Below are 141577 nucleotides of genomic sequence, written 5' to 3' on the forward strand. Positions count from 1 at the left end.
CGGGTTTGGCATGTCGAGGATCGCTCTGACCTTGTCTGGGTCCGGCTTCAGGCCTTTGGCCGAGAGAATGTGGCCATGGAAGTGGACGTCTTTCACCTTGAACTGCAGCTTCTTCAGGCCAAGGCGAAGCTTAACTGATCAACAGCGCTCCATCAGTGCCAGGAGCTTCACATCGTGGTCGCGTACTGCTTCTTCGTCTGTGTCACCACAGCCTATGATCAGGACATCATCGGCGATGGGTTCAATGCCCTTGAGCCCAGCCAGTAACTCGTGCTGCTTGCGTTGGTATATCTCAGGCGCCACTGAGACACCAAACGGGAGCTCGAGCCAGCGTTTCCAACCCCAGCGGTCCAGAAGGTAGTCATGAAGCTGCTTTCTTCATCCAGCTTGCATTGAAGGAATGCATCTTGGGCATCCACCAAGGTGGACATCCTGGCCTTGGGAAGCTTATAGAGGACATCCTCTAGTGTCGGCATGATGTAGTGGGATCGTTTCAGTGCTTGGTTCAGATGCTTTGGGTCGATGCAGACCCTCAGCTTCTCTGTTTTTTTCACTATGACCATATTGCTGATCCAGTCAGTTGGTTTAGTCACAGATGTCATGTGGCCATCGGCCTCATACTTGTCCAGCTGGGCCTTCACATTGCAATGGGCACATTGCGAGGAGCACACTGGACTGGAGTGATGCTCTCATCCACTTCACAGTGTACCTCCACAGGCACTGATTCAACAGGCCTGCTGAATATATCGTCATATCTGCTGAGTAGTTGTTCTTAGGACAGGGGTCCATGCTGGACATGCTCTACAATGTGCAGGTCATTTGGTACAGTGAACTGCATCAGTCCCAGGCGTTCGCATGTAGAGCCTGAGAGGAGAGGATGTTGACTGGTTTTTACAATCTCAAACTCCAGCTTGTGTTTGCGTCCCCGAATAACACATTCAGTCACAAAGGTGCCCATAGAGCTCATTAGCTCTCCTGAGTACAGCTTTAGTCTAGTATCGCTGGGCAATAGATGTGTGTCAGGTGCCAGGTTGATTTTGTCTTTGTAGCTCATTACGTTGCTTGTTGTGTAATAGTAGTGTCACAAACCATTTCTTCCCTCTTGAGTATACAGCCCCAATTGATTCATTCATGTAAATGTCACTTTCACCGTTCTGAAACTGAGTGACATCATCAACACAGTAAATCTTGCCCTCACTCACCCCTCTTTTGCTATTGAGACACACTTTTACAAAGTGATTATTAGTTCCACAAGCTCTGCATGGTTTTCCGTAGGCAGGGCAGTGCTCTTTGCCTCGTGCGTGTGTATTTTCATAGTATTTACATGCTATGGGGCTCTCTGTGTTCACCATTCGTGGTGAATTACTCTGCCTCAATTGGTTTTGTCTGAATGTCTGCCTGGCAACAGCATGAACCGTATCAACGTCAGTGCGTGGGTTTTCGATTTCCATTCCGTCACTGACTTTGGCAGTGCGGCACATTTCAATGGCAGTTACTAATGTTAAGCCTCTCTCTCTTAGTAGACGCCGGCGCGTATCCTCTTTTGCAATTCCCAGTACTATTTTGTCACGAATCAATTCATCTTTCAATCCCTCGTATTCACAAGTAGCGGATCTCTCTCTCAAACGTGTTACAAAGTTGTGTACTGACTCACCCTCTTCCTGTTTGCAGCTTCCGAAAACAAAACAATCGTAAATGGCGTTCCTGGTGGGTTTGAAATAATTCTCGAATTCATCCATTATAGCCTTTGCATCAATCACACTGTTGTCGTGCTGTGAGGGTGAGTTTTTGCCGGTAGAAATGCCTGCATTTGCTGCCCATTAAACTCCTCAGAGTTGCCGCTTGGACCTCGTTGGGTTTCTTATGTAGACCAGTTGCCAGGCCATAGTCCTCGAATTCATCCCTGAAGTTGTACCAATTCATATTCGAGTCCCCTGTGAGAACCATGGGATTTGGTGGCGGAATGTTCGCTGCCATAGCGATGGAATAGGAGATATCTTTGCCTTCAGCCATCGAGGTAACATTAGGTAGTGATGCTAGCTTGCCAGCTAACAACGAGTTGATCCGTGTTGTGACTAGCAGTAGGAAACGGCGTGTGTTCGTATATCAAATCAAAATCAAATTTATTTATAAAGCCCTTCGTACATCAGCTGATATCTCAAAGTGCTGTACAGAAACCCAGCCTAAAACCCCAAACAGCAAGCAATGCAGGTGTAGAAGCACGGTGGCTAGGAAAAACTCCCTAGAAAGGCCAAAACCCAGGAAGAAACCTAGAGAGGGACCCGGCTATGTGGGGTGGCCAGTCCTCTTCTAGCTGTGCCGGGTGGAGATTATAACAGAACATGGCCAAGATGTTCAAATGTTCATAAATGACCAGCATGGTCGAATAATAATAAGGCAGAACAGTTGAAAGTATATGGAACGTAACTGTACCTATACTGTACTTAGCTACAGAAATAACAAACGTGTGGTTTTCAAGACACTTCTGATACCATGTTTCAGTATAATATGTTGGATAAAGGAACACAGACAGACACCAATGTCAAGTTCAATAGCCTTGTTCAAGCGTTGTACAAATCCCTACACACGGAGTCCGGAAAACAGTCAGTCTAGTCGATTACCTATCAACTAGACTCTGTAGACAATGGACCTGATCGGACAGCTCAGAGCCTCTGCTCTTTTCTGTCCATAAGAAACAATTGGATTGGTGGAAGAGGCAGGGCAGGCCAGGAGCAAGGAAGGAGGGTGTGGTCAGCAAGGCATCCCCCGAGGCTGAGTGCCCTAAGGTTTTTATCAGAACGGTTGTAGATTAGTTTCGCCTTTTTGCTTTTCCCGACATGAGTTCGTGGTGTTTTGTTTTAAAAATAGAAGAAAAAAAGAAAAAATGAGGGATAAAAGAATGTGATTAAAATGATAGCTCACAGCTGTGCATGGGGAGAGGGGTGGGGGTGCTAAGGAGTGCATTCACATATATCTACACATTTTCATACACATACAAATGTTGTTTTTTCCGTTTTTTTCTTTCTTCCTCTCTTCTAAGTCAGCTTCAGCATTATGGACATGGGTGTATCTGTGGTCCAATTGGCCTGTCCCACGGCTTCCTTCAATGATGGGTTGTGAGTGGCTCTGTTGATGAACTTCTGGCCAATGATTGACTGTCTATTGTTGATTGATGTCAGTCCAGATATGCTGTTAACGTAGTGGTTGCTGATGTATCTTGGTAGTCTGTAAGCCATCTTTATTGCCATGTTTTGGACTATCTGTAGCCGATTCATCTGCTGCGGTGAAGCTGTTATCCAGGCTGGCAGGGCGTATTCGAAGAGGGATCGGATGTAGCTGATGTAGACTTTCAGCACTGTCTGAGGTGAAGCTGTTATCCAGGCTGGCAGGGCGTATTCAAAGAGGGGTCGGATGTAGCTGATGTAGACTTTCAGCACTGTCTGAGGTGAGGCTCCATATTTTCTTCCGCACAGCGTTTTTAGGTGGTTTAGTCTTTTTCGTCCCTCTCTATGTTCGCTATATGGGTTGTCCAGTGCATGTTCTTCTGGAAGGTGACTCCAAGGAATTTAGCTTCTTTTTCTACTTTTATTGTTTTGCCGTAGAGTTTGAGATCTATGGGTTTCCTGTTTTTTTTTCTGGTGCTTCTTGTGAAGAGGACACATTGGGTCTTTTGTGGGTTCAATTTTACTCGCCACATGTTAGACCACGACTCGATCATTTCAATAGACTTCTGGAGGTTTTTTGCAGCAAGTTGAGGACATTTGGAGCTGGACCAGTAGCAGAGGTCATCGGCAAACTGTGAGACTTGACCTATGGTGGGTGGAGGGTAGTAGATATCTGATATGTAGAGTAGAAAAAGTAGCGGGCTTAGAACTGCCCCCTGTGGGACACCTACCTCCGGGGTGAAGGGTGAGGATATTGCTGTGGAGACCTTCACTTTAATTGTACGGTTGTGGAGAAAGCTGGTGGTGATATTTCTGATGGAGAGCGGTAGTTTGAGATTGGAGTCTGCGAGCCGGTAACACAGTCCATTGTGCCACATCTTGTCAAATGCTTTCTCTATGTCAAAGAGAACCGCCAGGGTAAGTTCTTTTTTCTTTCCTCTGACAGTCTTAGAATGGTGGTTGATCTTGCTTTCCTGAAGCCAGCTTGGTGGATTCCAAGGAGGCCCATTTCCTCGGTGTGGCCGCTCAGTCTTTGAGTGAGTACTCTCTCAAACAGCTTCCCAACATGACTGAGGAGGCTGATTGGTCTGTAAGTTGTGACATTGTATGGGTCTTTGCCGGGTTTGTGGATCATTGTGACAACTGCAGATTTCCAAGGTAGGGGAAAGTAGCCTTCCGTGAGACATGCTGTGAAGAGGTTGGAAAGAAGGTGCAGGTATTCATCAGGTGCTTGTTTGATGAGTGTGTTGTCAATGTTGTCTTCCCCTGGTTTTTTGTTTTTTCCAGGTGAGTCTTGATTTCTTCAATGCTAACAGAGCGGGTGAGGGGATGGTCTACTGGTGTCGGATTTGAGGTGTACAATGATTTCTGCATTTCTCTGTCGACGATGGTTTTCCAGTCTTTGTCAAAGAGAAGATCGTCAGGGACAAGAATTAACATTTTGTAGGTGGTTTCTGAATCTTGTTGCTTTTGTTTCGTTGTCTTCGATGAGTTGGTTTTGAGACTTTAGCACAGGTATGATGTTATTGGTTTTGTCTCCGTTGATTGTTTTGATTTTTTGCCAGAAGGTCCGGGGGTTGGTGTCTGTATCTAGCTGGTGATAGAAGGCAGTCCACTGTTTCTGTTTGTGGAGGGTGAGTTAATGTCTGATGTGATTCTGCAACCGATTAACTTCTGTTTTCAGGTTGGGTGCTCTTGTTCTAATAAAGTCTCTCCGGATCTTTCTTTTCTGCTTGATGAGACTGAGGATATGTGGTGGGAGTTGTTGTTGTGGTGGTCTGGTGGTGGTGAGTGAGATGGTCTCTTCCCGGGCCTGGATGAGGATACTCCCCATTCTCTCCGGCCAGCTGGTCCAGATCTTTGGGGTTCTGTGTTGTTACTGCAATATTTGTTATCTTGTCTGTAATGCAATTTCTGTATTTTTCCCAGTCTGCATCACCCACCTGTAGCACGCGCTCCAGCAGGTATATCTCTCTGGTCACCATAGCATCACCCACCTGTAGCACGCGCTCCAGCAGGTATATCTCTCTGGTCACCATAGCATCACCCACCTGTAGCACGCGCTCCAGCAGGTATATCTCTCTGGTCACCATAGCATCACCCACCTGTAGCACGCGCTCCAGCAGGTATATCTCTCTGGTCACCATAGCATCACCCACCTGTAGCACGCGCTCCAGCAGGTATATCTCTCTGGTCACCATAGCATCACCCACCTGTAGCACGCGCTCCAGCAGGTATATCTCTCTGGTCACCATAGCATCACCCACCTGTAGCACGCGCTCCAGCAGGTATATCTCTCTGGTCACCATAGCATCTCCCACCTGTAGCACGCGCTCCAGCAGGTATATCTCTCTGGTCACCATAGCATCACCCACCTGTAGCACGCGCTCCAGCAGGTATATCTCTCTGGTCACCATAGCATCTCCCACCTGTAGCATGCGCTCCAGCAGGTATATCTCTCTGGTCACCATAGCATCACCCACCTGTAGCACGCGCTCCAGCAGGTATATCTCTCTGGTCACCATAGCATCACCCACCTGTAGCACGCGCTCCAGCAGGTATATCTCTCTGGTCACCATAGCATCACCCACCTGTAGCACGCGCTCCAGCAGGTATATCTCTCTGGTCACCATAGCATCACCCACCTGTAGCACGCGCTCCAGCAGGTATATCTCTCTGGTCACCATAGCATCTCCCACCTGTAGCATGCGCTCCAGCAGGTATATCTCTCTGGTCACCATAGCATCTCCCACCTGTAGCACGCGCTCCAGCAGGTATATCTCTCTGGTCACCCCCAAAACCAATTCTTTCTTTGGCCGCCTCTCCTTCCAGTTCTCTGCTGCCAATGACTGGAACGAACTACAAAAATCTCTGAAACTGGAAACACTTATCTCCCTCACTTGCTTTAAGCACCAGCTGTCAGAGCAGCTCACAGATTACTGCACCTGTACATAGCCCATCTATAATTTATCCCAAACAACTACCTCTTTCCCTACTGTATTTATTTAATTGTATTTATTTATTTTGCTCCTTTGCACCCCATTATTTTTATTTCTACTTTGCACATTCTTCCACTGCAAATCTACCATTCCAGTGTTTTACTTGCTATATTGTATTTACTTTGCCACCATGGCCTTTTTTTGCCTTTTTTCCTCCCTTTGCTCACATCGTATATAGACTTGTTTCTACTGTATTATTGACTGTATGTTTGTTTTATTCCATGTGTAACTGTGTCGTTGTATGTGTCAAACTGCTTTGCTTTATCTTGGCCAGGTCGCAGTTGTAAATGAGAACTTGTTCTCAACTTGCCTACCTGGTTAAATAAAGGTGACATTTAAAAAAAAAAATTGGTCAGTCCATTGATACCTGCCATTGGTCAGTTCCTGCATTGTCCCACGTTGTTTATAGCAAAGAGACTTACAGATTTACGATGTGGGAAAAGTAGCTCATTTTAAAGTCATTTTTAAAATTGATTTTACCTTTCCTTAACTAGACAAGTCAGTTAAGAACAAATTGTTATTTACAATGACTGCCTACACCGGCCAAACCCTGGGCCAACCCTGGGCCAATTGTGCGCTGCCCTATGGTACTCCCAATCACGGCCAGTTGTGTGTGTGAATGCCCACTGCCCCATTATGTAATGTCTGCTAAAATGTTTCATTTGGTTCTTCAGTGATTAGGTTCACTTTTATTCAATACAAGTAAATACCAACAAACTCCAACTGATCACATGGAATGTGCACTGGCAACATGATGGAGGGTGAGGGGGGTTCTCGAACACTTAAGGAGATTGTCAGCAGATGTGGTTGCAAGTGTTCCAGGCATACTGATAAATAAGAATACACCATTTTCCCTTATATCCTAGCACATGGACCAAGAAGGCCTTTTTTTTCTAATGTTGAATTGTACCTAACATGGTGTAAAATACACATTCATTTAATTGTATATCACACCAGGGGCAAATCTGGTGTTTTTAGATTGAATTCAAGCTATATTAGATCAAATCCAGATATTGAACTATTATTTTAGCAGGTGACCTAAATCATACATTCGATAAGATTGACAGACTTAGTAATAAAAAAGTCACATTTAGGGAGCCTCTAAAGAGGCTGAAAAATGTCATCTCTACAAATAATCTACAGGACACCTGGAGATTACTAATCCCAACTACAAATTACTATTCCTTTTTTTCTCTAAGTAAGAAACGCTATTCAAGAATTGACTACATTTCTTTCTCTCCAAAAATACATTCAACAATTTACTGGATAAAAAAATTGTGATATGCAGTTGAAGTCGGACGTTTACAAACACTTAGGTTGGAGTCATTAAAACTAATTTTTCAACCACACCACAGATTTCTTGTTAACAAACTATAGTTTTGCCAAGTCGGTGAGGACATCTACTTTGTGCATGACACAAGTAACTTTTCCAACAATTGTTTACAGACCGATTAGTTCACTGCAGTGGGTCAGAAGTTTACATACACTAAGTTGACAGTGCTTTTAAACAGCTTGGAAAATTCCAGAAAATGTCATCATGGCTTTAGAAGCTTCTGATAGACTCATTGACATCATTTGAGTCAATTGGAGGTGTACCTGTGGATGTATTTCAAGGCCTACCTTCAAACTCAGTGCCTCTTTGCTTGACATCATGGGAAAATCAAAAGAAATCAGCCATGACCTCAGAAAAAAAATGTAGACCTCCACAAGTCTGGTTCATCCTTGGGAGCAATTTCCAAACGCCTGAAGGTACCACGTTCATCTGTACAAACAATAGTACGCAAGTATAAACACCATGGGACCATGCAGCTGTCATAACGCTCAGGAAGGAGACGCGTTCTGTCTCCTGGAGATGAACATATTTTGGTGTGAAAAGTGCAAATCAATCCCAGAACAACAGCAAAGGACCTTGTGACGATGCTGGAGGAAACAGGTACAAAAGTATCTATATCCACAGTAAAACGAGTAGTATATCGGCATAACCTGAAAGGCCGCTCAGTAAGGAAGAAACCACTGCTCCAAAACCGCCATAAAAAAAGCCAGACTATGGTTTGCAACTACACATGGGGACAAAGATAGTACTTTTTGGAGAAATGTCCTCTGGTCTGATGAAACAAAAATAGAACTGTTTGGCCATAATGACCATCGTTATGTTTGGAGGAAAAAGGGGGGCGCTTGCAAGCCGAAGAACACCATCCCACCTGTGAAGCACGGGGTTGGCAGCATCATGTTGTGGGGGTGCTTTGCTGCAGGAGGGACTGGTGCACTTCACAAAATAGATGGCATCATGAGGGGGAAAAGTGTGTGACTATATTGAAGCAACATCTCAAGACATCAGTCAGGAAGTAAAAGCTTGTTCGCAAATGGGTCTTCCAATGACCCCCAAGCATCAATATATTTTTTCAAACAGCACAGGCTTCATAAAATCACAAATAGCAATTAAATAATCACTTACTTTTTGAAAATCTTCCTCTGTTTGCAATCCAAATGGTCCCAGCTACAACATGCATGGGCGTTTTGTTAGATAAAATCATTCTTTATATCCCAAAAAGTCTGTTTAGATGGCACCATCGATTTAGAGTAATCCACTCGTTCAACATGCAGACAAAGGAATCAAAAAAGCTACAGCTAAACTTTGTTAAAACAAGACAAACTACATTTCTATACAATCCTCAGGTACCCTAAAATGTAATTCAACTATAATATTTAATACGGAAAGAAGTATGTTCAATAGAAAAGTAAAATTAGCAAGTGCGCGTCCTCTTCTTCGCACGCCCACAGACTGATTTCCAAGTGTGACTCTGTTGGAGGAAATTATAGTTGAAATGATTAATTATGTATACATTTATTTAAGAACCATTTATTCTAATACTATTATGTTATGGTATGAAATGTATGGGTTCTTGGTTAAGCTGTTACTGAAAATGTAAGTAAAACGAATTAATTGTCTGTACCTTGCGGGAAGTTTAAGGGAGAGGGATGATATATATTTTCTGACAGATAAGAATGGTCCTTGATATTTCATTAGTGGAGGAGAAGATATCTTTTAGACAGATTGGAATGTCTGGTTTATGAGGGGAGTAGCAGACATCTCCAGACCTGAAAACACTGTGCCATTGTGTGGATCGGAGAGAGTGTGAGAAACTGATGATGTCATTTCATGTCCTCTCTTTAAAATGTAAGGTTCTTTGTATTTTGCTTCAGTACTCTCTTGTAATAAATGCTGCTACCTGACTTTTAAGACCGGGACTCTGTCCATTTCTTATAAAAATATTGGGTCTTACAATCCCTTTAGAATGCATTGACAGAGTAATAATTCTGATTGGGAAATAATACAGAGGAATTTAGAATTCCACTAACAGACTCCCGGTGCCAAAACTCCAAATTCTTCCTGTTTGGGAAGAAACAAGCCTGAAACCTTGAACAAAGACTTTTGACATCTAGTGGAAGCCATAGGAATTGCAATCTGGGAGCCGGATTTAACATTGTCCCTATATCGTTGTAATGGAAGAGCATGGGATCTAAAAGAAATCAATTCTGGTTGGTTTTTCTCCTACCATATCAATTTTGATATAGTCTCATGCATTATTTTAACATTTATACAAACTTCAAAGTGTTATCTATCCAATGCTACCAATTATATGCATATATTGGCTTCTGGGTCTGAGTAACAGGCAGTTTACTTTGGGCACGTCAGTCAGACAGGAAGTGGAGAAAATAGGGGCCTAGCCCTAAGGTGTACATTGGGGTGGCAGGTATCCTAGTTGTTAGAGCGTTGGGCCAGTAACCGAAAGGTTGCTAGATCGAATCCCCGAGCTGACAAGGTAAAATTCTGTTTTTCTTCCCCTGAACAAGGCAGTTAACCAACTATGCCATCATTGTAAATAAGAATGTGTTCTTAACTGACTTGACTAGTTAAATAAATGTTTTTTTAAAACATTAGGGGGAATGATAATCTCATACTCTGCAAAAAGTTCAATCTGATTTAGAAATTAAAATGAAAGAATCACAATCTTAGAAAAATACCATAAAAAATCTTTACAAGGTAAAGAAGAAAATAACATTTCTAAATACACGCTAAACCAGTTATAATTGTAAAAGATAAAGATACAAATTCATGTTAATTAGAAATAACAACGCAAATAATTACAATTTTAATAACTTCTAAGGGCTGCAATCCCATTAATGGGATCAATATGACAACAGCCAGTGAAAGTGCAGGGCGCCAAATTCAAAACAGAAATCTCATAATTAAAAATCCTTAAACATACATGTATCTTATACCGTTTTAAAGGTAATCTTGTTCTTAATCCCACCACAGTGTCCGATTTCAAATAGGCTTTACAGTGAATGCCCCACAAACAATTTAGTTAGGTCACCACCAACTCACAGGAATTTCAGCCATTTTTCCAGCCAAAGAGAGGAGTCACAAAAAGCACAAATAGAGATAAAATGAATCACTAACCTTTGATGATCTTCATCAGATGATACTCATAAGACATGTATGTTTTGTTTGATAAAGTTCATATTTATATAAAAAAAGCTCAGTATACATTGGCGTGTTACGTTCACTAGTTCCAAAAACATATGGTGATATTGCAGAGAGCCACATCATTTTACAGAAATACTCATTATAAATGTCGATAAATACAATTGTTAGACATGGAAATATATATATACCTCTCCTTAATGCAACCGCTGTGTCAGATTTCAAAAAAACTTTACGGAATAAAGCAAACCATATAATAATCTGAGACGGTGCTCAGAAAATAAATAAAATCATCCGCCATGTTGGAGTCAACAGAAATCAGAAATCATATGATAAATATTCCCTTTGACGATCTTCATCAGAATGCACCTCCAGGAATCCTAGTTCCACAATAAATGCTTGATTTGTTCGATAATGTCCATTATTTATGTCCAAGTAGCTACTTTTGTTAGCTCGTTTAGTACACAAATCCAAACGCTCGTCCAGGTCCATCTGAACGTCGGATGAAAACTTAAAAAAAGTTATATTAAAGGTCGAAGAAACTTGTCAAACTAAGTATAGAATCAATCTTTAGGATGTTGTTATCATACATCTTCAATAAAGTTCCAAACGGAGAATTCCTATGTCTGTAGAGAAGCTATGGAACGCAGGTCGCTATCATGTGAAATGTGCGTGACCAGGACCTGGCTCTCTGCAAGACCACTGACTCAAAGAGCTCCCATCCGTCTCCACAACACAGCAGAAGCCTCATTCAAGTTTCTAACGACGATTGACATCTAGTGGAAGCCCTAGGAAGTGCAAATGTATCCATATCCCACTGTGTATTCAATAGGGGCTGGGTTGAAAATCGACCAACCTCAGATTTCCCACTTCCTGTTTGGATTTCTTCTCAGGTTTTTGCCTGCCATATGAGTTATGTTATACTCACAGACATCATTCAAACAGTTTTAGAAACTTCAGAGTGTTTTCTATTCAATAATAATAATAATATGCATATATTAGCAACTGGGACTGAGGACCAGGCCGTTTACTCTGGGCACCTTTCATCCAAGCTAATCAATACTGCCCCTGCAGCCATAAGAAGTTTTAAAAGCTTTATGGAAATTGATATAAATCAGAATTAAACAGTTGGACGAATCCTATAGCCTTCTTAGACTCAACAACCCTGAAGCAATTATCAGCAGACGAAAAATATATCACTAAAAACAGAGACCACCAAAAAGGAAATATTAGATTCTTTTAAAACATTCGCTTGGAGAAAAAGCACCAGGAATGGATAGCTTTCTCATCGAATTACCTGCTGAATGGACTTATATTTTTATTGTCCAGGTTCGTGATCAGATGTAGTTTTGGTAGTTTTCTTTAAACAATCAGTATATATTAGGGATTTGCATCTTTTGTCATGCCCTGACGGTAGAGATCTTTTCATTCTCTATGTTTGGTTGGTCAGGGTGTGACTCGGATGGGAAACTCTGTTCTTTATTTCTATGTTTTGGCCGGGTATGGTTCTCAATCAAGGACAGCTGTCTATCATTGTCTCTGATTGGGAATCATACTTAGGTAGCCTTTTTCCCACCTATGTTGTGGGATGTTGTATTTGAACAGCTCTTGTAGCCTACGGAACGGTACCTTCGTTTTGGTTTCACTTTGTTATTTTGTTGCTGGTTCTCATATCTCTATATACATGGGCTCCAATAGGACACATCTATTATATGTTTTAGTTTGAAACGATGCGGTTTGATTAGAGAACAAATTAATGAGATTCAGTTTGATGCAATATGATTCTATGCACTAACATTTGTTGCATAAACACATTCATTTCCCATTCTAAATTAATATCTGCTGCTGGTGGAGATCATGGGCTAGGCCTCTCTGAGCTGGATCTGTGCGTGTAAATTATGTATGTCAATATAGGCACCTGAGCTGAGCAATAATGGAGACTAGGAATCTACCACCCCACTCAATGTGGCTTCCGAGCATTTCGTATTATTCTGTATGTAAATCCGAGACACTGCATTTAGTATGATATGCAGAGGCGATTATAGCATGTAAATCTTGATGGGTGAACCAACAAAAAATGTTTTAGATGCATGACAGCAAAGTCACTACAGCACTAAGCAATACACAAATTGCACTATAACGGTGACAAACTGTTAAGGCCTACATAAAACTGTCCCAACAGCAGAGCTTTCTTTTCAGCACAATGGACTAAATCATTATCACTGCTACACCTGGCTATCAGTGGAGCCTTGTCTGGCAGCGACACGGTTAATTCATTCTCATTTACTGCCATTTAAAAAAACATAGCTGTAATGGCTGACTTGCTTAAACAAATGTGGTTTCTACTGATAATTGAGATATACAGACTATGGCATAAGGGGGACAACAAGCGGATAAGAGGCCATCCGTAATTTCGATTACGACATTAATGAGCGATCTAGGACTGACGCAGTCAGTATAGCAATTTGTTTAGCACTTTTGAAATGTACAGCGACAGAATTCAGAACATGGGCCGTTCTTACAGTATTCTCCCTGTACAACAAGTCAGTACCATAGGATAAAGGGGGCATATAAGCAGACAATGAAAGCTCTTACAATATTCAATGATTACATTTCTCTAAAACAGGCTATAAACATGTGCACCACCAAGTCAGAACAGTAGGGGGGAATGGGACCAAATTATTAGGGTGAGGCACATGGGCTACTAACAGCTTACTACACAACATACACCTAGTAGCACTTTCTTAGCTACAGTATACATATCTCCCTGGCATATTACATCATTTATGCAGCAGCAAACAAGACATTTTTGGACTCACCTTGTTGTGCCGTGCTCACTTGAACAGGAAGGTGGCGCGGCGCTCCTTTTGGGCAAATGTTTCATCAAAGTCTGGCATTCTCTGGATTTATGGTGCTTTCAAGAGACAATTGGGAACTCGGGGAAAAAACAAGGTTGAATCATGACATCAGTGATCTTCAGGTCAGAGCTCTAGATAGAGGCCCGAGTTCAGAACTTTGAATTCCGAGTTGAACGACTGTTCAAAACGTATTTTCCCAGTCTGAGCTTGTTTTTTTCAGTTTCCAGTTGTCTTGAACTCACTAAAGTCTGAGATTTCCAAGTTTCCAGTTGTTTTGAATGCGGCAGAAGGCATGCTGGATTGACAGCATGGCCAATGTATTCAAACTTTTCTGGCCCATGGTGTTGAATGTTTATCCTTTAAGCTTGGAAAAGAGACCCTTAAACCCAGACTTGGACTACACACCCCCTCCACTGAATAGCAGGCTCGTGATTGCTTTGCAATGCTTGCAGTTAGCCACTGATTCCTTCCAAACCACTCATTGTTGAATTTGCAATTTAAAACTTGTTGTGTAATGTTTATATCAAATGGCCGATGAGCACCAATACATTTTAACTATAATTTCTCTTCATATGACAAGGATTTGCTAGCAGATTGTCACTGTGATTCATGATGAAGACTGTTTGTCTAGCTTGCTAGATACAATTTTTAAAGTATGATGTTGACATGATCAGTCCAATCAAAGCTACGGTAGATATAACGTGATTTGACTAATTATCTTTGGCCAACGACATTGAGCCTTCTTGGATGGGCACTTCTAATGTAACTCTATGGCATTTGAATTTGAGGTCTCCCTGTAGATTTTGCAGTGATGTAGTGTCCCCATGAGTGATAGAACACTGAGCCAATCACGGCACAACTGGAGAACATTACCAACCCCTAAGCTTTGTATTTTCCGATGGCTGCTCCACCACCACAGAAAGTACTGAGCTAGGCTGAAACACCTGCATTTTGAAGCTGCCTTACTCAAAGAAAGCAAAAAAGAGACCATGTTTGTATGCGGATTTATTAACTAAATGTGTATATATTTTTTTTACATTGTTGGCAAACTGATATTTTTATTTAGCTGACGAACACTTGCCGTGAATATTGAAAAATAATTTGGGAAATATTATCACCCTAGAACTTATTTTTTAAGTAATAATTTATAAGTGGATGTTGGGAATGCAACATTCAGTACAGAACAGAGGCATCCTGAACAGAGGTCATCTTTGTCTAACATGTTAGTATGCTAATTAATTTTCTCTTTGCAGACCGATGGCAACTTTGTGCTCTACGGTTGGGGTCAGGTTGTCTGGGCATCAAACACTGAGAACAAAGATGCTCATCCTCCAATAGGATGGCAACCTGGTCATCTACACCACACAGGACCATCCCATTTGGGCAAGTAACACTGGTCGTTGCAACAATACACTAAAAGGTCACCTCACCCTCACTGACAAAGGTACCCTGGAGCTCTACAGAGACCGAGAGGTGATCTGGACATCGTAACATCAACCGGCCCAACAATGCACAAAGAGGTCACCTCACCCTCCCTGACGATGCTCTACAGTCCCAGAAATGTGGCCTGGTGCTCTCGTGAGGACACTAGTAATGAGGCAGAGTAACATCTTCACTTTACCATACCTGTCTACATCTACCACTAAACTGTATTCAAAAGCCTTGAGGCTTTTTAACCATTTAATTTGGTCAAATAAAAATGTATTGACTTTAGAAGAAGTAGTTTGTTGTAATTAAGTGCATTGTGTCAGATACTCTCTATATTCAAAAGACAAACATCACTACTAACTTTTCACCATGAAGAGAATAGCTTTATTGGCTCATAAAAGAGAACATGAGATCTGACTGTTTTTCATGTACATTTTTATTATGAAAAAGACACTATCATGCATCACAACAGAATAATTTATGGAGGGACACACACATATACATGGATTATAACATAGTTATGTATGAGTCTGTATTGGCGGTTGTCCCATAGAGAATGATAGAGGCCGCTACTGGCCTTGATGTCGCGTGGGCAGCACCATCGAAGGCTTCCACCATCTTATAGTAGTCAAAGTAGTCAACTGAGTGGGGATTCCTATGGGTTGTAGCCTCAATGGCGCTGCCCATGCTGTCACAGATGCTGTAAAGGCACAGATCTAAAGATGAGTCCTCTATCCATCTCTATGGTTTGTCCATGATTATGGATGTGTGTGAGTGGGAGGGTGTGGGCCCATGTGTGATGTTACAGGAAGGCACACAGTCTCTCCAGTACAGAAGGGTTTCTGTTGCTGAGGAAGATCAGTTCTTTCTTCCCTTCCTCTGTCTGACCTTTATAGAGAGAAATCTCTCAATCAGTTCAACATGTCATAATCTAAAACATCACAAACAGTGGTGAAAGTGAATATCTCTTACTGTGTGGGTGTTGTAGCCAGTGGTGAAAGTGAATATCTCTTACTGTGTGGGTGTTGTAGCCAGTGGTGAAAGTGAATATCTCTTACTGTGTGGGTGTTGTAGCCAGTGGCGGTCCAGGTAGTAGAGGTAACAGCTCTCAAACTCCTTCTCACTGTAGAGGGAGACTGGTACTGGGATAAACGGGTCCATGCTGTCAAAGCCCTCCTGTAGGAACAACACAGAGGATGAGGATAGATGTTTTTAATAGGTGAACTTCTGTTTCTATTTGACTGATCATACAATAACATGAAACATGATGCATGTAAACACATCAGAAGGGTCTTGTCCAAAAGCATCTAGATCATTCCCTCCCTTGTTAGCCCAGATCAATAGACACCAAGGGTTCGAGGTAGTTTTTGGACTGGACATAAAACAACATTAACCAGGATGTAATCATGACCACTGACCTCTCCCAGCAGCTCCTGGGGCAGGTAGGCAGAGCTTGGAGCGTAGAGAGACCCTGTCTGAGACAGAGTGGCAATGACCGCCCCTCCACACTGAGGAGACAAAGATAGGGGTGGTGGTGTAAATCACAATCATGTCATTTTCTGTCTTTTAGACACAGAGTAACCACCATGCAGTTCTCACCCAGTCATTGTTGATCATCTTCCTCAAGTTATGAACCAACGTCAACTCCTCTGGAGCCACCTGACAGATAGAAGAAGAGAGGAGGGAGACACAGAAAAAGTAGAGAGAAGGGAAAAGTGAAAGGAAAAGAGGATGAAATGGAGGGGAGAGAAAGAGACAGGTCAGTTAAGTAAGCAATCTTTACACAGAAATTACAAAGACAAAAATGGAAGCAATAGAAATCAACATATATTTTTTATAGATCCACAGTGAGAGGTGAATGAATGTATAGGTGTATAAGTACAGGGCTCTTGTCCTCCTTCTTGAGCGTGGTCCTTCCCCAGAGACCGTTGACTCCATCAACAGCCACAGCCAGCCTGAAGCCCCCCTCTGTCCCCCCAGCCTGTAGCCTCAGCTCCTTTAGAACTGCCCCCACCACATCACTGCTGCTCTTCACACGAGACACTCCCTGGGGTGAAAAAAACACAGCTTAACAATGATACGTGGTATGAGATTCTTAAGAGAAGTGCATTGAACCAATTATGTTTCAGAACTGGAGCCCAGATGCAAGGCGTCCACATGATTCCCAGCCAAAACAGGTCGGAACAGTTTGAGCATATATTATGACGACATTGTGATGTTTGTGTTCATTTTTTTCTGGAGGCAAGCCAAAGTCGGTAGCTCAAGTCTACGCCCCTTCGTTGGTGATTGGTCAACAGTAGGGATTCTGCAATAAAGTCTTTGTTGTCATTCAACAAGAGATTACTTGTTTTCATGCACATTTTTTCATAGAAAAATACTGCACAATACATCTTAGTTAGATATAAAATTTCATGACTAAGATCTCCTTGGCAAAAACGTCATAACAGATTAAGTTATTTTAGATTAATTCTGACTACGGCATCTCAAAAATGGACAAACAGCACTATTAACACTTTTTCATTTTTCAAGTGAAGGTCTTTTAAGGGAGCATGCGAGCACACTCGTTCGGTTCGCCTAGCCAAGTTCGGCCAAACTGAAGGATGCTGACGCCTTAATAAAGGGCACGTTGACACTGGACTCACCATGTCCACCAGCTCCCCTAGTGGCCGTCCCTCCTCAGTGCTCTCTCTCTTAGTCCACACGTACCGCTGCCTCAACTTGATCTAAAAGAACAACACAAGGAGAGATAATCTAATGATCTAATAAAAAAAGGGGAGACAGTCACAAATACAGGATGCCTCAAGGAGTAAAAATATGCGTAACAACTGTAACTGCAATAGTATTTCAAATGACATCTCTGTACCCCACACACACAATTATCAGTAAGGTTCCTAAGTCAAACAATGAATTTCAAGCACAGATTCAACCAAAGGCCAGGGAGCTTTTCCTATGGTTCACAAAGGGCACCTATTGGTAGTTGGGTAAATATACAAATAAAACAGACATTGAATATCCCTTTGAGTATGGTGGAGCTATTATTGATGCACCATCCAAAGTGTAAAATTAAACCCACAACGATAAAGGCAGCAATCCTAACGTAGTTTCCAGAGAGGCAGGATCCGCTCAGGGATTTCACCATGAGGCGAATCGTGATTTAAAAAAAGTTTGAGTTTAAAGGCTGTGATAGGAGATAACGGAGGATGGATCAACATTGTAGTTATTTCACAATACTAACATAATTGATAGAGTGAAAAGAAGGAAGCCATCCTGTTTGGAATAAGGCACTAAAGTAACTGAAAAAAATGTGGTATGAAATTAACTTTTTGTCCTGAATACAACGTGTTATGTTTGGGGTAAATCCAACACAACAAACACATCACTGAGTATCATGTCATATTTTCAAGAATGGTGGGGGCTGCATCATGTTATGGGTATGCTTGTCATCGGCAAGGCCTCTGGAGTTTTTAGGAAAAAATGAAACAGACACGGGGAAACAAACAAAGCCAAATATTCACTGGAATTGCTTACCAAGATGACATTGAATGTTCCTGAGTGGCCTAGTTATAGTGTTGACTTACAATCAGCTTGAAAATCTATGGCAAAACTTGAAAATGGCTGTCTAGCAATGATCAACAACCAACTTCACAGAGCTTGACAATGTTTTTTAAAAGAATAATAGGCAAATATTGTACAATCCAGGTGTGCAAAGCTCTGAGACTTACCCAGAAAGACTCACAGCTGTAATTACTGCCAAAGGTGATTGACATGTATTAACTCAAATCATAATTTACGATTTTATTTTCCATTAATTAAAAAAATAAAATGTTTCTTCCACTGAGAACTTGTTTGACTGGCACTGTACCTGGAGCTCACTATCTATCTGAGGAGGAGGAGCTACCTTAGAGAGGAAGTGTTCATTGGTGGTTCTGAAGTTGCGTAGCCAGTTGGAGGCCTGTATTGGCTGGTCAAAGCGGGAGGCGTGGTAGGAGGAGGGCAACAGCTCCTTACAGTTCTTCACCCACAGGTGGGCTATAGAGAGGAGATTATTATCATAATCATTATTATCCTCATCATTATTTTGTGTGTATGCCATGTCGGGGTGTGTGTATGTTACCATCTGGTATGTGTAGTACTAGCCATCCCTGTGTGGAGCAGTAGTGGACAGCATGACAGAGAGACATGGTCTTCCCACTGCCCTTCACCCCATCTACACAACCAGTCAAGGTCAACACCAACATAATTCAACACAATACAGGTAGACAACACTGGTCAGAGAGATACGGGGATGACTGTGTGTACAGTCGTGGCCAAAGGTTTTGAGCAATTTGCATATACTCCAGAATGTTATGAAGAGTGATCAGATGAATTGCAATGTCCCTCTTTGCCATGCAAATGAACTGAATCACACAAAAAAAAACATTTCCACTGCATTTCAGCCCTGCCACAAAAGGACCAGCTGACATCATGTCAGTGATTCTCTCATTAACACAGGTGTGAGTGTTGACGAGGATAAGGCTGGAGATCACTCTGTCATGCTGATTGAGTTCGAATAACAGACTGGAAGCTTCAAAATGACGGTGGTGCTTGGAATCATTGTTCTTCTTCTGTCAACCATGCTTACCTGCAAGAAACCACGTGCCATCATCACAAAATAGGCTTCACAGGCAAGGATATTGCTGCCAGTAAGATTGCACCTAAATCAACCATTTATCGGATGATCAAGAATGTCAAGGAGGGCGGTTCAATTGTTGTGAAGAAGGCTTCTGGGCACCCGAGACAGTCCAGCAAGTCCCAGGACCGTCTCCTAAAGTTGATTCAACTGCGGGATCGGGGCACCACCAGTACAGAGCTTGCTCAGGAATGGCAGCAGGCAGGTGTGAGTGCATCTGCATGTACAGTGAGACGAAGACTTTTGGAGGATGGCCTGGTGTCAAGAAGGGCAGCAAAGAAGCCACTTCTCTTCAGGAAAAACATAATGGACAGACTGATATTCTGCAAAAGGTACAGGGATTGGACTGCTGAGGACTGGGGTAAAGTCATTATCTCTGATGAATCGCCTTTCTGATTGTTTGGGGCATCCGGAAAAAAAGCTTGTCCGGAGAAGACAAGGTGAGCGCTAACATCAGTCATGTGTCATGCCAACAGTAAAGCATCCGGAGACCATTCATGTGTGGGGTTGCTTCTCAGCCAAGGGAGTGGGCTCACTCACAATTTTGCCTAAGAATACAGCCATGAATAAAGAATGGTACCAACACATCCTCCGAGAACAACTTCTCCCAACCATCCAGGAACAGTTTGGTGACGAACAATGACTCTTCCAGCATGATGGAGCACCTTGCCACAAGGCAAAAATGATAACTAAGTGGCTCGAGGAAAAAAACATTGATATTTTGGGTCCATTGCCAGGAAACTCCCCAGACCTTAATCCCATTGAGAATTTGTGGTCAATCCTCAAGAGGCAGGTGGACAAACAAAACCCCACAAATGCTGACAAACTCCAAGCATTGATTATGCAAGAATGGGCTGCAATGAGTCAGGATGTGGCCCAGAAGTTAATTGACAGCTTGCCAGGGCGAATTGCAGAGGTCTTGAAAAAGAAGGGTCTACATTGCAAATATTGACTATTTGCATCAACTTCTGGTAATTGTCAATAAAAGCCTTTGACACTTATGAAATGCTTGTAATTATACTTCAGTATTCCATAGTAACATCTGATAAAAATATATAAAGACACTGAAGTAGCAAACTTTATGGAAATTAATATCTGTGTCTTTCTCAACATTTTTGGCCACAACTGTATATTAAATGTGTAAAGGTACACTGAGGTGTGATCAGGTGTAACTGGTAGGGTAGGATACAGAGTAGGTAGCGCAGGGTGGGATTGATGTAGTCAGCTCTCTTCAGGTGAGATATCAGCTCCAGAGCAGGCTGCCTCACCATCACACAGCCCTCGTTAAACGTCTTCACCTGGACACGGGTACAGACAGTCAGTCATACTGTAACACACACACACACACACACACACACACACACACACACACACACACACACACACAACCTGTTGTTGGTATCGTGGAGGCAGGCCATGGGGGAAGACAGTGTGGAAGTGGGAGGCGGGCACAGTGTAGTACTGCCCTAGGTGCTGTTCTGACTGACAGGCCTGGGGACAGAGGGAGATGAAACATCAGTACCCTCCACACTTATTACCACATGCTACAGAATAAAGTGTGGTTGATTCTTCCACCTACCGGGTCGTTCTCCTGTGTTCTGAAGATGGAGACTGTCTCCGGTCTCGTCTCCATGCCAACCGCCTCCTGCTGCTGGCCACACCCACTGCCATGGAGCGGCCGCACCTGCGCTACCTGTCCATGACATCATCATATTCCACAGGTAAGAAGCAGGTGTAGAGCGTCTATCATAGTCCAAAACGTGTACGCCTAAGCACAGCAGTGTTCTAGAATTTAGGACTGTTACAATGAACTACAGTACAGTGGTGAAGCTCAAAACACATTTTTACTAGTACCAGAAAGACATGTACTGTATATGTAGCGCTGACTTTTCAAAATGCATTGATCACATGGAAACTGACAAACCTATTGCAGCCAAAACCTCCATCTAAAACGCCAATCGATTCTCAAATGCGATACTAGAAAAATAAAGCTCTTTACTTTTATATCACATCAAAATAATTTAACAAATGCAAAATATACACATACTGTACACCACAGGAGGATGGTGGCACCTTAATTGGGGAGGACAGGCTTGTGGTAATGGCTGGAGCGGAATAAGTGGAATGATATCATATAAATAAAACATGGTTTTAGCTCCTTTCCAGTCATTATTATGAACCGGCCTCCCCTCAGCGGCCTCCACTGCTGTATATTTTTATTTAACCAGTTAGGCTAGTTGAGAAGAAGTTCTCATTTTCAACTGCAACCTGGCCAAGATAAAGCCAAGTAGTGCGACACAAACAGAGTTACACATGGAATAAACAAACATGCAGTCAATAATACAATAGAAAAAAAGTATATATACAGTGTTTGCAAATGAGGTAGGATAAGGGAGGGAAGGCAATAAATAGGCCATAGTGGAGAAATAATTACAATATAGCAATTAAACACTGGAGTGATAGATGGGCAGAAAATGGGTGTGCAAGTAGAGATACTGGGGTGCAAAGGAGCAAAATAAATAACAGTATGGGTGATGAGGTAGTTGGATGGGCTATTTACAGATGGGCTATGTACAGGTGCAGTGATCTGCACTGATAGCTGGTGCTTAAAGTTAGTGAGGGAGATATGAGTCTCCAGCTTCAGTGATTTTTGCAGTTCGTTCTAGTCATTGGCAGCAGAGAACTGGAAGGAAAGGCGGCCAAATGAGGAATTAGTTTTGGAGATGACCAGTGAGATATACCTGCTGGAGCGCGTGCTACGGGTGGGTGCTGCTATGGTGACCAGTGAGCTGAGATAAGGCGGTGCTTTACTTAGCAAAGACTTATAGATGACCTGGAGCCAGTGGGTTTGGCGACGAATATGAAGCGAGGGCCAGCCAACAAGAGCATACAGGTCTCTGTGGTGGGTAGTATATGGAGCTTTGGTGACAAAACAGATGGCACTGTGATAAGACTGCATCCAATTTGCTGAGTAGAGTTGGAGGCTAATTTGTAAATGACATTGCCGAAGTCAAGGATCGGCAGGAGTCAGTTTTACGAGGGTATGTTTGGCAGCGTGAGTGAAGGATGCTTTGTTGCGAAATAGGAAGCTGATTCTAGATTTAATTTTGGATTGGAGATGCTTAATGTGAGTCTGGAAAGAGAGTTTACAGTCTAACCAGACACCTAGGTATTTGTAGTTGTCCACATATTCTAAGTCAGAACCGTCCAAAGTAGTGATGCTGGACGGGCGGGCAGGTGCGGGCAGCGATCGGTTGAAGAGCATTTAGTTTTACTTGCATTTAAGAGCAGTTGGAAGCCACGGAAGGAGTTGTATGGCATTGAAGCTCGTCTGGAGGTTAGTTAACACAGTGTCCAAAGAAGGGCCAGATGTATACAGAATGGTGTCGTCTGCATAGAGGTAGATCAGAGAATCACCAGCAGCAAGAGAGACATCATTGATGTATACAGAGAAAAGAGTCGGCCCGAGAATTGAACTCTGTGGCACCCCCATAGACTGTCAGGCCCTCCGATTTGACACACTGAACTCTGTCTGAGAAGTAGGTGAAACAGGCGAGGCAGTCATTTGAGAAACCAATGCTGTTGTGTCTGCGGATAAGAATGTGGTGATTGACAGAGTCGAAAGCCTTGGCCAGGTCGATGAATACAGCTGCACAGTATTGTCTCTTATGGATGGCGGTTATGATATCGTTTGAGCGTAGCTGAGGTGCACCCATGACCAGCTTGGAAACCAGTTTGCATAGCGGAGAAGGTACAGTGGGATTCGAAATGGTCAGTGATCTGTTTAAATTGGCTTTTGAAGACCTTAGAAAGGCAGGGTAGGATAGATATAGGTCTGTAGCAGTTTGGGTCTAGTGTGTCTCCCCCTTTGAAGAGGGGGATGACCGCGGCAGCTTTTCAATCTTTGGGGATCTCAGACGATACGAAAGAGGTTGAACAGGCTAGTAATAGGGGTTGCAACAATTTCAACATAATTTTAGAGAGGGTCCAGACGGTATAGCCCAGCAGATTTGTAGGGGTCCAGATTTTGCAGCTCTTTCAGAACATCAGCTATCTGAATTTGGGTGAATGAGAAATGGGGGAGGCTTGGGCAAGTTGCTGTTGGGGTGCAAGGCTGTTGACCCGGGTAGGGGTAGCCAGGAGGAAAGCACGGCCAACCCTAGAACAATGCTCATTGAAATTCTCAATTATCATGGATTTATCGGTGGTGACAGTGTTTCCTAGCCTCAGTGCAGTGGGCAGCTGCACCGGCTTTATCACAGATGCAGTATTTTTCAGTGACAACACGTTTCTGGTAGCCTTCTTCCATTACACACAGGGGATCAGAGCATGCTAAACAGCACAGGTGGTCCGGTCCGGGTCTTCTGTAAACACACGCTATAATGTGGGAATACTAACCCTATAAAAAGGTGCGTAACAATATACAGTGTGGGGGGGGGAGTATTTAGTCAGCCACCAATTGTGCAAGTTCTCCCACTTAAAAAGATGAGAGAGGCCTGTAATTTTCATCATAGGTACACTTCAACTATGACAGACAAAATTATTTTTAAAAAATCCAGAAAATCACATTGTAGGATTTTTAATGAATTGATTTGCAAATGATGGTGGAAAACAAGTATTGAAGTAGTTGACGTGTACCGTTGGGGCTAAACATCCCCATACAGAAGACGCCTTCGTCCAATGACTTATGTGTAATGGAAATGAGAGTTGAGAGTCAGCACATAACAATTAGGTATAAGGGACTATAGTATTAGTGCAAGCCTCAAGCTCTCTTCATTCTATTAATCAATCATAGACACTTACCGACAGTTGTAGCTGCTTTGTGTGATGTATTGTTCTCTACCTTCTTGCCAATTTGTGCTGTTGTCTGTGCCCAAAAATGTTTGTACCATGTTTTGTGCTGCTACCATGTTGATTTGTCATGTGTTGCTGCCTTGCTATGTTGTTTTCTTAAGTCTCTCTTTGTGTAGTGTTGTCTCTCATCGTGATGTGTGTTTTGTCATATATATATATATATATATGTTAAATTCCAGCCCCCGTCCCCACAGGAGGCCTTTTTGCCTTTTGGTAGCCAATCATTTTAAATAAGAATTTGTTCTTAACTGACTTGCCTAGTTAAATATAATAAATAAAGCTATTAACGTCATGGAATCTTGCACCATGGACTCACCGTTTGTCGTAATCTCAAGGATAGTCTGTGAAGGGCCATGGTCTGGAACATGAATAAGGACATAAACCCAGGTCAGTTTACACAGTTACACTGGTGCCATCTGTACTATTGCAGGGGCGACCTTCACTGTAAAATAATGACTATGTTATTAGGACTAACAATGTAATCTAAGCTCAATAGCTAGCTAACCTTGCATTAGCTAGCTATATATCTGCTAGCAAGACACTGCACCATGCATCCTTGTATTACAGTAACGTTACACTGCAGCAAGACTACAACAACTGTAGGTACACAACAATAATTTACCAACCAATTAATTCATTAAATTCCAAATGAAAATCCAAACAGGCAAGGTCATGTAGTTTTAGACGGTTCAGGTCTATTTTGGGAACACTGAAGAGTTGCACAATTTCGGTCGAACTGTCACGGTGCTAAATCCGTGGTAGTCGCCATTTTGGTTTGTAGACGAAGGATGTTACGTAGAGAGCTCAAATATGCTCATCGTTTGCGCAAATCCAGATGTCATCCACATTTTTTTTAGAGCTAGGTGGTCTTATTTAGAACCAGTCTGATAAAAAAATAAATATATATATATATATACAAAATAAATAGAGTCTACAGTTGGATAACCGAATGGTGGGTGATGAGAATAGTTGGCCTAAAATAGATTTAAGTCAATGGACCTAGGATGTAGGCCTATAGGTTTGCAATGGTTATGACAGGAGGGGGTTAAAACCTCTATAAACATTCTCAGGATGATTCTATGCAAGATGGTCCCATAAATTTCAAAGTGGAGTATGCGGGAATGAAACCAAAAAATATATTGTTTTCGTTTGTAAACATAATAATAGCCTTAGGCCTAATATTTGACATTCAACCACAATAATGCTCGATAGAGATCATTTTTCAAATGAAATACAATTTCTAAACAATAAAAAAAGCAGTAGGCTTTGGCTGTATAGGCTTACAGTCTACTGGATCTCCCATAGCGCACATCAATCACCCTCTCTCCCTCCCTTCTCTCCCGCCTCTTGGAGCTCCTGAAAGAGTGTGCCGTGTGTTGCTTTCAGCTTGTTTGAGACTGCTGTAACCTTCTACTCAGTGCTTCTACTACGGGCGCTTTCTGCTCAGAAGCCCCCGTTTTGTGAATGGGCTTCAGTCTGCTCTGACTTCAACCGTGCCCGGGTAGCGCAAGGAACGAATTCAGATATGCAAACAGGTAACTGCTTGGGAAAGAAGGGCCAAGAGAAAGCCAGGCTTGATATGTCGTCGCCATTTTGTTAGTTTTTTTTTTATATCATTATGTATTTCTAAATAATTTAGGCTATTTTGTGAACATAAGTTTTTAGCTACTTTTTAAAATAATTTAGATGCACATTGAACTGTTGAGGTATTTTATTATTTCGGCCAACTGCACATATAGCTTCTGAATACATTTTCTCATGAAAGTTGCCTTTGCTAAGAGATTGCTGGCGTATGTGCTCATCATTTATTACGAGTGAAGCTCGCAACGATTCAATCTAATAGAAAGCTGTCAACAATGTTTTGGCACAGAATGACGCAGCCTCGCGGGGGGCGTTCACCGTTCTCGAGCACAGTGCAAGATCTGATCAGTCTGAAGGAAACAATGTAGCCTAACTTTCCCTTTTCCTGGCTGGCGGAGAAACAGTTACAAAATAAACTAAATAAAACTGGCCCGCGAGTGATAACCCACCTCCCCATTTTTTATTACAAAATAAAACATAGGATTTTGTTTATGTAAAAAAAAAAAAGACAAGGAATTCAGCTACACATTTGTTTAATTTAGGAAATATGTTCCCAAGTATACCACAAATTAAAAAAGGGACATGTCTTTTGTATGTGATCATGTCTCAATGTAATCAAGGTATGAAATGATTGTTATTTTCAAAATACAATCAATTATTGGTTTTAGTTGTGGTGAATCTGCAGCATTATTATAATGATGTCCCGGCCCATAACCATCGACTCCGCGGCTGAATCTAGTTGCCTTTGCCTGCAGTACTGTAACTAGCTCTCCACCTAGCTGTCGAGACAAGTTACTACGGATAATGCTGCTGTAGTGTCTTCAACCGAGCGCTATGAAAACCGCCGCGCAAATGTTGTTCTCTTCTGTATCCAGCCAGCCTATGCGTAGGGTTTCCTAGGAGGAGTAGGCCTAGCGACTTTAGTTATGTAACCAAACCAATATCTGAATACAGCGCATGATTGTTGACGGTTGTCGAGAGGATAGGACAGTATCACCAATCTCTCTTATCTTGTCTAATATAGGCTAAACGCAGTTCTGGGACGCGCACGCTCGGTAAGTAGCACGAATATGTCTAATTTTGTAACATATCAAACCATCATGTTATGTTAGTTAGTAAGTATATGCTAGCGTGCTGTATCACAGCGTTGCAACAATATTGCATCTATCATATAATTTATTATGGGGGTGTGGGACCAGGGTTGAATTTTCCCAGAACAGACTGTGATAATATTTATTAAGCCAATGTTGCTGACACAAGTATTATACGGCAAACAGAGGACAGATGAGGGCGAGGAAAGGGGTATGGACTCATCACACAAAAAAATAATCTATCACCATAGAGAATTGTGATAACTGACAGACATGTAATAGTTTAATGGTTCAAACCGTTGTGCAATTTTATGTTTTATTGGCAGATGTTCTATGAAATAGGCTATATGAATGACAACAACAACAATGGCACGTGTCGTGTCATCACCTACGTTATGTGTGCACTGTGCGTAATGCCTACAAGCTACCATAGTTCACACGATGCATCTCCATTCGCAAAATAAACTAGTGCGTAATGTTGACATGACAGTGACACGGTGAACGCGGGTAGAGCACACAAGTGAGTCCGGTACTGGACATCCCTCTGCTCTAGATCAGCCAGCCAGTGTAGCGACCAGGGTACACAATGTACGACCCACCGACCAAGAGCCTGATGCAGCCATTAATAACTGTGAAGAGAAGGGCAGAGAGTGTGCGTGTGTCACAACATTAGCTCTCTGAGATACATTGGTAACGAACATGTTAAGACTCCTGGGGGGAACTGATAATATATTATTGAGAATGTAATTGTATTGGATTCATCCTTTGTGTGTGTCTCCAAATGGTTTGATCCAATAGTTTGATATCAGACCATTTCTTACATGAATATATCACTTTGATTTATCTTGCCTTCCAGGTCTCCTACTTGGTCATTTTGTAAATATATATTATTTTCTGTAACTACTACATGTTCCCATCTCATTGATATCAAATTATTAGAGATGCACAAATAGTTTTTGCACCCATCATGTGTCATGTGTGTAATGGTCATGTGAGGTGAAATGTGCATATTTTGGGATGTGAACACTCAGTTTGTTTGACCTGACGGAGATCCGTTTCAGATGGAAACGTTGTCAATAAAGCTGTGAATTGGGAGCTTTAACAGTGTGAGGGTCTTCTTGTTCTTTACTACTGTTTTTATTAGCCCAGCACCTATGTTTTTAAGGATGTATGACCACTTTTCTCTGTGTGTGTCTCATCAGCTTGTATGGAGTAGCGGTACCACTTAGTATCCTGCTATCTCAACCGATCACTATCATGTACACTACATGACCAAAAGTATATGGACACCTGCTCGTCAAACATCTCATTCCAAAGTCATAGGCATTAACATGGAGCTGGTCCCCCCCGCCCCCCTTTGCTGCTATAACAGCCTCCACTCTTCTGGAAGGCTTTTCACTAGATGTTGGAACATTGATGAGGGGACTTGCTTCCATTCAGCCACAAGATCATTAATGAGGTCGGGCACTGATGTTGGGCGATTAGGACTGTCTCGCAGTCTGCGTTCCAATTCATCCCAAATGTGTTCGATGGGGTTGAGGTCAGGGCTCTTTGCAGGCCAGTCAAGTTCTTCCACACCGATCTCGACAAACCATTTCTGTATGGACACCACTTGTGTTTGGTTGCTTAGCTTGGGTTTGGCTGCTCAGCTTGTGTTTGGTTGCTCAGCTTGTGTTTGGTTGCTCAGCTTGTGTTTGGTTGCTCAGCTTGTGTTTGGCTGCTCAGCTTGTGTTTGGCTGCTCAGCTTGTGTTTGGCTGCTCAGCTTGTGTTTGGTTGCTCAGCTTGTGTTTGGTTGCTCAGCTTGTGTTTGGTTGCTCAGCTTGTGTTTGGTTGCTCAGCTTGTGTTTGGCTGCTCAGCTTGTGTTTGGCTGCTCAGCTTGTGTTTGGCTGCTCAGCTTGTGTTTGGCTGCTCAGCTTGTGTTTGGTTGCTCAGCTTGTGTTTGGTTGCTCAGCTTGTGTTTGGCTGCTCTGCCAGGAAAACTCATTTAATGAAGCTCCTGACCAACAGTTATTGTGTTGACGTTGCTTTCAGAGGCAGTTTGGAACTCGGTAGTGAGCGTTGCAGCTGAGGACAGACGATTTTTATGTGCTACACACTTCAGCACTCGGGGTCCCATTCTGTATATATCCCCCCCCAAGCAGACACATCGATGGCTCTGAACGAACTTTATTTAACTCTCTGCAAACTGGAAACGATTTATCCGGAGGCTGCATTCATTGTAGCTGGGGATTTTAACAAGGCTAATCTGAAAACAAGACTCCCTAAATTTTATCAGCATATCGATTGCGCAACCAGGGGTGGAAAGACCCTGGATCATTGTTACTCTAACTTCCGTGACGCATATAAGGCCCTGCCCCGCCCCCCTTTCGGAAAAGCTGACCACGACTCCATTTTGTTGATCCCTGCCTACAGACAGAAACTAAAACAAGAAGCTCCCACGCTGAGGTCTGTCCAACGCTGGTCCGACCAAGCTGACTCCACACTCCAAGACTGCTTCCATCACGTGGACTGGGAGATGTTTCGTATTGCGTCAGACAACAACATTGACGGATACGCTGATTCGGTGTGTGAGTTCATTAGAACGTGCGTTGAAGATGTCGTTCCCATAGCAACGATTAAAACATTCCCTAACCAGAAACCGTGGATTGATGGCAGCATTCGTGTGGAACTGAAGGCGCGAACCACTGCTTTTAATCAGGGCAAGGTGTCTGGTAACATGACTGAATACAAACAGTGCAGCTATTCCCTCCGCAAGGCTATCAAACAAGCTAAGCGCCAGTACAGAGACAAAGTAGAATCTCAATTCAACGGCTCAGACACAAGAGGCATGTGGCAGGGTCTACAGTCAATCACGGACTACAGGAAGAAACCCAGCCCAGTCACGGACCAGGATGTCTTGCTCCCAGGCAGACTAAATAACTTTTTGCCCGCTTTGAGGACAATACAGTGCCACTGACACGGCCTGCAACGAAAACATGCGGTCTCTCCTTCACTGCAGCCGAAGTGAGTAAGACATTTAAACGTGTTAACCCTCGCAAGGCTGCAGGCCCAGACGGCATCCCCAGCCGCGCCCTCAGAGCATGCGCAGACCAGCTGGCCGGTGTGTTTACGGACATATTCAACCAATCCCTATACCAGTCTGCTGTTCCCACATGCTTCAAGAGGGCCACCATTGTTCCTGTTCCCAAGAAAGCTAAGGTAACTGAGCTAAACGACTACCGCCCGTAGCACTCACATCCGTCATCATGAAGTGCTTTGAGAGACTAGTCAAGGACCATATCACCTCCACCCTACCTGACACCCTTGACCCACTCCAATTTGCTTACCGCCCAAATAGGTCCACAGACGATGCAATCTCAACCACACTGCACACTGCCCTAACCCATCTGGACAAGAGGAATACCTATGTGAGAATGCTGTTCATCGACTACAGCTCGGCATTCAACACCATAGTACCCTCCAAGCTCGTCATCAAGCTCGAGACCCTGGGACTCGACCCCGCCCTGTGCAACTGGGTACTGGACTTCCTGACGGGCCGCCCCCAGGTGGTGAGGGTAGGCAACATCTCCTCCCCGCTGATCCTCAACACTGGGGCCCCACAAGGGTGCGTTCTGAGCCCTCTCCTGTACTCCCTGTTCACCCACGACTGCGTGGCCACGCACGCCTCCAACTCAATCATCAAGTTTGCGGACGACACAACAGTGGTAGGCTTGATTACCAACAACGACGAGACGGCCTACAGGGAGGAGGTGAGGGCCCTCGGAGTGTGGTGTCAGGAAAATAACCTCACACTCAACGTCAACAAAACTAAGGAGATGATTGTGGACTTCAGGAAACAGCAGAGGGAACACCCCCCCCCCATCCACATCGATGGAACAGTAGTGGAGAGGGTAGCAAGTTTTAAGTTCCTCGGCATACACATCACAGACAAACTGAATTGGTCCACTCACACAGACAGCATCGTGAGGAAGGCGCAGCAGGCTCTCCAGAGGGTAGTGAGGTCTGCACAACGCATCACCGGGGGCAAACTACCTGCCCTCCAGGACACCTACACCACCCGATGCTACAGGAAGGCCATAAAGATCATCAAGGACATCAACCATCCGAGCCACTGCCTGTTCACCCCGCTGTCATCCAGAAGGCGAGGTCAGTACAGGTGCATCAAAGCCGGGACCGAGAGACTGAAAAACAGCTTCTATCTCAAGGCCATCAGACTGTTAAACAGCCACCACTAACATTGAGTGGCTACTGCCAACACACTGTCAATGACACTGACTACTCCAGCCACTTTAATCATGGGAATTGATGGGAAATGATGTAAATATATCACTAGCCACTTTAAACAATGCTACCTTATATAATGTTACTTACCCTACATTATTCATCTCATATGCATACGTAGATACTGTACTCTATATCATCGACTGCATCCTTATGTAATACATGTATCACTAGCCACTTTAACTATGCCACTTGGTTTACATACTCATCTCATATGTATATACTGTACTCGATATCATCTACTGTATCTTGCCTATGCTGCTCTGTACCATCACTCATTCATATATCCTTATGTACATATTCTTTATCCCCTTACACTGTGTATAAGACAGTAGTTTTTTTTGGAATTGTTAGTTAGATTACTTGTTCGTTATTACTGCATTGTCGGAACTAGAAGCACAAGCATTTCGCTACACTCGCATTAACATCTGCTAACCATGTGTATGTGACAAATAAAATTTGATTTGATTTGTCAGCTTGTGTGGCCTTGAAAATAAAAGAGAGCCGCACACTCTAGGAGCTCAGATGCAAAAATATAATTACCAACGTCGAAATATTGGTAACCCTGATGAAGATAGTTTGGCTGTCGAAACGTTGGTAATTACATTTTTGCATCTGAGCTCCTAGAGTGTGCGGCTCTCTTTTATTTTCAAGTTTTCTAATCCGCTAGCCAGCACCTCGCCTAAATAGGTGTGCGTTTCTTTTTCTTCTAGATCAGCTTGTGTGGCCTACCACTTTGTGGCTGAGCCGTTGTTGCCCCTAGATATTTCCATTTTACAATAACAGCACTTACAGTTGACCAGGGCAGCTCTAGCAGGGCAGAAATTTGATTAACTGATTTGATGGAAAAGTGGCATCCTATGACGGTGCCACGTTGAAAGTCACTGAGCTCTTCAGTAAGGCCATTCTACTGGCAATGTTTGTCTGTGGAGATTGCATGGCTGTGTGCGCAATTGTATACACCTGTCAGCAACGAATGTGGCTGAAATAGTCAAATCTCATTTAAAGGCGTGTCCACATACTTTTGTATATATAGTGTATAATGGGATGCTCTGTCAGTAGTGTGTTGTCATAGAGATGCTAATGTACTAGTAGTTATGGCTGATAAAAGTGACAGTCTGATGGAGATAGTTGGATATGAGAGGGCCATTACAATGATTTAACCCACTGCTTGTTGAGTGCTGAGGATCACAATGATAATAGTGTCAAGTCTATCCATCACTCTGACATCTGCAATAGCTGTAGACCCGCTGCTTAAAGGCAGACTGAGCGAAATGACTTTGCCACAAGCAACACCGGAGATATTGAGAAGAGCAAGATGCAAGACTTCACTCACTCAGTCACACAAAGTATCTGCGCATGTGCAGGGGTTCGCTTCACACTGTTCACAGAGTGGTAGCCAGGGCATCGAAACAGAGAAGTTGAGCCAATGCTCAATTACAGTAGTTGTTGTGAAAATTGACCCACTATGCTGTTTACTTTCTGCATCTCCATCATATCGCTGAGTCTACTTTTAATCTTGAGATATCGTTGACTGCTGGTTGGTTATCACGACAGACACTTCCTTGGAACAGACAGACAGGTTGTTTACAGGACTGAAGGTCATAACATCAATATTTAGTCATAGTGAATAATAAGAAGAGCTTTTTTTCTGTGCAGTATGTATTGGCCACACCTCTTTCCTCAGTCTATCTACATGTCAGCTACGTGTGGGCCTGCTTGTTGACTCATGGCACTTGTACTTGTGTTATCTAAACACATTAAGTTGCCTATTCTATAATGCCATATTCTGAAAATTAAATGTATTTCAACCTGTCACTCAATCTAGCCAACTTGACATTGTATTGACAAACCGGGCTAAACTATATTGTACTGTAGTATACTGTCCTCTGTCTTACCACGTCTTCATGTCACTGTGACCTCCACAATATGTATTCTCTCTCTCTCTCTCTCTCTCTCTGTGTCTGTCTGTCTGTCTATCTGGGTCAGGCCACAGTAGTGGTCACTGTAGAGGTGACCAGTAGTCAGAGATACTGAGCTCTGTATGATAACATGGTCTGACTGGAAGCCTCTTCAGAGGAGAAGGACAAGGCACTGTTGAGAGACAGATGAGTTGTTTCATAAGAGGCTCTCCATAGAGAGTAAAGAATGTACAACAGGGTGTGTTTTTATTAGGAAATGAAGAGTATCTCAATGAGAGAGGGAGACAGAGAGACAGAGAGAGAGACAGAGAGAGGGAGACAGAGAGAGGGAGACGGAGAGACTGAGACAGAGGGAGATGGAGACGGAGACAGAGAGGAAACTATGGCTGTTCAGGGGAACGTTATTGTTGGGTGTGTTACTTGCCATAGCATCACATTAAAAGTCCATTTACAATGGGGTCAATGAAAAGCTTTACTTGACTTAGAGGAAACCAGGGGAGGGGGAGGAATTCACACTCGTTTCCAAAAATAAGTTTTGCCCGTTCCTTGGGATTTGTGTTACACCACTACTGAGAGGGGAGGAGGGGAAAGTTCTGGAGGATGTGAATGGAAGGCTTGAGGTTGAAGAGGAGAAAAAGACTGAAGAGAAGAGGGGGAGGAAATATGGTTTTCATTAACATGGATACGGTGCCTGGTGCTGGGTTGACCGTTTTACTGTGTGGTCTGTTCAGAAAGAGAGAGAGTTGCAAAGGGTTGCTGACAGACATGAAACAGAAGGTTGGAGAGAAAAGAGAGAAAGGTGGAGTACAGTATAGGGAGGGAGGGAGGGAGGGAGGGAGGGAGGGAGGGAGGGAAAGGTAGCAGGATTGTAGTGTGGAGGGAAGTAGAAGTTGGTATCGAGCATGAGCCCTTAGATCTGTGATCCCTTCACAAAATAAAAAAAGACGGAGGAAGGAAGGAATGATACCTTTTTAAAGGATTTGAAAAGAGTTTTCCCGTAAGTGCAGGCATTCTTGGAAAGGGCTGCGCTGCTGAGTATGATTGGTCCCCTGGGGTTCTGTTCAGTGAGGTCATCAGTGAGGTCATCATCTGAATCATCTCCTGAGTGACTTTACTGCCATCTGCTTCATACACACACACACATACACACACCATACACACCATACACACACACACACCGTACACATGCGGCTAGGGAAATTGTATTGCAGCATTTTCTTCAGGACTTTGGACAGAGAGAGCGGAGGAAAGAGAGGGAGCTGACTCCAGTTGTAGGGTTTAGTAGAGTGTCGGGTTGCCAGGCTGGGTGATGCTGTGGTCAGCTGCAGTGGAGAACAGGACATTTAGCTGGTGTCGTTTGTCGTCTGTTATAAGCATTATAGTAAGTGGCATAGAGGCAGTATAGTTTCTGTGTTTTCACCTTCTTGTAAAGTACTTTACATTCGGATTGTCACTCGGTTGTTTTTCAGTAAAGCTGACAGACTTCTGTTGTTATTGTTGTATTGTTGCTACTAATGTCTGATGTCAGTGAAATGACCTCTTTCTCTGTCTGTTTCTCTCTTTCACTCCATCCTTCTCAGTTCAAGTCTGACTGACTGACAGACAGAGAGGGACAAAGCGCTGGACAGTTGGGTCAAGAAAGCCTTTTGTTATTTAATCTCTGGACAATACCTGTTCCCTTCCACCCTGGGTGCTGCCCCCCCCACCCCTCCCCCCTCACATCTCTGATGGACCAGAGAGCGAAGGGGGGCCCATCTCTACCTCCACCATCCTCACTGCCTCTCCTCCCCACAGCCCCACCACAGCAGTACCCAGAGAAAGAGGTAGGCGGTGGGACAAGGAAGAGGATAGAGAAGGAAGGAGGTGGTGCAGTACTGGAGGTGCTCATTGAGGGGTGCTGTGGTGCTGCAGGGCAGAGACAGCTCCCATTCCCAGGCAGAGAGAGGAGCTGCACTGAGGGCAATGTGAGGCTGAGGATCGGAGTCCAAACGGCCAAACGCACCAAGAAACCCCCCAGGACCCTGGAGGGCTACGAGTGTAAACCCACCATCAGGACGTATCAGAGGCCTGGGAGGGGGAGTCAGGAGGGAGGGGGGAGTGGGCAGGGGAACCGTCCTCAGGAGGAGGGGGACAGAGAGCAGAACCAGGGGTCAGACCCTAGCACCACCCAGACCAGGAAGATACACTCCTCCTCGCCTCCATCTTCATCATCATCATCCCCTACAACCACCCCTCCCAGCCCAGCCAACCCTCAGACTGCGCCAGCCAAACAGGTAGGAAGAGAACCACCTCCACCTCACGGAATACCTGACTTTTTAACCACTTACTCCTCATTTATTACATTGACTAGTACTTCTGTTCTGCTTTATATACCGGGTCCCCTACAAATCTCTCCAGTGGGAAGAACTATTCCCATTTGACACAATTCTATATTATTACACATTTATGTAGGTTTGTGCATGATATGCATTAGTGTTCAGTATGTGTGTTTCCTATTCAACCCCCGCAGGCGTGTTATCTGGTCCAGAACACTCAGCGGTTCCTAATGGTTTCTAATAATAATAAGGTCAAGTGAGTGATTGTCTGGATAGAGGAACTTAAACAGCAGCAGCAGTGGTGCATTAGATTATAGAGAACAGGACTATTAATAGTCACATAGCACAGCAGCTATTAGCAGCTGATCCAGACATTGGTCCATCAGTTCTTATGACAATCACCCACCCCAGAGAGTAGATTATTGCTTTAGCTGCAAACACCAGTCAGGCTGCAACAGCGCAGCTCCCAAATTACAGGACAAGCATGAAATGTCAAGCCTCCTCATCTCTATTCGTGGCCATTTATAGCTACCAATAGCACAGCTGCCTTTCTCTCTAGTTCTCTCTCTACCCTGTCTCTTTCTCTCTGTCTATTTTTACCTCCCCTCTTTTCTCTACCTGCTCTTATTTCTCTTTCTCTCCACCTCTCTCTCTCTTTCTCGATCGCTCAATTTCTCCTCTTGCCGGGTCAACCTCATTTCAGTCTCCATCACCTCAGCTTCTCTCCTCATGTGTCCTAATTTCTCTATCTTTCTCTCGCTCTCTCGTCTTCTCTCTCTCTCTCTTTTCCGCTCTCTCTCTTCCTCTCTCTCTTTTCCTCTCTCCCTTCCTCTTTCTCTCTTTTCTTCTCTCTCCCTTTTCCTCTCTCTCTCTTCCTCTCTCTGTCTTTTACTGTCTCTCTCTCTTTGTCATTGTGTCCTTTAGCTGTCTTCCAACAGGCTTGCACCAGCACCCCACCCTTACTGTTTCTCTCTCTCTTTGTCATTGTGTCCTTTAGCTGTCTTCCAACAGGCTTGCACCAGCACCCCACCCTTACTGTTTCTCTCTCTCTTTGTCATTGTGTCCTTTAGCTGTCTTCCAACAGGCTTGCACCAGCACCCCACCCTTACTGTTTCTCTCTCTCTTTGTCATTGTGTCCTTTAGCTGTCTTCCAACAGGCTTGCACCAGCACCCCACCCTTACTGTTTCTCTCTCTTTGTCATTGTGTCCTTTAGCTGTCTTCCAACAGGCTTGCACCAGCACCCCACCCTTACTGTTTCTCTCTCTTTGTCATTGTGTCCTTTAGCTGTCTTCCAACAGGCTTGCACCAGCACCCCACCCTTACTGTTTCTCTCTCTTTGTCATTGTGTCCTTTAGCTGTCTTCCAACAGGCTTGCACCAGCACCCCACCCTTACTGTTTCTCTCTCTCTGTCATTGTGTCCTTTAGCTGTCTTCCAACAGGCTTGCACCAGCACCCCACCCTTACTGTTTCTCTCTCTTTGTCATTGTGTCCTTTAGCTGTCTTCCAACAGGCTTGCACCAGCACCCCACCCTTACTGTTTCTCTGTCATTGTGTCCTTTAGCTGTCTTCCAACAGGCTTGCACCAGCACCCCACCCTTACTGTTTCTCTCTCTTTGTCATTGTGTCCTTTAGCTGTCTTCCAACAGGCTTACACCAGCACCCCACCCTTACTGTTTCTCTCTCTCTGTCATTGTGTCCTTTAGCTGTCTTCCAACAGGCTTGCACCAGCACCCCACCCTTACTGTTTCTCTCTCTTTGTCATTGTGTCCTTTAGCTGTCTTCCAACAGGCTTGCACCAGCACCCCACCCTTACTGTTTCTCTCTCTGTCATTGTGTCCTTTAGTTGTCTTCCAACAGGCTTGCACCAGCACCCCACCCTTACTGTTTCTCTCTCTTTGTCATTGTGTCCTTTAGCTGTCTTCCAACAGGCTTGCACCAGCACCCCACCCTTACTGTTTCTCTCTCTCTGTCATTGTGTCCTTTAGCTGTCTTCCAACAGGCTTGCACCAGCACCCCACCCTTACTGTTTCTCTCTCTTTGTCATTGTGTCCTTTAGCTGTCTTCCAACAGGCTTGCACCAGCACCCCACCCTTACTGTTTCTCTCTCTCTGTCATTGTGTCCTTTAGCTGTCTTCCAACAGGCTTGCACCAGCACCCCACCCTTACTGTTTCTCTCTCTCTGTCATTGTGTCCTTTAGCTGTCTTCCAACAGGCTTGCACCAGCACCCCACCCTTACTGTTTCTCTCTCTCTGTCATTGTGTCCTTTAGCTGTCTTCCAACAGGCTTGCACCAGCACCCCACCCTTACTGTTTCTCTCTCTCTGTCATTGTGTCCTTTAGCTGTCTTCCAACAGGCTTGCACCAGCACCCCACCCTTACTGTTTCTCTCTCTCTGTCATTGTGTCCTTTAGCTGTCTTCCAACAGGCTTGCACCAGCACCCCACCCTTACTGTTTCTCTCTCTTGTTTGCTCTCCTTTTCCCTCCCTCTTTCTCTTTCATCTCCCTGTCCTCTCTCTGACCCACTAATGAACTATGCAGCTCTGAAACACATTACATTTACATACCTCTACTTCCTTGTTAGCAAGGGCACAATGCTGTAAATTATTAGAAAATAACAATTGTGTAATACATTAACAGAACTCTATCATAAGTCTAACCGGGATTCTTTTGGAGAAATATTTCTTTAAAATATTTTTGATTATATGAAAATCTTTACCTGTAAATTGCCTAGTTAGATCTTTTCTGATAGATGACATAATAAGTTACCAATGTGATCTGATAACAATGTGTTTAGAACCATGTTTTCATCCCAGCAGGTCCCTGTGAACCTGGGCTATAAGAAGTCAGACACCCTAACGAAGAAACCAAGGCACCCTGACCCACCTGATGCCCACAGCAAATTACCTTCACCTGCCCAAATGGACCAGGCAACCCCCTCTTACCCCACAGCTTCATCCCCCCATTCCCCCCCTCCCTCACCACCCCATTCCCCCTTGGTAAAGGACCCTAGCGGTGAGGGAGGTATGCTGAATGGGGGAGTACCTACAGTCACCTGCCATCCTACCAGACTCACAAAGGTCAAAGGTCGCAAACAGAACTGTTCTTCCTCAGCCGCCCCCAATAATGTGAACTCAACAACAAGACCTCCAGCCTCCAGCCCCCATCAGGCTGACCTTGCAGCCCAGGACAGGACTACAGGCTTCAGCTGCCCTCCTACACCACCCCCATCCACACCCCTACTTCTAGACCAGAGAGGAGCCCCAGTGGCTGATGGGAGACTGAGTCCTGCTGCCTCCCTCACCAGCCTGAGCAGGGGCCCATTACTACCGTCCTCTGTGGGAAATGAGAGAGGGAAGGAGGAGAAAGCCAAGAAGAAGAAAGAGAAAGATGACAAAGCGAGGGGTGAGAAAGGGAAGGGTAAGAGAGGGGAGAAGGGGAGAGGGAAGGAGGACAGAGGGAGGAATGAGAGTCCAAAGATGGACAGAGATGAGAGAGGGAAGGAGGGAACTGGGATGGATGAGAGCTGGAGGGATATGACGGGGAAGGAGGAGAGAAATGGGGACGAGGACAAGGAAAGAGAGAAGCTCAGAGACTTGAGGATGAATAAATCGTCCTCTTCTACAAAGTGTCAGATGTCTGAGGTTCAGAGCAGGAAGACAGGTACACCCAGCCCAGACCTGACCAGCGGAACAGGGGAATCAGATGATACTGGTGCCCCCTCAAGACCCACCGTCTTTCCCTCCAACCCATCCACTGCCTCCTCTCCCCTCACTTCCCTCCCTCCTCCCTCTCTCTCTGTCCACTCTTCCTCTCCTCCTACCTCCCCCCGAGAGCAGGACAGCCGTCCGCTGAAGAAGCGTAAGACCCGACGGCCAAGCTGGACCAGGCTGGTGAACCGGGCACAGAGACTGGCAGAGAACCCAGATGGCCGCCAAGATGCCCCCTTAGTTGCCCCACAGAACCCCACTACCCCCCAGACATCCCCCACTACACCCCAGACACCCACAACTACCAACTCACCCAACCTTCGGTCAGCTGAGTCATGCCTAGCCCCCTCCGTTCCCCCCACCCTCCAGTCTGTCCTCCCTCTCCCCCTCTACCTCCACCCCTGTGAGACCCAGACCAGCAGGGCGACCCCCATCCCCCACCCAGTCTCACTTGTTGACCTCTGACCCTAGCCCTTTACCTGGACCTGACCGTCCCTTCAATCAGGCCAGAAAAAGGGGTCGCCCCAAATCCCAAACCTCGAGCTTGGACGAACCCCAACCCAGACACTCCCCCAAACCTACCCAAGCTGAGATGCTCCCTCATGGGCATGATGAGACTCCGGACCCCCATGTGCTCAACCCAGTGCTGGATCACAGTCCCACCCTCACCAATCCCTCTTGCCCCAACCCCACGCCCAGGAAACGAGGTCGCCCCAGACGGCTGCCCCCCTCCCCCCTCCTCCCCAAACAGACTCCCCAGGACCAGAACAGGGGTACACTGACCCCCTCTGGAGGTGAGGAGGGGGGTAAAGACTTCCCCTCTGAAAAGGGGAACAGGAAGCTGAGGATGAGGAGCATCATCGGAGAGATGAAGAGGAGGAAGAAGAGGAGGCTACTCAGGGAAATGCTTTCTGGGTGTGGAGGGGGGAAGGAGGGGAGAGGAAGAGAGGGAGGTAGAGAGAACTCTCGTGGGTGTGCAGGAGGGGTGTGTGGGTCGGCCACAGCACCCTCCCTGTCCTCCTCCTTTGGGGGTAAACTAGGTCCCCAGATCAACGTGAGTAAGAGGGGGACCATCTACATGGGGAAGAGGAGAGGACGCAAACCCAAAGCTCCAGCTAACTCTAACCCTGCCTCTCAGTCCACACTGTTCACCAGTCTCTCTAGTTCCTCGCTCTTCTCCTCTCCCCAGCCCCATCCTCCCCTCTCTCACCCATTCCCCTCCCCATCTCTCACCCACTCCAGTGGAGCCCAGAGCCCTTACAGTGATGGAGGCTGCACAGAACCTGCTCCCTCCCTCTTCCTCCCCCACACCTTCTCCCTCCCCTCACCCTCCTCCTCCTGCGCATCGCCACGTCCTCTCTCCTCCTCCTTCTCCTCCTGCTCATCCCTCTCTCCCTCCCTAAAGAGGAGTTCTCCAGGTCAGGGACGACATCCTCTCTTCCACCATCCCTCCAGCAGACTCTCTTCTCCTCTTCCTCACACTCTTTACCCCCATCTGCCTGTCTTCCCCACACACCTGAAAGAGGCCACACCCTCACCTATCAATAAATCACACAGCAAGGAGATGTTGCCTAGTGATAGTGTGATTGGAATGGACCACAACACTACCTCAGAGAGGGGGGAGAGGAGGGGCCGAGGGAGAGGGGGGGTAACCATGGGAATGACCTCAGATGTCACCCGGTCAGTGTTCCGGACAGGTTTAGGGGTCAACCTGAAGGGTCAGAGACAACCCTCACCCTCCATGTTACTAGAACACCCCCTGTACCCTCACCCATCAGAGTGTCAGCCTCACCCCCCTCTCCCCCCTCTGCCTCCCCCAGACACACGCCTCCTTCTGACTTAGTGGAACCCAGAGACAGACACAGGCACAGGCGGAGGGGGTACGAATGTCCCTATACCTGCCCCCCCTGCCCCTGCCTAGGGCACAACCAGCGCTCCCACCTGGACCTCTGCCCCTGCCTAGGGCACAACACACACAAGAGACAGAAACATAAACACAAGAGGAAGTACCAGCACCTGCTCATGCATGCGCACGACCCAGACTTCCTCTCTGAACTGGACGATCTCATTGGGCAGTTCAGCGAGGTCCGCATCGGGCGCCACCGTGATTGGGCCAGAGCTGGATTGGGGCAGGATCTCGATGAGAGTGGGGAGAAAAGACGGCACTCTTCCTTATTGTCATCGCAAAATTTCCGCTCAAACATTTACAGAATCAACTTGAGTGGATACTACTCGCCTCACCCCCTGTCTTACCCCCCTCACCCCTCCTTCTCCCCGCTCCACCCCCACCCCCCCCACAGCCTGCCTTATGGCAGCAGAAAGCCAGAGCTGAGGTTGAGGTGTGGCTGTCCCACCAAGCCCTGTAAGTCCTTAGACCAGGGTGACTGTGGCCAGGGGCGGAGGTGTGCCTTACAGGGTATCACAGGGCACCTCCACCCCTCCTCTCTCAGTACCCCCCTGGCCTCCTCCACCACCTCTTCCACCACCCCCATGCCTCTGGGTTTTGGCTACTACAGAGGCTATCCTCTGACCATGGCCCATTACCCAAACCCCCACCCCTCCTTTCCCCTGCCTCCCCCTCATCCCTACGCCCCCCACCTCCACCCCCCTCACCTCCTCCTCAACCCATCCAGGTTCCACAGGAGGAGGAGCAGGCAACTGAGGGAGGCTGGGTTGGGTGGAGGTGGAGGTGAGGACGTGGGGGTTATGGGTGAGGGAAAGAGGGCCGGGGTCCGTTCCTGTCCAGCAGGGTTCGTCCCTGGTCGGTCCTGTGTCTGTGGGGGGAGTGAACACAAGCTCAGACATAAACATCGTCACAGACAGCGTGATCGTGACGGAAAGGAAGAAGAGGATGAGAGAGTTGCCGGGTCACAGCTAAGGTCAGAGTTCACCAAAGGATCAGGAGGAAGTAGAAAGACTGGAGGACAAGGGAGTGCTGGGTTGATGGAGTCTCCATGGCAACATAGGCACAGCAAATACCCCTCTTCTTTCTTCTCTGCTTCTGCTAAACCAGCCTCTTCATCATCATCATCAGAGAGGCTCAAACACACACCCCTCACCTGTCTAGGCTCCTCTCACCTGTCCTCTTTCGGGGAGGGCTGGGGGGTTCGGCAGAACCCCTGGCTGAGGAGAGGGGGGCTGGGGGCAGGATTCAGACCCCTCGATCCCACCTGGGGCACTCTGACAGAAGAGCAGAGGACAGCCGCTGTGGGGGGGTCAGAGAGAGAGGCGGGGGAGAGACACACACCCTGTCACAGCACCTTCACCCCCCCGGCACACACCAATCTCTTCACCTCCTCTGCCACCAGTGGGAGGGGCATGAGGAGCGGAAGAGACAATTGGAGACCAGGGAATCAAGACGGGTCACTGAGGAGTGAGGAGCCATCACAGACCGAGAGGAGAGGCACAGGTGAGATTGGGGAGTGAGTGAGTGAGTGAGTGAGTGAGTGAGTGAGTGAGTGAGTGAGTGAGTGAGTGAGGTAGGTAGACTGTCCTTCTCTCAGGTCTATGTAATCAGTACATCAGACATGATATTGGGGAGGAAATTAGTCTCTGTTCTTTTTATTACCACAGCAAGTTACAGACTTGAACAAAGAACCTGCATGACACATGAACTGTCACATATACACGCACGCAGGAGAGGGGGGCTGGGGGCAGTACACTCACACACGCATGCACACATTATTTTCCCCTCATTTATTGGTTCATTCTCACAGTCTGTTAACAACCCTTCCAGTCCGATCTGCCAGAGATCTTAGAAATATCTCTGGTTGTGAAGTTGGCTGCCTGCTGTGCTGTTTGAGCCCTGGGCTATGAAGCTATGAGCAGAACACAGTCATTAGTTAACCACCAGTCTCTATGTATAGTCCTGTTCATGTGTCACTGTCTCAGCTGCTGCTTGTCTGGCTGCCTGCATGGCCAATGTACTGTACACTGTCTGCCTGGTTGGCTGGCCAACATACTGTACACTGTCTGCCTGGCTGGCTGGCCAACATACTGTACACTGTCTGCCTGGCTGGCTGGCCAACATACTGTACACTGTCTGCCTGGCTGGCTGGCCAACATACTGTACACTGTCTGCCTGGTTGGCTGGCTGGCCAACATACTGTACACTGTCTGTCTGGCTGGCTGGCTGGCCAACATACTGTACACTGTCTGCCTGGCTGGCTGGCCAATATACTGTACACTGTCTGCCTGGCTGGCTGGCTGGCCAACATACTGTACGCTGGCTGGCTGGCCAACATAATGTATACTGTCTGCCTGGCTGGCTGGCCAACATACTGCACACTGTCTGCCTGGCTGGCTGGCCAACATACTGTACACTGTCTGCCAGGCTGGCTGGCTGGCCAACATAATGTATACTGTCTGCCTGGCTGGCTGGCTGGCTGGCCAACATACTGTGCACTGTCTGCCTGGCTGGCTGGCCGGCCAACATACTGTACACTGTCTGCCTGGCTGCATGGCCAACATACTGTACACTGTCTGCCTGGCTGCATGGCCAACATACTGCACACTGTCTGCCAGGCTGGCTAGCTGGCCAATATTGTACACTGTCTGCCTGGCTGGCTGGCTGGCCAACATACTGTACACTGTCTGCCTGGCTGGCTGGCTGGCCAACATACTGTACACTGTCTGCCTGGCTGGCTGGCTGGCCAACATACTGTACACTGTCTGCCTGGCTGGCTGGCCAACATACTGTACACTGTCTGCCTGGCTGGCTGGCCTGCCAACATACTGTACATTGCCTGGCTGGCTGGTCAACATACTGTACACTGTCTGCCTGGCTGGCTGGCTGGCCAACATACTGTACACTGTCTGCCTGGCTGGCTGGCCAATATACTGTACACTGTCTGCCTGGCTGGCTGGCTGGCCAACATACTGTACGCTGGCTGGCTGGCCAACATAATGTATACTGTCTGCCTGGCTGGCTGGCCAACATACTGCACACTGTCTGCCTGGCTGGCCGGCTGACCAACATACTGTACACTGTCTGTCTGGCTGCCTGCATGGCCAACATACGGTACACTGTCTGCCTGGCTGGCTGGCTGGCCAACATACTGTAACCTGTCTGTCTGCCTGCCTGTATGGCCAACATACTGTACGCTGGCTGGCTGGCCTGCTGGCTGGCCAACATACTGTACACTGCTTGTCTGCCTGCCTGCATGGCCAACATACCGAACACTGTCTGCCTGGCTGGCTGGCCAACATACTGTACACTGTCTGTCTGCCTGGCTGGCCAACATACTGTACACTGTCTGTCTGCCTGGCTGGCTGGCCAACATACTGTACACTGTCTGCCTGGCTGGCTGGCCAACATACTGTACACTGTCTGCCTGGCTGGCTGGCCGGCCAACATACTGTACACTGTCTGCCTGGCTGCATGGCCAACATACTGTACACTGTCTGCCTGGCTGGCTGGCCAACATACTGTACACTGTCTGCCAGGCTGGCTGGCTGGCCAACATAATGTATACTGTCTGCCTGGCTGGCTGGCTGGCCAACATACTGTGCACTGTCTGCCTGGCTGGCTGGCCGGCCAACATACTGTACACTGTCTGCCTGGCTGCATGGCCAACATACTGTACACTGTCTGCCTGGCTGCATGGCCAACATACTGCACACTGTCTGCTAGGCTGGCTAGCTGGCCAATATTGTACACTGTCTGCCTGGCTGGCTGGCTGGCCAACATACTGTACACTGTCTGCCTGGCTGGCTGGCTGGCCAACATACTGTACACTGTCTGCCTGGCTGGCTGGCTGGCCAACATACTGTACACTGTCTGCCTGGCTGGCTGGCCAACATACTGTACACTGTCTGCCTGGCTGGCTGGCCTGCCAACATACTGTACATTGCCTGGCTGGCTGGTCAACATACTGTACACTGTCTGCCTGGCTGGCTGGCTGGCTGGCCAACATACTGTACATTGTCTGCCAGGCTGGCTGGCTGGCCAACATACTGTACACTGTCTGCCTGGCTGGCTGGCCGGCCAACATACTGTACACTGTCTGCCTGGCTGCATGGCCAACATACTGTACACTGTCTGCCTGGCTGGCTGGCCAACATACTGTACACTGTCTGCCAGGCTGGCTAGCTGGCCAATATATTACACTGTCTGCCTGGCTGGCTGGCTGGCCAACATACTGTATACTGTCTGCCTGGCTGGCTGGCTGGCCAACATACTGTACACTGTCTGCCTGGCTGGCTGGCCAACATACTGTACACTGTCTGCCTGGCTGGCTGGCCTGCCAACATACTGTACACTGTCTGCCTGGCTGGCTGGCCAACATACTATACTGTACACTGCCTGGCTGGCTGGCCAACAATACTGTACTGTGCACTGCCTGGCTAGCTGGCTGGCCAACATACCGTACTGTAAAATGCCTGGCTGGCTGGCTGGTCAACATACTGTACAGTACACTGCCTGGCTGGCTGGCTGGCCAACATACTGTACTGTACACTGCCTGGCTGGCTGGCCAACATACCGTACTGTACACTGCCTGGCTGGCTGGCTGGCCAACATACCGTACTGTACACTGCCTGGCTGGCTGGCTGGCTGGCCAACATACCGTACTGTACACTGCCTGGCTGCCTGGCTGGCTGGTCAACATACTGTACTGTACACTGCCTGGCTGGCCAACATACTGTACTGTACACTGCCTGGCTGGCCGGCTAACATACTGTAATGTACACTTCCTGGCTGGCTGCCCAACATACTATACTGTACTGTACACTGCCTGGCTGGCTGGCCAACATACTGTACTGTACACTGCCTGGCTGGCTGGCTGGCCAACATACTGTACTGTACACTGCCTGGCTGGCTGGCCAACATACGGTACTGTACACTGTCTGCCTGCCTGGCTGGCTGGCCAACATATACTGTACACTGCCCGGCTGGCTGGTCAACATACTGTACACTGCCTGGCTGGCTGGTCAACATACTGTACTGTACACTGCCTGGCTGGCTGGCCAACATACTGTACACTGCCTGGCTGGCTGGTCAACATACTGTACTGTACACAGCCTGCCTGGCTGGCTGGCCAACATACTGTACACTGCCTGGCTGACTGGCCAACATACTGTACTGTACACTGCCTGGCTGACTGGCCAACATACTGTACTGTACACTGCGTGCCTGGCTGGCTGGCCAACATACTGTACTGTACACTGCCTGCCTGGCTGGCTGGCCAACATACTGTACTGTACACTGCCTGGCTGGCTGGCCAACATACTGTACTGTACACTGCCTGCCTGGCTGGCTGGCCAACATACTGCACTGTACACTGCCTGCCTGCCTGGCTGGCCAACATACTGCACTGTACACTGCCTGGCTGGCTGGCCAACATACTGTACTGTACACTGCCTGGCTGGCTGGCCAACATATAATACTGTACACTGCCTAGCTGGCTGGCCAACATATAATACTGTACACTGCCTGGCTGGAAAACCCCTAGAAGGAAAGTCTGCTCAGTCAGTGTTAATGTTGGGGAATTTTGGAAAGATGGGAAGAAAGGAGATACTTGAGGAGAAGTGACGGATAGTAGGATGGCGGGGGACTGATAGTGAGGGAGGGCAGAGAGGGAGGGAGGGCAGAGGGAGGGAGGTAGAGCGTTGTTTTTGAGAGGGGAGGAGGGAGGATGGATTTGTTTGGCATTCGCACATCATCTAACCAGACACATATGTGACTGAGCACACACACACACAGCCCACACACACATTCTAATGTATAATTTGTGTGTGGGTGTTTGCATGTGTGTGGGTGTTTGCGCGTGCGAGCGTATGTGTGTGTGTGTATACCAGAGGGGGCTTGTGGGAGGAGATATAGGTGGACGGGCTCTTTGTAATGCCTGGAATGGAATCAGTGGAATGGTACCAAACACATCAAATACATGGAAAGATTGACTCTGTTCCAATGATTCTATTCCAGCCACTACAATGAGCCCGTCCTCCTAAAGCTCATTCCACCAGCCTCCTCTGGTGCATACCGTGCATGTGTGTGTGTGTGCTTGACTGCTTGTTGTTATTCCCAGAAGGGGAGTATATGATTTGAGGGGAATACCAGGCAGCAGTGCAAAGGAAGTGTAGAGTCACCCCATCTGCTGCTGTTTCAGTTACTGATACATATACACTTCTCCTCTCTCTCTCTTCCCCTCTCTTTATTTCCCAATCATTCCCTTTCTCCTCCCTCTGTCTCCCACCTCTCTCTCATCTCTCTCTCTCTCTCTCGCTCCCTGTCCTTGCTCCAATGACTTCTCTCTGGACTCAAGACCCACACTATGACCTGAGCAGGAGGCAACTGAAGTGGCTGAGAACCAGTCAACGTTTTGGGGCTAAGAGAGGGCCTGGACGACCCAGGAAGAACCCTCTAGCCTCCCCTTTGGTCTCCCCCTTCCTCTCTCCTACAAGCCAACCAAGCCCTCCAACTGAGACGGACGACCAGAACAGAGACAGAAACAGAGGAAGAGGAGGAGGAGATTCAGTACAAGAGGTGATTGAAGCTGTGATTCAGAGCCAGAGGAGGAGAAGACGGAAGAGGAGGCACATTGAGAAAGAGGAGGTCGAGCATCCATCCTGTCTCCAAAGGTGAACCGTCAGAACTCACCCTTATCCCAAATGACCCAGCGAGTGCCCTCGCAGATGGTCGCAAAGTTTAACGCAACAACATTTCACTCCCACAGCGATCAAAGCGTTACTGAGAAAGTCTAGAAAATGCATGCTGTTTTACATACCCTGCAACTAGCTGCTAGATGTGCACTGAAGACCTAATACTTCACACAGACAACGTATATTAACACATGGTTGACAGCACTGTGTGCTAAGCCAGTGCCCTTTCTCTCTATCCTATCTCTCGCTCTCTCACTTTATTCCTTCCTCTTAGTTCTGGTGAAGGTGAGCCAGTCACCCACACCCCCTCCATATGCACAGGCCAATCAGAGCTAACCCAAACTCCATCCCTAACCCCGGCCAGCCAATCAGATAAGGGAGCTGACCAGCTGCCTAGGAAGAGGTTTCAGAGGGCGGGGCTCTACTCAGATGACTACAAAACTACAGAGTGAGTTATCATGCACCCGTTCATACAAACTAACTTCACATACTCTGAATTGATTTCACAAATGGTTTGTATTCTTTATTTATTTATACTTTTTTACCCCCTTTTTCTCCCCAATTTCGTAGTAACCAATTGTTAGTAATTACTATCTTGTCTCATTGCTACAACTCCCGTACGGGCTCGGGAGAGACGAAGGTTGAAAGCCATGCGTCCTCCGAAACACAACCCAACCAAGCCGCACTGCTTCTTTTGTAACAGTATTTTTATTGGAATTTCACAATTTTCACCCATATTAAGAGATACAACAACAGAGACAAAGCACACAGAACAAAAACAAGAAAAACAGCACCCACTTACACATATCTACGTGCATATATATACACATACATACATACACACACATACATATACCCATGCATATACACACACATACGCATACATACACGCACGCACACACACACATATACACACCCATACATACGTACACCATTTTCCTCTTCCCGCTCGGTGCTTCTCTCACCCCATCACCATCATTGCGTCTCTCAATACATACATTTTAAACAAACTTACAAACAGAAATTAAACAAAAAAGCTCAGTTTAAACCAAGAGGTTAGGTTCCACACATGGAACGTACAGTGTAGTTCTGAAATACATAGATCCCCGCCATTCTAAGAGAATCCTTGCAGCATAATAGCTGATACCTCAGGTTCTAGGTAATTTAGATAAGGTTCCCATACTTTGTAGAACTGGTCTGTTTTAGAATGCAATGTACATGTCAGATATTCCAGAGGCACCCATTCAAATAGTATCTTATGCCAATCTTTAATAGAAGGAACCTTATCACTAATCCACTGTAAAAGGATGTTTTTCCTCGCTGCGAAGGTAAGGATGTTGTAAAGCCTCCTTTTACCGACAGAAGTAACATGCCTACTAGGGAGACCTAACAGTAAAGAAACTGGGTCCAATTCTAGATCAACCCCTAGGATCTTTTCAATTTCTTGCAGAACACCAGACCAGTATCTTTGTATTTTGGTACATGACCATAAACAATGTGTTAGGGTGCCTGTATCAGTTTTGCATTTAAGACACTGAGGGGAAGAGGAAGTGGGGCTAAAAGCATGTCTGCGATTTGGGGATATATGCAATCTGTGTATTATTCTTAATTGGATTGCTCTAGTACGGTTACATATAGATATTGTTTTTGCATATCTCCAAATGTCCTCCCACATCTCTTCGTCAATAGTAACAGACAATTCTTTCTCCCACACTTGTTTCACCCTCCGTGTGTTGACAGCAGAAAAGGACCTTAAAGTATCATAAAACAGACTTACAGACATTTTCATTTGTGGGAAAAAAAGCATTCTTTCAATGACAGACACATCAGGGTTACCAATTAAGGTGGTGCTCTTCAGAATATAATGTCTTACTTGTAGGAAGCGGAAAAAGTCCTGCTTTGGGAGTCGATATTTCTCAACCATCTGCTCAAATGACAACAAAATCTTATCAGCAAATAAGTCATTTAGCCTGCGTATGCCCTTATTAAGCCATAAGTTAAAGCCAGCATCCAGCAATCCTGGACTGAAATCTGGGTTGTTAAGAATTGGGGTAAGAGCAGAGGTTAGTTTGGACCTTCCCAGGAAGCATTGAACTGACCTCCATACTTTGAGTGTGTTAAGTGTAACGGGATTATTGCAGTGGTCTTCTACAGACTTGAAACTTCTGGAAAAATAAAAGATCCTGTAAGGGGTATTTTGAAAGAGAAGTCTCAATGTCTAACCAAATAGAGGAGTCATCATTTGTGATCCAGTCAGAAATATAACAAAGGTGGGCACACCATTGATAGAACCTGATATTGGGCAGGTCCAAACCGCACTGCTTCTTAACACAGCGCGCATCCAACCCGGAAGCCAGCCGCACCAATGTGTCGGAGGAAACACCGTGCACCTGGCTACCTTGGTTAGCGCGCACTGCGCCCGGCCCGCCACAGGAGTCGCTGGTGCGCGATGAGACAAGGATATCCCTACCGGCCAAACCCTCCCTAACCCGGACGACGCTAGGCCAATTGTGCGTTCGCCCCAGTCTCTGGTGGCACACCTAGCGCTGCGATGCCGTGCCCTAGACCACTGCGCCACCCGGGAGGCCTAAATGGTGTGTATTTTATTAATTCCATTGTGTAAATGTTTCTCTTCCCCAGTCCCTCCTCTCAGAACCAGCTGAACAGAGAGAGACTGGAATATACACCAGGAGAACAAGACTACAGCCTCCTGCCTGCTCCCATACATGTTGGTGAGTGAGTTTTTATTTAAAAGAAATTGATTTCACCTTTATTTAAACAGGTAGGCCAGTTGAGAACAAGTTCTCATTTACAACTGCGACCTGGCCAAGATAAAGCAAATCAGTGCAACACAGACAACAACACAGAGTTACACATGAAATAAACAAACGTACAGTCAATAACACAGTAGAAAAAGTCTATATACAGTGTGTGCAAATGGCGTGAGGAGGTAAGGCAATAAATAGGCCATAGTAGCGAAGTAATTACAATTTAGCAAATGAACACTGGTGTGATAGATGTGCAGATGATGATGTGCAAGTAGAAATACTGGTGTGCAAAAGAGCAAAACAAGTCAATTAAAACAATATGGGGATGAGGTAGGTCGTCAGATGGGCTATTTACAGATGGGCTGTGTACAGCTGCAGCGATCGGTTAGCTGCTCAGATAGCTGATGTTTAAAGTTAGTGAGGGAGATTTGTCTCCAACTTCAGCGATTTTTGCAATTTGTTCCAGTCATTGGCAGCAGAGAACTGGAAGGAAAGGCGGCCAAAGGGGGTGTTGGCTTTGGGGATGACCAGTGCTGGAGCGCGTTCTATGGGTGGGTGTTGTTAGGGTGACCACTGAGCTGAGATAAGGCAGAGCTTTACCTAGCTTAGACTTATAGATGACTTGGAGCCAGTGGGTCTGGCGACGAATATGAAGCGAGGACCAGCCGACAAGAGCATACAGGTTGCAGTGGTGGGTATTATAAGGGGCTTTGCTGACAAAACGGATGGCACTGTGATAGACTGCATCCAGTTTGCTGAGTAGAGTGTTGGAGGTTATTTTGTAAATGACATCGCCAAAGTCGAGGATCGGTAGGATAGTCAGTTTTACCAGTGTATGTTTGGCAGCGTGAGTGAAGGAGGCTTTGTTGCGAAATAGGAAGCTGATTGTGGATTTAATTTTGGATTGGAGATGTTTAATATGAGTCTGGAAGAAGAGTTTAGTCTGGCCAGACACCTAGGTATTTGTAGTTGTCCACATATTCTAAGTCAGAACCATCCAGATTAATGATGCTGGATGGGCAGGTGGGTGTGGGCAGCGATCGGTTGAAGAGCATGCATTTCGTTTTACTAGTGTTTAAGAGCAGTTGGAGGTCACGGAAGGAGTGTTGTATGGCATTGAGGCTCCGTTTGGGGGTTTGTTAACACAGTGTCCAAAGAAGAGCCAGATGTATACAGAATGGTGTCGTCTGCGTAGAGGTGGATCAAGGAAACACCCGCAGCAAGAGCGTCATCGTTGATATATACAGAGAAAAGAGTCGGCCCGAGAATTGAACCCTGTGGTACCCCCATAGAGACTGCCAGAGGTCCAGACAACAGGCCCTCCGATTTGACTTACTGAACTCTATCTGAGAAGTAGTTGGTGAAACAGGCGAGGCAGTCATTTGAGAAACCAAGGCTGTTGAATCTGCCGATATGTGGAATGTGGTGATTGACAGAGTCGAAAGCCTTGGCCAGGTCGATGAATACAGCTGCCCAGTACTGTTTTTTTATCGATGCTGGTTATGATATTGTTTAGTACCTTGAGCGTGGTTGAGGGGCACCCATGACCAGCTCGGAAACGGATTGCACAGCGGAGAAGGTACGGTGGGATTCGAAATGGTCAGTGATCTGTTTGTTAACTTGGCTTTCGAAGACTTTTGAAAGGCAGGGCAGGATGGATATAGGTCTGTAACAGTTTGGGTCTAGAGTGTCACCCCCTTTGAAAAGGGGGATGGCCGCCGCAGCTTCCCAATCTTTAGGAATCTCGGTCGAGACGAAAGAGAGGTTGAACAGACTGGTAATAGGGGTTGCAACAATGGCGGCAGATCATTTTAGAAAGAGAGGGTCCAGATTGTCTATTCCAGATGATTTATATGGGTCCAGATTTTGCAGCTCTTTCAGAACATCTGCTATCTGGATTTGGGTGAAGGAGAAGCTGGGGAGGCTTGGGCAAGTAGCTGCAGGGCAAGTACAGTGGGGAGAACAAGTATTTGATACACTGACGATTTTGCAGGTTTTCCTACTTAAAGCATGTAGAGGTCTATAATGTTTTATCATAGTTACACTTCAACTGTGAGAGACGGAATCTAAAACAAAAATTACCTGTATTAACTGCACCTGTTTGAATTCGTTACCTGTATAAAAGACACCTGTCCACACACTCAATCAAACAGACTCCAACCTCTCCACAATGGCCAAGACCAGAGAGCTGTGTAAGGACATCAGGGTTAAATTGTATACCTGCACAAGGCTGGGATAGGCTACAGGACAATTGGCAAGCAGCTTGGTGAGAAGGCAACAACTGTTGGTGCAATTATTAGAAAATGGAAGAAGTTCAAGATGACGGTCAATCACCCTCGGTCTGGGGCTCCATGCAAGATCTCACCTCGTGGGGCATCAATGACCATGAGCAAGGTGAGAGATCAGCCCAGAACTACATGGCAGGACCTGGTCAATGACCTGAAGAGAGCTGGGACCACAGTCTCAAAGAAAACCATTAGTAACACACTACGCCGTCATGGATTAAAATCCTGCAGAGCACCCAAGGTCCCCCTGCTCAAGCCATTGCATGTCCAGGCCCGTCTGAAGTTTGCCAATGACCATCTGGATGATCCAGAGGAGGAATGGGAGAAGGTCCTGTGGTCTGATGAGACAAAAATAGAGCTTTTTGGTCTAAACTCCACTCGCCGTGTTTGGAGGAAGAAGAAGGATGTGTACAACCCCAAGAACACCATCCCAACCGTGAAGCATGGAGGTAGAAACATCATTCTTTGGGGATGCTTTTCTGCAGAGGACAGGATGACTGCACCGTATTGAGGGGAGGATGGATGGGGCCATGTATCGCGGGATCTTGGCCAACAACCTCCTTCCCTCAGTAAGAGCATTGAAGATGGGTCGTGGCTGGGTCTTCCAGCATGACAACGACTCGAAACACACAGCCAGGGCAACTAAGGAGTGGCTCCGTAAGAAGCATCTCAAGGTCCTAGAGTGGCCTAGCCAGTCTCCAGACCTGAAACCAATAGAAAATCTTTGGAGGGAGCTGAAAGTCCGTATTGTCCAGCAACAGCCCCGAAACCTGAAGGATCTGGAAAAGGTCTGTATGGAGGAGTGGGCCAAAATCCCTGCTGCAGTGTGTGCAAACCTGGTCAAGAACTACAGGAAACGTATGATCTCTGTAATTGCAAACAAAGGTTTCTGTACCAAATATTAAGTTCTGCTTTTCTGATCTATCAAATACTTATGTCATGCAATAAAATGCTAATTAATTACTTAAAAATCATACAATGTGATTTTCTGGATTGTTGTTTTAGGTTCCGTCTCTCACAGTTGAAGTGTACCTATGATAAAAATTACAGACCTCTACATGCTTTGTAAGTAGGAAAACCTGCAAAATCGGCAGTGTATCAAATACTTGTTTTCCCCACTGTAGCTGCAGGGGGTGCGAGCTGTTGGCCAGAGTTGGGGTAGCTAGGAGGAAAGCATGGCCAGCTGTAGAGAAATACTTATTGAAATGATCAATTATCATGGATTTATCGGTGGTGACAGTGTTTCCTAGCCTCAGTGCAGTGGGCAGCTGGGAGGAAGTGCTCTTATTCTCCATGGACTTTACAGTGTCCCAAAACTACAGGATGCAAATTTCTGTTCGAAAAATCTAGCCTTTGCTTTCCTAACTGACTGCGTGTATTGGTTTGTGACTTCCCTGAAAAGTTGCATATCGCGGGGACTATTCGATGCTAGTGCAATACGCCACAGGATGTTTTTGTTCTGGTCAAGGGCAGTCAGGTCTGGAGTGAACCAAGAGCTATATCTGTTCTTAGTTCTACATTTTTTGAAAGGTGCATGCTTATTTAAGATGGTGAGGAAATTACTTTTAAAGAACAACCAGGCATCCTCTACTGATGGGAGGAGGTCAATATCCTTCCAGGATACCCGGGCCAGGTCGATTAGAAAGGCCTGCTCACAGAAGTGTTTCAGGGAGTGTTTGATGTGATGAGGGGTGGTTGTTTGACTGTGGACCCATAGCGGATGCAGGCAATGAGGCAGTGATCGCTGAGATCCTGATTGAAAACAGCAAAGGTGTATTTGGAGGGCAAGTAGGTCAGGATAATATCAATGAGGGTGCCCATGTTTTGGGATTTAGGGTTGTACCTGGTGGGTTCTTTGATCATTTGTGTGAGATTGAGGGCATCTAGCTTAGATTGTAGGACTGCCGGGGTGTTAAGCATATCCCAGTTTAGGTCACCTAACAGAACGAAGTGTGTGTGTGTCAGGTTTTTAACACCCCCATTTCTCTCACAGGGAAGTACCTAAGAATGAGACGTATTGACTTTCAGTTGCCCTTTGACGTCATGTGGCTCTTCAGGCACAACCAGGTGTGTACTATACACACACACACACACACACACACACACACACACAGAATAAACTCACTCACTTGAATGACCATGTCTCTGTGTGTTCCAGCTCCACAAAGAGCCAGATGTTCCTCAGACCAGAGAGATCTCATCCTGTGAGTACCCTAAAGTCACAGAGGACCCTAAAGTCCTGTATTTGCATGCGGTGCATACCGTACACAACGTTTATACTGTAGTGTGTACATCAATACTTGACTTCAACATGACTTACCACCCTACTTGGTTGGGGGGGGGGGTCCCACTGTTGCAGTGACACGTTGAAAGTGTTCAGTCTGTGTGGAGGGGTCCATTCCTCATTATCTCTCTGTCTGTCTTTGTTTTCCTCCCAGACCAACCGAAAGAGAAGAGCCTGTCCAGTCACCAGACAGGGGTGTCCCTCCCTCCCTCTCCCCAGGAGGAGTGTTCCAGTCCCAGTAAGAAGCTGTTCCCCTACCTGGACATGGAGCCTATGATCACCAGTGACAGGTAAAGACCGAAGACAACCCGCCATGTTAATACACATGGAGGTGCAGACTAGTAGTTTGTGTGCATTTCTCAAAATAATGATCTTATTTATGTATTTGTTTGATTGTCAGGGTGTTCGTCCTGAAGCACCGCGTGTTCCTTTTGAGGAACTGGGAGAGGGTCAGAGACAGACAGATACGCCTGAGGAGCGGGAGAGAGGGGGAACGAGAGAAAGATGGAGGAGGAGTTTCCAGCTATGTAGCTACTGGGGACAACAACAGCCACATCATGTCAGGTCCATGAAGCAAGTGTGTGTGTTAGTTTAAGTTTTTGTAGGTGTGTGTGTGTGTGCTCGCACGGCTGTGTGTGTGCACCTGTGTGTCATTTTAAATGTGTTCATTGTCTTTCAGTAGTATTGTACTGAGTGTATGTTTAAATGGACATGGACATGTGTGTGGACATGTGTGTGTGTGTTCATCTCAGTGCTCAGTTTAGCTCTCTGTTTTACAGTATTTATTGAGCCATATCATATTCAGCATTACACACACAGCAGTTTTCCAACCACAGAAATAAGTGCTTTCCCATTTCTGTCATCTCTTCACTGCCGTCCAAGAACATCCAGCTAGGTTCAGCTTTCCCCATAAACTATCCACCAAAATGTATTTCCATCAAACAGTCTCCAGCAAAGAACAGACACTCATGGGAATTTTAAGGACATCTACTGCATATATATATATATATATATATATATATACACACACACACACAAAATACCATCCATGGGCACTAAGGTTCTTTTCTCTCTCTAGGTCGACAAATGGCGGTGAAGAAGAAGGTTGTGTGGACTAGTGAGCCCCTTCGTGATCCCCAGTGCCCCCATAACCCCCTCAGAACCACGCCCCAGGTGAGTGCTCCCCTCTGAGTGCTCCCCTCTGAGTGCTCTCAAATCAAATCAAATGTATTTATATAGCCCTTCGTACATCAGCTGATATCTCAAAGTGCTGTACAGAAACCCAGCCTAAAACCCCAAACAGCAAGCAATGCAGGTGTAGAAGCACGGTGGCTAGGAAAAACTCCCTAGAAAGGCCAAAACCTAGGAAGAAACCTAGAGAGGAACCAGGCTATGTGGGGTGGCCAGTCCTCTTCTGGCTATGCCGGGTGGAGATTATAACAGAACATGGCCAAGATGTTCAAATGTTCATAAATGACCAGCATGGTCAAATAATAATAAGGCAGAACAGTTGAAACTGGAGCAGCAGCACGGTCAGGTGGACTGGGGACAGCAAGGAGTCATCATGTCAGGTAGCCCTGGGGCATGGTCCTAGGGCTCAGGTCCTCCAAGAGAGAGAAAGAAAGAGAGAATTAGAGAGAGCATATGTGGGGTGGCCAGTCCTCTTCTGGCTGTGCCGGGTGGAGATTATAACAGAACATGGCCAAGATGTTCAAATGTTCATAAATGACCAGCATGGTCGAATAATAATATCCCCTCTGAGTGCTCCCCTCTGAGTGCTCCCCTCTGAGTGCTCCCCTCTGAGTGCTCCCCTCTGAGTGCTCCCCTCTGTACTGTAACTGTAAAGATATTCACTCATTAGTGTCTCCCATGAGGGCTGTCTTGAAGTATTCATATGGAGTTCTTTGTCTGTGTCACTAATTCTTATAACTAACTTCTGATGTCGCATCTACCCCCACCACAGCTCACTGAGAACAGACCAGAGGAGAAAAAACAGGTGGAGGAGGAAGAGGAGGGCTGGAAGGAGGTCCGGAAGGAGCGACTGAACAACATACTCCTGAAGCTGCGGCAGACACGATTGGTGAGAGAGGACAAGGAAGGAAGGAGGGGGGATCTCAGCTTAGTCTCTCTTCTTCTTCCAAGTAGCTCAGTTCAGCTAACTTTGCACTAGTGTTGGGGGAAAACGCTTCCCTGAAATGATTTGTTATAAAGATGATTTTGGGCTTTGTTTCTGAGAGGAATGAGGGTGTAGTTGTTTACTGTACCATTGAGAATGATTGACAGACAGTCAGCAGACCAGTGACAGTCTGATTTAATAGTCAGAGAGGGCGGAAGGGATGGATGGAGACCATAGAGTCTTAAGGCTGGATTAAATTCGTATTGTGGAAGATCCGCGTTGTAGCTCCATTTAAATGTAAAGGACATGTTCCCGTGTTCTCACAGACTACATTCACGGTAAACGCTGCATGTCGGCTCAATCTGAAATTACCATGACATTATCATTTTTTACAATTTTACCTCCTTTTTTGTGATATCCAATTGCAATCCAATTACAATCTTGTCTCATCTCTGCAACTACCCAATGGGCTCAGACAGGCGAAGATCGAGTCATGCGTCCTCCAAAGCGTGACCCAAGCTGCACTTCTTAGCACCTGCTTGCTTAACCCGGAATGTGTCAGAGGAAACACTGGCCAACTGATGACTGTCAGCTTGCAGGTGCCTGGCCTGCCACAAGGAGTCGCTAGAGCGCGATGAGCCAAGTAAAGGCCCCCCCGGGCCAAACCTTCCACTAACCCGGACAACCCTGGGCCAATTGTGCGCCGCCCTATGGGACTCCCGGTCACAGCCGGTTGTGACACAGCCTGGGATCGAACCCCAAGCTGTAGTGATACCGCAACACTGCGATGCAGTGCCATAGACTGTTGCATAGACCGCTGCACCACTTGGGAGGCCTACTTCCGATACTTCCGCAATACACAGCCCTTAGAGTTTGATTCAATCCCTGTTGCTGAAGTACGGCGCTACAGCGTGATTCAAGTGTAAAGGTCATTTCCAATTGAGCCGACCTATGCAGTTCTTCCGTGAATTCAGTGTCCGCTAACGTGGGAACATTTCATGTTCTCTTCAGCTCTACGTATTGAATCGGCCTTTAATGTAAAAGTGCCATGTTGTAAATAAACTGACGCCTGAGTGAGTTCAATCTCCAAAAGCAATACGTCCTGTAAGGATTTCAGTACAATAACTTTAATATCACTACCAGTACCAGCTAGAGACCCTTCTATGTATCAAACCAAGTAGTTTTTATTGCCTTAGTGAATATGATCATTTCAAGATCGTTATATTGTACCAATGATAATGCAGTAACATTGACCTAAGTAATGTAATGAATCAGTTTCATAATTGATAGTTATTATCTAAGCGTTAAAGTTAATAGTCAAAGGCCTTCATTTTGCTACAAAGTGTTAAACATAACTGACCTATGTTAAATATTGCTATGATTGTATATGACTTCTCTTCACCTGTATACTTTTTCTGACTGATGGAATGTTCTTTTTTATTTGGTCAGACAATCAGGAAAATGAATTGAATCTGAGATTTGTAATCGTTCATTTGTACAGTTCTCTTTGGTGCAGTTTCTAGTTTGACTTTGAACACTAAGTTGAATGTTTTATAGTTGACCTGTGTATTTGCCTCACTCGCTATTGCCAATGGGTGATTAGGAATATTATAGCATTCATCAATATAGTGAAGGGTTATTTATGTAGTTTGCATGAAATGTAACTTTGGGCTGGATTCAATCCATATCGCGGAAGATCACATCAAAGTGTAAAGGTTATTTCCGATTAAGCCGACATTTGCAGTGTTTATCTTGAATTCAGTCTCCACGAACGCGGAAACATTGCCTTTAAATTTAAATGGAGCTACAACGCAGATCTCCCATGATACTTCTGCGATGCGGTGAGAATCCAGCCCTTTGTTGTACAATTTAAATTGCTGCTTATAACCTGTCTTTGGAGAAAATACCACAGAGTTCATCTGACAGAATGTCATTTCAAACATTGACCATATTATCAATAACAATAAAATGGTGTTTTTGTTTACAAAGCATTGTGGACTTGTTATATTCTCAACCACTTAACCCTTCATACTATCACAGGCCCATGAATATCGCTGCTCCTCCAGCCTTATGGAGACGCTGCATAACTGGTGGGATATTCATTACATGGAATGGAGCGACTGCTAAATAACCAACATGGAAATGTGATATACAGCACCATCTGGTGGTGTAAAGCTGAATGACACCAATGGCCAGGTGATACAACGTTTTCCTCCATCACGACCCTCATCTGAGGATGTGACCTCAAGAGGGCAGACAGGCAGAAATGAGCCTGAGGCCCTTCTCTCCTCCTTCAGCAAATCACTGATCTGTATGTGATTATATGGGCTATGTGTAGATGGAGGCTGGTGGGAGGACCTATAGGAGGATGGGCATATTTTAATGGCTGGAATGGAATTAATGGGACGGTACTAAACAAACATATGGCAACCACTCCTTTCCATCAATTCCATTCCAGCCATTACAATGAACCTATCTGCCTATAGCTCCTCCCACCAGCCTCCATTGCATGTGTGAGCTAAAGCTGCCTAGCCAATCCCTCCCTCTCAGGTCTGTGGGTATTTTAATGAGGAAATCATTTAATGTATTCAAACATGGATAGCTTCTCATTTCAGAGAGTCCTTCCCTCATGCACTCCCCTTCACTGCTCTGACAGAAGTGGCTAGGTCCGATGAAAACATACACTAAGCTCTTTGATTGGAATGGCTTTAATATCGAGGTACCACATACTTTCTAGGCAAGCATTCGCTATAGCTCGATGGAATAGAGCAGGGTTCTTCAACTTACCCTACGAGGTGAGAGTTGCTGCTGCTTTTCTCTTCTACCTGCTAATGAATTGTACCCACCTGGTGTCCCAGGTCTAAATCAGTCCCTGATTAGAGGGGAACAATGACGAAACACAGTGGAACTGGCTTTGAGGTCCAGAGAGGAGTTTGAGGGGAATAGAGAAGGAATGAGACACATGAGAGACTGAGGTTTGGTTTACGTTGATTATTTATTGGGTATTTACAAACAAGCACATGCGGGAGTCAGACACTGACTGACGCTACAGGGACACAGTACACTATGGAACAGTGAGGTACGGGGCAGGCTACATCACACCAGAGAGATACAGAACCCACTGCTACACACACATGCTTGTTCGTTCGCACGCAAGCACGAACACACACACACACCAGTGGAGGCTGCTGAGGGGAGGATGGCTCTTAATAATGGCAAATGAATGGCATCAAACACATGGCAACCAGGTGTTTAATGTATCTGATACCATTCTACTTATTCCGCTCCAGCCATTACCACAAGCCTGTCCTCCCCAGTTAAGGTGCCACCAACCTCCTGTGCTGCACACACACACAAAACCCCAGATAGATAGATAGAGAGATATAGACGTGAGGGGACAAATACAACAGAGGTGTATATATATATATACACCTTTCAGGGACTCCAGGGTCAATAAATACCACATCCAATAAATGTACAGCTTTTCATACAAATCAATGCATTTATCATGGATCATCTCACACAATGGAAAATATACCCGAATCAACAACAAAAAATAATTAGAAAATCCTTGTCAACATACTGAGATTGTTACCGTCACAGACCATGTGTGTTTCCTGAAGTTAGGTTTACCCTTCACCTGCATCTAGGCATGGCACATTGAAAGGTGGGCCTTGCTGACACTAACTAGCTCCTCCCTCATACAGCCTAATTTACTACAAGCTGCAATTAAAATACATTATAGATAGCTCTAAAACGACTCATGTCAATTTACTGGCCGAAGAAAGTAGTTGTCTAGCTTGTTTTGCTGCCGTGACCCAGCTAAAGCCTTTAGAAGACCAGGGGTGTAGTGTGACTGGCCATGACACACAGTGGCTCCACTGTTTGGTAAACAGCTATCTATTGGAGCTACACATTGTCTTGAGACACGCAGCGATTTGGATTAGCTAGTTAGGTTGTTGACATACTAGCAGGTGCCATACCATTGCATTTGGTGGAAGATTTGGTAAAGTAGCCTGTATATTGCAAGTGCAAAGTTACAATGTTTCCAATCTATTGTTGTCATAGGGACACTAACCCTGTGCTACACCACAGAGGCTTGTTGGCATGGTAACCTTTTATATTTTTTCTGACCAATCAAAAGAGCGATATTCCCAATGAATTTGAATTTATGGGTAATATGTTTTATTCTTCATTCCTCAAGTAACCTGAACTCTTCAAGAAGTGCCATGTCACCCGCAAGTGACAAAACAACAAAAAAAACAGCAAACAAACAGTTCCTTTAAACCAGAAGCCTTTGAGAAGTACATCATATGCATCATCATTACCAAGCCTACAGAATAACTACCAACCAAATCAGAAGATAAACATAGTAATAAACATTATTACTTTAACGTTATTCTACCACCACTATCGTTACTACGGTATTAAAAATGATGACCTTACACGGGTTAGCATGACAGGTAGGGAAAGAAGGAAGGTACATATGAGAGCTGAGGTATGGTTGGGGGAAGGGCAGCCTCTCCCTCAAACACATAGGCTTGACAGTTGTGGTGTCTTCATACACATACAGTACATCAGGGAGTAGCTTACTGCTTCATCTGAAAGCTTGGATAGTCTCAGTCAGGAACATACAACTATGGCCCTGGAAACCCACATTGTCTACTGGTCTCAGTAGCCTTTTGTATTGTCTTGTAGTCAGACTTAGTAACGCCCAGGTAACCAGTCAAGTTAAATATCTGGGGAATCAAAGATACCAATTGATCTATGAGGTAAAGGAAAAGTAACCAGACTAGAGTTGATCATCCTTGGGCTGAGTAGAAAGAGACAGGTCTCAAGTTCCTCAGACTGTCTGTCTGTTTATCTGTCTGTCTATCTGTCTGTCTGTTTATCTATCTGTTTATCTGTCTGTTTATCTGTCTGTCTATCTGTCTGTTTATCTGTCTGTCTGTCTGTCTGTTTATCTGTCTGTCTATCTGTCTGTCTGTTTATCTATCTGTTTGTCTATCTGTCTGTCTGTTTATCTGTCTGTCTGTCTGTCTGTTTATCTGTCTTTATCTGTCTGTCTATCTGTCTGTCTGTTTATCTGTCTGTTTATCTGTCTGTCTATCTGTCTGTCTGTTTTTATCTGTTTATCTGTCTGTCTATCTGTCTGTTTATCTGTCTGTCTATCTGTCTGTCTGTTTATCTATCTGTTTATCTGTCTGTCTATCTGTCTGTTTATCTATCTGTCTGTCTGTTTATCTGTCTGTCTATCTGTCTGTCTGTTTATCTATCTGTTTATCTGTCTGTCTGTTTATCTATCTGTTTATCTGTCTCTGTTTATCTATCTGTTTATCTGTCTTTATCTGTCTGTCTGTCTGTTTATCTATCTGTTATCTGTTCTGTTTATCTGTCTGTCTGTCTGTTTATCTGTCTGTTTATCTGTCTGTCTGTCTGTTTTTATCTATCTGTCTTTATCTGTCTGTTTATCTGTCTGTCTATCTGTCTGTCTGTTTATCTGTCTGTCTATCTGTCTGTCTGTTTATCTGTCTGTTATCTGTCTGTTATCTATCTGTCTTTATCTGTCTGTTTATCTGTCTGTCTATCTGTCTGTTTATCTGTCTGTTTATCTGTCTGTCTATCTGTCTGTCTGTTTATCTATCTGTTTATCTGTCTGTTTATCTGTCTGTCTGTCTATCTGTCTGTCTATCTGTCTGTCTGTTTATCTGTCTGTTTATCTATCTATCTGTCTGTTTATCTGTCTGTCTGTCTGTCTGTTTATCTGTCTGTCTATCTGTCTGTCTGTTTATCTATCTGTTTATCTGTCTGTTTATCTGTCTGTCTATCTGTCTGTTTATCTGTCTGTCTGTCTGTTTATCTGTCTGTCTGTTATCTGTCTATCTATCTCTTTATCTGTCTGTCTATCTGTTTATCTATCTATCTATCTCTTTATCTGTCTGTCTATTTGTCTGTTTATCTGTCTGTCTACCTGTCTGTTTATCTGTCTGTTTATCTGTCTATATGTCTGTTTATCTGTCTGTCTATCTGTCTGTCTACCTGTCTGTTTATCTGTCTGTTTATCTGTCCGTCTCAAAGCATTGATATTTCCATAAGCACTGAGTAGTATGTGTTAGTGAGGTTTAAGAGGTGTGGACTGATTGAAGTTACAGCATTGCTATGCCAGTTATACTTATATACTGTTGGATACTAGAATGTCCTTTAGATAGATATGTGTCATATAGATACTCTTCTGCATTCAAGGGTTGGGCTCAATTCGAATTGCCAATTCAGGAAGAGATTTGAATTTAAAATCAGCTACTTAAAAAACATAAATAGCTTCTCCTTTTCAATTCATTAAGAAGTCATTAAAAATACAGGCCCCTATTTCAATCATCGAATTGGAATTTCAGTTTACTTCCTGAATTGACTGCCATATTGAGCCCAACCCCACTGCATTCACTCAAAGCATTCATTATACAATAAATGCAGTCTAAAGGTATGAGACTAAATCTATCAGGTTATGATGAAGATATGAAGGATATGATGTCAAGACAATGCATACAACACACACTAAGATGAAGCCACTGGATTCCAATAATTGACAAAAACACTGGAGCTGTCCGTGTGTATAATGACTATAGAGGAGTGACTGGTGAGTTGGGGATAAAAGGCCAGATCACTTATCAATTTGATTCATGATCAACCTTATCTATAGTAACGTTTGACTATCTGTTTTCTCTTGGTTATCTATCTATCGGTTAAATTAATCTATATTCATATACCTATATATTATGTATGTATATTTATACAGTCAAATAGTTATCCTTTTTAAACTGACTATTAATTGTAGTGGGAACATGTCAAACACACAGAGACCAAGCGAAAGAGGTGAGAGATCAATAGGGGTGAAAGGTCAAATAGAACACAGAAAACAGCTACATTTCACTATGGTACTACGTTACGTAACAGGGGCTACGCTCCAATACTCTACCATGGCTCCCTTCACCGGTTAGCCTGGCGGCAAGGTCTGGGTCTCGAGCAGAAACCGACCTGGCTACCATGCTATAAATCTTCCCATAGTGACTGCTGATCTGAAAGTGTTTGGATAAGCTGAATGCATTGGTTGCATGTTTCGTCACAATATTGTTTTTAACGTTCGTTTGGACTGATGCCCGACTGAGCATTCTACTCAATGCATCATCATCATTAAGCGCTGATGAAGATTTCATCGAAAGTGCATTACAGTTCTACATTCAATGCATCATCATCATTAGTTCGACTGGTATGAACTGTTTAGATGCATCATCACATTTCATCGAAAGTGCATTACAGTGGCCTGGAAATACAATGACATTCAAAAACAGGCAAATAATTATTAGGAAAATCTTGTGTCATCATTTTGATGTCACCAGATAGACTTTAGATGCAGTACAACATTAGCTAACTAGCTTAAATTGAGGGGAGGCCACCTGATTGTAACTAGCTTACGTTTGCTTTGCTAGCTATTTTTGCAGAATTTTGCAATTAATTTATACTAAACAGTAGTTCGACTCAGAACGACGGGGCTTATCACCACTTTAGGGCACTGCCGGTGACGGCTTGGTATGACGTGACGGGGCTTATCACCACTTTAGGGCACCGCCGGTGACGGCTTGGTATGACGTGACGGGGCTTATCACCACTTTAGGGCACCGCCGGTGACGGCTTGGTATGACGTGACGGGGGCTTATCACCACTTTAGGGCTTATCACCCGCCGATGACGGCTTGGTATGATGTGACGGGGCTTATCACCACTTTAGGGCACCGCCGATGACGGCTTGGTATGACGTGACGGGGCTTATCACCACTTTAGGGCACCGCCGGTGGCGGCTTGGTATGACGTGACGGGGCTTATCACCACTTTAGGGCACCGCCGGTGGTGGCTTGATATGACGTGACGGGGCTTATCACCACTTTAGGGCACCGCCGGTGGCGGCTTGGTATGACGTGACGGGGCTTATCACCACTTTAGGGCACCGCCGGTGGCGGCTTGGTATGACGTGACGGGGCTTATCACCACTTTAGGGCACCGCCGATGACGGCTTGGTATGACGTAAACGGAGGTGCAACCTATGAATAGAATTCTACAAAGCTTTATCCAGTCCTTCTCAGATCAGTGGTCACCAAAGAGAGATGATGAATGGAGGACATTTAAAGGGATAGTCCACACCAAGATAAGTGTTTGTCTGAAGTTCACACTTCAAAAGTGGTCTGAAGTCGTGCTGGGTCCATATTCCACACCATCTGGTAAACTAAATGAAATCTTCCTTAAATCCCCCTAATTAGATGGCATTAGATGATACAGTTCTTTAGGGATTGAGTTTTGCAGATTTCTACCAGTGCATATAGTGGGATCTACACCACAGATGGTGTGGAGGAAGGACTCATCTAAATCACTTAGACCAGAGATCATCAACTAGATTCAGCCATGGATGGTCAGGGGGCTGGAACATAATCACAAATAATTTGTAGACTGCAAATTGACCGCAAGAAGCCCAAACAGATATAACATTTGGCTAAAATATAATAATTTCAAACCTTGCTTAGATTTGTAAACAATCACATCTCTCTGTGTGGGAATACCTTGGAACAGATTTTCAACATTTACTGATACTAGTATTTTATGTCCAACAAGTAACCCAAACCCTTATAAAATCATGGGCCGCCAGTTGGGGAACCCTGACATACGACTTTGGACCACTTTAGAGATATAAACATGTGATTTGAACTTAGATTCGGGAGTGAACTATTTCTCTGAGAGCATTGGGACTTCACCACAGCCTCTCTATGGTTGCCTAAATACATTATAGCTTTATGACTTCATTTTCCCTCCCACAGATATATTCAAACAATCAAGACTCTGATCAGGTGTCTGAAATCACAGGATCAGTGAGGCGTAGCCAATAGGTACGAGCCCCTCTCGGTCTCCCTGACGACAGCGAATCCAGTCGTGATCGACACCCCCTAAAACAACTAACTCCTCCCCTTTCTGGAAGCTTAGCTCCGCCCCTGTTCCAGAGTGGTCGCATAGTGTTCTGACTGACCTGAGAAAGAGAGAAGAATAAGTGATACTACTGTAAAAACATAAGAATCATAGACAGTCATGACAACTGAACTGATGTCCGAACTGAACAAACTAAACATGTAATCTAGATATATTTCCAAATATTTCCAATACCTGAGGGGTCTTGGGTTGTCCCATGTCTCCTCCATCTCTCTCTCTAACACCTCTTCTACCTGCTGGGGCTCCACCGCCCTCCTCTGGTTAGCGCTGGAACTGCTGCTCACCATCCGGGTCAGAACAGACACCCCTGGAGACAACCACTGAGACGGACGTCTGGGGAGGGAGAGAGATACATCAGTGATAAGAGTAAGATACTTCAACTGTCTAGTATCAGAAAACTATCACACAAACACACACACCAGCGCACCTGGTTGGAAGTGTGGGTATCGTGGGGTTATTGGAGGCTCCAAACAGCCGTCCCAAACCCCAGGGGACCGCCAATGCTCCATCGACCTGAGGAGGGTCACTCCTGGCCTGGGTACTGGTCTGGGGCTCTGGGGGGTCTCTGGATGTCCCCTCCTGGTTTTGTACTGCAGACAGGCTGAGTTCAGCCAGGTTCTGGCCCAGCTTGCCCCCCCAGCGTACCACAGCCCCCCATCCCTGCTGGATCACCTAGGGAGAGAATAACAGCTCAGAAAAGTGCTGTGTGGTACAGACACTCACCCATGCATTCAAACAAAGACACACACACGTTGAATTGTGCTCACCTGTCCTGCCTGTTGTGAGAGACTGGCCTCCTCAACATTAGGAGGTGCTAGCTCCCTAATTTCTTTCTCCTGAACCCACATCAGCTGAGGACTTGTCTCCGCAAGACCCCCAGAGACCTTTGCAGGCCCCACACTGAGACTCGCTGGCTTCAGTGACTCCACCAACCCTCCCACCCCTGAGTTGGCCAGGGATGACGAGCTCACATTATGATTGGTCGCCTCGGGTTCTGCTCTCCCAAAGTCCAGCTCTGATAGGCTCTCGAGATAGCTGCTGCCCCTGCTTTGGGAAGCAGACCCCCGGGGCGAGAGCCTGAATCCCAGGTCCTGATTGGGTGGGCTGGGGATCTCTGGGCTGTGATTGGCTGGATCCAGGTGGTGGTGCTGGAAGAGCAGGTCGAGGTTAAGGGTCAGGAGACTGAGGGGCTGCAGCAGGAGGAGGAGCTCCTCAAACAGAGGCTGGCAGGAAGTCAATGACAAACGCATGAAGGAGGAGGGCCGGTAGAACGTCACCAACACATCTGACAGAGAGAGAGGGAGGCGAAGGAGAGAGAGAGAGAAAGAGATGGAGGGGGAGAGGTGGGGGGTGAAGGAGAGAGAGAGAGAAAGAGATGGAGGGGAGGAGGGGGGTGAAGGAGAGAGAGAGAGAAAGAGACAGAGGGGAGAGAGGGGGGCGAAGGAGAGAGAGAGAGACGGAGGGGAGAGGGGGGCGAAGGAGAGAGAGAGAGAAAGAGACGGAGGGGAGAGAGGGGGGGAAGGAGAGAGAGAGAGAAAGAGACGGAGGGGAGAGAGGGGGTGAAGGAGAGAGAGAGAGAAAGAGACGGAGGGGAGAGAGGGGGGGTGAAGGAGAGAGAGAAAGAGACGGAGGGGAGAAGAGAACGGACGGAGGGGAGAGAGGGGGGGTGAAGGAGAGAGAAGAGAGAGGGGGAGAGGGGGTGAAGGAGAGAGAGAGAGAGAAAGAGACGGAGGGGGAGAGAGGGGGGGGTGAAGGAGAGAGAGAGAGAAAGAGACAGAGGGGGAGAGAGGGGGGGTGGTAAAGGGAGGAGTGAGAAATAATGTTGTAACATATTAATATTCAAATAGATAGATTGCGGACATTAACTTTAGTCTTCAGGGACTTACCACTACATGACTGGAGATGGGACAGCCAGAAATCCATAAGCTTGATGCTGAACGAGAGAGACAAGAAGCAGGTAAGAATTGGAATTTAAAAAGTCAAACAGAAAAACCCTAGGAGAGAAGAGCCAGGTCTTACTTGAGGAGGCCGAGGAGGAAGGCGTTGAACCTGTGTTTGTTCTGCCGGAGCTGGGGCAGCTCTCCTATTCTAGCCTGGAGGCTGTACAGGGACTGAGTGCTGGGCCCTGGAGGGAGAAGGGGAGCAGAGATGAGAGAAAGAAAGGCTTTGGTTAAGCTTTGGCACAGAGAAACAAATCTATATCTAATCAACATGTTATGTTACCTTTGACCTGAATTGACTGAAATTGAAATGAACAAGTACTGAGTCAATGGAATAACCCTGATCACCAGAGTAGTGGGAAGGAGAGAATAAGAGGGAATAGAGGAGGGGAGAGTGATAATCAGAGAGAGAGAGAGAGAGATAGAGAGAAGGATGACTCAACACTGCAGAATAATGAGTGCCAGACTAGAGCGAGAGAGGAGAGAGAGACTGAAAGTACTATGAACCCACATGATGTCTGGGAGGGTGAGAGAGATACACATTGGAGAGAGGGAAAGAGGAAGAGAGATATTGAGAGATTGGCTATGTACTTCCATCATGTCTGACAAAGAGAAATAGAGAGAGATGGATATAGAGAGAGAGATATAAATAGATGGAAAGGCATGGGGTATAACAACCACAGCTCTCCTATGCTGTCTATGCTCTCTTGTAACCCACCTCTGTACTGCGCTCCAGAGTTCCTACCTGGCCTGGTGGAGGCCTGGACCAGTCCCCAGGCTGAGTTTGGCCTCCTGCCCAAGATCAAATCACTCTGGTGGGGCTTGAGGCCATCGGAGAGCAGGCTCCGCAGGGCGGGGCACAAACACTGCAGCACCAGCCGGCCCAGAGACGGATTCACACTGCTGTCTCCTGATAGAGCCTGGAAAGGAGAGGAGGGGAGGAGAAAGGAGAGTGGCAAAATAGAGGCGAGAGAGGGAAGAGGGGATAAAGAGGGGAGGAGAGAGAGGGAAGAGAGGAGGGGAGAAATAGGGGAGGAGAGAGAGGGAAGAGAGGGGAGAAATAGGGGAGGAGAGAGAGGGAAGAGAGGAGAGGGGATAAATAGAGGAGGAGAGAGAGGGAAGAGGGGAGGGGAGAAATAGGGGGGAGAGAGAGGGAAGAGAGGAGAGGAGATAAATAGAGGAGGAGAGAGAGAGAGGGGAGAGAAATAGAGGAGCAGAGAGAGAAGAGAGGAGAGGAGATAAATAGAGGAGGAGAGAGGAGAGAAATAGAGGAGCAGAGAGAGAAGAGAGGAGAGGAGATAAATAGAGGAGGAGAGAGGAGAGAAATAGAGGAGCAGAGAGAGAAGAGAGGATAAATAGGGGAGGAGAGAGAGGAAAACAGGGGAGATAAATAGGGGAGGAGAGAGAGGTAGGGGAGGGGAGAGAAATAGGGGAGGAGAGAGAGGGAAGAGAGGGGAGGGAGAAATAGGGGGAGGGGAGAAATAGGGGAGGGGAGGAGTTAGAGGGAAGAGAGGAGAGGGGAGAAATAGAGGAGGAGAGAGAGGGAAGAGGGGAGGGGAGAAATAGGGGAGGAGAGAGAGGGAAGGGGGAATAGAGGAGGAGAGAGAGGGAAGAGGGGAGGGGAGAAATAGGGGAGGAGAGAGAGGGAAGAGAGGAGAGAAATAGGGGAGGAGAGAGGAGAGAAATAGAGGAGAGGGAGAATAAAGGAGAGGGGATGGGAGAAATAGGAGAGAAAGTGGGAAGAGAGGAGAAATGGCAGAAGAGAGAGATTGAAGAGGGTATAAATAGGGGAGGAGAGAGGAGAGGGTATAAATAGGGGAGGAGAGAGGTAAGAGAGGAGAGGGTATAAATAGGGGAGGAGAGAGAGGTAAGAGAGGAGAGAGGGAGGTGGGGAGAAATAGAGGAGAAGAGAGGAGAGGGGAGAAATAGAGGAGAGAGGGAAGAAAGGAGAGGGTGTTATGGATAGGAGAAGATAAATAGAGAAGGATGAAAACAGAGATGGAGAAGAGAAAAGGAGTAGAGAGAAATATGTGGGAAAGAGGACGGAGTTAGTACACAGAGGTCCTGACTACTGAGCCAAAGATAGAGATATCTGAAGACAACCCAGCACCTTGTTAATGGAGGCAGACTAGGGGAGAGGAAGAGGGAGAGACAGAAAGAGACAGACAGATATGTCCTGTTATTCAATGGATGATTCATATATGGAGGATTCATATATAGATATAGAGCCACTAACTGGCTGTTTGAGCCATCAAGTGTCACTAGTTATTAAGTTCCAATGAGCTGAATCAACCACCGGTGCTACAGGCCTACGTCTAGTTTCAGAGACACGGATACAGAAATCCTAGGAGGCAATGAAGTCTTTTGGGAGTTTGAGCTGGTTGATCTTCTCATGTCTGTCTGTTTTTCACTTTGCCTGTCATAGCAACAGTTGACAGTACGTCGTTAGGAGCGGTAGCTAGGGATTATAAACGCGGGGGTGGAGGTTTGTACTGATTGGATTACCTCCCCTGATCTAAAACCAAAATGTGAAATCGGAGGAAGATGATTGGCCCTATTGAAATGACTGATCCACAGAGGAGAAGCTGGGTTTGCTGCCAGCATCAGACAACAGAGAACAGTAGAAACAAACAGGCATGCCCTCAGAAATACATCATTAAAGTACAGACATAATGAATAAAAACTCCAGCCCATTTTCCATATCTCACATAATGTGGTGTGTACACCATGTTACTGAAGAGACCGTGTTAAACATGGTGTTAAACTGACCTTCTGCACCAGGGTCCGTGAGGAGCTGAACTGAGCCAAAATGGCCTCCACTGCCACACTGACTGCACTGACCAGAGCTGTGGACGCGAGCAGTTAGACATACACACATCATTTCTCTAACAGTGTAAATGTACACGAATAAATGTACTGTATGTACTGTATATCACATAGACTGTATAGAAATATACATGAAGGCTATATATGATCCCGTGTGACTCAGTTGGTAGAGCATGGTGCTTGCAACGCCAGGGTTGTGGGTTTGATTCCCACGGGGGACCAGTATGAAAATGTATGCACTTAAGTCACTCTGGATAAGAGCGTCTGCTAAATGATTCAAATGTAAATATATACAGGTATATCGTACCTCTTTTTTCCAGCAGGCACAGAGAGGACAGTCCTAGGCCTCTCAGAGGGGCCTTCACGTCATCGCCCATCCAGGAAGTCCCACCTCTCTGTACAGAGCTGGCAAATGAGACGCTACGAACCGCTGAGATTGACAGAGATAGGGGAAGGATCACTTAAAACCTACTCTACGCTATTCTAATCAGTGGTGGACTCACAGACAGGAAGAGCAATGTTACTTGGTATTTCTGTGTTACTGTTTCAGTATTAGTGATATTAGTTGTTTTAGCAGTTAGTTAAAGCAGTGGTGGAGTACTATCAGTAGTAGTGTAGTAGTGATAGCATAGTGATAGCATACAGCGAGGGAAATAATATTTGATCCCCTGCTGATTTTGTACGTTTGCCCACTGACAAAGAAATAATCAGTCTATAATTTGAATGGTAGGTTTATTTGAACAGAACAACAACAAAAATCCAGAAAAACACAAGTCAAAAATGTTATAAATTGATTTGCATTTCAATGAGGGAAATAAGTATTTGACCCCTCTGCAAAACATGACTTTACTTGGTGGCAAAACCCTTGTTGGCAATCACAGAGGTCAGACGTTTCTTGTAGTTGGCCACCAGGTTTGAACACATCTCAGGAGGGATTTTGTCCCACTCCTCTTTGCAGATCTTCTCCAAGTCATTAAGGTTTCGAGGCTGATGTTTGGCAACTCGAACCTTCAGCTGCCTCCACAGATTTCCTATGGGATTAAGGTCTGGAGACTGGCTAGGCCACTCCTGGACCTTAATGTGCTTCTTCTTGAGCCATTCCTTTGTTGCCTTGGCTGTGTGTTTTGGGTCATTGTCATGCTGGAATACCTATCCACGACCCATTTTCATCCCTTTGATGCGGTGAAGTTGTCCTGTCCCCTTAGCAGAAAAACACCCTCAAAGCATAATGTTTCCACCTTCATGTTTGACGGTGGGGATGGTGTTCTTGGGGTCATAGGCAGCATTCCTCTCCTCCAAACACGGCGAGTTGAGTTGATGCCAAAGAGATCCATTTTGGTCTCATCTGACCACAACACTTTCCCCCAGTTGTCCTCTGAATCATTCAGATGTTCATTGGTAAACTTCAGACGGGCATGTATATGTGCTTTCTTGAGCAAGGGGACCTTGCGGGCGCTGCAGGATTTCAGTCCTTCACGGCGTAGTGTGTTACCAATTGTTTTCTTGGTGACTATGGTCCCAGCTGCCTTGAGATCATTGACAAGATCCTCCCGTGTAGTTCTGGGCTGATTCATCACCGTTCTCATGATCATTGCAACTCCACAAGGTGAGATCTTGCATGGAGCCCCAGGCCGAGGGAGATTGACAGTTCTTTTGTGTTTCTTCCATTTGCGAATAATCGCACCAACTGTTGTCACCTTCTCACCAAGCTGCTTGGCGATGGTCTTGTAGCCCATTCCAGCCTTGTGTAGGTCTACAATCTTGTCCCTGACATCCTTGGAGAGCTCTTTGGTCTTGGCCATGGTGGAGAGTTTGGAATCTGATTGATTGATTGCTTCTGTGGACAGGTGTCTTTTATACAGGTAACAAACTGAGATTAGGAGCACTTCCTTTAAGAGTGTTTCCTTTAAGAGTCCTTTAAGAGACAGAATTTTTTTCTGATTGAGAGGGGGTCAAATACTTATTTCCCTCATTAAAATGCAAATCAATTTATAACATTTTTGACATGCGTTTTTCTGGATTTGTTTGTTGTTATTCTGTCTCTCACTGTTCAAATAAACCTACCATTACAATTATAGACAGATCATTTCTTTGTCAGTGGGCAAACGTCCAAAATCAGCAGGGGATCAAATACTTTTTTCCCTCACTGTAGTGATAGCATAGTGATAGCATAGCTAAGTTTGTTGAAACATCCCAGTCAAATATTTTTCACAGATTCTAAAATGGTTGTCTTGTTACACTTTGCTTTTCCAATATTCTACACAGGACGTCGTCCCTTCTGAGGGTGATACATTATGTGAATGGGAAGCGGATGCATTAACCTCGACAGACACAGGAAACATAAAACCTATTGGAGAAGACCGCCATGCAAAAGTCAGCTATCAGTCACAGGTTGGTGGCGCCTTAGTAGGGGAGGACGGGCTCGTGGTCATGTCTGGAGAGGAATGACTGGAATGGTGTCAGATGCATTAAACACCTTAGTAGGGGAGGACGGGCTCGTGGTCATGTCTGGACTGGTGTCAGATACATTAAACACCTTAGTAGGAGAGGACGGGCTCGTGGTCATGTCTGGAGAGGAATGACTGGAATGGTGTCAGATGCATTAAACACCTTAGTAGGGGAGGACGGGCTCGTGGTCATGTCTGGAGAGGAATGACTGGAATGGTGTCAGATGCATTAAACACCTTAGTAGGGGAGGACGGGCTCGTGGTCATGTCTGGACTGGTGTCAGATACATTAAACACCTTAGTAGGAGAGGACGGGCTCGTGGTCATGTCTGGAGAGGAATGACTGGAATGGTGTCAGATGCATTAAACACCTTAGTAGGGGAGGACGGGCTCGTGGTCATGTCTGGAGAGGAATGACTGGAATGGTGTCAGATGCATTAAACACCTTAGTAGGGGAGGACGGGCTCGTGGTCATGTCTGGAGAGGAATGACTGGAATGGTGTCAGATACATTAAACACCTTAGTAGGGGAGGACGGGCTCGTGGTCATGTCTGGAGAGGAATGACTGGAATGGTGTCAGATATATTAAACACCTCAGTAGGGGAGGACAGGCTCGTGGTCATGTCTGGAGAGGAATGTCTGGAATGGTGTCAGATATATTAAACACCTTAGTAGGGGAGGACGGGCTCGTGGTCATGTCTGGACTGGTGTCAGATACATTAAACACCTTAGTAGGGGAGGACGGGCTCGTGGTCATGTCTGGAGAGGAATGACTGGAATGGTGTCAGATACATTAAACACCTTAGTAGGGGAGGACGGGCTCGTGGTCATGTCTGGAGAGGAATGACTGGAATGGTGTCAGATACATTAAACACCTTAGTAGAGGAGGAGGGGCTAGTGGTCATGTCTGGAGAGGAATGACTGGAATGGTGTCAGATACATTAAACACCTTAGTAGGGGAGGACGGGCACGTGGTCATGTCTGGAGAGGAATGACTGGAATGGTGTCAGATACATTAAACACCTTTCCAGGTGTTTGATGCCATTCCATTGGCTCCGTTCCAGCCATTATTATGAGCCGTCCTCCCCTCAACAGCCTCCTGTGATATCAGTAAGGTGTGAGAACATTCCTTAGTCTGACCTCATGATGAAACATATAGACACTGTAGAAGGTTAGTGTTCAGCCCAGTTTATAGCCATTCACCGCTACATTAAACACATCATGTATAGTCACACCCAAACACACCACCTACACCAATGCACACATTCATGCATACACTAAAGCGTGATAATAACCACCACAGTAATTATCATGGTTCAACAGAAGCTGAAGGTCATAGCTTTATTAAGGTGAGGTGTCTATTTCAGCACTCCATGCAACACAGACACACAACAGCATGGACAGACAGACTGACAGACAGAGATATAGATATACAAACAGACAGACAGACTACAGACAAACAGACAGACTGATATACAAACAGACAAACAGACAGACTACAGACAAACAGACAGATTGACAGGGCGATAGAGATGTAGATATACACAGACAGACAGACAGACAGACAGCGTGACAGACAAACAGACAGATAGACTGACAGGGCGATAGAGATATAGATATACACACAGACAGACAGACTGACAGACAGACAGGCGAGCAGGGTGTTAAACAGACTAACAGAGTGACAGACAGGCGAGCAGGGTGTTAGACAGACAGACAGAGTGACAGACAGACGAGCAGGGTGTTAGACAGAGTGACAGTCAGGCGAGCAGAGTGTTAGACATACAGAGTGACAGACAGGCGAGCAGGGTGTTAGACAGACAGACAGGGAGATAGAGATGTAGATATACAGACAGACAGACAGACAGGTGAGCAGGGTGTTAGACAGACTAACAGAGTGACAGACAGGCGAGCAGGGTGTTAGACAGACAGACAGAGTGACAGACAGGCGAGCAGGGTGTTAGACAGACAGGCGAGCAGGGTGTTAGACAGACAGGCGAGCAGGGTGTTAGACAGACAGGCGAGCAGGGTGTTAAATCAAATCAAATCAAATTTATTTATATAGCCCTTCGTACATCAGCTGATATCTCAAAGTGCTGTACAGAAACCCAGCCTAAAACCCCAAACAGCAAGCAATGCAGGTGTAGAAGCACGGTGGCTAGGAAAAACTCCCTAGAAAGGCCAAAACCTAGGAAGAAACCTAGAGAGGAACCAGGCTATGTGGGGTGGCCAGTCCTCTTCTGGCTGTGCCAGAAGACAGTTAGACAGGCAGGCGAGCAGGGTGTTAGACAGACAGGCGAGCAGGGTGTTAGACAGACAGGCGAGCAGGGTGTTAGACAGACAGGCGAGCAGGGTGTTAGACAGACAGGCGAGCAGGGTGTTAGACAGACAGGCGAGCAGGGTGTTAGACAGACAGGCGAGCAGGGTGTTAGACAGACAGGCGAGCAGGGTGTTAGACAGACAGGCGAGCAGGGTGTTAGACAGACAGGCGAGCAGGGTGTTAGACAGACAGGCGAGCAGGGTGTTAGACAGACAGGCGAGCAGGGTGTTAGACAGACAGGCGAGCAGGGTGTTAGATAGGGGAGGGAGTGTGAGAGAGAGAGCAGGGTGTTAGATAGGGGAGGGAGTGTGAGAGAGAGCTCTTACTCAGCGCGGGCGGCAGCGGCGGACCCTGGATGAGTTTTGGGGGTCGGAGGTTTTCCTGGGGGGATAGGGGGTAGAGGAAGGGGTAGTAGAGGGGGCGGCCAGGGCAGGGAGGGTGTGAGAGCGGGGAACAGGGGTGAGCTGAGGCAGGATGCGTCCAGGCCCGGAGGGGGGGCTCCAGAGCGATAGGGGGGGTCGAGAGCCCCGATGGGGGAGAGGCGGGGAGGGGCACCCCTGTGGATGGGACAGTTTTTGGGGTGGTAGAGGTACCAGGTAGGGAGGGGAGGGAGATCTTTAGAGGTTCTGCTCTGGCCAGAGTGAGAGGTGTGTGTGTGTGTGTCAGTGCGACCAAGGGAACCGACAGTGTGTGTTTTGGCATATGCCATCATCATAGCGTCAACGTTTTTATATGGGGTGGGGCAGCCTTGAGTGTGTGTGTCATTGCTGACGAGTGTGTGTGAGCCGGTGTGAGGCTGTTTATCAGTGACGTTAGCGGTGCAGTAGAGGGAGTCAAAGTCAGTGATGGATTCAGAGACAAAGCCATACTCCAGCTTCTCTTTAGTCTTGGACTCATTCACATAACGATACAAACTATCAATGTTGCTCTTGAAGTCCTTTCCAAAACGATGTGCAGAGTCTAGGCCTCCATCCTTCTTAAAATAGTCACTATATCCAGAATCAATATCATTCTCAGAATAAGTTCCATGGCTGTCTTCATTTAAATCTGTGTGAGTGTATGGTGTAGCAAAGGGGTTAGATAACTGGGTAGTGTAGGGGTTAGGGGTCGTGGACTGGGTAGTGAAGGGGTTAGGGGTCGTGGACTGGGTAGTGTAGGGGTTAGGGGTCATGGACTGGTTAGTGTAGGAGTTAGGGCCTATGGCTGTGGACTGGGTAGTGTAGGGGTTAGGGGCCGTGGACTGGGTAGTGTAGGAGTTAGGGCCTATGGCTGTGGACTGGGTAGTGTAGGGGTTAGGGGCCGTGGACTGGGTAGTGTAGGGGTTAGGGGCCGTGGACTGGGTAGTGTAGGGGTTAGGGCCCATGGCTGTGGTCTGGATTTCAGTGTGGCTGTGAGGTTGGGTCCTGGGGACTGGTCTCGTATGAGCACCACAGTATCCTGGGCGGTAAGGGTGGAGGAAATAGGAGGAGGGCTGGGAGTGGGCCAGGGAGAGAGGGGGTGAGGACACTGCCCAGTCAAAAGGGGCAAAGGAGAGGAGGGGAGAAGGGAGAGGAGTATGAGTAACAGGGGCAGGTTGAGGTGGAAATGGGGATTTGAGGTGGACAAGGGGGGCATTCAGGGGATAGGAGTGTGAGTAAGTGGTGTGTGTGGGTGGGGGGGCAGGTACAGGTAGTTGGGGGCAGGAAGCGGTAGTTGGGGGTAGGTAGGGGTAGTTGGGGGTAGGTAGGGGTAGTTGGGGGCAGGTAGGGGTAGTTGGGGGCAGGTAGGGGCAGTTGGGGAGAGGGGTAGTTGGGGGCAGGTAGGGGCAGGTAGGGAGAGTTGGGGGCAGGTAGGGGTAGGAGGAGGTGGGGGTAGGTAGGGGTAGTTGGGGGCAGGTGGGGGAGGTAGGGGTAGTTGGGGGCAGGTAGGGGTATTTGGGGGCAGGTAGGGGCAGGTAGGGTAGTTGGGGGCAGGTAGGGGTAGTTGGAGGCAGGTAGGGGTAGTTGGAGGCAGGTAGGGGTAGTTGGTGGCAGGTAGGGGCAGGTAGGGGTAGTTGGGGGCAGGTAGGGGTAGTTGGGGCAGGTAGGGGCAGGAAGGGGTAGTTGGGGGCAGGTAGGGGTAGTTGGGGCAGGTAGGGGCAGGTTGGGGGCAGGAAGGGGTAGTTGGGGCAGGTAGGGGCAGGTTGGGGGCAGGAAGGGGTAGTTGGGGGCAGGTAGGGGTAGTTGGTGCAGGTAGGGGCAGGTTGAGGGCAGGAAGGAGTAGTTGGGGGCAGGTAGGGCCAGGTAGGGGTAGTTGGGGGCAGGTAGGAGCAGGTAGGAGAGGTCGGGGGTAGGTAGGGGTAGTTGGGGGCAGGTAGGGGTAGTTGGGGCCAGGTAGGGGTAGTTGGGGGCAGGTAGGAGCAGGTAGGAGAGGTCGGGGGTAGGTAGGGGTAGTTGGGGGCAGGTAGGGGTAGGTGGGGGCCGGAGGACAAGCGAAAGCAGAGAAGAGGGGAAGGTGAAGGAGAAGCAGAGCCATGGACAAATGTTGGATGGACGGATGGGATAGAAGGATGAGAACAAGGAGAGGAGCAAAAGTGTATGTTGCAAATAAATTGGGAAGAGAGAGAGAGATGGAGAGAATGTTAGTGTCTGTTGAGAGAAGAATGCAATGTACACCAGTAGATCCCCACCACAACATGCAGTAACGCAGTACACCACCCAGTACCCACACAACAACATATGTCCAATAGTCTGACCCAACAGACACACACAGACTGACCACAATACATGACAGAGTCAATGGAGGTGGTTCATTAACAGAGGAGTCAATGTTCAGGTTTAGAGAAGCCTTTCTCTTTCGTTTCCTACTCTCACAGTCATTCACTATTATTTCAATCCCGTCTGTACAGTAGTGGTATGCTGTACTATCTCTCTCTATACAGTAGTGGTATGCTGTACTATCTCTCTCTGTACAGTAGTGGTATACTGTTCTCTCTCTCTCTGTACAGTAGTGGTATGCTGTACTATCTCTCTCTATACAGTAGTGGTATGCTGGACTATCTCTCTCTGTACAGTAGTGGTATACTGTTCTCTCTCTCTCTGTACAGTAGTGGTATCCTGTCCTCTCTCTCTCTGTACAGTAGTGGTATCCTGTCCTCTCTCTCTCTATACAGTAGTGGTATGCTGGACTATCTCTCTCTGTACAGTAGTGGTATACTGTTCTCTCTCTCTCTGTACAGTAGTGGTATGCTGTACTATGTCTCTCTGTACAGTAGTGGTATCCTGTCCTCTCTCTCTCTCTCTCTCTCTCTCTCTCTGTACAGCAGTGGTATGCTGTTATCTCTCTCTCTGTACAGTAGTGGTATGCTGTACTATGTCTCTCTGTACAGTAGTGGTATCCTGTCCTCTCTCTCTCTCTCTCTCTCTGTACAGTAGTGGTATGCTGTACTATGTCTATCTGTACAGTAGTGGTATCCTGTCCTCTCTCTCTCTCTCTCTCTGTACAGTAGTGGTATGCTGTTATCTCTCTCTCTGTACAGTAGTGGTATGCTGTCCTCCCCCTCTCTCTCTGTACAGTAGTGGTATGCTGTACTATGTCTCTCTGTACAGTAGTGGTATGCTGTCCCTCTCTCTCTGTACAGTAGTGGTATGCTGTCCTCTCTCTCTCTCTCTCTGTACAGTAGTGGTATGCTGTCCTCTCTCTCTCTCTCTCTGTACAGTAGTGGTATGCTGTCCTCTCTCTCTCTCTCTGTACAGTAGTGGTATGCTGTCCTCTCTCTCTCTGTACAGTAGTGGTATGCTGTCCTCTCTCTCTCTCTCTCTCTCTCTCTCTCTCTGTACAGTAGTGGTATGCTGTCCTCTCTCTCTCTGTACAGTAGTGGTATGCTGTCTCTCTCTCTCTCTCTCTGTACAGTAGTGGTATGCTGTCCTCTCTCTCTCTCTCTCTGTACAGTAGTGGTATGCTGTCCTCTCTCTCTCTGTATAGTAGTGGTATGCTGTCCTCTCTCTCTCTCTCTGTACAGTAGTGGTATGCTGTCCCTCTCTCTCTCTCTCTGTACAGTAGTGGTATGCTGTCCTCTCTCTCTCTCTCTCTGTACAGTAGTGGTATGCTGTCCTCTCTCTCTCTGTACAGTAGTGGTATGCTGTCCTCTCTCTCTCTGTACAGTAGTGGTATGCTGTCCCTCTCTGTACAGTAGTGGTATGCTGTCCTCTCTCTGTACAGTAGTGGTATGCTGTCCTCTCTCTGTACAGTAGTGGTATGCTGTCCTCTCTCTCTCTCTCTCTGTACAGTAGTGGTATGCTGTCCTCTCTCTCTCTGTACAGTAGTGGTATGCTGTCCTCTCTCTGTACAGTAGTGGTATGCTGTCCTCTCTCTCTGTACAGTAGTGGTATGCTGTCCTCTCTCTCTCTGTACAGTAGTGGTATGCTGTCTCTCTCTCTCTCTCTCTGTACAGTAGTGGTATGCTGTTCTCTCTCTCTGTACAGTAGTGGTATGCTGTTCTCTCTGTCTCTGTACAGTAGTGGTATGCTGTCCTCTCTCTCTCTGTACAGTAGTGGTATGCTGTCCTCTCTCTCTCTCTGTACAGTAGTGGTATGCTGTTCTCTCTTTCTCTCTCTGTACAGTAGTGGTATGCTGTCCTCTCTCTGTACAGTAGTGGTATGCTGTCCTCTCTCTGTACAGTAGTGGTATGCTGTCCTCTCTCTGTACAGTAGTGGTATGCTGTCCTCTCTCTGTACAGTAGTGGTATGCTGTCCTCTCTCTGTACAGTAGTGGTATGCTGTCCTCTCTCTGTACAGTAGTGGTATGCTGTCCTCTCTCTGTACAGTAGTGGTATGCTGTCCTCTCTCTGTACAGTAGTGGTATGCTGTTCTCTATCTTCACCTTCTCTCTCTCTCTCTTTCTTTCCCTCTCTCTGGCAGAGAAAAGTGCCGTTGGTTACGCTGAGTCAGGCTATGGAGAGTTCTGTTCCTGCCTGGCTGCGCACTGTCTATCTCTCTGACTCCTTGGAGATGATTGGATAATAGCCTATGCTGACTAGTCCATTCTGCACAGAAATACATTGTCTCATTTAATATCACCGTGACAGAGAAATAGAGGCTACACAGAGCGTGTTAACTACCATACCTTGGTTTAGCCTTGAGTTGATCTGACTGTCTCTCAGATGCAGCCACACATTACACTTCCTGGTTTATTTTGTGCTACTGTGAAATAAGTCTCTGCCATTGGTTGGTAGATGGAGCCCCTCCTCTTTGGTTCTTAAAGCTGTACACGCATACGTGACAAATAGTCTGGTCTGAATTGTATTATTTGTTTACAGTCTGTGGCCATACATAACCGAGGATAAGTTTATCCTACTGCTGTGACGAGCTGACCACACATAACTCTTGGCTTTTACATACACACAGAGGGAAGCACACTACACACACATTCACACGCACACACACACATACACATACATTCAACATTTCTCCTGAAATGTACATTGTGACTTTGATTAGAAAAATAACAAATATATATTTCAGACAATAATCACAAAATGAAATGACTTGTAACAATGTAAATTGTTGTCAAAACAATAAAGCTGTGAAGTTGAAATACAAATGAATAGAGGTATTCAGCCCTTCAGCCTATGGAACTAAGAACTAGAGGTCGACCGATTAATCGGAATGGCCAGTTAATTAGGGCCGATTTCAAGTTTTCATAACAATTGGTAATCGGCATTTTTGGACACCGATCATGGCCGATTACATTGCACTCCACGAGGAGACTGCATGGCAGGCTGACTACCTGTTATGCGAGTGCAGCAAGGAGCCAAAGTAAGGTGCTAGCTAGTAAGGTGCTAGCTAACATTAAACTTATCTTATAAAAAACAATCAATCTTAACATAATAACTAGTTAACTACACATGGTTGATAATATTACTAGGTTAACTAGCGTGTCCTGCATGGCATATAATCAATGCGGTGCCTGTTAATTTATCATTGAATCACAGCCTACTTCGTCAAACGGGTGATTTAACAAGCGCATTCGCGAAAAAAGCATCGTCATTGCTCCAATGTGTAACAAACCATAAACAGCAACGCCTTTCTTAAAATCAATACACAAATACAGTGGGGCAAAAAAGTATTTAGTCAGCCACCAATTGTGCAAGTTCTCCCACTTAAAATGATGAGAGAGGCCTGTAATTTTCATCATAGGTACACTTCAACTATGACAGACAAAATTAGAAAGAAAATCCAGAAAATCACATTGTAGGATTTTTAATGAATTTCTTTGCAAATTATGGTGGAAAATAAGTATTTGGTCACCTACAAACAAGCAAGATTTCTGGCTCTCACAGACCTGTAACTTCTTCTTTAAGAGGCTCCTCTGTCCTCCACTCGCTACCTGTATTAATGGCAACTGTTTGAACTTGTTATCAGTATAAAAGACACCTGTCCACAACCTCAAACAGTCACACTCCAAACTCCACTATGGCCAAGACCAAAGAGCTGTCATAGGACACCAGAAAGAAAATTGTAGACCTGCACCAGGCTGGGAAGACTGAATCTGCAATAGGTAAGCAGCTTGGTTTGAAGAAATCAACTGTGGGAGCAATTATTAGGAAATGGAAGACATATAAGACCACTGATAATCTCCCTCGATCTGTGGCTCCACGCAAGATCTCCCCCCGTGGGGTCAAAATGATCACAAGAAAGGTGAGCAAAAATCCCAGAACCACACGGGGGGACCTAGTGAATGACCTGCAGAGAGCTGTGACCAAAGTAACAAAGCCTACCATCAGTAACACACTACGCCGCCAGGGACTCAAATCCTGCAGTGCCAGACGTGTCCCCCTGCTTAAGCCAGTACATGTCCAGGACCGTCTGAAGTTTGCTAGAGAGCATTTGGATGATCCAGAAGAAGATTGGGAGAATGTCATATGGTCAGATGAAACCAAAATATAACTTTTTGGTAAAAACTCAACTTGTCGTGTTTGGAGGACAAAGAATGCTGAGTTGCATCCAAAGAACACCATACCTACTGTGAAGCATGGGGGTGGAAACATCATGCTTTGGGGCTGTTTTTCTGCTAAGGGACCAGGACGACTGATCCGTGTAAAGGAAAGAATGAATGGGGCCATGTATTGTGAGATTTTGAGTGAAAACCTCCTTCTATCAGCAAGGGCATTGAAGATGAAACGTGGCTGGGTCTTTCAGCATGACAATGATCCCAAACACACTGCCCGGGCAATGAAGGAGTGGCTTCGTAAGAAGCATTTCAAGGTCCTGGAGTGGCCTAGCCAGTCTCCAGATCTCAACCCCATAGAAAATCTTTGGAAGGAGTTGAAAGTCCATGTTGCCCAGCAACAGCCCCAAAACATCACTGCTCTAGAGGAGATCTGCATGGGGGAATGGGCCAAAATACCAGCAACAGTATGTGAAAACCTTGTGAGGGTATTTAACAAAGTATTGAGATAAACTTTTGTTATTGACCAAATACTTAATTTCCACCATAATTTGCAAATAAATTCATAAAAAATCCTACAATGTGATTTTCTGGATTTTTTTTCTCATTTTGTCTGTCATAGTTGAAGTGTACCTATGATGAAAATTACAGGCCTCTCTCATCTTTTTAAGTGGGAGAACTTGCACAATTGGTGGCTGACTAAATACTTTTTTGCCCCACTGCATATTTAGTTAATATTGCCTGCTAACATAAATGTATTTTAACTAGGGAAATTGTGTCACTTCTCTTGCGTTCTGTGCAACAGAGTCAGGGTATATGCAACAGTTTGGGCCGCCTGGCTCGTTGCGAACTAATTTGCCAGAATTTTATGTAATTATGACATAACATTGAAGGTTGTACAATGTAACAAGAATATTTAGACTTATGGATGCCATCCGTTAGATAAAATACTGAACGGTTCCATATTTCCCTGAAAGAATAAACATTTTGCTTTCGAAATGATAGCTTCCGAATTTGACCATATTAATGACCTAAGGCTTGTATTTCTGTGTGTTATTATATTATAATTAAGTCTATGATTTGATATTTGATATAGCAGTCTGACTGAGCGATGGTAGGCAGCAGCAGGCTCGTAAGCATTCATTCAAACAGCACTTTACTGCGTTTTGCCAGCAGCTCTTCGCTGTGCATCAAGCATTGCGCTGTTTATGACTTCAAACCTATCAACTCCCGACATTGGGCTGGCAATACTAAAGTACCTATTAGAACATCCAATAGTCAATGGTATATGAAATACAAATGGTATAGAGAGAAATAGTCCTATAATAACTACAACCTAAAACTTCTTACCTGGGAATATTGAAGACTCATGTTAAAAGGAACCACCAGCTTTCATATGTTCTCATGTTCTGAGCAAGGAACTTAAACGTTAGCTTTTTCACATGGCACATATTGCACTTTTACTTTCTTCTCCAACACTTTGTTTTTGCATTATTTAAACCAAATTGAACATGTTTCATTATTTATTTGAGGCTAAATTAATTTTATTGATGTATTACATTAAGTTAAAATAAGTGTTCATTCAGTATGGTTGTAATTGTCATTATTACAAATATATATATAAAAATTGTCCGATACATCGGTATCGGCTTTTTTGGTCCTCCAATAATCTGTATCAGCGTTAAAGAATCATACCTCTACTAAGAACCACTCTAAAGGTAGCCTATAGTATGAATCTCAGCCATTCTGGGAAGGGGAGAACAGTCTGGAAAAAAGAAAGATGGAAGATAGAGGAGAAAGGAGTGAGTGAGAGGTCAAGGACAGAAGAGAGAGAGGAGGAGGTAGGCAACAAAACATGAACCAATGACTCACCAGATAGTGGAGAGAGAGAGAGCATGATAGAGGGAAGGGGAGACCGAGAGAACAGGCTACAGTGCATAAACAGTGAAAAGGATAGAAAGAGAATGAGGGAGGAGGAAAGAGACAAAGAGGAAGAGAGATATACAGAGAAAGAGAGCTAGAGGGAGATGGGGAGAGAGAGGGAGATGGGGAGAGAGAGAGGGAGATGGGGAGAGAGAGAGGGAGATGGGGAGAGAGAGAGGGAGATGGGGAGAGAGAGAGGGAGATGGGTAGAGAGAGGGAGATGGGGAGAGAGAGAGGGAGATGGGGAGAGAGAGAGGGAGATGGGGAGAGAGAGGGAGATGGGTAGAGAGACGGAGATGGGGAGAGAGAGGGAGATGGGGAGAGAGAGAGGGAGATGGGTAGAGAGAGGGAGATGGGAAGAGAGAGGGAGATGGGGAGAGAGAGAGGGAGATGGGGAGAGAGAGAGGGAGATGGGGAGAGAGAGAGGGAGATGGGGAGAGAGAGAGGGAGATGGGGAGAGAGAGAGGGAGATAGAGAGGGAGATGGGGAGAGAGAGGGAGATGGGAAGAGAGAGGGAGATGGGGAGAGAGAGGGAGATGGGGAGAGAGAGGGAGATGGGGAGAGAGAGGGAGATGGGGAGAGAGAGAGGGAGATGGGGAGAGAGAGAGGGAGATGGGGAGAGAGAGGGAGATGGGTAGAGAGAGGGAGATGGGGAGAGAGAGGGAGATGGGGAGAGAGAGGGAGATGGGGAGAGAGAGGGAGATGGGGAGAGAGAGGGAGATGGGGAGAGAGAGGGAGATGGGGAGAGAGAGGGAGATGGGGAGAGAGAGGGAGATGGGGAGAGAGAGGGAGATGGGTAGAGAGAGGGAGATGGGAAGAGAGAGGGAGATGGGAAGAGAGAGGGAGATGGGGAGAGAGAGGGAGATGGGGAGAGAGAGGGAGATGGGGAGAGAGAGGGAGATGGGGAGAGAGAGGGAGATGGGGAGAGAGAGAGAGATGGGGAGAGAGAGAGGGAGATGGGGAGAGAGAGAGGGAGATGGGAAGAGGGAGATGGGGAGAGAGAGGGAGATAGAGAGGGAGATGGGGAGAGAGAGAGGGAGATGGGGAGAGAGAGAGGGAGATGGGGAGAGAGAGGGAGATGGGGAGAGAGAGGGAGATGGGGAGAGAGAGGGAGATGGGGGAGAGAGAGAGGGATGGGGAGCAAGAGGGGGAGATGGGGGAGAGAGAGGGAGATGGGGAGAGAGAGAGAGGGATGGGGAGCAAGAGGGGGAGATGGGGAGAGAGAGAGGGAGATGGGGAGAGAGAGAGGGAGATGGGGAGAGAGAGAGGGAGATGGGGAGAGAGAGAGGGATGGGGAGAGAGAGAGGGAGATGGGGAGAGAGAGAGGGAGATGGGGAGAGAGAGAGGGAGATGGGGAGAGAGAGAGGGAGATGGGGGGGGAGAGAGGGAGATGGGGGAGATGGGGATGGGGAGAGAGAGGGATGGGGAGAGAGAGGGAGATGGGGAGAGAGAGAGGGAGATGGGGAGAGAGAGAGGGGATGGGGAGAGAGAGAGGGATGGGGAGCAAGAGGGGGATGGGGAGAGAGAGGGAGATGGGGAGAGAGAGAGGGAGATGGGGAGAGAGAGAGGGAGATGGGGAGAGAGAGAGGGAGATGGGGAGAGAGAGAGGGAGATGGGGGAGAGAGAGGGAGATGGGGAGAGAGAGGGAGATGGGGGAGAGAGAGGGAGATGGGGAGAGAGAGAGGGAGATGGGGAGAGAGAGAGGGAGATGGGGAGAGAGAGAGGGAGATGGGGAGAGAGAGAGGGAGATGGGGAGAGAGAGAGGGAGATGGGGAGAGAGAGGGAGATGGGGAGAGAGAGAGGGAGATGGGGAGAGAGAGAGGGAGATGGGGAGAGAGAGAGGGAGATGGGGAGAGAGAGGGAGATGGGGAGAGAGAGAGGGAGATGGGGAGAGAGAGAGGGAGATGGGGAGAGAGAGGGAGATGGGGAGAGAGAGAGGGAGATGGGGAGAGAGAGAGAGGGAGATGGGGAGAGAGAGGGAGATGGGGGAGAGAGGGGGAGATGGGGAGAGAGGGGGAGATGGGGAAAGAGAGCTAGGAGATGGCGAGAGAGAGCTAGGAGATGGCGAGAGAGAGCTAGGAGATGGTGAGAGAGAGAGGAGTTGGGGAGATGTGGGGGAGGGAGAGAGATGGGGGGGAGAGAGAGAGAGGGTGAGCTAGAGGGAGATGGGGGAGAGAGAGAGAGCGAGAGAGAGAGAGAGAAGATGGGGAGAGAGAGAGAGAGAGGGTGAGCTAGAGGGAGATGGGGGAGAGAGAGAGAGCGAGAGAGAGAAGATGGGAGAGAGAGAGAGAGAGAGAGAGAGAGAGAGAGAGAGAGGGTGAGCTAGAGGGAGATGGGGAGAGAGAGGGTGAGCTAGAAGGAGAGAGAGAGGGTGAGCTAGAGGGAGATGGAGAGAGAGAGAGAGAGAGAGGGTGAGCTAGAGGGAGATGGGGAGAGAGAGGGTGAGCTAGAGGGAGATAGCTGTGGGTACTCCATTACTTCCCCCCCGGTCTGCAGATTGGATGAATAATTGAATAAGGCAGTGATGACATCACACCAGGCCCACAGGAAGCACTGAAGAGATTCCACCATCTCTTCCTCCCTCTCTGTCTCCCTCTCCCACTCTGCCCCATACTCTTCCTCCCTCTCTGTCTCCCTCTCCCACTCTGCCCCATACTCTTCCTCCCTCTCTGTCTCCCTCTCCCACTCTGTCCCATACTCTTCCTCCCTCTCTGTCTCCCTCTCCCACTCTGCCCCATACTCTTCCTCCCTCTCTGTCTCCCTCTCCCGCTCTGCCCCATACTCTTCCTCCCTCTCTGTCTCTGTCTCCCTCTCCCACTCTGCCCCATACACTCACCTGTCCATCCCTGAAAAAGAATGAGTGCAGCCCATCTAATCCTTTTTCTCTCCTCCTTTCCATCTCCATCATCTATCTGTCCATCCTAGATAGAAACTACATTCCACTGCACCCATCTATGTATGCATCTCTCTCTTGTTCCCCTTATTTCTCTTTCCCTCTACTCTGGAATGCGGAGAATTCTCCCCGTGTTTTTGTCACCCTTCTCTCTGCTGGTTTAGTTTTTATTCCCAAGAGAGGACACAGTTTCAGATGTGGTGTTGTGTACATAATATTAGATGGAAGGTGAATTCAGTGAATACTGTAGTTTGTTACTACCTCCACATTTTCACCCCAAATCAGCACCTCACAGTCAGCAACTAGGCCTATAGTCATCATCATCATCATCTAACTCACCTGTCGTTCTTGACTCCCAGGTTCTTCCTCCATCAGCTGTTCCTCTCACCTCCACCTCTTCTTTCCTCTTTTCTCCCTCCTCTTTTCTCTGTTCATCCATCCTCCACAGGTTCCCTTCACTGGCTGAGCACCCAATCCGCTGCGAGGGACATAACTTGGGTTGTCCAATCACATCCTCTGCTTTCTGGAACATTTCCCTAAAAGCAGCCAATGAGGTGAGGGGAGGTGGTTGCAGGAAGGTGGCCTGGGCCTGGGAGGTGTACTCCCATTGGATTCCGTCGCTGTCCGTCTTTTCCCTCCTCCACTTGAGGTTGTAGAGGAAGTCAGGGTCAGGGGTTATGACTGTGGGATCAGGATCCGGTTCAGTTATTAGTTGGTAGGCCGGGGAGCTGTGTTTGCTACGGTTACGCAGTTCTTTGAAGGTCATCACTTTTGAACCCGACCCTGACGTTGACCCAGATGACGACGTTGACCCGGAAGTAGATTTCTTCAGGGTTTCCTCATTGGATTTTCTAACTTCCAAGGGCGGGGGCAGGGACAGGGTTTCACCATCGGGGGAGAAAGCCATGAGCCAATCAAATCGCTCAGGGCGTAAAGAGTTGGCGAGTAGGGTGCAAACTTTGAGGGGGCAGGGTAGGGGGACAGGGGGTAAGGGACGTGGAGGCGGGGGGGGGTTTCCGAGAGCACAGGGGAATATTTGAAAGTCTCGAAGTTAACATTGTTAGAGGTGTTGGTATTGCCAGTGCTGTAGTAGGAGTCAGATGCTAGGCTAACATTAGCCCCAAACCCACTGTTTCTCTTCCTCCTTCTCGCCATGTCAGTGAAAGACGTGGTTCTAAACACATCTCTGCTCTCCTCTTTCTCTCCCTCATCCCCCTTTACTCCTCCAAATATATCAGTCTCTCTATCCCTCTCCACCTCTGACCTCCCTCCTCCATCTCTCCATCCATCCACAGCCAACCCATCTATATCATACTGCTCCTTAGCCTTCTCCTCTTTTCTCCTCATCCCTCCATCTTGTGTCTGTCCAGGCCTGGAGGTGTGGTGGGTCTCCCCCTCTCCCTCCTCCTCCAGTCCCCCCACACAAACCCCCAGCTCTGGGCTGAGTTTGAGGAGCTCAGCCTGGGTCAGTCCTGCTAGCACCAGTAGCTTACGGATCTCATCATCCAACGCATGGAAAGAGGGAGGAGGGGGGAGAGAGGGCGGGGGAGGGATGGCAGGGGGGTTAGTGGAGTTGGAGATGGAAATGGTGGGGGCAGGGGGAGAGGAGGGGGCGAGAGTTGGGAGGGGAGAGGGACAGGGGGTATTCCCGCATCCTGCTTGGAGGGTGGCGAGACGCTGAGCCTCCTTACGGGCTAGGTGCTTCCTCCGAGGGGGAGGGATGGGGGAGTGGAGGAGGGAGGGAGAATGGGAGAGGGGAAGATTTGTAGAGAGTAAAGTAAGGGATGGGCTGACAGAGAAGAGGAGGGGGGACGGAGCGTGGGGAAGGAGGGAGGGCCTTCTCACACCTGAAGGTGTAGAAAGTGGGGGATGAGGATGGAGAAGTGCAGACAGAGACGGAGGGGGTGATGTCACGGCTGATGTTGATGTAGGTGTGGAGTTCAGAGTTCACGCTGGCATAGCGGGCAGGGGGTTTGGGGGGTCTCGGTGGGAGCTCTATGGGCAAAGAGGTCTCTGATTGTGAGACCAGGGGCTCGTCACAGTCTGAAGGTGCTGTCAGGTCCACTCCAGCATCAGAGAACTCCTGGGAATCTCCCAAAGACCCTCCCCGGCCCTTATACAGCTTCCAAGACATATCCACGTTCCCCATCTCATCCAGAATATCAGAGAGATCCTCCTTGCCCAGATCGCCTAGATCCAGTCCCTTCTCATGGAGCCTGGTGATGTGGGCCAGCTTCACCTGCCTGTTGACACTCTCCAGTCGGTCCAGGTGATCCAGTCGATCCCTTAGTAGATCCCCCTGAGGATCCCCCTCCAGGTCCCAGCGAGCCACCTGAATCACCTGGCTAAAGCGCTCCATCTTTCCAAAGTCTCCCACTGACTCCAGGAAGTCCAGGAGGCCTAGTTTGGCAACCTCTGACCCTAAGCCTGTCTGACCTTTGACCCCCAGGTAGTCAGAGGAGGAGGGGGAGGCGGGGGCGGAGGGGTAGCCCTCGTCTGGGGAGCAGGCGTGTGGGGGGGGAGGGCAACGAGAGACAGAGGGGGTTTGGGGTTGAGGAGCAGGACAGGGGGTGAACGGGAGGCTGGGTAGCATTCAGGAACATGAATGTGAGTGTGGTCCTGAGAGATTGACAGATCAGCGTTCCACTTGTGGCCAGAGGACGAGAGAGAGGTGGAGAGATCGGCGCAGTCTGACTCCAGATCGGAGCAGGAGCTGATTGAAGTGGAGGATGAGGAGGTGGAGGAGGTCAGGGAGAGATCCAGGAGAGAGGGAGGGCAGTCGCAGCACGATGGGACCAACGTGTCGTCATCATCATCATCATCATCATCTCCCTCCTCCTCATCATCAACTTCAACATCAACACTGTTTTCCTCTTCCTCCTCTGTTTCCTTCTTGTTATCCATCTCTTCCTCCTCTGTTTCCTTCTTGTTATCCATCTCTTCCTCCTCTGTTTCCTTCTTGTTATCCATCTCTTCCTCCTCTGTTTCCTTCTTGTTATCCATCTCTTCCTCTGTTTCCTTCTTGTTGTCTATGACCACATCTGTGTTCTTGTTAACATCTGCATTCTCCTCATCTATTTTTCCTTTCTCCAGTTCCAGGGCATTAGGGGGGCAGGCTGGGGCCAGGACCTGAGGCTGAGGCTGGGGCTGAGAGGGGCTGGCCTGTGTCTTGGTCTTGCCCCCTGTCCCCTCCTGTCTCTGGGGTAGCAGGGGAGGTGGTGGAGGGGGCTGAAGCTTCAGCTGCTGTCTGATGGAGATGGTATTGTTGTTGTTGTGGTTGTGGTTGAACAGACTGTTATTGTCCTGGGGGGAATGGCCGTCGCAGCACAGACAAGGCAGGCTGGGTTCATTACAGTTGGGGTCCAGATGAGGAAGAAGAGGAAGAGGAGGAGGAAAAGGGGCACGTTTCGACACAGCTGCTGCTGCTGCACGGACACTTTTAGGTTTGGGTTTGGGTTTGGTCGTAGAGAGGGGAGCTGTGTTTCTCTGCAAACCCAATCTGGACTGACCCAAGGGGGCACGAGGCTGGACCCCCACCCTGGTCCTGGAAGACTCAGGGGTCGCTTTGGTGGCGCGCCGAGGTGAGGAAGAGGAAATGGTGTTCATGTTTTTGTCTTCCCTCTGGGAAACAGGGCCGTGTGGCTTTGGTTCCGCTGCGGTGGTGGTCCGCCTGCTCGTGTCGATGCGACGAGGCCTCAAGGGCTGAGCGAAGGTTCGGCTAGAGGAGTGCATTTTAGGAATAATAGTTTTCTAATTGTCAATTATTTCTGTTTCTATAGAAACAGGGGTTCTGTTTTCTATCTAAAGGATGGAGAGATCCAAAACGTGATGGTCACATCTTGGCTTGACTCCAAAGATCCTGCAACATCAAAAGAGACATGCAGTCAATAGAGGCACAGCAGATAATAGAGATGAGAGGAGTCTGTGCTCCTCTAACTGTACAAGGGACCAGCTTGTTCTTGTTCATAAGAAATCTTACAAGTTAAATCCCCTGGTTTGTTCCATATAACTATTGGGCCTTTTCTGCTGTATAATTACCTCCTCAGTGCTGGGACCAGTTAGATGAAAATTAAATCCATCTCTCCTCACTCCTATCCTCCCTCCCTCTCTCTATATATAAACAAACAGAGACAGACACATGCGCGCGCGCGCACACACACACACACACACACACACACACACACACACACACACACACACACACACACACACACACACACACACACACACACACACACACACACACACACACACACACACACACACACACACACACACACACACACACACACACACCTAAATGCAATGTCAGTGATAGAGAGGAGATCTCCATGAAAACAGTTGGGAACTAATGAAGGACTGTTGTCCTTCAGCATCCCAGTCTACTCTGAGATTCAGCTTGATGGAGTGAGAAAGGATGTACTGTAACTCTCATTCTCTCTCTGACAAAAATAAGGCCAAGTAAATTGAATCATGATAAATCAAAATGAACTATCTCAATTCTAAGCTTATTTGCATTAAAATAAATGTTGAACAAAATCTTACAATGACGGCCTAGGAACAGTGAGTTAACTGGCCTAGGAACAGTGGGTTAACTGGTCTAGGAACAGTGAGTTAACTGGTCTAGGAACAGTGGGTTAACTGGCCTAGGAACAGTGGGTTAACTGGCCTAGGAACAGTGAGTTAACTAGTCTAGGAACAGTGGGTTAACTGGTCTAGGAACAGTGGGTTAACTGGTCTAGGAACAGTGGGTTAACTGGTCTAGGAACAGTGGGTTAACTGGTCTAGGAACAGTGGGTTAACTGGCCTAGGAACAGTGGGTTAACTGGTCTAGGAACAGTGGGTTAACTGGCCTAGGAACAGTGGGTTAACTGGCCTAGGAACAGTGGGTTAACTGGTCTAGGAACAGTGAGTTAACTGGTCTAGGAACAGTGGGTTAACTGGCCTAGGAACAGTGGGTTAACTGGCCTAGGAACAGTTGGTTAACTGGTCTAGGAACAGTGGGTTAACTGGTCTAGGAACAGTGGGTTAACTGACCTATAAACAGTGGGTTAACTGGTCTAGGAACAGTGGGTTAACTGGCCTAGGAACAGTGGGTTAACTGGCCTAGGAACAGTGGGTTAACTGGCCTAGGAACAGTGGGTTAACTGGTCTAGGAACAGTGGGTTAACTGGCCTAGGAACAGTGGGTTAACTGGCCTAGGAACAGTGGGTTAACTGGTCTAGGAACAGTGGGTTAACTGCCTTGCTCAGGGGCAGAACGACAGATTTTTACCTTGTCGATCTAGCAACCTTTCTGTTACTGGCACAACGCTCACCAACCTGCTGCCCCAATATATAGCCTAGGACAAACATCTTTAGTAAACAAGATCAAATTATTTAGAGAAGAAAATCCTCAGTTACGCAAAGACTAACGTACAGGCTGTCTTTTAAAACTCATCCACTGCCAAGGCTGAACACATATTCCTCCACAGCAGCACCGTGCCCTTCACATCAAACGGGGAGAAGGTAGGCCCATATAAATCATAACCTGAGCAGCGCTTAGATCGGGCCTGGGACACGTCGCCCTGTTCAGAACCGTTAGAATAACGTCCCGTAACCGCAGAGCACATCATCTGCTGGATTTTTGGTATTTATCATCGGATTTATCGACCTGAAGTGGCGGATGGAGACCGTGGAAAGGAGGAGGGGGGAGACAGGGGGTACCTCAAGCCGCATCGTCCTGACACAGCCACCCCCCGCTACTATGACAAAATGTATCGCAATGTTTATTAAATTAACTACAACATGATTACATCTGTCATTCTAGTAAACAACCGTAGGCTATAAATCAAGAAAACGGTTATTGACATTGGTTATCTGGATTTGGGGATGTGGGCAGGTGTTGAAAGCATAGCAAAACGTATAGCCTAGATCTCGGTAAATAGAGAGCATTTGATCAACAACACCTAGAATCATATGATTGTGAGATATTTGACTCACCATCGGCTTCGTTGAGGAGAAGATGGAGATGCTGGATCCCGTTCTCTGTAAACGGATGCGATCGTGCAACCCCGTCCGACCAACGAACAGCCTCTCCAATGGTTAAAGCGAGAGCTCTCTCCTCTCGCGACCACCTTATCTTTCGTCATCCGCCGGGACCACACCCCTCTTCTGCCTCACCAATCAATCTCCCTCTCTGTTCATCTGTCAGCTCCTTCCATCCCTCTCAGCCTTCGCTTCCTCCCTCCAAGAAGAAGACATCACTACGGAATCTTCTACCGTATTCTCTTTGATCTCTAGTATTGGAACCATTCTTCCTATCCGCCATCACTCCCTCCATCTTTATTATTCTCTTTCATTCTCAGTGGAAATGGAAGGTAACATGGTAAAAGCACATGCTGTATAGTAATCTAGTCACACTGATCGAGGAAGACTGTTTCCTTATTAAACACAGGAACTGTGAAAAATAGACTCATTGTCTTTATGAATCATGATGGAAAGCCATACACAATGTTACTGCTCACTGTATATTGTTTTCCACAAAAGGTCTGAATACTAAACCCATGTTGGTCACATTTCTTTATTAAAAGCAATAAGATGCCATATTGCCAGCAGCAGGTAGATGTACAGTAGTAATTAGAAAGAGATGATTATACACAGAGGGAGATAGTGAAAACATAATACAAAGACAGAACATGGTGTGAAAGACAGCAGGATTGTTCCTTTCGGGCAACTTCCTGCTCTAGTCCATTCACTCTGCCGGTAGAGACCAGAGCCCTCTGCCAAACAGGGCCCCAGGTTGTCATCCTGATTGATGTGATCATCAACCAATGTCACTCCCTGCCATCATCATCATCATCATCATCATCATCAAATCCACAAGATTCTAGAGCAGACAGCTGCTAACAGTGACATGTCATACTCACGTCATCATCAATAAATAAAGAGATTGATACAGAGACAGACATACTTTTTGATGACATGGTATTCCCAGTTTGAGTAATCAGTTATTCTGTACATAATTGAAAATCATATTACAGAGAACAAAAATGGGCACACACAGGGGTCCTTGAAGACCAGGTTTAAGACTGACTGGTCTAATCTCAACCAGGCTCACTCGCAGTCCAAACTAAAGCCCTGTTCTATTTTAGGTCCCTAGACCCTTAACCTAACCCAGGGCTCCCCAACCATGTTCCTGGAGAGCTACCCTCCTGTAGGTTTCCACTCTTATTACAATCAGGTGCGTTAGACTAGGGTTGGAGCGAAAACCTACAGGATGGTAGCTCTCCAGGACCAGGGTTGGAGAGCCCTGCCCTAGCCCCATGGTGTTCACTGACGGGGTAGGAGCAAGGGGAAGGGGCAAGGGACCGAAATGGAAGCAGCCACACCAACTAGCCCTCCTCAGTCCAGCTACAGTGCAACACACACTAAATAAAAACAGTCTCATTATAGTCTTCACTTGTTTCTCTTGTAGATTTTCTTGGCGAAGTTGAGGAAAACTGCGTGTGGAAGGTTTTGGGCGTGACGCGCGATGAGTTTCTGTAAGCGCTGATAGCTGTGGTCTTCGTATTGGTGGTACAGGGTGGGCATCTGTAGGGTGTTGTACAGTGCTTTCACCTTCTCCACACTGTCATGCCGACCATAACATGACTGGAAGAGGACAATAAATGTGAATTATTTATCAGAGATATTCTAGTCAGAGCAGTTTACTGTATTGAGCTATGTAAAGAAGTGAATAAATGCATTCATTCCCTCAATCATCCATCCATCATGGCTTAGGTGTGTTTACAGTTCAATGGTCAACTGTGACTGTTCATGGTTGACCTCACCTCCAGCTCTGCCCTTTGTACTGGGGTCATGACCCCTAGAGCGGTCACCACCAGCCAGCCGCATTTGTTGTCCTGGATGTCTGTTCCAATCTTCCCTGTCACCGCCGGGTCGCCATAGCAATCCAGGTAGTCATCCTGGCAACAGAGAAACATTGTAAAACCATGCTGGTATGACTGACACACACACAGAATTACTGTGGTCTCACCTGTAAAACAATGCTGTTATGACATTGTCCGTGTGTTTGTGTGTGTGTGTGTGTGAGAGAGTCAGTCTCATAGAATTACTGTGGTCTCACCTGTATCTGGAAGAACTCTCCCATCTCCAGTAAGATATGCTTGGCGTTGTTGTGTTCCTCTTCACTGTCGATGCCCGCCTGGGAATTATTCAGAAAGAGATACACCATTTGTATAAGTTACAGTTTCTGCACCTTGTATAATGAGACTGACCAGACATTACAACACTAAAACACTCACCATGTACATGGCTGCTGCCACAGGGAGGTAGAAGGAGTAGAAGGCAGTCTTGTACTTTACTATGGCCTTATATCTGACACACAGGGAGAGGGAGGGAGAAAGAGTAAAGATTATACCCTTCCAAACCCCAACAATACACTCAACACCCCTCAATCACCTGTACCTTGAATCTCCATATACCCTCCATCACTATATCCCACCCCTCTCCCTCTTACAAACCTCTCCATGGTGAAGCGGTTGAGGTCTATTTGACCAGGAGGAGCGGTCATCAGGTCCAGTGCCTGGCCCAGCTCTGTCTGGAAGGACGTCTGAAACACACAGGGACAGAGAAACAAGTCAGCTACAGCACAAGAGTCAGCTGTGTAAGTATGTGTGTGTGTACCTCAGTGAAGAGCTCCAATAGGTGTACGTAGTAGGGCTGTGCCCTGCAGTGTCTGCGCAGTAGTCTGTAGATGGATCCCTCCAGGAGGAAGGAATCATTGATGGCATCCAGACCCACTCTCTCCTGAGAAACAACAGCTGTTACTGACTGAGCAAACCCTTTGAAGCCTACTACGTTAACAGGGACACATGGTGTTGTTGACAGGTGATGCAGTATGGAAGTTGATGTAAGCTTACAGCTAATTTTGGGTAAACCAGTTGGCTGACCATAACAATGCTTTCAGATTAGACTATATTTCTTGTGAGAGCGATAACAGTCAGTCTCACCCTCTTGTACCAGCAGGGCTGACCTCTCCGAGTCACTGAAGCATCCATGATGTCATCAGCTACCAAGAAGAACGCCTGGAGCTGAGAGAGAGATAAAAAGGCAGCGTCAGTCACTTCACTGTGGTACCTCAGCAAAGTGCTAATTGAGGCAATAACTGTGTGTGTGTGTGTGTGTGTGTGTGTGTGTGTGTCGCTCTCACCAGCTCAATGCACCAGCCAACCAGCAGGGCCCGTCGCACAGCATCCTGGGTCAGCTCAGTGGGAGGAACAAGCTCCCTCAAAGAGCCAATCACAGACAGACCTCTGTTTCTTTTTCCTCCAGGAGTGTTGTAATGCAACACCTAAGAGAAAGAGAGATGAGTTGTATGGCATCTTTGCACATCTCAATTTCTCAAATCAAACCCTAGCAACTACCCCTAGACACTTCTCATAGATCTGAAGGAGAAATAAATATATATATATTTTAACTTCCTATGGTGGTCTCACAACCCCTACACACCCAAACACAACACACCCTACCTCTCGGAGTCTGTTGAGAGCGTCAGCGAGGACAGAGTCTGTGAGGTCCTGCTCTGTGAGCTCGGTCACCAGCTCCTCAAACTGGGCCTCAAACAGCTGTGGGTCTGACTGCACCGCCCCCGAGTGGTGGGTCCCGTTGCTGCAACTACTGTCACCCTGAGAGCAGAGGACATTTCAGATTGTGAGGGAAAAGCAGGAGGGAGATAGAAAACAACAGCATTAGTTTCCAAAGCATCACATGTCAATAAAGGTCTGGTTTGTGCTTATCCCACCCAAAGAATGCTTATACACAAACATAGTTCACAGTGTCAACAACTCTGTTTGTTAACTACCAGTACTAAGTTAGTTGGCTATATCAATGTAGCGAACTAACTAAAACTGTAAGCTCATTGCACACACAAGCAGACAGGATGAACATCTTTACAGCAAACTGCACAACTACAGTAAATGACCGCTAGCAACATCCCAGCGGTGCTGTCAGCAGTAGCATCATCAGTATGTTCTCTGCAGTAATGTGAAGAATTTGAGGTGAAACTATAGCTCGAAAGACCCAGATAAACAAAGTCTAATAATAGAGATGACCCACTAACATTAGTAAAAATAGCACGTTACCTTGGCTAGAATACATCTAGCTAGCTAACGTTACCTAGCTACAGTAGACAGCGCTTAGTCTCCAGGTAATAAACTTGTCTGGCTTGCCACTCACGACACAGAGCGATATCACGCCTGAACGTTAGATCCCTTTCATAAATAGATAACTAAATAAACAACTACACACTAGGTTGCAATATCTGCAGTCCTTCTTACCATGATTATCTTGTCCTTGCTCATAGTGACAGTCTGTTTGTCAAATCCCTCTTCACTGGTGTCTCTTTACCTGTCAAATGGGAGAGTACGACGCACACAGAACTAGGGAATTCGGTGTATTGTAGTTTTTGACCACGTTGGTGTTTATTTTATCGCATAGCTTCTGAACTAAACCTCCCGACAGCCTTCGCGAGTGATCGCAGGGCCGTGGGACCACAAGCCTTCATATGACATGAGCCTTTTGATTCGATAACGCCATCGAACCAGGATGGGCTTTCGGGCTGACTAACCAATAGAAATCCGGAAGAGGGGGAGTTTAGATGGGGGGTACTTGTCTGATGTCTAGAGAGTTTTGTGGTGAAAGGAACTGCCCTAAAAAATGTACATTAACCCAATCATGAGTTAGAGGTTCAACCCAAGCATGAGTTAGAGGTTTCTTGGCTAATAGTCTAATACATGAAACAATATATAATATGCAACATTAAATCTGTGGTTCCATAAGAATAGAATAAATAGCGCATTTCTATAAAATGTTTAACCTAGCTACACATTTTGAACACATTACACACATGAACACTTTCATGTTGTGGATCATTTATTCAGTATGTTGAAATACATGACTTGCATTAAAAGTTCTTGCATTAGAACATTTATGTATCATATTTGAAGAGAATAATATGTTTATTCAGGTCGGCTCTATCACTTCAAGCCATACAATTATACACTGTGCAAAATAGGAGGTAGAAATTATAGCAACATTTTTAACACAGCTCAGTGCTTCTGTGTGTGTGTGTGTGTGGTTGTGTGTCTGTGTGTGTGTGTGTGTGTGTGTGTGTTCGCATATGTGTATCTGTGTGTTGTGTTTAAATCACTTACATACATAATTGTTTGTATATTCAAAACTTAAAGTCTTCACAATATCGCCATTGAGTGTATAACTCTTGTCTGACTGGGTTGAGGTTAGCCAGCTTTCTATTCCAATCCAGACAGTATGTCCTCTAAGAATACTGCACGCTTTATGTCGTCCAACCTCCAGTATCAGACTATAATATCCAGATTCTCATAGTTCCCACTAAGTCTTGGTGGAACTACCATCCTGAATATCTGATCCCCAACATCTATACAAACGTATCTGTACATTTATTGCAAGAATCTCTTTAGTGCTTTGGGAATCATACTGAGGTGTAATTGATCAGACATAACCGTTCAGCCAGAGCCAGACACATCACAGAGTTCATGGATGATAGTTAGTTGGAACCCAGTATATCTACGGCTCTGGGTTCAACAGCACAACATTGATCCATCCCCTTCACTATACATTAACACATTTCCAAAGGCTCAGAGCAACTAGGTTTTGGATGCAAGAGAGAGAGAGAAAGGTAAGAAGCATTGCCAAAACATGCAGCTAAAGTCATTCTTAGGGGAAGGTTAGTTATTTTGTAGGATTTGATACACAGGGAGGGAAGTTGTAGTATTTGAACAAGGTTCCTGTTTCATTCGGAGTACATTATGGGGGGTTGTACCATTACATACAAATCAAATCGCTATGTCCAAGGTTATCTCAGAGACAGGAAATGCCGAGTTTGGGAGTATGATGTCTTAGACCGGTGTAATAAGAGTCAGTTTTGAGTTTGTCGTAGATGGTGTGTTAGTTTTAAGTTTGGGGTAGATGGTGTGTTAGTTTTGAGTTTGGGGTAGATGGTGTGTTAGTTTTGAGTTTGGGGTAGATGGTGTGTTAGTTTTGAGTTTTGGGTATATGGTGTGTTAGTTTTGAGTTTGGGGTAGATGGTGTGTTAGTTTTGAGTTTAGGTTAGGTTAGATGGTGTGTGAGTTTTGAGTTTGGGGTAGATGGTGTGTTAGTTTTGAGTTTGGGGTATATGGTGTGTGAGTTTTGAGTTTGGGGTAGATGGTGTGTCAGTTTTGAGTTTGGGGTAGATGGTGTGTGAGTTTTGAGTCTGGGGTAGATGGTGTGTGAGTTTTGAGTTTGGGGTAGATGGTGTGTTAGTTTTGAGTTTGGGGTATATGGTGTGTGAGTTTTGAGTTTGGGGTAGATGGTGTGTGAGTTTTGAGTTTGGGGTAGATGGTGTGTGAGTTTTGAGTCTGGGGTAGATGGTGTGTGAGTTTTGAGTTTGGGGTAGATGGTGTGTGAGTTTTGAGTTTGGGGTAGATGGTGTGTTAGTTTTGAGTTTAGGTTAGGTTAGATGGTGTGTGAGTTTTGAGTTTGGGGTAGATGGTGTGTTAGTTTTGAGTTTGGGGTATATGGTGTGTGAGTTTTGAGTTTGGGGTAGATGGTGTGTCAGTTTTGAGTTTGGGGTAGATGGTGTGTGAGTTTTGAGTCTGGGGTAGATGGTGTGTGAGTTTTGAGTTTGGGGTAGATGGTGTGTTAGTTTTGAGTTTGGGGTATATGGTGTGTGAGTTTTGAGTTTGGGGTAGATGGTGTGTGAGTTTTGAGTTTGGGGTAGATGGTGTGTGAGTTTTGAGTCTGGGGTAGATGGTGTGTGAGTTTTGAGTTTGGGGTAGATGGTGTGTGAGTTTTGAGTTTGGGGTAGATGGTGTGTGAGTTTTGAGTTTGGGGTAGATGGTGTGTGAGTTTTGAGTCTGGGGTAGATGGTGTGTGAGTTTTGAGTTTGGGGTAGATGGTGTGTGAGTTTTGAGTCTGGGGTAGATGGTGTGTGAGTTTTGAGTTTGGGGTAGATGGTGTGTGAGTTTTGAGTTTGGGGTAGATGGTGTGTGAGTTTTGAGTTTGGGGTAGATGGTGTGTGAGTTTTGAGTCTGGGGTAGATGGTGTGTGAGTTTTGAGTTTGAGGCACCTTTCTTCCGAAAGCAGATTGGAGATGGACTAGGTAAGGGGTGTTGAGGATTACATGTTGATTTTACCTCAAGAAAATGAACCACAAAAAAAGACTAATAAAGATGTAAGTTTGTAAACATATGGCGACACTAGCAGGCCATTAAACTTTCACTGTCAGTGGGCAAAACGAGTGTACATTTTTCTGTACATTTTACAGTGTCATCAGGAGAAAAGGAAGGTTAACCATTTCACGAGTGGAAGACAAAAAGGTGAATTTCATGAACACTTAAAGTGAGTTTCGCTCCGGATGAAGAGCTGGACAAATGAACGTACATTTGAGTTTTGAAAAAGAGTGAGCAGTTTAATGAGTGTATGCGGTTCGTGTAAGAGTGATGTTCACAGCTCCAGAAAAGTGTTTACCTTAGACACAGATCTAGGATCAGCTTATGCTCCACTGATCCTAACCTTAACCATTAGGAGGAGAAACACTAAACTGACCGTAGCTCAGAGTCTAGGGGAAACTTCATTATCCTACTCCTTCTCTCCATCCTCTCTAGTCTTGAAGTTAAAGAGAGATCCCAGAGAGTTGTGTTCAGTATGGCTAGGTGAAGGTTGAAGGAAGGAGGTTAGTTGAGAGGTCAAAGTTCAGGAAAGGAAGGCCAGGCGCAGGTGCAGAGGAGGGCTCCAAGGGGAAGGAGGAAGGGAAAGCGGTAGGATGCATGTTGAAAGTATTGGAACAAGGCTGTAGCAAATGTCCAGTCGTTCCCTCCTCATAGTGCTGACTCCTTCCACCGCCCATCAGGATATGTCAGTAGCCTGTTCCTTCATCCTTCCTCTCCCCTGTCTAACTCATCCTACCATCCTCCACTTCTCCTCCTCCCTTTGTATCTCTTCTTCATTAGACCATACCATGCCTCCACTCTCCTCTGTGTGGGTACACTTTCTGCCTCCTCTCCTTTTCCTCCCCATCCCATCTTTCCTCCCTCCTCCCCCTCTTACAGGGCTGACTCTGTGTACAGTGCCCCCCTCTTACAGGGCTGACTCTGTGTACAGTGCCCCGATGACCCGTGGGGGTTGGCCGTCAGTAATCGCCATAGCGACGCAGAGGAGGAGGAGCTTAAGTCGCCACAGCTGCGCAAGTGGATCCCCTCCGTCACAGGGGGTTGGTTGCTATGACGGCGGTTGTGGCGGCTGTCGCTATGGGAGTGGTGGTGACCACGGTGATGAGGGTGTGGCGGGTGGGATCCCTGGCTGGCCCCCAGGAGTTACGTAACACCTTGAGACAGACAGACACTAGTGTGAGTGTGTGTGTCTGTATGTGTGTGTGAGTGTGTGTGTATTTACTGTATGTGTCTATATGTGTCAGTGTGTGTTACCTGCTCTAAAGGGAGATGGCCTGTCCCGTTGCCCTCCACCCCGCCTCTCCTTTTCTGACCCTGTCCCATGTTCCCAGAATTCTCTGCGGCGGACGCCAGGTTCCGTTTGGAGCGCTGCAGGAAGCGAGCCACCAACCCCCTTGTCACCTGACAGGAAGAAAAGGAGAGAGGATGAGAAATCAGGACCTGGCATAATCTTTCAACATACAATATGTTCATTTCTAGATATAAGTATCTTTGCAGAGTTTATGGCTGCTGTTATTAGTCTTTTTCAGCCATTACACACCTTGAGGTCCCCAAGAGAGCGGTTGCATTCTTTGGGCAGGTGCAAGGGAGAGTTGGCAGGGCCTTTGGAGGGGGGCAAGGTGCGCCCCATGGTGGCTGCCTTCACACTGCCCTTCCTGGGGAGGAGGGCTGAGGGGGGCACCAGAGAGGAGCGGGGTAGCAGGCATGCCTCGGAGGACGGACCTGGGGAAGACAGACAGAAACTATACTCTGTAGTGTCTAACCCAAAGGTGGTCGATACTGCCTTCTCTAACCGCTAACCTTTAGATTCTCACCTGTGTCTGTAGAGGTCTGAGAGCCCTCCCTCACTCCTTTACTGCCCACTGAGCCACCACTGAAGTCAACTAGAGCAGAGAGGGAGGGAGAGAGCAGAGAGGGAGGGAGAGAGAGAGCAGAGAGGGAGGGAGAGAGCAGAGAGGAAGGGGAGAGAAGAGAAGGAGCTGGGAGAAGGGTGAGAGGGTGGGAGAGATGAGAGAGGGTGGGAGAGATGAGAGAGGGAGGGAGAGTTGAGAAAGGGAGGAGGGAGGGAGAGAGAGAGAGAGGAAGGGAGAGAGGAGAGAGTGAGGGGAGAGAGGAGAGAGGGAGGTAGAGAGATGGAGGGAGGGAGAGAGGAGAGAGGGAGGGGTCAGATGAAAGAGGGAGGGGAGAGAGGAGAAAGGGAGGAGGAAGGGAGAGAGAGGAAGGGAGAGAGGAGAGAGGGAGGGGAGAGAGGAGAGAGGGAGGGGAGAGAGAGGGAGGAAGGGGAGAGAGGAGAGAGGGAGGGAGAGTTGAGAAAGGGAGAAGGAGGGAGAGAGAGGATGGGAGAGAGGAGAGAGGGAGGGGAGAGAGGAGAGAGGGAGGGAGAGAGAGGGAGGGAAGGAGAGAGGAGAGAGGGAGGGGTCAGATGAAAGAGGGAGGGGGAGAGAGGAGAAAGGGAGTGAGGGAGAGAGAGGGAGGGAGGTGTCAGAGGAAAGAGAGAGGGAGGGAGGGGAGAGAGGAGAAAGGAAGGGAGAGAGGAGAGAGGGAGGGAGAGAGGGAGGGAGGGAAAAGAGGAGAGAGTAAGGGAGAGAGGTGAGAGGGAGAGAGAGAGGGACAGAGAAAGGGAGGTATGATATAGATATGAAATGCAAACTATCACCATGTCTTTCTTGCATAGTGTATTCATAGTGTGTTCATAGTGTGAGTTGTAAATCACTAACACTGGATGTCTGTACATGTGTGTTGTGTGTGTGTACTAGAGGTCGACTGATTATGACTTCAACGCCGATGACGATTATTGGAGGACACAAAAAACCCGATACGATTAATCGGCCGATTTGTCATTTTTTTGTTGTTGTAATAATGACAATTAGAACAATACTGAATTAACACTTATTTTAACTTAATATAATATATCAATACAATTAATTTAGCCTCAAATAAATAATGAAACATGTTCAATTTGGTTTAAATAATGCAAAAACAAAGTGTTGGAGAAGAAAGTAAGAAAGCTAACGTTTAAGTTCCTTGCTCAGAACATGAGAACATATGAAAGCTGGTGGTTCCTTTTAACATGAGTCTTCAATATTCCCAGGTAAGAAGTTTTAGGTTGTAGTTATTCTAGGAATTATAGGACTATTTCTCTCTATACGATTTGTATTTCATATACCTTTGACTATTGGATGTTCTTATAGGCACTTTAGTATTGCCAGTGTAACAGTATAGCTTCCGCCCCTCTCCTTGCCGCTACCTGGGCTCGAACCAGGAACACAACGACAACAGCCACCCTCGAAGCAGCGTTACCCATGCAGAGCAAGGGGAACAACCACTCCAAGTCTCAGAGCGAGTGACGTTTGAAATGCTATTAGCGCGCACCCCACTAACTAGCTAGCCATTTCACATCAGTTACACCAGCCTATTCTCGGGAGTTGATAGGCTTGAAGTCTTAAACAGCAGAGCTGCTGGCAAAACACATGAAAGTGCTGTTTGAATGAATGCTTACGAGCCTGCTGGTGCCTACCATCGCTCAATCAGACTGCTCTATCAAATCATAGACTTAATTATAACATAATAACACACAGAAATGCAAGCCGTAAGTCATTAATATGGTCGAATCCGGAAACTATCATCTCGAAGACGTTTATTCTTTCAGTGAAATACGGAACCGTTCCGTATTTTATCTAACGGGTGGCATCCATAAGTCTAAATATTCCTGTTACATTGCACAACCTTCAATGTTATGTCATAATTACCTAAAACTCTGGCAAATTAGTTCGCCACGAGCCAGGCGGCCCAAACATTTGCATATACCCTGACTCTGTGTGCAATGAGCGCAAGAGAAATGACACAATTTCACCTGGTTAATATTGCCTGCTAACCTGGATTTCTTTTTGCTAAATATGCAGGTTTCAAAATATATACTTCTGTGTATTGATTTTAAGAAAGGCATTGGTATTTATGGTTAGGTACACGTTGAGCAACGACAGTCCTTTTCGCGAATGCGCACTGCATCGATTATATGCAACGCAGGACACGCTAGATGAACTAGTAATATCATCAACCATGTGTAGATATAACTAGTGATTATGATTGATTAAGCTTAATGCTAGCTAGCAACTTACCTTGGCTTCTTACTGCATTCGCGGAACAGGTGGGCTCCTCGTGAGGCAGGTGGTTAGAGTGTTGGACTAGTTAACCCTAGGGTTGCAAGACTGAATCCCTGAGCTGACAAGGTAAAAATCTTGAACAAGGCAGTTAACCCACTGTTCCTAGGCCGTCATTGAAAATAAGAATGTGTTCTTAACTGACTTGCCTAGTTAAATAAAAATTAAATAAAGGTGTAAAAAAAAAAATCTGATTGTTATGAAAACTTGAAATCGGCCCCAATTAATCGGCCATTCCGATTAATCGGCCGACCTCTAGTGTGTACCCACCTGTATCAGCAGAAGAGCTGAGGCCAGGCTCGCTGTGTGACCTCACTAGGGGCAGAAGCCCGTCACTATCCCCCCTCTCGCTCCTTCCGCCCTGACGACGCAAGTACAACGGCTGTAGGGGGAGGGGTACGCCGTTGCCGTGACCACCCTGCTGATTGACAGCTGAGGATGAGGAAGTGGGAGGAGCTGCAGAGGCAGGGGCAGAGGCAGAACCGCGTCGTAAAGGGGTGCAAGGCCTGACTCGTTTCTCTAGGATAGAGGAGCGCTGGCGAGAGGTGGCGCCCCCTAGCAGCTCCAACTGGGAACAACTACTGGCCAACATAGCCTGTCGCCTCAACACTGGAGACCTGCAAAGAGGGGGGAGGGGGAGGGTTGTTCTCTTTTGAGAAGGAGCTGTAAGAAAGTGGCTGTGAACTGTGTGTGTGATTGTCCTTGTATTTACCTGTATGTAGCTGTAGCAGTGCTAGATGAGGAGCAGGAGTTGGACCTCTCTCCTCTGTAGCATCGCCTGGCCCTGGGGCCCACCAGGGGACTCTCTACCAGGGGACTCTCCGGGGGTTGGGGAGGGGGGCCACGGAAGCTCACATACTCCCCTCCTTCTCCCCCATCTCCCCCCTCCACTCCCCCGGTGCTCGCTCTCTCCCCCCTAGCCTTCATCCCCACGAGGCCGGAGTCCTCAGAAGGTGAGGTGTCGTCTGGGATGTCAATGATCTCCGACATCAACAGAGAACCACTGTCCATGGAGACTGGAGGGAGGGAGGCGGTTCATTTACTTGTTTATATTAGGCTAAATTTATGAATTGGCAGTGTTGCCTGTTTACAGTTCAAGTCGGAAGTTTACATACACTTAGGTTGGAGTCATTAAAACAAGTTTTTCAACCTCTCCACAAATTTCTTGTTACAAACTATAGTTTTGGCAAGTCAGTTAGGACATCTGCTTTGTGCATGACACAAGTAATTTTTCCAACAATTGTTTACAGACATATTATTTCACTTATAATTTACTGTATCACAATTCCAGTGGGTCAGAAGTTTACATACACTAAGTTGACTGTGCCTTTAAACAGCTTTGAAAATTCCAGAAAATTATGTCATGGCTTTAGAAGCTACTGATAGGCTATTGGAGGTGTACCTGTGGATGTATTTCAAGGCCTACCTTCAAATTCAGTGCTTCTTTGCTTGACATCATGGGAAAATCAAAAGAAATCAGCCAAAACCTCAGATGTTTTTTTTTTACGAGGATTAAATGTCAAGAACTGTGAAAAACTGAGTTTAAATGTATTTGGCTAAGGTGTATGTAAACTTCTGACTTGAACTGTAGGTAAAGAACCAGAGTAAATGGGCCCTTCATGGAAACTCTCCTTTCAATACCAGACTGGTAAAAACATGAATAACAGAGCTGAAGTGAACAGAATGTAGCATGTGTGACTCTGACCCTCTCCGCTGAAGGCAGTGGATGTGGCCCTCTCTCCAGACAGCTCATTCCCATGGCTGTCAAACACCGTGGCCTAAAGACAACCACACAGCACGTGTTTAATAGACACACACACCCGCATGCACACACAAACAAACACACAGAGAGACAATTGTCCTGTATTCCTGCTTAGCACGTTTCTCTCTCTCTCTCTCTTTCACACACACACACTCACACACACACACACACACACACACACACACACACACACACACACACACACACACACACACACACACACACACACACACACACACACCAGCAAACATGTCTAGATTCCCCACTGACCTGGCTAGCTGCTCTCTGTCCCATCACTAATTCGTAAGGAGGGGACAGTCAGTGGGGTACAGAGGAACTGGACTCTCCATCGACCCGTTATAGGTGATACTGAGGACATATAGACACACAGACAAACAATGAAGACTGATTTTATTGGCTATTTACAAATGCTAGAGTGTGTGTTTAATAATAATACACTGCTCAAAAAAATAAAGGGAACACTTAAACAACACAATGTAACTCCAAGTCAATCACACTTCTGTGAAATTAAACTGTCCACTTAGGAAGCAACCCTGATTGACAATACATTTCACATGCTGTTGTGCAAATGGAATAGACAACATGTGAGAATTATAGGCAATTAGCAAGACACCCCCAATAAAGGAGTGGTTCTGCAGGTGGTGACCACAGACCACTTCTCAGTTCCTATGCTTCCTGGCTGATGTTTTGGTCACTTTTGAATGCTGGCGGTGCATTCACTCTAGTGGTAGCATGAGACGGAGTCTACAACCCACACAAGTGGCTCAGGTAGTGCAGCTCATCCAGGATGGAACACCAATGCGAGCTGTGGCAAGAAGGTTTGCTGTGTCTGTCAGCGTAGTGTCCAGAGCATGGAGGCGCTACCAGGAGACAGGCCAGTACATCAGGAGACTTGGAGGAGGCCGTAGGAGGGCAACAACCCAGCAGCAGGACCGCTACCTCCGCCTTTGTGCAAGGAGGAGCAGGAGGAGCACTGCCAGAGCCCTGCAAAATGACCTCCAGCAGGCCACAAATGTGCATGTGTCTGCTCAAACGGTCAGAAACAGACTCCATGAGGGTGGTATGAGGGCCCGACGTCCACAGGTGGGGGTTGTGCTTACAGCCCAACACCGTGCAGGACGTTTGGCATTTGCCAGAGAACACCAAGATTGGCAAATTCGCCACTGGCGCCCTGTGCTCTTCACAGATGAAAGCAGGTTCACACTGAGCACATGTGACACATGTGACAGAGTCTGGAGACGCCCCGTGGAGAACGTTCTGCTGCCTGCAACATCCTCCAGCATGACCGGTTTGGCGGTGGGTCAGTCATGGTGTGGGGTGGCATTTCTTTGGGGGGCCGCACAGCCCTCCATGTGCTCGCCAGAGGTAGCCTGACTGCCATTAGGTATCGAGATGAGATCCTCAGACCCCTTGTGAGACCATATGCTGGTGCGGTTGGCCCTGGGTTCCTCCAAATGCAAGACAATGCTAGACCTCATGTGGCTGGAGTGTGTCAGCAGTTCCTCCAAGAAGAAGGCATTAATGCTATGGACTGGCTCGCCCGTTCCCAGACCTGAATCCAATTGAGCACATCTGGGACATCATGTCTCGCTCCATCCACCAACGCCACGTTGCACCACAGACTGTCCAGGAGTTGGCGGATGCTTTAGTCCAGGTCTGGGAGGAGATCCCTCAGGAGACCATCCGCCACCTCATCAGGCGTTGTAGGGAGGTCATACAGGCACATGGATGCCACACACACTACTGAGCCTCATTTTGACTTGTTTTGAGGACATTACATCAAAGTTGGATCAGCCTGTAGTGTGGTTTTCCACTTTAATTTTGAGTGTGACTCCAAATCCAGACCTCCATGGGTTGATAAATTTGATTTCCATTGATAATTTTTGTGTGATTTTGTTGTCAGCACATTCAACTATGTAAAAAGAAAAAGTATTTAATAAGAATATTTCATTCATTCAGATCTAGGATGTGTTATTTTAGTGTTCCCTTTATTTTTTTGAGCAGTGTATATATATATTTGTCCTGTTGCACACAAGTGTTTACAGTTTTTCCCCAATTGCTAACATGCATTGGTCAAAACTGAAGTCACATTGTCAAAACTCTTCACACAGTCAGTGACACAGAAATGTATTTGGACCAAACTGTGAATCATTTTTCATTGCTTCCATGTTGATACTGTAAGGTTACCGTGATGGGTTCTAGACAGTTGATGAGAACTAGAACCCTCCAGTACTGTCTCAGTAGACAGTGAGAACTAGTACAGTACTGTACAGTGAGTGTTTACTAGACATGTTGATGAGAACTAGAACCCTCACAGTACTGTACAGTATGAGTGTTATACAGTACTGTACATGTTGATGAGAACTAGAACCCTCACAGTACTGTACAGTGTTATATGACAGTGTTATACTAGACATGTTGATGAGAACTAGAACCCTCACAGTACTGTACAGTATGAGTGTTATACTAGACATGTTGATGAGAACTAGAACCCTCACAGTACTGTACAGTAGTGTTATACTAGTGTTATGAGAACTAGACATACTTGATGAGAACATGTTGATGAGAACTAGAACCCTCACAGTACTGTACAGTATGAGTGTTATACTAGACATGTTGATGAGAACTAGAGCCCTCACAGTACTGTACAGTATGACAGTGTTATACTAGACATATTGATGAGAACTAGAACCCTCACAGTACTGTACAGTATGATGAGTGTTATACTAGACATGTTGATGAGAACTAGAACCCTCACAGTACTGTACAGTATGAGTGTTATACTAGACATATTGATGAGAACTAGAACCCTCACAGTACTGTACAGTATGAGTGTTATACTAGACATGTTGATGAGAACTAGAACCCAGTATGAGTGTTATACTAGACATTGTACTGTACAGTATGAGTGTTATACTACATGTTGATGAGAACTAGATGTACTTGTATGAGTGAACATGTTGATGAGAACTAGAGCCCTCACAGTACTGTACAGTATGAGTGTTATACTAGACATGTTGATGAGAACTAGAACCCTCACATGTTGATGAGTACTGTACAGTATGAGTGTTATACTAGACATGTTGATGAGAACTAGAACCCTCACAGTACTGTACAGTATGAGTGTTATACTAGACATGTTGATGAGAACTAGAACCCTCACAGTACTGTACAGTATGAGTGTTATACTAGACATGTTGATGAGAACTAGAACCCCCTCACAGTACTGTACCTAGACATGTTGATGAGAACTAGAACCCTCACAGTACTGTACAGTATGAGTGTTATACTACATGTTGATACTAGAACCCTCACAGTACTGTACAGTATGAGTGTTATACTAGACATGTACTTGATGATGGTTTTTGTAATTATTATTGCAGCCCTTGAATTTCTGGAATTTGTTATTATATGCAAAGATATAGAAAAAATTAAGGTTATTGAAGCAAATTGCTGCATTTCTGATTCATTCTTGTTACATATACTTTAGTACAGTCAATAAAGTGAAAAGGTGTTATTCTTATTCTGTAATGAAATACTGATTTACGTGAATATTCATTCAAACTTCAAAGAGAAGTTCCTAATTTATGTAATGCTCCCTGTTAGTGTTATTTAGGTCAGTGTGTTATGAGTGACAACGTACTGTATGCTTTCTGACTGAGAATTGTTGCCAGTGTTCTGGTCGAACGAGCTTATTTTGAGACATGTATGAAGTGTTTTGGTGGATTGACTGAGTTCTGGAGGTGAGATTAAGTGTTTGGCCAAGATGCATGTTGGTAATGCAGACAGTGAAGAGTTTTGAAAAAATGGATTCAGTATTGACCAATGCTTTTTAGCAATTGAAGAAAAACTGTAACAAATGTGTTTCTTGCATATCCCAACCTGAGACACCCGCAGAGAGTGGGGTGGGGTCACAGCTAGGGTCACCATTGTCCAGCGGTCCTGGAGCAATATCTATCACCCTGTCAGGTCCGGTATTCGAACCAGCAGCAACCCCAACGCTCTAACCTGCAGGCTACCTGTGTGTGTGTTATTACCTCTGTGCGTCTGTCTCAGAGCTACAGGTGTATTCAGGGGGTAGTAGGGGCGGAGGGATGGGCGGGACAAACTCCTCAAAGTCCATGATGTTGGTCAGGAAGGCGTCCTGAGGAGTGGTGCATTCTGGGTTGACGGAGCGAGAGCGGTGCGGGGCGAGCTAGAGAGAAACAAACAGAGATAGAGGGGAGAAATCATAAGGGATGGATAAAGAAAATATTGTCTGTGTGTGTGTGTGTGTGTGTGTGTGTGTGTGTGGACTCACCAGGTGCACTAGGTCCAGGGAGAAGATGTGTATACTACATGTGACAGTAGAGAGAGTACAGATGATGGTAGAGAGAATACTCAGACCACACGCACTGAACAACAGGTCCTGGAACAGAGAAGAGGACACTCAGACCACAAGCACTGAACAACAGGTCCTAGAACAGAGAAGAGGACACTCAGACCACAAGCACTGAACAACAGGTCCTGGAACAGAGAAGAGGACACCCAGACCACAAGCACTGAACAGCAGGTCCTGGAACAGAGAAGAGGACACTCAGACCACAAGCACTGAACAACAAGTCCTGGAACAGAGAAGAGGACACTCAGACCACAAGCACTGAACAACAGGTCCTGGAACAGAGGAGGGGAGATCAGCACGTAACACACAGGTCCTGGAACAGTGGAGGGGAGATCAGCACGTAACACACAGGTCCTGGAACAGAGGAGGGGAGATCAGCATGTAACACACAGCCAGGGCAGTTAGGAGCAGTTTGGTTACTGTTTGTAATCATTTATACATACTGCAGCGTGCATCATGTGCCTTGGCAATTATATTATGCTCTGCTTACGTCATCTGCAAAAATGATTGTCGACATCAGAAAATGTAGCCCACATACTCTCAGAGAATATAGACGCCACACACTGCCATTAAAACACACACACTGAGCTGTCATAAAACAAACACACACACACACACACATACACACTGAGCTGTCATTAAACACACACACTGAGCTGTCATTAAACACACACACAGAGCTGTCATTAAACACACACACACTGAGCTGTCATTAAACACACACACTGAGCTGTCATTAAACACACACACTGAGCTGTCATTAAACACACACACTGAGCTGTCATTAAACACACACACTGAGCTGTCATTAAACACACACACACTGAGCTGTCATTAAACACACACACACACTGAGCTGTCATTAAACACACACACTGAGCTGTCATTAAACACACACACTGAGCTGTCATTAAACACACACACTGAGCTGTCATTAAACACACACACACTGAGCTGTCATTAAACACACACACACTGAGCTGTCATTAAACACACACACACTGAGCTGTCATTAAACACACACACTGAGCTGTCATTAAACACACACACTGAGCTGTCATTAAACACACACACTGAGCTGTCATTAAACACACACACTGAGCTGTCATTAAACACACACACTGAGCTGTCATTAAACACACACACTGAGCTGTCATTAAACACACACACTGAGCTGTCATTAAAACACACACTGAGCTGTCATTAAACACACACACACTGAGCTGTCATTAAACACACACACTGAGCTGTCATAAAACAAACACACACACACACACACACACACACACACACACATACACACTGAGCTGTCATTAAACACACACACTGAGCTGTCATTAAACACACACACTGAGCTGTCATTAAACACACACACACTGAGCTGTCATTAAACACACACACTGAGCTGTCATAAAACAAACACACACACACATACACATACACACTGAGCTGTCATTAAACACACACACACTGAGCTGTCATAAAACACACACACACACTGAGCTGGCATAAAACACACACACACTGAGCTGTCATTAAACACACACACTGAGCTGTCATGAAACACACACACTGAGCTGTCATAAAACACACACACTGAGCTGTCATAAAACACACACACACACACACACACACACACACACACACACACTGAGCTGTCATGAAACACACACACTAAGCTGTCATAAAACACACACACACACACACACACACACACACACACACACACATTCACACTGAGCTGTCATTAAACACACACACTGAGCTGTCATTAAACACACACACACACTGAGCTGTCATAAAACACACACACACACTGATCTGTCATAAAACACACACACTGAGCTGTCATAAAACACACACACACACACTGATCTGTCATAAAACACACACACACACTGAGCTGTCATAAAACACACACATACTGAGCTGTCATTAAACACACACACACACACACTGAGCTGTCATTAAACACACACACTGAGCTGTCATAAAACACACACACACACACATACACACTGAGCTGTCATTAAACACACACACTGAGCTGTCATAAAACACACACACACACTGAGCTGTCATAAAAACACACACACTGAGCTGTCATTAAACACACACACTGAGCTGTCATGAAACACACACACACTGAGCTGTCATTAAACACACACACTGAGCTGTCATTAAACACACACACACTGAGCTGTCATTAAACACACACACACACTGAGCTGTCATAAACACACACACACACACACTGAGCTGTCATAAAACACACACACTGAGCTGTCATTAAACACACACACACTGAGCTGTCATTAAACACACACACTGAGCTGTCATTAAAACACACACACACTGAGCTGTCATTAAAACACACACACTGAGCTGTCATTAAACACACACACTGAGCTGTCTTTAAACACACACACACACTGAGCTGTCATAAAACACACACACACACTGAGCTGTCATAAAACACACAAACTGAGCTGTCATTAAACACACACACTGAGCTGTCATTAAACACACACACTGAGCTGTCATTAAAACACACACACTGAGCTGTCATTAAACACACACACTGAGCTGTCATGAAACACACACACTGAGCTGTCATAAAAACACACAGCTGTCACACACACACACACACACACACACACACACACACACACTGAGCTGTCATGAAACACACACACTGAGCTGTCATTAAACACACACACTGAGCTGTCATTAAACACACACACTGAGCTGTCATTAAACACACACACTGAGCTGTCATTAAACACACACACACTGAGCTGTCATTAAACACACACACTGAGCTGTCATAAAACAACACACACACACACACACACACACACACACACACATACACACTGAGCTGTCATTAAACACACACACTGAGCTGTCATTAAACACACACACTGAGCTGTCATTAAACACACACACACTGAGCTGTCATTAAACACACACACTGAGCTGTCATAAAACAAACACACACACACATACACATACACACTGAGCTGTCATTAAACACACACACACTGAGCTGTCATAAAACACACACACACACACTGAGCTGGCATAAAACACACACACACTGAGCTGTCATAAAAAACACACACACTGAGCTGTCATAAAACACACACACTGAGCTGTCATAAAACACACACAACACACACACACACACACACACACACTGAGCTGTCATGAAACACACACACTAAGCTGTCATAAAACACACACACACACACACACACACACACACACACACACACACACACACACACACACACACACACACACACACACATTAAACACACACACACATTCACACTGAGCTGTCATTAAACACACACACTGAGCTGTCATTAAACACACACACACACTGAGCTGTCATAAAACACACACACACACTGATCTGTCATAAAACACACACACTGAGCTGTCATAAAACACACACACACACACTGATCTGTCATAAAACACACACACACACTGAGCTGTACTGAGCTGTCAAAACACACACATACTGAGCTGTCATTAAACACACACACACACACACTGAGCTGTCATTAAACACACACACTGAGCTGTCATAAAACACACACACACACACATACACACTGAGCTGTCATTAAACACACACACTGAGCTGTCATAAAACACACACACACACTGAGCTGTCATAAAACACACACACTGAGCTGTCATTAAACACACACACTGAGCTGTCATGAAACACACACACACTGAGTTGTCATTAAACATACACACTGAGCTGTCATTAAACACACACACACTGAGCTGTCATTAAACACACACACACACTGAGCTGTCATAAAACACACACACACACACACTGAGCTGTCATAAAACACACACACTGAGCTGTCATTACAAAACACACACACACTGAGCTGTCATTAAACACACACACTGAGCTGTCATTAAACACACACACACTGAGCTGTCATTAAACACACACACTGAGCTGTCATTAAACACACACACTGAGCTGTCTTTAAACACACACACACACTGAGCTGTCATAAAACACACACACACACTGAGCTGTCATAAACACACACACTGAGCTGTCATTAAACACACACACTGAGCTGTCATTAAACACACACACTGAGCTGTCATTAAACACACACACTGAGCTGTCATGAAACACACACACTGAGCTGTCATAAAAACACACACACACACACACACACACACACACACACACACACACACTGAGCTGTCATGAAACACACACACTGAGCTGTCATTAAACACACACACTGAGCTGTCATTAAACACACACACTGAGCTGACATTAAACACACACACTGAGCTGTCATTAAACACACACACTGAGCTGTCATTAAACACACACACTGAGCTGTCATTAAACACACACACTGAGCTGTCATTAAACACACACACTGAGCTGTCAATAAACACACACACTGAGCTGTCATTAAACACACACACACTGAGCTGTCATAAAAGACACACACACTGAGCTGTCATTAAACACACACACTGAGCTGTCATTAAAGACACACACACTGGGCTGTCATTAAAAACACACACACACACACACACACACACACACACACACACACACACACACACACTGAGCTGTCATAAAACACACACACACTGAGCTGTCATTAAACACACACTGAGCTGTCATTAAACACACACACACTGAGCTGTCATTAAACACACACACACTGAGCTGTCATTAAACACACACACTGAGCTGTCATAAAACACACACACACACACACACACATACACACTGAGCTGTCATTAAACACACACACTGAGCTGTCATTAAACACACACACACACACACTGAGCTGTCATAAAACACACACACACACTGAGCTGTCATTAAACACACACACACACTGAGATGTCATTAAACACACACACTGAGCTGTCATAAAACACACACACACACACACACACACACACTGAGCTGTCATAAAACACACACACACACACACACTGAGCTGTCATTAAACACACACACACACTGAGCTGTCATAAAACACACACACACACACTGAGCTGTCATTAAACACACACACACTGAGCTGTCATTAAACACACACACACACTGAGCTGTCATTAAACACACACACACACACACACACACACACACACACTGAGCTGTCATTAAACACACACACACTGAGATGTCATTAAACACACACACTGAGCTGTCATTAAAGACACACTGAGCTGTCATTAAACACACACACTGAGCTGTCATTAAACACACACACACTGGGCTGTCATTAAACACACACACACACACACACACTGAGCTGTCATTAAACACACACACACTGAGCTGTCATTAAACACACACTAAGCTGTCAAAACACACACACACACATACACACTGAGCTGTCATTAAACACACACACACATACACATACACACTGAGCTGTCATTAAACACACACACTGAGCTGTCATAAAACACACACACACACACTGAGCTATAATAAAGCACACACACACACACTGAGCTGTCATTAAACACACACACACACTGAGCTGTCATAAAACACACACACTGAGCTGTCATTAAACACACACCTTAAGCTGATGTCTGACAGAGTGGCAGTCTGCATTTAGGTAGAGTACCAGGGTCTCCTCCTCGTTTATAGAGCAGGAGTGTGTTGGGCGCAACACACACACAACCCATTCTCCACCTGCAAAACACACACAGAGAATTAACACACACACATCACCCCCCCCACCCCCACACACACACGCATACTTTCCCTACATACCTGGCAGGTGAGGAGTGACTTGACCATCTGTGCATTCTGACAGGAGAGCATGGATCCAGCCAGACTAAGGATGACACACACAGCAGACAGCAGCATGAAGAGGGACACCTGGAGAGGGAGACATGGGGAGGACACGCAGGGGGTCAGAGAACTACACATGGGATGAGTAACCTTGCCTGTGACCTAAATACTTGTTCTCGCTGCCTATAGGCTGTAGCTCGGTGGGCTCGGTGTGCAGATGACCTGTGCTTCAATCAGGTAGCAGGTTGGTCAGTTACATACACACGCACAAACATACACACGCACAAACACACACACAAACACACACACACACACACCATAGACATATAAATAGACACTTGTGTACTACTCACCACCAGAGTGAGTGGTCTTCTCCATGAGATAAGTCCAACTAACCCTGATGCCACAACCTAAGAACAACACACAAATTACAGTAAGGAAAATACATGAATCAATTATCACATCTAGAACACAATCAACCACAGCCAGGAAATATGGAATCATTTCAATATTCAGAAGAGGTTTCTTCTCCATGAATCCTTTCCTCCATCTGCACTCCATCTCCATCTCCATCTGACAGAGACATTCTCCATATTACTTTCACCTATAAAACAGCCTTCTGTCTTTTCAGGGGTGAATTTCACATTCAGATGTAGGATCTTCATTTGAGACAGTTTGGACAATAATCCTGCCGCAAAAGGAAATGTGAATTATTATGTGAATTCTAATTTGCGTATATTTTTGTAGGGGTTGATACATTTTCAGTTAGGGCAAATCAAGCCAGACATGTCAAAGTGGAAAACCTCAAATAGACTACAGGTTTGCATTTCAGGCTTAGCATGAAGTTTAGGTTATTAATTCGACCATTTAAAAAAAAACAAGAACACATAAAACTTAAAAGCCATACATGCACATGAATAAAATCATGGAGGATAACAGACAATAAAGTCTGGGACTTATTTCCATTGTGGTCCAAGATGGCTAGACAAGATGGAACACAGTTAAACACTGTATGGCAGTGAAATAATCAAACAAAAACAAAGAAGAACATCTATCTCATCATTCCAGTTACATCAGAGTTATTCATATGGGCACAGAGGACATCAAACATCTGTTACTTTACTTTTAAAGCTGTCCAGAGAGGATGTTGTTTTATGGGCAGAGGCAACTCATTCCATTCTGAGGCTCCAGTATACAAGGAAGTACCTTTCCCAGCATTACTCCTGAACCGGTATAAGCACACATCAGAAACACCTGATCTGGTGCTGTGATTGTGTGCATCCCTAACATGAGGAAAGTAATCACTTAAATATCTGGGCGCAGGACCATAAATACTCCTATAAACCAAACCTAGTCTAATTTGGGACACCCTAGCCTCAAAAGTTTAGTTCCTGAAAGCAGCTCCTGCCTATGTGAGTACGTGGACTCACCTTCAATACTACCCTGATCAACTTATTCTGGGCGATCTGGATCTTCCCTTCATAAGCTTAGATAAGCCCCCAAACCAGGAAGTACTAGCATAGTCAAAATGGCATTGAATGAGGGCAGTAGCTAGCACTTTCATGGAGTCCTTATCAAGCAGCTTGGACTTTCTAGCCAAAAACTTAGTCCTGTCATTAACCTTCCCTAGCACCTTATTGGCCATGCTCACACCTCCCAAGCTTCCATCAAGGATACATCCCAAGTAGCTAACAGAGGTTTTAGTAGTCAGCACCTCACCCCCTAACTCCACTCTGATTTCAGACAACCTACACAATTTAGGTCTGGATCCAAAAATAATTGCTTCAGTTTTCCCTAAGTGCAGAGATAGCTTATTATCTCCAAGCCATTTGCTAATGTTAATAAGCTCTGTGCTAAGTATGCTCTCCAACATAGTTTTACTTTTGTGAGACACCAGTAGTGTAGAGTCATCCACATAAAGAAAAAGACAGCAAGAACAAGCATCTTTCATATCATTAATATACAATAAAAACAGCAGAGGCCCAAGCACGCTCCCCTGCGGAACGCCACAACTCATTGGTTTTGCTTGAGACAGTGAACCATTAACCTCTATTACTTGCTCCCTTCCTGATAAATAGGACTTTACCCAGCCTAGAGGGATACTGCTTAACCCCAGTGCCTCCAGTTTGGAGACTGTATCAAAGGCCTTAGGTCAAGCAGTACCATTCCAAACAGATTTCCCTCATCAATATTTTCTGATGAAGTCAGTCAAGTAAAGTAGACATGAATCAGTGGAGTATGTTTTCTAAAACCTGACTGAAAATCATACATTAGACCTTGTTTGTTAACATATTCAAACATTTGCTCATGTACAATTCTCCCCAGGATCTTTGATGTTACACTGAGGATAGATACAGGCCCAGGGTCAGACTTTATCCCCTTCTTATACAGAGGTATAACTTTAGCTTGTTTCATGTCCCTGGGAAAGGTGCCTTGTTCAAGAGAGATTAACAATATGCGTAATACAAGGGCCAATTTGCTCAGCAGAATCTATTAGAAACCTTGCAGGAATATTATCCAGGCCTGTGGCTTTGGAGCATTTAAGCTCTGCCAGCATACTGACTATTTTGGCTGTTTCTACCTTTGCAAAAGAAAAAGAGTTTGGCTGAACCCCTAACTCTACATAATACTTCTTGACTTGGTTGCTTCCATACAAACCAGAACTGGTGGGACGCTTGCTAACCAGCTTGCTGGCAACAGAAGAAAACAAAGAGTTGAATTCATTGGCAACCTCTGCTTTTTCATATACCATCTCCCCTTTGATGTTCAGTCCAATAGTGTTTAGTTTGTTTTTGGTAGTACTACTACAGCCTAGTTCCTTAAATGATTTCCAAAGCTTTTTAGGGTCATTTTTGTTTTCAATTATTTTCTCAGCAAAGTAACCCCTCTTAGCTTCATCCAACCTGCTCTGTGCTTCATTTCTGTGACGTTTATATAGGACAAAATCATGCTGCTCTTGAGAGTTCTTACATTTCTTAAAGACCTTATTCCTTGCTTGTGAAATAGTGATCAAATGAAGGTCACACATCTGTAAACCGTAAATCTATTTTTTTGAATTACGATCATGTTCCTCCATTGCATAATGGACTTATGATTATCCTGCTAAACATGATATTTAGGTCTCCAGGATAGTCCCTCCTTATCAGTGCAGATGAAGGAAAGGTAGTGATTCAGCCCATTTAGAGATGCTCCCACAGGATACTCACAAAGAAGCCGGCCCAGAAGGGGCAGGACTGTCGGACGCGGGCTGAGGATGTGAAGGCCATGCTGGTGAAGGAGAAGGCCAGGACCATGGCCCCCAGGCCCAGGTGGCACAGCCCCAGGTACAGCAGCAGTTTGGCCCCACCCTGACGGCCAGACATGCCCGGCAGCTATCTGACCAGCCCCTAGACCCAGAGGCTGACACTACACTGCTGGAGTCTGACGGGGATGGCATGGCTGGTGTGTGTATGTGTGGAGAGTGGTGAGTCTGTGTATGTGTGCGTAGGCCTATATGCGGTGTGTGTGTGTGTGAGTGTGTAAGAGAGATGGAGAGTTGGTTGCTTTGAAAGAAATCACCCCCTTTTCACTTTGGCCCTGCGTTGTCAATTGGCAGATGACAAAGCCCGTTGTGCAATAATCCCCAAGGTTCGATCCTGAGACGCCACAGTGCAGTTTCCAAAAACTCTCAACTCAGAAGACTGGGCTATTTAGCATATGAAAACAGCAATAGCTGCTTAGCAGAGTGTATATGTCCTATTACATCTGCACCCCAGACAAACGTCAACATGTTCACGTGAGGAGAAAAATAAGAAAAAATACCTAGGGCTAATCCTTGAGAACCTGAATCATTTACGACACACAGCTCCGTTCCTCTGTTCTTTACTCTCCATATCTCTACCTCCCAAGGCCCATAGCATTGCGGTGGGCGGAGCCCCGAGGCCGCAGTCCTGTAGCTGCACCCGTTATTAAGCCCCAGATATCCTGTTGTTTCTACGGTAATGAGAAACGACGTGTATTGCGTAGGGCGGTGAATTGGTCTGGATCTTGTCAAGGTGACGAGGAACAAGCATCGAAACAAGGCCCGAGTTGTCCTGTCCTCACAAAGTCCGACTACCGGACCTATCCGAAGGATGAGCGAGATAGCTCTTGATCAGATCTTAATCGGTCCGGTCGGCAAACCGTTCAGGTTAAGAAATTACTTAAATCCGTCGAAAGTAAACGTAAATAAATTATAGAAAGTACATCCTCCTTGAGCCGTCGGCACGTTTGTGCTGTTTTCATTTGCTATGCCTCCTCTTTCCATCTTTCGACTCCGTGGGAGTTTTGCGATGGACCACACAAATTCAACCCCTCTGTCCTCTTCTCTCTTCCCTGCAGCAGTCACGCGGGCCTCCCGTTCTGCTCGTGTATATCCCGGACATCTACCTCACTGCACCGAATTATACGTCACACACACACACACACCTCAAGCGATTTCACACACATCTGTTTCCCAAGTCAAAGAGCCTTGCTGATGATCATTCTTCTCTTTCCCGTTCACCATCACCCCATCCTCTCTCCTTCACCATAGAGGCAAAAGAAAGGAATGCCTAGTGTTTGTAAACCGACACGTCGTCATGTGACGAAAAAGGCACGCCAGACGCGCGTGGAGGATGCGGCAAAGCCTGCGTGTCCTGGTGCTGATGCTGCGCGGGAGGGGCACCCACCTTCAAGGATTACTGCAGCCAGCCAATCAGATAGGATTTCACTGCACTGTGAGGCCTCCAGGAAGTTTGTAGTCCCAGGACTATAGGCAGTTGTAGTTCACTATTATACACGTCTCACACTATAGGACTGTCTGCATGTTACATTATGTTTCACTTTGGTTCCATCCTCATCTCTTATATAGGCATATACATACCAGGGGGAAGAATGGGGAGGGGCTCAACAATAACATTTATGTAAGCCATTAAAGGACACATTTTGCCCAGCTGGTATTGTCATAGTGTAAAAATGCAGCAATGCTCTTTAGGGGGGGGCTGTTAGATTTATTCATGAAACTGTGAATGTTTGGAGAGTGGGAGACAATGCACTGATTCCTGTAAGCTGAGATACACTATTTTAGTGGGAGAGACAAGAGTGATGCACCAATATGCAATTCTCTCTGAGAAAATTAAAGTATAAGCCTACAAAACAGAAGGGTTCTTTTTGACAGTCTTTTATTGAATAGGCTAAGCATAGCGTATGTAAAATAGTATACATTGGTCATAAGATAATTGATCAGACAAGGAATGGTGGATAGGGTGAACATGTGTGTGAAGGAAAAGAGGAAAGGTGAGGAGGGGACAGTGAGATATCAGAGTAAAAACACACAGGGTGCATCATCTCAATAGTCTGGAGTAGCTTCTTCCCCTTGTCTTCTTCCCAGAAGCCACTTTAGAGAATTGAAATGAACCCATAGAAGCTTGCTGCCACAGTAATGATTATGTAGTGTCTGGCATGGGAAGAGACATCATTCCTTCCTTCAGAGTAATCACTGATCTGACACGTTTGGATTGGTGAGAGTATTGAGGTGGAAGTCTTGTCCAATCACAGTACAGTAAATGATATATGGAGAGATATATTTGCAAATATATCCAGTAGTACATCAGTGATTACCTCCAGGGTGCATTGGACCAGGGCCCTGGTCTGTCTGAAAGAGGAAGGAAGGGTGTTTCTTTTTAACAAAGCTGTTGAACAGGTGCATGAGATAAAGGTCATTTTGTCTATCAGATCAGAAAGGGTCAGTTTGTCTATCAGATCAGAAAGGGTCAGTATGTCTTTGTCTATCAGATCAGAAAGGGTCAGATATGTCTATCAGATCAGAAAGGGTCAGTATGTCTATCAGATCAGAAAGGGTCAGTTTGTCTATCAGATCAGAAAGGGTCAGTTTGTCTATCAGATCAGAAAGGGTCAGTTTGTCTATCAGATCAGAAAGGGTCAGTTTGTCTATCAGATCAGAAAGGGTCAGTATGTCTATCAGATCAGAAAGGGTCAGTATGTCTATCAGATCAGAAAGGGTCAGTATGTCTATCAGATCAGAAAGGGTCAGTATGTCTATCAGATCAGAAAGGGTCAGTATGTCTATCAGATCAGAAAGGGTCAGTATGTCTATCAGATCAGAAAGGGTCAGTATGTCTATCAGCAAAAGAGAACATCTCATCCCTCTATGTCCAACTCTCATCAGCATCATTCCATCCCTGTCTCTATGACACTTGCTTTACTCATCTGTTTTTGTTCCCTTGCTTCATCTATCCATCTCATTCTCTCATCACTCCTCTCCTCTCATATTGCACTTCCCTGTCTCCCTCTTCCACATCCTCAGTCCATCCATGTACCACACTTTATGTAGTAGAAGAATAGTTTACAACAGGCACAAGCCAGATCACTCATCTTTACGTAGTGTGGAAAACACAGGCAAAATTACAATTCAGGGTGAACTATCCCTTTAAGAGCATAAGGTACCATCATCATAGTTACAGCATATAGATCTAAACTCCCGTCATGCTCTAGAATGCCCCCTGTGCTCCTCCTAAACAGCTATGAGCTGCTATGAACATAGAAATAAAACAAATGGAAAGGAATGTCTGTGTGTTGTCCTAATGTACATTCTTTGGCTATGACACTGAAAAGTGATTCTATGGCAGCGGTGCACAACTCAGGTCCTCTAGGGTCCCCATTATGGTAGTAGTTACCTTTAATGTTACAGTACTACCTGCTGCTTTTTGACCTCGTCTCTCCATCAGGAACTCATTTCCATCCGAGGAGCCCAGTGATTACACTCTCGAGACAATCTACTGTTACATCAACTGTTCAATCAAAAAGCAAGAATGTGATTGGTAGTTTGACTGAAAGGTCACTTGTTAATGTTCCTGGTTAATCAAGGAAAAATAATTCCTCTGAAATAGAGAGATAGAATGAAACACAGCAGACTCTTGTTCCATTAAGGAGCTGTGCACCACTACTGTACAGTGTGAAGTCCAGAGCCATGGGATTACAGAGTTCAGCAAACTCAGGTTGGGATTTAGAATTTGATCGACCACCATGTTGGTTCCAAAAAATCTAGTTCAACAGATCATTGTAGAAGGAATTCATTTTGGAATGTTGTCTCATGGAACATGTGAAGATATGGAACATGGAAGATATTTTCCTTAACTCTGTATGGCTCTGGTGGAGTGTAAACATACCATGTCAATCAGTCAGTCACCAAGACAACAAAGCCATTGCAGGAGATTGAAGACAGTTGATACAAAACATGTTTTGGGGGAAATCAAGGTGGTGTTCATCCTATTGTTTAAACAAACCACTGGATATTCCTCTGTAAAATGCCCTTGGACCACCTCAACATAGTTACATGGTCATTAAAAGTGCAATCCAGAAGTTTGCTTTCTGGTTTAAAAAGAAGTGTAGTTAGCACTTTTTAAAGGGGAGGGGAAGTAAATGAAAACATTTATATTTTTTCAAGTCAATAGTTTATGAAAATGATCTTGTTGCCACAGGGGACAGAGAACTTGTGGATTGCGCCTTTGAAACCCTTTCCTTTGCAATAATATTGTTCCTATATGTGATAGTTCCCTCGGGCAACAAAGAGTCAGCCAGGACAGGCCAGCTCTGCCTCTACAGTAGGAGACATTTGGAGGATTTCTTCTCAGCGTTGGTGATTTTGACCTCGCGACCTGTGGGGCCCTGCTTCTTGCTGGACTTCAGTAGAATATCTCGAGCCAAAGCCATAAAAGACTACAGAGAGGCAGGAAGTGGTGGAGGAGAGAGGGGCAGAGAAAGGGTAACAGTAGGTGAGAGGGGGTATGGGGATTATTAGGCTATGTGGCACATGTAACCTGTATGAAAAGGACAACATATCACCCATATTCCCCATGTGAAATGCATAATAAAAGGACCAGATAAAGACAGACTCTGTGATTGAATAAAGGGCATAAATATAATATCTCAAATAACATATTTATCTCACCTCATCAACATTGATGCTGGCCTTCGCACTGGTCTCAAAGAATCTGATCCCATGATCCTTTGCCAGCTGTCAACAACAGAACACAAGTGTGATTACAGCAGGATATGATGTCACTTCCCTCTCCTAATCAGCAGAGTTTATGCCACGTTCAAAACAACTGGGAACTCTTCAGGTTGAAAAGTCGGAGCTCTTCTCCCTCAATGATCCACACATCCATCCATCACTAACATCTGCACATCAGTGTCAATATCATTGAAAGAAAACACTTCATAATCAAAACAATGATCATAAAAATGGTAGAGGCTCACCTTTTCCCCCGTTTCCTTGGATACCTTCCTCTTGGCCTCAATGTCACACTTGTTAGCTAGCAACATCCGGCTGACCCCCGCTGATGCATTCTGGGGGATAAAAGATAGGGAGTTGGCATCCATTTTATATTTCAATGATGTATCCCTCATCTTCTGCCCTTAGTTCTGCCTCCCCAAGCACCCTCTAGGAGAGGCTTTAATTCAGCTCTAAATTGGAGCCACATCTAACTCTTGGTTCAGATGGGGAATCATGAACTCATTTGAATATGTTCACTTTGAACTTATCTTTGTTAACTCTGCAAACAAATGTAAACATGTTAATGTCACTGTGCAGTCATTCCATAAGACTGTCTGTCTAGGGGTTGTTTAATGTCCTGTGCAGTCATTCCATAAGACTGTCTGTCTAGGGGTTGTTTAATGTCCTGTGCAGTCATTCCATAAGACTGTCTGTCTAGGGGTTGTTTAATGTCCTGTGCAGTCATTCCATAAGACTGTCTGTCTAGGGGTTGTATGATGTCACTGTGCAGTCATTCCATAAGACTGTCTGTCTAGGGGTTGTTTAATGTCCTGTGCAGTCATTCCATAAGACTGTCTGTCTAGGGGTTGTTTAATGTCCTGTGCAGTCATTCCATAAGACTGTCTGTCTAGGGGTTGTTTGATGTCACTGTGCAGTCATTCCATAAGACTGTCTGTCTAGGGGTTGTTTAATGTCCTGTGCAGTCATTCCATAAGACTGTCTGTCTAGGGTTGTTTGATGTCACTGTGCAGTCATTCCATAAGACTGTCTGTCTAGGGGTTGTTTGATGTCACTGTGCAGTCATTTCATAAGACTGTCTGTCTAGGGGTTGTTTAATGTCACTGTGCAGTCATTCCATAAGACTGTCTGTCTAGGGGTTGTTTAATGTCCTGTGCAGTCATTCCATAAGACTGTCTGTCTAGGGGTTGTTTAATGTCACTGTGCAGTCATTCCATAAGACTGTCTGTCTAGGGGTTGTTTAATGTCACTGTGCAGTCATTCCATAAGACTGTCTGTCTAGGGGTTGTTTAATGTCACTGTGCAGTCATTCCATAAGACTGTCTGTCTAGGGGTTGTTTAATGTCCTGTGCAGTCATTCCATAAGACTGTCTGTCTAGGGGTTGTTTAATGTCACTGTGCAGTCATTCCATAAGACTGTCTGTCTAGGGGTTGTTTAATGTCCTGTGCAGTCATTCCATAAGACTGTCTGTCTAGGGGTTGTTTAATGTCACTGTGCAGTCATTCCATAAGACTGTCTGTCTAGGGGTTGTTTAATGTCCTGTGCAGTCATTCCATAAGACTGTCTGTCTAGGGGTTGTTTAATGTCACTGTGCAGTCATTCCATAAGACTGTCTGTCTAGGGGTTGTTTAATGTCCTGTGCAGTCATTTAAGACTGTCTGTCTAGGGGTTGTTTAATGTCCTGTGCAGTCATTCCATAAGACTGTCTGTCTAGGGGTTGTTTAAGTCACTGTGCAGTCATTCCATAAGACTGTCTGTCTAGGGGTTGTTTAATGTCCTGTGCAGTCATTCCATAAGACTGTCTGTCTAGGGGTTGTTTGATGTCCTGTGCAGTCATTCCATAAGACTGTCTGTCTAGGGGTTGTTTAATGTCCTGTGCAGTCATTCCATAAGACTGTCTGTCTAGGGGTTGTTTAATGTCACTGTGCAGTCATTCCATAAGACTGTCTGTCTAGGGGTTGTTTAATGTCCTGTGCAGTCATTCCATAAGACTGTCTGTCTAGGGGTTGTTTAATGTCCTGTGCAGTCATTCCATAAGACTGTCTGTCTAGGGGTTGTTTAATGTCCTGTGCAGTCATTCCATAAGACTGTCTGTCTAGGGGTTGTTTGATGTCACTGTGCAGTCATTCCATAAGACTGTCTGTCTAGGGGTTGTTTAATGTCACTGTGCAGTCATTCCATAAGACTGTCTGTCTAGGGGTTGTTTAATGTCCTGTGCAGTCATTCCATAAGACTGTCTGTCTAGGGGTTGTTTGATGTCACTGTGCAGTCATTCCATAAGACTGTCTGTCTAGGGGTTGTTTGATGTCACTGTGCAGTCATTTCATAAGACTGTCTGTCTAGGGGTTGTTTAATGTCCTGTGCAGTCATTCCATAAGACTGTCTGTCTAGGGGTTGTTTAATGTCCTGTGCAGTCATTCCATAAGACTGTCTGTCTAGGGGTTGTTTAATGTCACTGTGCAGTCATTCCATAAGACTGTCTGTCTAGGGGTTGTTTAATGTCCTGTGCAGTCATTCCATAAGACTGTCTGTCTAGGGGTTGTTTAATGTCACTGTGCAGTCATTCCATAAGACTGTCTGTCTAGGGGTTGTTTAATGTCCTGTGCAGTCATTTCATAAGACTGTCTGTCTAGGGGTTGTTTAATGTCACTGTGCAGTCATTCCATAAGACTGTCTGTCTAGGGGTTGTTTAATGTCCTGTGCAGTCATTCCATAAGACTGTCTGTCTAGGGGTTGTTTAATGTCCTGTGCAGTCATTCCATAAGACTGTCTGTCTAGGGGTTGTTTAATGTCACTGTGCAGTCATTCCATAAGACTGTCTGTCTAGGGGTTGTTTAATGTCCTGTGCAGTCATTCCATAAGACTGTCTGTCTAGGGGTTGTTTGATGTCCTGTGCAGTCATTCCATAAGACTGTCTGTCTAGGGGTTGTTTGATGTCCTGTGCAGTCATTCCATAAGACTGTCTGTCTAGGGGTTGTTTAATGTCCTGTGCAGTCATTCCATAAGACTGTCTGTCTAGGGGTTGTTTAATGTCACTGTGCAGTCATTCCATAAGACTGTCTGTCTAGGGGTTGTTTAATGTCCTGTGCAGTCATTCCATAAGACTGTCTGTCTAGGGGTTGTTTAATGTCCTGTGCAGTCATTCCATAAGACTGTCTGTCTAGGGGTTGTTTAATGTCCTGTGCAGTCATTCCATAAGACTGTCTGTCTAGGGGTTGTTTGATGTCACTGTGCAGTCATTCCATAAGACTGTCTGTCTAGGGGTTGTTTAATGTCACTGTGCAGTCATTCCATAAGACTGTCTGTCTAGGGGTTGTTTAATGTCCTGTGCAGTCATTCCATAAGACTGTCTGTCTAGGGGTTGTTTGATGTCACTGTGCAGTCATTCCATAAGACTGTCTGTCTAGGGGTTGTTTGATGTCACTGTGCAGTCATTTCATAAGACTGTCTGTCTAGGGGTTGTTTAATGTCCTGTGCAGTCATTCCATAAGACTGTCTGTCTAGGGGTTGTTTAATGTCCTGTGCAGTCATTCCATAAGACTGTCTGTCTAGGGGTTGTTTAATGTCACTGTGCAGTCATTCAATAAGACTGTCTGTCTAGGGGTTGTATGATGTCACTGTGCAGTCATTCCATAAGACTGTCTGTCTAGGGGTTGTTTGATGTCACTGTGCAGTCATTCCATAAGACTGTCTGTCTAGGGGTTGTTTAATGTCCTGTGCAGTCATTCCATAAGACTGTCTGTCTAGGGGTTGTTTGATGTCACTGTGCAGTCATTCCATAAGACTGTCTGTCTAGGGGTTGTTTGATGTCACTGTGCAGTCATTTCATAGGACTGTCTGTCTAGGGGTTGTTTAATGTCCTGTGCAGTCATTCCATAAGACTGTCTGTCTAGGGGTTGTTTAATGTCCTGTGCAGTCATTCCATAAGACTGTCTGTCTAGGGGTTGTTTAATGTCACTGTGCAGTCATTCAATAAGACTGTCTGTCTAGGGTTGTATGATGTCACTGTGCAGTCATTCCATAAGACTGTCTGTCTAGGGGTTGTTTGATGTCACTGTGCAGTCATTCCATAAGACTATAAGACTGTCTGTCTAGGGGTTGTTTAATGTCACTGTGCAGTCATTCCATAAGACTGTCTGTCTAGGGGTTGTTTGATGTCACTGTGCAGTCATTCCATAAGACTGTCTGTCTAGGGGTTGTTTAATGTCCTGTGCAGTCATTCCATAAGACTATAAGACTGTCTGTCTAGGGGTTGTTTAATGTCACTGTGCAGTCATTCCATAAGACTGTCTGTCTAGGGGTTGTTTGATGTCACTGTGCAGTCATTCCATAAGACTGTCTGTCTAGGGGTTGTTTGATGTCCTGTGCAGTCATTCCATAAGACTGTCTGTCTAGGGGTTGTTTAATGTCCTGTGCAGTCATTTCATAAGACTGTCTGTCTAGGGGTTGTTTAATGTCCTGTGCAGTCATTCCATAAGACTGTCTGTCTAGTGGTTGTTTAATGTCACTGTGCAGTCATTCAATAAGACTGTCTGTCTAGGGGTTGTTTGATGTCACTGTGCAGTCATTCCATAAGACTGTCTGTCTAGGGGTTGTTTGATGTCACTGTGCAGTCATTCCATAAGACTGTCTGTCTAGGGGTTGTATGATGTCACTGTGCAGTCATTCCATAAGACTGTCTGTCTAGGGGTTGTTTGATGTCACTGTGCAGTCATTCCATAAGACTGTCTGTCTAGGGGTTGTTTGATGTCACTGTGCAGTCATTCCATAAGACTGTCTGTCTAGGGGTTGTATGATGTCACTGTGCAGTCATTCCATAAGACTGTCTGTCTAGGGGTTGTTTGATGTCACTGTGCAGTCATTCCATAAGACTGTCTGTCTAGGGGTTGTATGATGTCACTGTGCAGTCATTCCATAAGACTGTCTGTCTAGGGGTTGTTTGATGTCACTGTGCAGTCATTCCATAAGACTGTCTGTCTAGGGGTTGTTTAATGTCCTGTGCAGTCATTCCATAAGACTGTCTGTCTAGGGGTTGTTTGATGTCACTGTGCAGTCATTCCATAAGACTGTCTGTCTAGGGGTTGTTTAATGTCCTGTGCAGTCATTTCATAAGACTGTCTGTCTAGGGGTTGTTTAATGTCCTGTGCAGTCATTCCATAAGACTGTCTGTCTAGGGGTTGTTTAATGTCCTGTGCAGTCATTCCATAAGACTGTCTGTCTAGGGGTTGTTTGATGTCACTGTGCATAATGGCTGATTCATCAAAATAACGTTAACATGTTTCTATAATGAGGACCAGGACTGTGCCTCCAATGTCAGTGGAAGGACAGCTACATCATTTCTGCTCCTCGTGCTTTTCTAAAAGTCATCCATCACTGACCAAGGAATAAGGAAACAGTGGTATGAGACCCTCTGGTAGTGTTGCTCATGTCTCATTTTATTGTTTCAAATCCTTCCTAGAGGCCTGAGAAAATGCTGCCCTCAGTTTCTTTCTGGCCTGTGTCATGTCTTGTCCCTTCCCTGTTTCACAACAGTCAGCCTTCGTGTTTCCCTGTCAACAGTCAGCCTTCGTGTTGCCCTGTCAACAGTCAGCCTTCGTGTTGCCCTGTCAACAGTCAGCCTTCGTGTTGCCCTGTCAACAGTCAGCCTTCGTGTTTCCCTGTCAACAGTCAGCCTTCGTGTTTCCCTGTCAACAGTCAGCCTTCGTGTTTCCCTGTCAACAGTCAGCCTTCGTGTTTCCCTGTCAACAGTCAGCCTTCGTGTTTCCCTGTCAACAGTCAGCCTTCGTGTTTCCCTGTCAACAGTCAGCCTTCGTGTTTCCCTGTCAACAGTCAGCCTTCGTGTTTCCCTGTCAACAGTCAGCCTTCGTGTTTCCCTGTCAACAGTCAGCCTTCGTGTTTCCCTGTCAACAGTCAGCCTTCGTGTTTCCCTGTCAACAGTCAGCCTTCGTGTTTCCCTGTCAACAGTCAGCCTTCGTGTTTCCCTGTCAACAGTCAGCCTTCGTGTTTCCCTGTCAACAGTCAGCCTTCGTGTTTCCCTGTCAACAGTCAGCCTTCGTGTTTCCCTGTCAACAGTCAGCCTTCGTGTTTCCCTGTCAACAGTCAGCCTTCGTGTTTCCCTGTCAACAGTCAGCCTTCGTGTTTCCCTGTCAACAGTCAGCCTTCGTGTTTCCCTGTCAACAGTCAGCCTTCGTGTTTCCCTGTCAACAGTCAGCCTTCGTGTTTCCCTGTCAACAGTCAGCCTTCGTGTTTCCCTGTCAACAGTCAGCCTTCGTGTTTCCCTGTCAACAGTCAGCCTTCGTGTTTCCCTGTCAACAGTCAGCCTTCGTGTTTCCCTGTCAACAGTCAGCCTTCGTGTTTCCCTGTCAACAGTCAGCCTTCGTGTTTCCCTGTCAACAGTCAGCCTTCGTGTTTCCCTGTCAACAGTCAGCCTTCGTGTTTCCCTGTCAACAGTCAGCCTTCGTGTTTCCCTGTCAACAGTCAGCCTTCGTGTTTCCCTGTCAACAGTCAGCCTTCGTGTTTCCCTGTCAACAGTCAGCCTTCGTGTTTCCCTGTCAACAGTCAGCCTTCGTGTTTCCCTGTCAACAGTCAGCCTTCGTGTTTCCCTGTCAACAGTCAGCCTTCGTGTTTCCCTGTCAACAGTCAGCCTTCGTGTTTCCCTGTCAACAGTCAGCCTTCGTGTTTCCCTGTCAACAGTCAGCCTTCGTGTTTCCCTGTCAACAGTCAGCCTTCGTGTTTCCCTGTCAACAGTCAGCCTTCGTGTTTCCCTGTCAACAGTCAGCCTTCGTGTTTTCCCTGTCAACAGTCAGCCTTCGTGTTTCCCTGTCAACAGTCAGCCTTCGTGTTTCCCTGTCAACAGTCAGCCTTCGTGTTTCCCTGTCAACAGTCAGCCTTCGTGTTGCCCTGTCAACAGTCAGCCTTCGTGTTGCCCTGTCAACAGTCAGCCTTCGTGTTGCCCTGTCAACAGTCAGCCTTCGTGTTACCCTGTCAACAGTCAGCCTTCGTGTTTCCCTGTCAACAGTCAGCCTGTGTTTCCCTGTCAACAGTCAGCCTGTGTTTCCCTGTCAACAGTCAGCCTGTGTTTCCCTGTCAACAGTCAGCCTGTGTTTCCCTGTCAAGTCAGCCTGTGTTTTTCCCTGTCAACAGTCAGCCTGTGTTCCCCTGTCAACAGTCAGCCTGTGTTCCCCTGTCAACAGTCAGCCTGTGTTTCCCTGTCAACAGTCAGCCTGTGTTTCCCTGTCAACAGTCAGCCTGTGTTTCCCTGTCAACAGTCAGCCTGTGTTTCCCTGTCAACAGTCAGCCTGTGTTTCCCTGTCAACAGTCAGCCTGTGTTTCCCTGTCAACAGTCAGCCTGTGCTACCCTGTCAACAGTCAGCCTGTGTTTCCCTGTCAACAGTCAGCCTGTGTTTCCCTGTCAACAGTCAGCCTGTGTTTCCCTGTCACCTCCTTGATGCTCTTCATCCAGTTCTGAATGTTCTCGTAGGACTTCTCGTCTGTGATGTCATACACCAGGATGATGCCCTGAGAGATCACGGGAGACATGAGTCAGACAAAAATAAAACATTGTGCAATTCAAAATCAACCTGATGATTGTAAGAAATGTGATACTAATAGTTCCAGTCATAACCTTACACCCATAATGTTCTCTCATATCTACAAAGGTGAAGAGAGAGAGAGAAGGCCCGTTTATGCCTGGTGCTAAGATGCCCCTTTTGTCCTGATCTTGTCCACATTCTGATTGTGCTCAGTTTTAGACAGGTGTAGATGATTAAATCACTTGTGATCTGATTGAGAGAGAGTTGAGAGACTCACCATAGCTCCTCTGTAGTAGGCTGTAGTGATGGTCTTAAACCTCTCCTGCCCTGCTGTGTCCCTGAAAACAGAATACATTAGGGAAAATGTTTCACCTTCTTCAAAAAGTAGCTCTTTGAACAACCTGGAGTACAGATGTAGGATCTTAATTTGAGCCAGTTTGCTATAACAGGAAAATAATACTGCAGCAAAAGGAAATGTGAATTATTATGTGGATTATAATTAATGGACATTTTTGTAGGGGTTGATACATTTTCCATAAGGGTAAATCAAGTCTGAAAGTGGAAATTACACATTTTAGAACCCTTTTTAAAAATCAAATGCACTACAAGTTTGCATTTCATGCTTTGCAGGAAGATTCTCAGCAACAAAAGCATGATCAAATTAAGATCCTACATCTGTAGTAAGCACTGAAACTACTGCAGATGTGTCTGTGTTGGCAGTTGGTGGCTGTTCTTTCTCTACACATTTCCTGTTTTTCTAACGCAGCACCCAATTGAAAGAGTACACTGTTTACACATACATATCCAGAGCCATACAGCCTTCACACACGTGTGTTCAGCACATCATTTATCCACGCTTCTGCAAAAACATTACGCTATGGTCACACTAATGTTCTCACAGCAAAGAACGTAGAAGTTCCCCACCTACACACTGAGCTATGGTCAGCAAAGGAGGTTGGTGGCACCTTAAATTGGGGAGGACAGGCTTGTTCTAATGACTGGAGCGGAATAAGTGGAACGGTAACAAATACATCAAACACATGGTTTCCATGGTTTCCAGGTGTTTTGGTGCCATTCCATTTGCTCCGTTCATGCCATTCTCCCCTCAGCAGCCTCCTGTGATGGTCAGTACGGCATATCCCCCTAACGGCTCAAGTCAGGATTTGGGAGGTTAACCTGATCCTGTATCAAAGGACAACTTCTACCAGGGGTGTGGAATGCACAGAGATGAGACATGCGCATGTTTTATGCCAATTCAATAAACTCTTTATGGCTGCTTCAGACTTCATGTCTGACTTTATGATAACTCACTGGCATTCACTGACAGATAAAACATAGGTGAAGTCATAGCCTACACCAAAGGCCTTGCCAGTCAATGTCTCAGTGTACTCAGTGACATATGCCAGATATACACTATATATAAAAAAGTATGTGGACATCTCTTCTAAAATTAGTGGGTTCGGCTATTTCAGCCACACCCATTGCTGACAGGTGTATAAAAATTGAGCACACCACCATGCAATCTCCATCGACAAACATTGGCAGTAGAATGGCCTTACTGAAGAGCTCAGTGACTTTCAACGTGGCACCGTCATAGGATGCAACCTTTTCTACAAGTCAGTTCGTGCTAGAACTGCCCAAGTCAACTGTAAGTGCTGTTATTGTGAAGTGGAAACGTCTAGGAGCAACAACGGCTCAGCCATGAAGTGGTAGGCCACAAAAGCTCACTGAACGGGACTGCAGAGTGCTGAAGCACATACTATGTAAAAATTGTCTGTTGTAACACTCACTACCAAGTTCCAAACTGCCTCTGCATAAGAACTGTTCATCGGGAGCTTGATGAAATGGGTTTCCATGGCCGAACAGACTCACACAAGCCTAAGATCTCCATGCGTAATGCCAAGCGTTAGCTAGAGTGGTGTAAAGCTCGCTGCCATTGGACTCTGGAGCAGTGGAAACATGTTCTTTGGAGTGATGAATCACGCTTTACCATCTGGCAGTCCAACCGACAAATCTGGGTTTGGCAGATGCCACGACAAAGCTACCTGCCCCAATGCATAGTGCCAACTGTACAGTTTGGTAGAGGAGGAATAATGATCTGGGGCTGTTTTTCGTGGTTCGGGTTAGGCCCCTTAGTTCCAGTGAAGGGAAATCTTAACACTACAGCAAACAATGACATTTTGGACGATTCTGTGATTCCAACTTTGTGGCAACAGTTTGGGGGAAGGCCCTTTCCTGTTTCAGCATGACAAAGCCCCCATGCACAAATCCAGGTCCATACAAAAATGGTTTGTCGAGATTGGTGTGTTAGCACTTGACTGGCCTGCACAGAGCCCTGACATCAACCCCATATTAATGCCCATGAATATGGAATGATATGTTCAACAAACAGGTGCCCGCCCACATGCTTTTGGTCACCGCAAGCCTACCAGACGAGCTAAATGCCTTTTATGCTCGCTTCGAGGCAAGCAACACTGAAGCATGCATGAGAGCACCAGCTGTTCCGGATGACTGTATGATCACGCTATCTGTAGCCGATGTGAGCAAGACCTTTAAACAGGTCAACATTCACAAGGCCGCAGGGACAGATGGATTACCAGGACGTGTACTCAAAGCATTACCAACTGGCAAGTGTCTTCACTGACATTTTCAACCTCTCCCTGGCCGAGTCTGTAATACTTACACGTTTCAAAACAGACCACCATAGTCCCTGTGACCAAGAAAGCGAAGGTAACCTGCCTACATGATTACCGCCCCGTAGCACTCACTTCGGTAGCCATGAAGTGCTTTGAAAGGTCATGGCTCATATCAACACCATCATGCCAGAAACCTTGGACTCACTCCAATTTGCATACCACCTTAACAGATCCACAGTTGATGCAATTTCTATTGCACTCCACACTGCCCTTTCCCACCTGGACAAATGGAACACATATGTGAGAATGCTGTTCATTGACTACAGCTCAGCGTTCAAAACCAGTGCCCAAAAAAGCTAATCACTAGCTAAGGACCCTGGGAATAAACACCTCCATCTGCAACTGGATCCTGGACTTCCTGACAGGCCACCCCCAGGTGGTAAGGGTAGGCAACAACACATCTGCCATGTTGATCCGCAACACTGGGGCCCATGTTGAGTCCCCTCCTGCACTCCCTGTTCACCCACGACTGCGTGGCCAAGCACGACTCCAACACCATCATTAAGTTTGCTGACGACACAATAGTGGTAGGCCTGATCACCAACAACGATGAGACAGCCTATTAGGGAAGAGTTCAGAGACCTGGCAGTGTGGTGCCAGAGTAACAACCTCTCTCTCAATGTGAGCAAGACAAAGGAGCTGATCGTGGACTATAGGAAAAGGAGGGCCGAACAGGCCCCCAAAAACATTGATGGGACTGAAGTGGAGCGGGTTGAGAGTTTCAAGTTCCCTGGGGTCCACATCACCAACAAACTATCATGGTCCAAACACACCAAGACAATTGTGAAGAGGGCACGACAACACCTTTTCGGCATGGGTCCCCAGATCCTCAATAAGTTCTACAGCTTCACCCTCGGGCAGCAGGTAGCCTAGTGGTTAGAGCGTTGGACTTGTAACTGAAAGGTTGCACGATCAAATCCCGAGGTGACAAAAAATCCAGAGGTAAAAATCTGTCATTCTGCCCCTGAACAAGGCAGTTAACCTTCTGTTCCTAGGCCGTCTTTGAAAATAAGAATTTGTTCTTAACTGACATGCCTAGTTAAATAAAGGTAAAATAAAAAAATCAAGAGCATCTTGACCAGTTGCATCACCGCTTGGTATGGCAACTACTCAGCATCTGACCGTAAAGCACTACAAAGGGTAGTGTGTACAGCCCAGTACATCACTGGGGCCAAGTTTGCTGGCATCCAGGACCTCTATACTAGGCGCTGTCAGAGGAAGGCCCAAAATATTGTCAACAACTCCAGTCACCCCAGTCATAGACTGTTCTCTCTGCTACTGCAAGGCAAGCGGTACCGGAGCACCAAGTCTAGGACCAAAAGGCTCCTTAACAGCTTCTACCCCGAATCATAAGACTGCTGAACAATTAATCAAATGGCCACCAGGACTATTTACATTGTCCCCCTACATTTCTTGAACTCCATTGTTGGTTAAGGGCTTGTCAGTAAGCCCTTCACGGTAAGGGCGACACCTGTTGTATTTGGCACATGTGACAAATACAATTTGATTTGTAGTGTATATTGCAGCTATTTCATACTGGGTTGCATGCCTTTAGTCTAACACCACAAATAAAATCACAATCTTACATTCTTAAGGTCTTGTACTACAATCAGTGAGTGGTGACCCTTTGAGTGACATTTGGACAGAAAACCCTGTCATAAACAGTTGGTTGTTTTGGTAAAAAGGGAGGTTCCTCTTTCCTCTGAGAAAGAGAAGTAGACACACGTCCATAACACACGAGGAGTTGAATAAAATCTGTGTGTCGGTCCCATAACTGTCATCACTCTTAGAGAGCAGCAAACAGTAGTCCTAAATGGAAACAGTAGTCCTAAATGGTTTCCTAAATGGAAACAGTAGTCCTAAATGGAAACAGTAGTCCTACATGGAAACAGTAGTCCTACATGGAAACAGTAGTCCTAAATGGAAACAGTAGTCCTAAATGGAAACAGTAGTCCTAAATGGAAACAGTAGAATGGAAACAGTAGTCCTAAATGGAAACAGTAGTCCTAAATGGAAACAGTAGTCCTAAATGGAAACAGTAGTCCTACATGGAAACAGTAGTCCTGGAAACAGTAGTCCATGGAAACAGTAGTCCCTACATGGAAACAGTAGTCCTACATGGAAACAGTAGTCCTACATGGAAACAGTAGTCCTACATGGAAACAGTAGTCCTACATGGAAACAGTAGTCCTACATGGAAACAGTAGTCCTAAAATGGAAACAGTAGTCCTAAATGCTGAAACAGTAGTCCTAAATGGAAACATGGAAACAGTACTAAATGGAAACAGTAGTCCTAAATGGACCTTTCATTCTGTCTTTGCCTGGATCCTCTTCTCTTACCAGACTTGCAGTTTGACTTTCTTTCCCTCCACGTCTATCGTCTTTACTTTAAAGTCGATGCCTGAAGAAAGGATGGGAGGATGACAGAGAGAGGGGAGGGAGGAGGTCGACAGGAAGGGAGGGAAGGCAATGAGTTAAATTCCCACACACATTGCAGCAAATATAGGTCATGCCAATTAAACCATTTTGAGATGAACAGAGGGTGAGACAGGCATTCTTAATTCATCAAACCTTCACTGGGATAGTAAAGTCTGTCTAGCTCTGCCCCATTCTACCATATATATATATATATATATATATATATATATATATATTACACACACAGTCTCTGGGTTTGTTATTGTCTGGGTTTCCTGCAGGACAGGGACGGAGAGAGAGGACAGAGAAGATGGGCGTCTTAAACTGTGAATTCCAAGGGAGGACAACCATTTTTCTGATAATGAGAGACTGAAAAGAGATAGGAGGAATGGGGGTGGGTGGACCCTCTGGGTAAAGTGAGGGAGGGGAGAGGGGGATATGGAGAAGATATAGAAACAGCAGCACAGCAACAATATAGGTGAACTACAATAGGGATATCAGACTGAGATATAGGAAGACAGCGATAGAGACGTGTAGAGACATGAACACAGCAAAACTGGAAACGTGAGATAACTGCGTGGTGAAAGTGATAAGAACGTGGCATTATATGTTGCTGACATAATGGTGCCTATATCAGCAATGACAAATTGAAAGGGTTGCTGAATATTTTGGGGCCGATTAGGCTATAGCCGATTAAATGAGATTTCGTAGAGCTAGGCTACATACCGATAGTTGATATGTAGGTTGAGTTGAAGTTGTCCTCAGCAAATCGAATAATCAGACATGTTTTCCCCACTCCACTATCTCCGATGAGTAATAATTTGAAAAGGAAGTCGTACTTCTTCGCCATAATGTCTTTCAAAGTTTTTGGTGAATTATCACCCTTTACAAAACCAGTACACTTTCCAATGTTCTTCTTACACTTATTTGTAACGTTTAAGAGGTTAAGAAATGCCTTAAAAGTATTGCTCAACATACACGAAGGTCAAAATCACACTCTCATTTCTCCTGGGAGTTTCTGCTTTTCTTCAGCATAAAATCCGCTTGTTTTCCCTTTCCCTTGAAAACGGTCACCGGTAAATTACGGTTCTCCCCAATCTCTTTTGGTCGGAGAAAAATAAAACAGAACGCCACAAGTTACAAAACGAAAGTTGGAACAAAAGCTTCTGCACTTCAATGGGCTATACAATTCTACAGCGCCACAAAGCTTTGTTAAAATCCATTTATCAAGCCAAAATGTCAAGTTATTTTCTTCCAAAGGCCGATTAACATACATCCATTCCACACAGACAGGGCTACGTTTTCGCTCAAAAACTTTCTCCTGCCGAAGTTCACGTAGGATTACGTAGAGAGGGAGGGGTTCAGTTATTACAGTGGAGGGAACAGACTGAAATGGGACAGCAGGAATGGCTGATACTGCTTATAGACAGCAGAGGGCGCTCGACCATATGAATAAAGTCTTAGCTGTGTGAAAGAGACCCATGTACTGAAATAAGTCACAATATCTCTGTATACGTGTATCCTTAGTACCATATTTCTTTTCGTCGATACAACAACGAGTAACAAACAGGATTTGACTGACAAATAAATGAAAAGATGAGGTGGATGAGAAATATAAAATTGAATGTCTCTATTAAAAATGAAGTGGTCTCTCCCTCACACTGCGAGAGAAATCTAACAAAATCAAATGTGCCAGTAAGGCTAGTTATAGATGGCGCTGAACAAAACCTCTGTGTGTAGACCTGTGTGATTTGGAAGAAAGAGTTGACCTCACAAACATGGCCTCCTTTGCCTCGCCTCCTTGACACGTAATGGCGACAAAACACTTCCGGCCCCTGCCACCGGGCCCCGTTCATTTATTAACTATCAACTTCCGGTTGATCCTTCTTTTCGGCAACGGCTACAAACTCGCTAACATGCCAGTAAGTGCGCACACAGGCAATATAACCCTTGCTTCAGTTTGGGAATTTTGTTTGAGCGGTACATGACCACATCCATCGATGTATTAGAACTTTGAAAATATTCAGATTTATTTATATTCGGGATTATTCAACCAATGGTTAGCTCGTACAATCTTAAACTGCGTGCCGAGCGCGTGCTATGGTCTGCTGAATTGACGCAATATGGCGGCGTACATGCAATAGAAAGCATGGACTGACATGTAACTAACTAGCTAGCTAACTAGTTTGATGTTTTATTGTTTCTAAGCATTTGACAGCGCTTGTACACGATGCAGTTTGACTAGATATGCTCATTCCTTGACCTATGTTTGATAGTGGACGTACGCAGGCTTTAACTAAACAAGATAACGTTAAAAAGCGTAGGCTAGCCAGTACTGAAGTTACTAGCCAGGCGTTTACCCAACGAACATTTGTCAAATGTTTTTGATTATACTAACTTCTGTACACGTCTCCCGTATGGACATGGTTTTAACTTGTTAGCTAGCTAGATTATCAAATGGACTTGCCCATCTGCATTTTCTAAGATGGCCACCCTCTGGTTTCTCTTTCAGCTCGCAAAGGACCTGTTGCACCCAACCTCAGAGGAGGAGAAGAGGAGTCACAAGAAGAAGCGTCTTGTACAGAGCCCTAACTCGTATTTTATGGACGTCAAATGTCCAGGTTAGTGTGTCTCCCTGTAACTGAGCTAGAAGTGACTCCACGCTCACACCAAGCGCAGTCATTGTAAATAATGTGTTCTTAACTGACTTTACTTTATTTAAAAAATGACTAACTAAACTGACAATGGTTTAGTATCTAGGGATGTGGGACCATATTCAACTGACAGGTCATTGGTTTGCCTGTCTTCAGTAAAACTGGTCAGTCCACCAAAGGGAGAGTTTGCATGGCCAATGGAAACTCAATGTGATCCTGTGTGGCTCGGTTGGTAGAGCATGGTGCTTTCAACGCCAGGGTTGAGGGTTTGATTCCCACAGGGGAACAGTACGTGCTCTTCTGTAAGTTGTCAGCTAAATGACTTAAATGTAAATCTAGTCTGGTGGTTATTTATTACCGAGACTGACTTGTTTCTAGAGGGATGTGTAGCGACTTGCCTTTGTGTTGCCCATTCATTGTCTCCAGGGTGAATGAGGTGTCAACCAAGGCATACAGTAACCTTGTGGTTGTCTTTTTTTGGGAAAGGAGTCTCCACTGATTCCTTTCAATAACCACAACTGCAAGAACACAACAGTAATTAGAACATAAATTGTGTGATTTGTTGGGACTGAAAACACGAGAAGGTCTCGTTCAGGAAATTGAGGTGAATGTTAATTTGTCTGAACTGTTCTCTCTACAGGATGCTATAAGATCACGACAGTGTTCAGTCATGCCCAGACGGTCGTCCTGTGTCGGATGCTCCACAGTCCTGTGTCAACCTACAGGGGTAAAGCACGCCTCACAGAAGGTACTATATTACACACACCCCCAGCCTTCCACAGTATCCAGGATGGAAAAATACTGTTGGACATAATTGATGCCTTTATGTGTTGCCCATTCATTGTCTCCAGAGTGAATGAGGTGTCAACCAAGGCATACAGTAACCTTGTTGGTTGTCTTTTGTTTGGAAGGAGTCTCCACTGATTCCTTTCAATAAGTAACTGCAAGAACACACTAGTATACAGAAATAATACTGTCTGTTCTGTTTCTGGTTGTAATAGTCTGACCTGCCACTCTTTAGAATCATGCCATGAGATGTCAAATAAAACTCATTTTTGTTTTTCAGTTGTAAATGTAGTTTTCTCATACTTTACTGACCATGACCCAAATAATTTAATGTATTGCTTTTCAATAGCCCCAATTGAAGTGTGACCCTTTACC

General features: G+C 45.9%; 9 protein-coding genes, 2 non-coding genes and 1 pseudogene across 20 annotated transcripts; 6 read left to right on the plus strand and 6 right to left on the minus strand.

Annotated features, from left to right (window-relative positions):
• Nucleotides 1–15356: 15356 nt before the first annotated feature.
• LOC112235542 (28S ribosomal protein S29, mitochondrial) lies at nucleotides 15357–25253 on the minus strand. Its single transcript, XM_024403997.2, has 13 exons — nucleotides 25088–25253; nucleotides 24778–24819; nucleotides 21187–21300; nucleotides 20997–21098; nucleotides 20797–20905; nucleotides 19053–19145; nucleotides 18837–18967; nucleotides 17581–17661; nucleotides 16821–16985; nucleotides 16538–16597; nucleotides 16357–16446; nucleotides 15997–16114; nucleotides 15357–15826 (listed from the first exon to the last, which is right to left on the minus strand). The coding sequence occupies exons 2-13, from the start codon at nucleotides 24814–24816 to the stop codon at nucleotides 15741–15743; spliced, it is 1188 nt and encodes a 395-aa protein (XP_024259765.2). The 5' UTR covers nucleotides 24817–24819; nucleotides 25088–25253; the 3' UTR covers nucleotides 15357–15740.
• A 510-nt stretch (nucleotides 25254–25763) lies between these two features.
• On the plus strand, nucleotides 25764–39836 carry LOC112235549 (pollen-specific leucine-rich repeat extensin-like protein 1). Of its 5 annotated transcripts, none has more exons than XM_042305119.1 (4): nucleotides 25764–25996; nucleotides 27067–27097; nucleotides 34919–35611; nucleotides 38473–39836. In XM_042305119.1, exons 3-4 carry the CDS (start codon nucleotides 35066–35068, stop codon nucleotides 39826–39828), a joined length of 1902 nt encoding a protein of 633 aa, XP_042161053.1. In that variant the 5' UTR covers nucleotides 25764–25996; nucleotides 27067–27097; nucleotides 34919–35065; the 3' UTR covers nucleotides 39829–39836. The 5 variants fall into 5 exon arrangements, with proteins under 5 accessions (XP_042161053.1, XP_042161049.1, XP_042161051.1 ...); XM_042305115.1 differs by having other exon boundaries at nucleotides 25766–25996; nucleotides 38470–39836; XM_042305117.1 differs by lacking the exon at nucleotides 27067–27097 and having other exon boundaries at nucleotides 25766–25996; nucleotides 38470–39836.
• LOC121840642 (histone-lysine N-methyltransferase ASH1L-like) lies at nucleotides 39836–41206 on the plus strand. Its single transcript, XM_042305120.1, has one exon. The coding sequence runs from the start codon at nucleotides 39956–39958 to the stop codon at nucleotides 41204–41206; it is 1251 nt and encodes a 416-aa protein (XP_042161054.1). The 5' UTR covers nucleotides 39836–39955.
• Nucleotides 41207–41374: 168 nt separating this feature from the next.
• On the plus strand, nucleotides 41375–59406 carry LOC112235529 (histone-lysine N-methyltransferase ASH1L). Of its 3 annotated transcripts, none has more exons than XR_006079759.1 (10): nucleotides 41375–42772; nucleotides 47628–47943; nucleotides 48239–48412; nucleotides 50605–50696; nucleotides 55011–55084; nucleotides 55176–55221; nucleotides 55456–55591; nucleotides 55702–55878; nucleotides 56380–56474; nucleotides 57265–57339. XR_006079759.1 is itself a non-coding variant. In XM_042305114.1 (10 exons), the coding sequence occupies exons 1-10, from the start codon at nucleotides 41386–41388 to the stop codon at nucleotides 57469–57471; spliced, it is 2691 nt and encodes an 896-aa protein (XP_042161048.1). In that variant the 5' UTR covers nucleotides 41375–41385; the 3' UTR covers nucleotides 57472–59406. The 3 variants fall into 3 exon arrangements, 1 of the variants encoding a protein (XP_042161048.1); XR_006079760.1 differs by having other exon boundaries at nucleotides 55702–55874; XM_042305114.1 differs by having other exon boundaries at nucleotides 55702–55865; nucleotides 57265–59406.
• A 5772-nt stretch (nucleotides 59407–65178) lies between these two features.
• Nucleotides 65179–88704, minus strand: LOC121840643 (RUN and SH3 domain-containing protein 1-like). 4 transcript variants are annotated; one of them, XM_042305123.1, is made up of 11 exons: nucleotides 88038–88704; nucleotides 71517–71639; nucleotides 71153–71229; nucleotides 70494–70511; nucleotides 69129–69303; nucleotides 68463–68568; nucleotides 68330–68376; nucleotides 67211–67728; nucleotides 66871–67115; nucleotides 66618–66776; nucleotides 65179–66483 (listed from the first exon to the last, which is right to left on the minus strand). In XM_042305123.1, exons 1-11 carry the CDS (start codon nucleotides 88603–88605, stop codon nucleotides 66318–66320), a joined length of 2202 nt encoding a protein of 733 aa, XP_042161057.1. In that variant the 5' UTR covers nucleotides 88606–88704; the 3' UTR covers nucleotides 65179–66317. The 4 variants fall into 4 exon arrangements, with proteins under 4 accessions (XP_042161057.1, XP_042161055.1, XP_042161058.1 ...); XM_042305121.1 differs by having other exon boundaries at nucleotides 69102–69303; XM_042305124.1 differs by lacking the exon at nucleotides 88038–88704 and adding an exon at nucleotides 76303–76781 and having other exon boundaries at nucleotides 69102–69303.
• A 5539-nt stretch (nucleotides 88705–94243) lies between these two features.
• Nucleotides 94244–98175, minus strand: LOC112242342 (farnesyl pyrophosphate synthase). Its single transcript, XM_042305125.1, has 10 exons — nucleotides 98017–98175; nucleotides 97210–97365; nucleotides 96891–97031; nucleotides 96691–96771; nucleotides 96365–96487; nucleotides 96202–96290; nucleotides 95983–96055; nucleotides 95805–95882; nucleotides 95509–95643; nucleotides 94244–95329 (listed from the first exon to the last, which is right to left on the minus strand). The coding sequence occupies exons 1-10, from the start codon at nucleotides 98038–98040 to the stop codon at nucleotides 95135–95137; spliced, it is 1095 nt and encodes a 364-aa protein (XP_042161059.1). The 5' UTR covers nucleotides 98041–98175; the 3' UTR covers nucleotides 94244–95134.
• Nucleotides 98176–101960: 3785 nt separating this feature from the next.
• Nucleotides 101961–107160, minus strand: LOC121840646 (protein FAM189B-like). The gene is made up of 8 exons (XM_042305133.1): nucleotides 107122–107160; nucleotides 106795–106867; nucleotides 105802–106105; nucleotides 105360–105706; nucleotides 102744–102812; nucleotides 102470–102651; nucleotides 102184–102330; nucleotides 101961–102083 (listed from the first exon to the last, which is right to left on the minus strand). Exons 1-8 carry the CDS (start codon nucleotides 107143–107145, stop codon nucleotides 101961–101963), a joined length of 1269 nt encoding a protein of 422 aa, XP_042161067.1. The 5' UTR covers nucleotides 107146–107160.
• A 9770-nt stretch (nucleotides 107161–116930) lies between these two features.
• On the minus strand, nucleotides 116931–120448 carry LOC112240145 (protein FAM189A1). Its single transcript, XM_042305134.1, has 4 exons — nucleotides 120290–120448; nucleotides 117437–117493; nucleotides 117063–117170; nucleotides 116931–116981 (listed from the first exon to the last, which is right to left on the minus strand). Exons 1-4 carry the CDS (start codon nucleotides 120443–120445, stop codon nucleotides 116931–116933), a joined length of 372 nt encoding a protein of 123 aa, XP_042161068.1. The 5' UTR covers nucleotides 120446–120448.
• Nucleotides 120449–123114: 2666 nt separating this feature from the next.
• Nucleotides 123115–138770, minus strand: LOC112240146 (ras-related protein Rab-13-like). Its single transcript, XM_024408490.2, has 7 exons — nucleotides 138489–138770; nucleotides 137685–137745; nucleotides 132926–132986; nucleotides 132557–132634; nucleotides 125361–125450; nucleotides 125053–125118; nucleotides 123115–124820 (listed from the first exon to the last, which is right to left on the minus strand). Exons 1-7 carry the CDS (start codon nucleotides 138736–138738, stop codon nucleotides 124701–124703), a joined length of 726 nt encoding a protein of 241 aa, XP_024264258.2. The 5' UTR covers nucleotides 138739–138770; the 3' UTR covers nucleotides 123115–124700.
• Nucleotides 138771–140232: 1462 nt separating this feature from the next.
• The window catches only part of LOC121838607, a 4935-nt pseudogene continuing 3590 nt past the window's right edge, over nucleotides 140233–141577 (plus strand).
• Nucleotides 140812–140948, plus strand: LOC112240148. The gene has a single exon (XR_002951976.2). It is a non-coding gene; the product is annotated as a small nucleolar RNA SNORA13 (small nucleolar RNA).
• LOC112240149 lies at nucleotides 141235–141371 on the plus strand. Its single transcript, XR_002951977.1, has one exon. It is a non-coding gene; the product is annotated as a small nucleolar RNA SNORA13 (small nucleolar RNA).

This window comes from Oncorhynchus tshawytscha, linkage group LG23 (assembly GCF_018296145.1).
Source record: "Oncorhynchus tshawytscha isolate Ot180627B linkage group LG23, Otsh_v2.0, whole genome shotgun sequence".
Lineage (NCBI taxonomy): Eukaryota > Metazoa > Chordata > Actinopteri > Salmoniformes > Salmonidae > Oncorhynchus > Oncorhynchus tshawytscha.

Coding starts and splice junctions, on each gene's coding strand:
- LOC112235542 (XM_024403997.2), bottom strand. CDS start 24,816: ATGGCCCTTCACAGACTATCCTTGAGATTACGACAAACG. Junction 19,146..20,796: donor CACCCTGCGCTACCTACTCT/GTATCCTACCCT, acceptor CTGGTTGTGTAG/ATGGGGTGAAGGGCAGTGGG. Junction 17,662..18,836: donor ATGAACACTTCCTCTCTAAG/GTAGCTCCTCCT, acceptor TTGTTCTTTTAG/ATCAAGTTGAGGCAGCGGTA.
- LOC112235549 (XM_042305115.1), top strand. CDS start 35,066: ATGGACCAGAGAGCGAAGGGGGGCCCATCTCTACCTCCACCATCCTCA. Junction 35,612..38,469: donor AGACTGCGCCAGCCAAACAG/GTAGGAAGAGAA, acceptor TTTTCATCCCAG/CAGGTCCCTGTGAACCTGGG.
- LOC121840642 (XM_042305120.1), top strand. CDS start 39,956: ATGCTCCCTCATGGGCATGATGAGACTCCGGACCCCCATGTGCTCAAC.
- LOC112235529 (XM_042305114.1), top strand. CDS start 41,386: ATGCATGCGCACGACCCAGACTTCCTCTCTGAACTGGACGATCTCATT. Junction 47,944..48,238: donor CATCCATCCTGTCTCCAAAG/GTGAACCGTCAG, acceptor CCTTCCTCTTAG/TTCTGGTGAAGGTGAGCCAG. Junction 50,697..55,010: donor GCCTGCTCCCATACATGTTG/GTGAGTGAGTTT, acceptor TTTCTCTCACAG/GGAAGTACCTAAGAATGAGA.
- LOC121840643 (XM_042305121.1), bottom strand. CDS start 88,605: ATGGCTTTCTCCCCCGATGGTGAAACCCTGTCCCTGCCCCCGCCCTTG. Junction 71,640..88,037: donor CTGGGAGTCAAGAACGACAG/GTGAGTTAGATG, acceptor TGTCAATCTCAG/CGGTTCGTAGCGTCTCATTT. Junction 66,777..66,870: donor ATACCCACACTTCCAACCAG/GTGCGCTGGTGT, acceptor CTCCCTCCCCAG/ACGTCCGTCTCAGTGGTTGT.
- LOC112242342 (XM_042305125.1), bottom strand. CDS start 98,040: ATGAGCAAGGACAAGATAATCATG. Junction 96,291..96,364: donor TATTGGAGCTCTTCACTGAG/GTACACACACAC, acceptor TGTGTGTTTCAG/ACGTCCTTCCAGACAGAGCT. Junction 96,056..96,201: donor AACCGCTTCACCATGGAGAG/GTTTGTAAGAGG, acceptor CCTGTGTGTCAG/ATATAAGGCCATAGTAAAGT.
- LOC121840646 (XM_042305133.1), bottom strand. CDS start 107,145: ATGGGACAGAGAGCAGCTAGCCAG. Junction 102,652..102,743: donor TCAGACCTCTACAGACACAG/GTGAGAATCTAA, acceptor TGTCTTCCCCAG/GTCCGTCCTCCGAGGCATGC. Junction 102,084..102,183: donor GCCATCTCCCTTTAGAGCAG/GTAACACACACT, acceptor GTCTGTCTCAAG/GTGTTACGTAACTCCTGGGG.
- LOC112240145 (XM_042305134.1), bottom strand. CDS start 120,445: ATGTCTGGCCGTCAGGGTGGGGCCAAACTGCTGCTGTACCTGGGGCTG. Junction 117,494..120,289: donor CCTTCTGGGCCGGCTTCTTT/GTGAGTATCCTG, acceptor TGTTGTTCTTAG/GTTGTGGCATCAGGGTTAGT. Junction 116,982..117,062: donor AGTCACTCCTCACCTGCCAG/GTATGTAGGGAA, acceptor TGTGTTTTGCAG/GTGGAGAATGGGTTGTGTGT.
- LOC112240146 (XM_024408490.2), bottom strand. CDS start 138,738: ATGTTGAGCAATACTTTTAAGGCATTTCTTAACCTCTTAAACGTTACA. Junction 137,746..138,488: donor AACCTACATATCAACTATCG/GTATGTAGCCTA, acceptor TCCTTTCTTCAG/GCATCGACTTTAAAGTAAAG. Junction 132,987..137,684: donor AAAGTCAAACTGCAAGTCTG/GTAAGAGAAGAG, acceptor TTCTGTTTTCAG/GGACACAGCAGGGCAGGAGA.